The sequence below is a fragment of the Pinus tabuliformis genome, chromosome 5_1 (assembly GCF_031772625.1).
Source record: "Pinus tabuliformis cultivar Carrire ecotype Pingquan chromosome 5_1, CPIR1, whole genome shotgun sequence".
Lineage (NCBI taxonomy): Eukaryota > Viridiplantae > Streptophyta > Pinopsida > Pinales > Pinaceae > Pinus > Pinus tabuliformis.
The window spans coordinates 421,228,960-421,373,138 of NC_142305.1; positions in this window are offsets into that span (position 1 = coordinate 421,228,960).

Sequence of the window (144,179 nt, forward strand, 5' to 3'; positions counted from 1 at the left end):
CCTTGATCATTCCCCGTCCCCATCTCGCCCTAATGCGCCTCACCTTGAATCAAAACCGCCTCACCATTATTCTCTCCGGCCTCGACCCTCACAATCTGTATCTGATGGTACCTCGGGGCTGTGCATTATTCCCCCTGAACCTGGTCACACCTCATCCAGGGGTCGAAAATCTAATCTGAACAAAGCCATTAGGCGTGCTGGGGCTGAAGTTGCTTCGGGACGTCAATCCACCATTGTCGGGGCCCTTAGAGCTACAAACCCCCCACAGCGGGGTCCCCCATGAAGTGCCTATCCTTCAACTGCAAGGGTTTAGCTAGCTCCCCCAAAAAACTAGCCCTAAAACGACTTTTTCAGGTCGAATCTCTGGACATCATCTTCCTTCAAGAGACTCTGGGTTCTGCAGAATCCATATCTCTTGCATTAAAATCGATTGCGCCTAAATGGCAGTTCATAGGGATGGATGCTATGGGCCGTTCGGGTGGAATGGCCATTGGACTAAATCCTTACTCCATCAGACTGGACTCTTCATGGGGAGGGCCAGGATATTTGGGAGCTGACATTTTTTCTAAAGACCTCGGGCTGCCACTGCGCATCATCAATATCTATGGACCCTGTCAGCAGAGAGAAGGATTCTGGCGCACCCTCCTTGATCGATCTTTGATGCAAGAGGATAACCTGATCATTGGAGGCGACCTAAATTTCTCCTTGGGATATGGTGAATCATGGGGCTCATCTGCTCAAGCAGATCCCATTACAGACTTCATGAGGAACCTGCTCGAACAGCATGATCTCATCGACATCCCCATGAATCACCCTCTTCCCACATGGAGGAACCGTAGGATCGGGCCAGCAGCTTTGGCTCGCAGACTTGATCGTTTTTTGATCAAGGGACCGCTGCTTCGCCATCTCCATCACTATAAGCAGTGGGTGAGTTCTGGGGGAATCTCGGATCACTCTCCCATCCTGATGGAAATTTTGGGCCCTCACCCTAAACCAAAAGCTCCTTTCAAATTCAACCATCATTGGTTGCAGGACCCTGAATTCTCTAAACTGGTCACGGACTTTTGGGCTGCTCACCCTATTGACAGAGAATCCTCTTTGGCTAGGGGTTTTGTCAAAAATCTGACGGAACTCAAACATATTGTGATTGAATGGGCAAAGATGAAAAAGGCCAAGGAAGATGAACTGCTCATCTCGATAGAAGCAGACATTCACGCTCTGTTGGATGAACAAAACCTGGGCTTTATCTCTGAGGAAAGCAAACATAGGCTGGTCGATCTAGAAAAGCAGAAGCACAGTATACTCAAGCTCAGGGAGGAATCGATCAGGCTGAGGAGTAGAGCTACTTGGCTCAAGGCAGGGGATGAAAACTCCAGATTCTTCCATAATTTTGCAAATGGGAGGAGAGTGGCAAATACCATCTGGAACCTACCCTATCCTGATGGGGGTCTGGCAGACTCCTTCAACAAGCTCTCCAGACTAGGCACCTCCTATTTCAAAGGTATCTTCAAATGCCCTGAAGGAACCAACCTTGCTGAGATCATTCGCGTAGCTACCCATTTCCCGAGGTTTGTCAACAATGAAGACTTGGAGGATCTTAATGCACCGGTCACCATGAATGAATTGGAGAACACCATCAAATGGTTTCAGAAGGAAAAGAGCCCTGGTCCCGATGGATGGACCATTGAATTTTATCTGGCCTTTTATGACATCATTGGAGAAGACATCTTAAAGGTGGTGGAGGAGAGCAGAACCTCTGGACAGATCTATCATGCCATAAATACCACCTTCATTGCTCTCATTCCTAAGTCAGACTCTCCATCATCCTTTGCTGATTTTCGTCCCATTTCGCTATGCAATGTTCTCTATAAGATCATATCCAAGATCATTGCCAATAGGATCAGACCCATCCTATCCAAACACATCGCTCCTCAGCAATTCGCTTTCTTGGAAAATAGGCAGATTCATGAAGCCATTGGCTCCGCACAGGAAGCCATTCACTCTATTTGGACCAAGCACCTCAAGAGCATCCTCCTCAAAATTGATCTCTCAAAGGCCTTTGATAGAGTCAGCTGGCTCTACATCAAGATGATTCTCATCCATCTGGGCTTCCCTCATCAGCTTATCACTTGGATTATGGCATGCATTACTTCACCAACTTATAGTATTCTGATTAACGGCGCTGCATCCCATTTCTTCCACTCAGAAAGGGGACTTCGTCAGGGATGCCCCCTTTCCCCCCTCTTGTTCCTATTGGTTACAGAAGCGCTCAGTCGACTCATCATTTCTGCAAAGAGGGAAGGATCTATCCGAGGTTTAAAGATCTCAGAAGCATGTTTCCTAACTCACCTTCTGTTCGTGGACGATGTCCTTATTCTCCTTGATGGAAGCATCAGGGATACCTCATCCTTCAACAGAATCCTTAATCTTTTTACTCATGCCACGGGAATGGTGGTAAACCATGAGAAGTCTTCCATCACATTGGTTGGTACTTCTGTAGCTGAATCACAATCGGCTATGCAGGCTTTTCCTTTTATCACTCAGCCTCTGGATCGAGGTCTTAAATACCTTGGATATTGGCTAAAGCCTACAAATCAAAAAATAGCTGACTGGGTGTGGCTTGTCACCAAGATTGAAAAGAAAATATCATGTTGGTACTTCAGATACCTCTCCAGAGCGGGAAGATTAACTCTGATCAAATCAGTGCTGGAAGCGACCCCTGTATTTTGGATGGCATTAGCATGGATACCCCGGAACATCCTTACCAAGATTCAGAGACTATGCAACAGATATTTGTGGGCTGGAAAGGAAGAAAAACGCACCTTTGCTTGGATCTCCTGGAGCAAGATTGCTCTACCCAAGAAATGGGGGGGATGGGGATTAAAAGACTTGGCATCCTTCGCAAAAGCCCTTGCTGCAAAAATGGGTTGGGCGCTGCTGACTTCCCACAGTCTATGGACTGACATTGCATACCATAAGTACATCTGGCCTCTCGACATCATCGATTGGGCTAGACTCCCAAGCTGGAACAGAACGGGCATCTCTTCCATTTGGAAAGCCCTCCTACACTCCCTCCCCCTCCTCAGAAGCAATATCGTGTGGCGCATCAAAAGTGGAAACAGAGCACGCATAGGTATGGACCCATGGAGCGGATGCGGTGGCAGACACAGGCTTCCTCCTGATCTGATTTCCCTCTTAAACTCTCGTGGCATCAAGGTGCTCGCTCAGATTGCGGATCCTGAGGGCTCGGACATATTGCATCAGGCTTGGAAATCTGGCACTCAACTAGACATACCGATCAGATGGCACGAACCATGGAAAGAATATTGCGATGCCCTCACAGAATCCCATATCAGAATTGTGGAAGGGCCGGATGAACTCATCTGGCAGATTGCTGATAGTGGGATTTACTCTCCTCGTGAAGGATATAAGGTCATCATTACCCACAGGAAGCCGGAAGTGCTAGACAGATGGTGGCACCAGATTTGGAAATTATCTGCATCACCCAGGTCAAAACTATTTTCTTGGTGTGTCCTCCGCAATCGCATTCCCACTGATGACCTCCTCAAGCGTAGGGCAGTATCGGGACCCTCGCGTTGTGTGCTGTGCAAAGCAGACACAGAATCCACCGAACATTTATTTTTAAGATGCCCCATTGTTAAACAATTATGGCATAATATCAAAATCCACATACAGTATACGGGAGATTGGTCTGGTACAGACCTTATCAGCGCTTGGATAGATTGGGGGAACAAACACAGTGGTTCGAAAATTGTAAACCTCCCTATCATAGTAAATTGGTCTATTTGGAAGGCTAGAAATAGAATGATATTTGATGATTGGGAGGCTAGATGGCCACTCGTTGAAGCTGGTATCATCACTGCATTTAACGAATTACCAAATCCTCCTCCCTCAAAACAGCGACGGCCGACCCCTCCTCCCAATATCGACATGAGCTCGCCATGGGCTTTCTTCGATGGGGCTGCAAACGAACATGGCTGCGGAGGGGGAATCATTTTAAACAAATCCCCGAGGCACTTCTTTCACATCAAAGTAGGATTGGGGGCTGGCACAAACAATTATTCTGAGCTCATATCTCTCCGACATTTGTTACATTTTGCACTCAGTCATCAATGCACCAGCATCAGCATATTTGGCGATTCTCAGATTGTCGTTAACTAGGTCAATAGAGTTACCACATGTCACTCACACACTCTAAATGTACTGCTTGATGAAGTTTTTATACTAAAGGATGCTTTTAACTTTTTTCACATCTCTCATATATACAGAGAACATAACCAGACTGCTGACAAGCTTTCCAAGGAGGCCGCGGTGAAGGAAAATGGTTTATGGGAAATCACTGAATTTTTGGAACAGCAGGAGCAGAAATACTACCACCGGCCATATATAGACCCGACATATCCTACTGCGGGTCCACAGGCGACATAACAAAACAGTTTTTTGACGTTTTGACTGCCCATCATGATATATTTTGTAATAGATTGCGGATTGCCAAAAATGGCACTAATTCTGCTCAATTTTTGTAAATGTAACAGACAGATATACAACGCAGACTTGCAAATATTGTGTAAATGTACAGAACAGTTGGCATATGCTTCAAAGCATCTACATATGTAATCTTTCATATATATAATGAAATATTACGGATTTTTCCAGTGGAAAAAACGTTTTTCATTGGTGATAAGAGAAATTATGTTAGGTAATTTGCAATAATAAAGCTTAAGAGCAACAAGCTATTGATTAATATGTCTATGATAAATATACAAGTTTTAAAAATCAAAATAGAAAATAGAAATCCATCATTTAATAAATTTTAAATACAAAATAAATCTCCTCTTCATTTATAAATAACCAGCTTAGATCTATCTCTCTCGACCATCAAGAGAGATCAAATCTCTCTCTCTCTCTCTCTCTCTCTCTCTCTCTCTCTCTCTCTCGCTACAAACCTCCTTAAGTGAAGAGATTTGATCCCCTCAATGCTTGATCCATAGTTAAAATGGATCTAGGTTGCTTTAGTTATTAGCCTTTGAATAGGCTACATTGCAAAAAAATACCATGGACAAAAACCATGGGTTAGGAGTACCATGGGAAAAAACCATGGGCAAGAAAAAACTATGCACTGGAGAATTTTATGTTTTTTAATTTTTTTATTTGATTTCATTTAGTTTTATTTTGACCGAGTTAAAATGTCAAATATTATAACATATTCCCCAGGTGGAAAGGGTCTCTTCGCACAAAAATCTAACAACCAAAAATATATTAAGAGGGGCCTAGAATAAAATACCTAGATTATGACATTTCTTTTCAAGACTTCAAGGTCTCTCTCGCTTGTTTTAATTTATGAAAGAAAATTGATGAGAAAAAACTAATAAATTAAATAAATATTAAATACAAAACCATGGAATCTAAAAAAACCATGTGCAAAAACTAGCAAATTAAATGAATATAAAGTACAAAACCATGGAATATAACAAAACTATTGGCCATAACATTTTTTCAAAAGTTATTTTAACATAAACAGATCCAGTGACTAAAAAAGAATGGTTTGGTAAGTTCTAACCATGGGTGATAACATTTTTTTTTAAGTTCTTTTAACATAATCATATTTAACAACTAAAAATGAATGGTTTGGTATGTTAATGGTTTGGTATGTTATAACCACAAGTGATATTTATATATAATATTTAACTAAGTAGAAAACAACCACACTTGTTAATTGGAAACATTGACTCACATACAAATTTTAATGGATCCAACATAATAAAATGAAAATTAATAAAAAATAACTAATATCAAGAAAGAATATCTAAATGTAACTATTAAAATCTAACATAAAAATAAATTTACTATACAAAACCATATATATGATGCATTAAAATATTTAATATAAAACATTACTACATATAATAATCACTTAATCAATGCAAATACAAATATGAGATAGCCATTATACACTTTAACAATAATTATGGTAAATAATATACACTAGCCTAGATCCATCTTAATTTCGGATATACCAACACCCTAAAGGGATCAAATCTCTTTTATAAATTAGTAATGTGTATAGATATTATATATATATTTTTATAAATTAGTAGTTAAATAATTTAGTTAATTTTTTTTCTCACAAACTAGCAATTTAATATCTAGTTCAACTATACTTTTAAAATATATTATTTTTATTATTATAAAGATTAGTTTTCTATTATAATGGATTAAAGATAAATTTTTGAAAGTTTTCTCTTTAGATTTTGTCTTCAAACACATGTAGTATTTATGGTTCTGCAAGTGGCAATAGTTCGAGACAACCCTCTATTTTTGGCTCTATATCCAATGGAGATCAACTCAATCTCCACCATCTTGTTACCCAACCATGAAAACAATAACCCAATAACTGTGTGGAAAATGATACAATAGATCCCAAATTTGAGGTCCACTCATGTCACATCCAAGAATATATACAATGTATGTGGGATCATGTACTCATCCGGAAAATGCAAAGGCTAAATCAAACTTGAATTCGGTGCCAAGTGTTTCTTCACTATTGTATTTGCTAGCCTAGAGGATCAAACATGGGTATTCAAGAATGGCTTATGTGAGAAATGGAAGCTTTGTTGATCACTATAAGTATTAAGGAATGGCCAATGTGAGCAGCTAAAGCCTATGAGAAACTACCTATGAACCATAGTATTCGAGAATGTTAATGATGAATGCTTGGTTTTATGTTTCATATTTTTCTTGTTTTTCTCTCTCCTCGTTTCTTGAATGTGAAACAAATGCTTGGTTGTATGTTTCATATTTGTCTTGTTTTCTCTCTCCTCATTTCTTGAATGTGAAATCTCCAAACTCTATTTCTCGTCTCATTGTTGTTTCTCATTTCATTTCCCCTTTCTGGTTTCTAGTAACATATATTCAAGCCCTTCCTTCTAGCTTTGGTTGAATTTCTGCATTGCTCTCAACTCCAAAAGCAAGTGATAGAAGGGATGGGTAGAAATATTGGTACCTGAGATAAAGTTAAAGAGGAAGAAGCATTGAATTAGACGCTGCAAGATTCCTCTCGTGGGGTAAAAGGATCACAACAAGGCCACAGTAAGCCCCCGAGAGAGAACGAAGATGCTACTGCATGCAGTGGTAACAATTAGAGTATGGTGCAGCACTGTATATTAAGGTCTAGCAATGACATCATATTAGAAAAAATCTAAGCATGAAAATAGATTGAAACAAAAACAAAAGGGAAACCCTCACTAACTCATCAGGCCCTTACTCAATAATCGGGCAACATTTGGGTATGAAAAATCAGGGATCCCTTCTTCAAAGTCCCTGTTTTCTTTTATAGATCTCTTCATAATGATGGATGGCTTCGACCCTCCTTGAATGGCCATTGGATGAGTGCTGGGAAGTTGCATTCGTTAAACTTCATGGCAACTGTTTGAAATTTTTTTAATTTAAACTTTTATACAGAACTTCGACTTTCGCATTTTGTAATTTGGTGCACATGTTTTCCGCTCATGCCACATTTGTTTAAATAAACTACATATTTATTTTCTTTTGATTACGTTTCTCAACTATGGCTGTGGATTTATCGTGGACAAGTAATGAAAATAAGATATGTTCCAAGGAATTGAACATATTTTTTCATCACTTGTATCGATATACTTTGACAGCATGGGCACGAAAACCCGAACCCATCGCTTCATCGCACTATGACCGATAGAGACATTCCTAGTTGTTGAGCACAACACACAGCCCATATCATTCGAAAGTATACTGGTGTTATTCTTTCACCTTGAGACAGATATATATTTGTTTTATTACAGCAGGGAAACAACCACTACATTACCATACATCAACTACACTCAAAGGCAAAAACTGTTTTTCCTGTACAACCATGTTGAGAGTAATAAGTATCTTCCCATGTGTCATCATAGCAACAGATTCCATTTTTCTAATTCATTGTGTTTCTCATTCTAGTGGCCGCCATTATTGTGCAAGTTTCTCCTGTCACTTTTTTCCTCCATGAAAGTTGATAAGACAATGCTAAGACAATGCTAAATGTCAAATTTTAGTAGACATTCTGAAAACCTTTTTGATCCATTTTCTAATATGGTCCACAATCTGCTTTGATAGTACTATGATGTATCTCTTCCAAAACTTGATTGTCTTTTATAGCTGGACAACTAATTTGATAAATGATCTCTTTAAATCTGTCTTGGACTCGAACGCTATTGGATGTTCTTGAAGATGGGCCAAGTGTTCACCCAAAACCTCCGAACATGTCAATAAAAACACAGAGTGTAATAGAAATATTCATTCTCATCCACTTATTAAATGCGGAAATATTACTCTAAAAGCCTGGATTCCCATACACTAGGGCTATTACTTATATAAACCCTGGTTTTAGTTTCTCTTGCATGTTTGGCGATTCAGCTGGAATATGTCAAAATATAGAGTTCCTTGATGTCTTCACTCCAACTTCTTGGATGCCATCTCAAAGAAAGGTTCAAAGGGTATTCCAAATATTATCTTTAGAGGTGGCCATTTTGACCCGAAAGGCCGAGTATCCATTCCATCAGTCACACTCTTCTATGCATGTGTACATTACCAAGCAATTTATCATCAATAAACATTGTTGCAAGATAATAATTGTTCAAATAAATTTCTGAGACATTCTGGATATCTAAAGAGATTTCCTTATAAAGCTCAAGTTCAGCAAAGCATCCAACATATGGATCATGAAACAGTGGATCCTCACACTAATATATTCACCATGGGACTGAGACAAAGATATACAAATTGTAAACTCCCTCATGTAGATGAGAAAGTGGTGTTGGAAACTCTCCACGTTAGAATTGACATTCTTACCATATTCAAATGGTGTCCTTCCTCAATGTAAATAATTCTTCAATAATATGGCCACTCTCCCACATGTGTGACTTCTCCCAATCCTCATGCTTAATTCGTACACTACACCTATGCATTTCATTCGATAATGCGTATGTCTTGGGACTTTATATCCACTGTAGTGGGCCTTCATCCCTCTTCTATTACAAAGCAGACTTCTCAGGGTAGGGGAAATCACAACTCCCTACCCTCCCTCATTTCAATGCAACACGAAAATCTTTTCTTGCTCTCTTTCCATTTCACGACAGTTCTTCAATTAGAAATCTCAATTTCAAGCCCTTCCTTCTAGCTTTGGTTGAATATTTTCATTTCTATCAACTCCAAAAGTAGGTGATAGAAAGGATGGGTAGAAGGCTTGGTACCCAAGCTAGAGTTAAAGAGGAAGAAACATTGAGTCAGACACTGGAAGATTCCTCTCGTGGGGTAAAAGGATCACAACAAGGCCACAGTAAGCCCCTGAGAGAGAAAGAAGATGCTACTGCATGTAGTGGTAAAAATCAGAGTATGGTGAAACACTGTATATTAAGGTACCATTATCATCCCCTCAAGACTTCGATTGCTGAGGAGAGAGAAAATATTTTAAAAGAAGAATCTGGCAAATTTGAGGCTATAATTAGTAAAGTGGAAAGCTTGCACAATTTTGTTTAGAGACCTCGTGAGCAAGTTACAGATGCTGATACACTCTTTGATCTCACATCCACACTCCTCGCTACTGTTAACATATCACAAAACAATGATGGTGATACTCCAGTTGATTTTATTAGTAGTGATATTCTAAGAAACTATAGTGACCAGGCATATGGAAGCAGGTCTTTGGAGGGAAATGACGATCAAACCCAAATATCATGGAGAAATATTAGGCTTTTAGATGCTTTTGTTTTTCAACATCTGGCAAGAATTTGCACTATGCTTGGACCAATGGATAATGAACCCAAGCAAAGCAAAGCTATAGTACAGAGAAAACAGACTAAGCCGATAGAAAGCACTCGACCTGAAGTATTGAAAGAGTCACTGGAAGATGAAAAATCAGAAACAAACAAGAATATGACAAGCATATTTAACATTTTGTGAAAACAGAAGCAAGCCAAATTAGATAATTTGGTTCTAAATAGATTATCATTTTCCTAGACAGTAGAAAACATCTTTGCATTATCATTTCTAGTAAAGGATGGTAGAGTTGAAATAAATGTCGATGAAAATGGAAAACATTTTTTTGTTCCCAAAAATGCTCCCAGAGCTACAGAAATGGAATATGGAGAAGCTTCTTATAGCCAATTTGTTTTTCGGTTTGATTTTAAATACTGGAAGTTGATGATGGAAGTTGTTGAAAGTGGCGAGGAGTTGATGCCTCACAAAGCCAGTCCACTTATGATTCCTTGTTCTGAGAAGGCTGCAAAGACTCCTATGAGAGAGATTTCAAGAAATAGGAGCAGAGTGGTACCTGGAACTCTTGAGGTGTAGGAGGATGAATGTGGAAGTGATGATGATGGTGGAGGTCTTCAAAGACCAACGCTGAAGAAGTGAAATAAGTGTCTCCTATGAATTTTGCTGCTTTTTTGGGTGCTTTTTGTTGGAAACTATCTATGTTTCTATCAGTGCACTGTAATTCATATAGGAAGCTAATCTTTAATTTAAGCAATCGTGTATATAAACAATGCTATCTTGTTCTCATAATTAGTTATAATTAAGTTTACTGGCAGTGCAAACCCTCGGTCATGTAGTACACCCCTTTAGGCAAGGTTCCAAGGCCTGGGCAGAAGACTGGCATCACGTAAAAGGAAATTGTTAATCTAAGATGTAAAGTTTGATTTGTTAAACCATGATTAGTCTCCTTGTGGCAATATTTTGTAATTTTATGTTTGAAAAGTATTTTGAGATACCACACAAGAACAAAGTTTCCGACTGTGTAGTTAGTTTAATTTTAGAATACATAGAGATGAGAGTAGGGTAAGGCCAGGAAAAAATAGATGTAAATACAAAGGTTCAAAAAACTAGCTAGTAGCCCTTACCATACCCAAACCCTTTTACTGGCACTACGGGGATAGAGAGATCCATCGAGAGGCATGTGGAGAATAAGTAGGGATAGGCATGCTCTGGATTGACTAATTGCTTGAGCCTAGCTCATGCAGGCGCAACTAGTAGATGGAAAGAGATTGGGAATATATATCTATTAAGTATGTGTATATGAAATTCATTATGTCCGCTTTTGATTTTCAAGGTGGGAGGAATGCAATGGAGAAAGGGAGATCATATTTGTCCTCTATATCTCACCTATCAGGACACTAGGATAAGTCCCAATACTAAGAGTTGGGTTCATTCATAAGTATATGATTGTAAAAGGCCATCATGAAATTTATTAAGCTAAGTCATCCTTTATTTGAGTTTCATCCTTTAGTTGAAGCTTCAAGCAAGATACTCAGCCTCTTTTCAACCCTTCAGTCTTCCTGGAATAGCTACAGAACAACCCTATTTAACCCACGTTGAATGCCTCTTCTTGCTTTGATCTTAAACTACAAACTTCGGCCCTTCTCCCTATAAGAGCACCCAAGAACAACACTAAAAAAAACCTCTCTTTCAGACGTTGTACCTACAACAAAACATAAGACTTCCATGTTGCTTCTAGGGATTCTTTCTTGTTGTCTTATGGATCCTTCTTGCAGTGGCTAGGGCCTCCCTTTGACTGCATCTAGAGCCTCTCTGAGTGTTGCTTTGGACCTTCCTTGACTGCGGCTATATGCTTCTTCTTCATGGCTGATAAGGACATCACTCTTGCTACGGATTAAGGCCTCCTTTGTTGTGGATAAGAGCCTTCCTTTTGCTGCGTATCTGGCCTCTCTTGACTATGTCTTTATGCCTCTCTAGACTTCATCTTAGGCCTCTCTCTTGTTGTGCCTAAGCCTCCTTTTGACTGTGGTTAGGGTTACCTTTTACTGCAACTAGGGCTTCCTTTTCGACTGTGGCTAGAGCTCCTTCAAGATTGCGTCTAGGTCTCCCTTCATAACTGCAGCTAGGGCTCCTTTGTGATCACAACTAGGGTGTGCACTATTGCACCCTACTAGCCTCGCATTGTCCGAGGACTCCTACACTGTAGCACTCTCTGCTGCTTCATCCACATTCATCTCTACCCACATCTGTCAGTCCTGCTACTCTCTCTTTGGGGCTCCTATAGCAAGGTATAATCCAAGAGGTTGGGTACCTCAAGTATCTGCCCCTCATCGCTTGTAGTCCTCCTGACTACAACTCAATGTCTCCCCACCTCTTCTCTAGATGTACATGAGCACTCCCTATAGTCCCTAGCATGCCCTGGGACACTACGACATGAGCACTAGTGCATTAACTATGCTAAAAGGTCACTTTCTTGTTAATTTGACCATGAATATCTCTTCTACAAAGCAATATTTCTTAGCTTTGTTTATGTTAGTGGTTTGATAAGAACATTTCTATAGTCTCTTCACTGAATTTCTTAAATTTTTTACATTTATGCTTTTTGACAAAAAAGGGCTAACATTTTACCCTAGCTAAGTAAGGATTCTTTAAATAACCTTCTAGCTTGGTTCCTTTTTGTTCCATCTAAGCTTGGAAAAGTGTCATGAATTTACATTGAACAATGTAAGAATCTAGTCTTCTCCAGAAACAATCAAGCCAACTCTTTCATTTTTCAAATTACCTACCAGTTCTGGACATATTATTTGAAATTTCTATGTTGAAGGTGTTGGATTTAGGTAAGTGATACAGAATGCACACCTACAGTTCTATTGTTCACCTATTAGACTAGTGAAAATTATAGGCAAAATTGGAAGGGTTGGACATGAATGTCCCAACCATACTCTTATTGGCCTGCAATACATATATTCATAACACATACCTACAATACTATTGTTCACCTATTCTGCTAGTGCATATTGTAGGCAAACTGTTAATGTTGGACTTCATTGTCTCAAGTTCACACACTAGCACTAAATATGCAACGTATTGTGTGCATCCTTAGATATGTTTGACATTGCAAGCTAACTGTTTAAATAAATGCATGTATAAAACTTCTATATTAGCAAAATAACCATCAATATTTTTTTCTAGCATTTTGGGCCGAATACACAATAGTATTCTAAAAAGTGTCATTTCAATGTCTGGAAATTAGGATATATAAATGTGAGATATATACTCTACATTTTTGGGTTATCTCCTTGTCAAATCTGAGTTCTTTTAGGCTACATGTTAATTGTTTGAACTTTGAACTTTGAATAAATTCCTAAATGGACTTTGTAAATACTCGAATGAATGGACTTCATAAGGCAGTGGTACCATAAATTGTGTTATTTAAAGTATTTGACTTCCATATTTTCACAAAATACAATGTCCTCAATAAATACTTATATGTATAGATACTTATGTTTATGATTATACATGTGTTGGAGCAGTTCCTTTATGTTTTACTATAATCCTGATGCTGACAAGCTTTAGCTGACTTTTTTCATCAATTGTTCATAGAATATAAAGATTTCTTTGTCAAAATGTGGAAAGAATTACATTTCTCCTTATTTATTCTTTTATTATTCATTACAAGTTAATCATGTTGCAGGAATGAGGTATCCTACAATCTATTTCAATTTGTGGATATTTTTTTTCCTCCCATTTTTTTACAAGGATGTAGATTTGATTTTCATGTTGATGGTTTTTGCATGTATCTTATCTAGCCCCAAATGCTGGTAATGGAGTGGATCTTGAGAAGTAGTTGTGGAAACATATTATCAGAGGTTAATGTTACAATACCACTTCCACCTGGTATCAAAAAAAGTTTAATGGTAAGTGACATAAAGAAGAGTTATTTAATGACAGGGTTGAAAGGGCAACCTCATGTCTTAGTTCTAAGTCATTTATTTGCATTTATTAGCTCTAAGTCATCTGTTTTTGAGCTTTACCAGATCAATTATTTCACTAATCCAATATGCATGGATTGTATTTCTCACCCGATGTTAGTTACTTGACATGGTTGATATAACATTCAATTCTAGGCCACTTTTATTTTAAGTCAGAGATTTTATTGATTAAAAGGATGTTCATATTTTGATTGGTTTACTTGGAGCTTGATTTAATTTTTTTTTCTAAATTCCACGTGGATGTTATTTTTTCAGGGTGAGCTCTTTGCACCAGTAAGGTCAGATGAGTCCTAGAACATAGGTATACAACAAGAACATATTTGGCCTTTTTTGTGTATCTGTTATTCTTTATATCATTGATGGATGGTTATTGATTATGTAAAATAGAGGATGGGAAGGTCCTGCCAATTCTCTTGACAAAACAAAATAAAATGGAGTGGTAGAATTGTGTTTTAAAGGGTGAGCCAGAAATCAGTACTTGAAAGGTAGAACTTGAGAATGGAAAAATATCTGATCTGGATCTAGAGACACAACAGATCGTGGAAAAAAAATGATGGTATTGACGAGTCTTCCCAAAAAATAAGCTCTAATTATTAGACCATTACCCAAATTTCAGTTATCTGCAATGGAAATAGTGACTCTAGCTTTATTTGTATGAACAATGACTTTGACCATTGTCCTATTCATTTCCTATGAATGATTTTGATGTTCAAACTCCAACTAGTTTGTTGTTAAATTTAGTAAAGCTTTGATGACAAACTTATAGTTTTCAAATCTCTTTTCTAAATCTATTTTCTTGAGCAAATTTGTCTTTTTACTTTAGGTACTATAGATTGCTACCGTGTAACATATGATATGATATAATTTCCTGGATAAATAGACATAAGTGTTGTACAACATAATGTTTTTTAAATCTAAAGAAACAGTATTTCCAAATACAAAGTTTATTAATTAAGAACATCTTTTAGACTTCTTTGCTAAGTTATGATTATATTTCAGTAGGGGATTTTGTGTATGCTAATATTGTGTTATCTCTTTGGTTTTTGTCAGGTAACAATGGTTAATAAGGAATGTGTTCTTGAGTAGCAAGCACACATCTTATTTTACTATCATCAGGAAACTCCATGGTTTTCAGGAATGGCAACAAAAACACAGATGTTCGTGGGATATCTAAAGTCCGTGTTGGATGAATTTAATACTAGTGATGATTTTGATTCCTTGTCAGATAAACAATGTCATGAGTCAAATTCAAATAAACAGAAGCAAATCAAGAGTGAAGGTGAAGCTATTGCTTTCTGTCCAAGTCAATTTCTTTTATTTGTTGGTTGCTGTCATGTTTTGAGTGTGGACTTGTGAAATTCCAAATTGCATGTTGGTTTATGTAAAGGGGATATATATATATATATATATATATATATATATATATATATATATATTTTCTTTTTTTATCATATGTCGTTCATGGTTTCTAGAGATTCGTGTTACATTTGCACAGAAGTTTAGATATCATTCAGATATCTAAACACCAAACAACAACAACATTGAGATTTTTCTTTCACTCAACCTATAACATATTGCATCTGTCTTCATCAATGTTCTTCTTCCATATGTTATCAACTTATGACATTTCCTTTGCAATATTTGGTGCATTTTCTAGTTATAGGTCATTTATAGATTATAAATATCTTCAAACTTTCACTTCTAATTGAGTATTCAACTGAACATATTGATTCTCTTATACGTAATTATTTTTCCCTCCACCCACTTTTCATAACTTCCATAACCAATAGGTAGGGACTTGCAGATTCAATGTTGCTTTGCTTGTTTAGTAAGATATTGTTGGGACTTTAATTTATTGAAAGTTATAGAATTTACAATTTGTGAAGTTTCAAGGTCTAATTTTAAAAGTCTAATTCTTTAAAAGGTGATTGCTCAATGGAAGAGCACCTACTTTACAAGCAGGAGGTTGGTGGTTCGATTCCATCATGCCCTCACATGATCCATATGGAATGAGCTTTTGACCATCACCAATGAGCTTTGGTGACATTTTTCAACCGTCACCAAAATATGAAATGGTGACGATCAACGAACGCCACCATATATATGCATCAATAGTGATGAACCTCAAAGGTCTATAACCATAAATCGTTGTTGTTGATATGAAATGGTGACGGTCGATGTCCGTCATTATAGTCATTATTCGTGACGGACCTTGAATGTCACCACAACACCTATACTTATGGCAATGTGACTTTTGGTGAGGGTCAACAAACGTCACCATATATATGCACCAATAGTGACGGACATGATAGATACATCACAAGAAATCATTGTTGCTCATATGAAATGGTGATGGTCGCTATCCGTCATTATAATCAATATTCATGATGTTAGGGTCCCACCCTAACCCCCTTATTTATGTAATAGGATCGAATCATAGTTATGGTTAAGTAAAGAGTCAATATAGCCCATATTAATAATTGTAAGTGGTTAACCCGCATTTAATGAAGGGACCACAGTTAGTTGTAAATGGGCCATGGTATTAGATAGATGGTATTAATAAGAACCATGGTATTGCCCCATGGTATTGCATGTATGAATCCTATATAAAGGATAGAGACTCCCCTCAAGGAGCATCGTGTCTTATTTTGTATTGAGCTCAGCTCTATTGGAGGTTGCCCCCTCGAAGAGGCAAGTGAACATTGCTTTCTGAATAATAAAATACTTGCTGTTATTTCTCATTGTTCTATGTTCTGGGTATATTTCTTTGCATATTTGGTATTCTGGTATTGTCTTGCAGGTTAAGAGCATAACAAGTGGTATCAGAGTGCTTTCTAGGGCCGGTGGGATCTCCAATTTTTAGCAAAAAAAATTTTGGCTAGAGACGTGTTCCAGCGTCTTTAAACCACGAGATCTGTCATTGAGCACATAAACCTATGGATTTGGGGAGGCATGCACACAGGAAATACAAGAGGTGGTCACACTTGTTGGACTCCCTTGTAACCCTTGTGGGTACCCCTTCGAGTAGTAGCGCATTAGATAGAACCGCGCACGAACTATCTTCCAAGTACCCTCTGGGTATATTGGAAGCCCCCTAGCTCCCTTGAAACCTCGCCATAGATAAACCGTCGGTCGTCTTGCTGCTACAGTACATCGAGAACAACACTCGGAGAGATTACTCGCGTGTACGATAGGGTAGTCGGGTTGTACGGCTAAGGGTACAGTTGATCCTCCTTGGTTAGTGCCCTGAAAAATTGGGTCGAGTACTACTGTCAGACCCTTATGTATATTGTGATCTGTAGCACTTGACACTCCTGGAGACCATAGTTCCCTTCTCTATCTCTGGATCACGCATAATCTTTGCCAGATTAGATCTTGCAAGTGGGGTTTTGTCATAGCAGCAACAATCAGTTCCACCGTTCAGATCTATCAGAACAGCCATTCAGATCTATTACATCCATCAGATCCGCAGCAGCAATTAGTTCCACCATTCAGATCTTTCAGATCCATCAGATTCGCCATCCAGATCTGAGTAGTAGTGTGGGTTCCTATACCTGGGCGTGATTTTCGCATGACTTTTGGCAGCATTGACATTTCTAGGATTCGACTACTGCAGTATTCCTAAGCAAGGAGTAAAACTTCGTTCAGAGTAAAAAGAAAAAGAAAAAAAGTCTGAGACCCCCCCCCCCGGGGAGCTTATTGGTGACTTAGCCCATAAGAATCAGGACAACGAGCTGAGCAAGGTGGTACCATTCAATTGTTAGTGCCAAAAAATTTGGGTGGTCCCAAATTTCAAGTGCATCGTATCGGTGCATGGTACAAACTAGAGCTCAAGCTATGGCCAATGAGAGGATTGAAAAACTTGAATCAACATTGAACAAGGTACTGTTGTCGTTGAAGAACATAAATGAAAAACTCTCAAAGGGCAAGATGGAGGAATGCGCGAAGGCATATATTGGCAATGAAAATAGTGAGGGTGAGTCTAGCCAGTCTCTTCACCTCTTTGGCACCCGCCAACAATCCCATCCACGACCACCCAAACTAGACATGTATAAATTTGATGGCTCTCACCCGGCCGCATGGATAGCACAAAGGGAGCAATATTTCACTCTGAATTACATCCTAGATAATGCGACTCAGCTTAGTGTGGGTATCATGTACTTGGACAATGAAATATGGAAATGGTGGAAATGGCATCAACATTGCTATGGAAGGCCCTTGACTTGGGAGACATTCAAAAAAGCTCTTATGGATCGCTTTGACCATGAATCTGACTTTTTGGGTCGTCTCACTAAAAACCGATAGGCAGGAACAGTGAATGAATATATTGCAGCCTTTGAAGCCTTAGCTTTCTGCACTGGAGGTCTACACGATGACTTCTACGTGGAATGTTTTGTCAGTGGTCTCAAAGAAGCCATATAAGCCCATGTCTGACTGCACCACCCTAGCTCATGGCTACATGCTTGCAGGATAGCTCGTGAAGTCGAATGTGTGTTAGTGGCCCAGTCCAATCGCCCAAATTTCATTGCCAAGGGTCACCCCCCACAAGCTCAAAGCACTACCCAAACACTCAAGGTTCAAAAGGTGTCACCAGCAGAAATGGCGGAAATAAGAAAGCAAGGATTATGTTAGTACTGTGATGAGAAATACTCCCCCAGGCATAAATGCAAGGAGCCCAAATTCTTTCAAATTGATGCTACTGATCACAGTTCATCGGAGGAAGAAGAGGACAACCAGCAGGACAATGTACTTGAAGAACCAGTTATCTCGTTGCATGCTTTGGCAGGGATTTCTTCACCTCAAAATCTTAAAATCAGAGGTTTTATTAAGCATCGCCCAGTAGTAGTCTTGATTGATAGTGGAAGTACACATAATTTTATCCATCAAAGAGTCGCGGAAGCAGTGTATTATTTTTTCTGAGCAGTTTCTAACTTCCAGGTCCAAATTGCTGATGGGGGAACAATGAAATGTGAAGGCCGCTGTGAAAATGTCAAAATTCAAATGGGGGATTATCAGTTAAAGACCCACATGTTTTCCATACACGTGGGAGGGTGCGACATTGTCCTCGGTGTTGAATGTCTTTGCACACTTGGACCAATCACAATGGATTTCCAAGAGTTATATATGAGCTTTAAGCAGAACAACCACACACATACCCTCCGCGGACTCCAAGCGGGAGCTCCCTCTATCATCAGCTCACATCGGATGGAAAAATTGTTAAAAAAGGGCCACCATGGAGTTATAGCTCAATTTAATGCCATCCAGGCCTTCGAACCCAATTCTCTTCATATTCATCCTGAGATGCAACAGATCTTAAACAACCATCTGCCAGTCTTTGACAAGCCTCATGAGCTTCCACCCTCGAGAGGGGAACATGATCATAGAATTACTTTGGTCCCAGGGGCCCAACCACCAAATGTGCGCCCATATAGATATCTGTTCGCCCAAAAGAATGAAATAGAAAAAATAATCAAGGAACTCTTGGAAGTAGGCATCATTCATCCCAACATTAGTCCTTATTCATCGCCGATGGTCATGGTGCTCAAGAAAGATGGGGAATGGCGTATATGTCCAGACTTTAGGGCCCTTAATAAGATGACAGTCAAAGATAAATTTCCCATCCCGGTTGTCTATGATTTTCTGGATGAACTAAATGGGGCTCAATTCTTTACTAAGCTCGACCTTCGCTCAGGCTACCACCAAATTCGCATGAAAGAAGTAGACATTCCAAAGACTGCTTTCCGAACTCATGAAGGCCATTATGAGTTCCTGGTCATGCCATTTGGTCTTTGTAATGCCCCATCCACTTTTCAGAGCCTTATGAACCACCTGCTCAAACCATATCTCAGAAAATTTGTCCTTGTTTTCTTTGATGACATCCTCATCTATAGTCACATCTAGGCCACACATCTTCAGCATGTAGATCTGATCTTGCAACTACTCCGCAAGCATAAATTATTTGTCAAGATGTCCAAGTGTTCTTTTGGCATGGAAGAAGTTGAGTATTTGGGCCACATTGTAGGGCGTGACGGTGTCAGGGTGGACCCCAAAAAGATCCAGGCAACGCAGGATTGGCCTCAACCTAAGACCTTGAAGAGATTGAGAGGATTTTTGGGTCTCACAAGCTACTATCGCAAATTTTTCCACAATTATGGTTGCATTGCTAGGCCCCTCACTCAACTCCTCAAGAAAAAATCATTCCTCTAGAATGATGAAGCACATCAGGCCTTTACAACTCTCAAACATGCCATGTGTTCCACTCCAGTCTTAGCACTGCCCGACTTCACCAAATCTTTTGTGATTGAATGTGATGCTTCGGGTACGGGTATTAGGGCTGTCTTAATGCAGGATGGTTGACCCTTGGCCTTCACGAGCCAACAACTAAGTGGGAAGAATCTGGGACAATCTACTTATGAGAAGGATATGATGGCCATCTTACATGCAGTAGATACTTGGCAACCATACTTATTGGGGCGATGTTTCCAAATCCGCACAGACCATCAAAGTCTTAAATATTTTTTGGAGCGACACCTATACTCACCACAACAAAATAAATGGTTTTCCAAAATGTTGGGATATGATTATGAGATAATTTACAAGAAAGGGCGCGAAAATATTGTAGCAGATGTGTTATCCTGCCAATTTGAGGAGGAAAGTACCTTGCTCGCAATTTCCGTTCCCATTCCAGAATGGATTGAAGATGCTCAAAAGGAATGGTTTTCACATCCCTGGCTCTCCCAACTCATTAATCAATTGCAAGCGGATCCAAATTCCACAGCAGGCTACTCGTGGCAGGATGAGATTCTTTGCTACAAGGATAGAGTTGTAATATCACCAACATCCACCCTCAAAAGCCACATTTTGGCGAAGTTGCACTCATCTCCCACTGTAGGACATTCAGGTTTTCAAAAGACGTATGCTTGCACTCGAAGATCATTTTTTCGGACAGGCATGAAAAAGGACATTCTTACTTTCGTAGCTGAATGTGATGTCTGTCAGCACCACAAAGGAGAAACAATCAAATCCCCAGGCACATTACAGCCATTTCCCGTCCCAGCCTCAATCTGGACAGAGGTTTCTATGGATTTCATTACGGGCCCTCCAAAGTCAGGAAACAAGTCAATCATCATGGTGGTTGTGGACAAACTTTCTAAGTATGCTCATTTTTGCACCCTACCCCACCCTTTTACACCAACTTTGGTCGCTCAATCTTTCATGGATGAGATCTTCAAATTGCATGGCATGCCCACTTCCATTGTGTTTGGTCGTCACCCGGTCTTCACCAGTAACTTTTGGTAGGAAATCTTCTGGCTACAAGGTACCCAACTACAACTCACTACTTCCTATCATCCACAATTGGTGGTCAAACTGAAGCAGTCAACAAATGTCTGGAAACCTACCTTAGGTGTTTCACTTCAAAAAAGCAACATCTCTGGGTATAGTGGTTACCTCTAGCCGAATGGTGGTATAGCACCAACTATCATGCCACCACCAAAATGACTCCATATGAAGCAGTTTATGGTCAACTCCCTCCTTCCCCTACTTCTTATATCAGAGTATGCTCGAAGGTACAAGCAGTGGATCAACTCCTATAGAATCGCACAACCATGCTGGCCCACCTTAGAGAGAATATTCATCAAGCTCAAAACCGCATGAAGCAACAAGTAGATCAACATCACTCAGAACGCCAATTTCAAGAAGGGGATCAGGTATTTTTGAGGCAGCAACCATATAAGAAAACACCACTCAAATACAAGGGTTGTCAAAAACTATCTCCAAAATTCTATGGACCGTATCAAGTACTTCAATGCATTGGAGAAGTTGCCTACAAGCTAGCTTTTCCACTCACTGCAAAAATCCATCCAGTTTTCCATGTCTCATGCCTCAAGAAAGTGATTGGGAACAATTGCAGAATTCAAACCAGTCTACCTGAACTGGATGAAGAAGGGTCAATCTGGCTCCAACCTGAATAGGTTCTTGACACCCGAGAATGGCACCTGCATGGCCGCATGATTAAGGAAGTCCTCGTCAAGTGGAAAGACACCTCTCTGGAAGATGCAACCTGGGAACTAGCCATTATTCCTCAGTAGTTTCCGTAGCTTCAGCTTTGAGGACAAGGCTATTCTTATGGGGGAGGGCATGTTAGGGTACCACCCTAATCCCCTTATTTATGTAATAGGATCGAGTCATATTTATAGTTAAGTAAAGAGTCAATAAAGCCCATATTAATAATTGTAAGTGGTTAACCCGCATTTAATGAAGGGACCACAGTTAGTTGCAAATGGGCCATGGTATTAGATAGATGGTATTAATAAGAACCATGGTATTGCCCCATGGTATTGCATGTATGAATCCTATATAAAGGATAGAGACTCCCCTCGAGGAGCATCGTGTCTTATTTTGTATTGAGCTCAGCTCTATTGGAGGTTGCCCCCTCGAAGAGGCAAGTGAACATTGCTTTCTGAATAATAAAATACTTGCTGTTATTTCTCATTGTTCTATGTTCTAGGTATATTTCTTCGCATATTTGGTATTCTGGTATCGTCTTTTAGGTTAAGAGCATAACACGTGACAGACCTTTAATGTCACCATAACACCTATACTTTTGGTGACGTTCAGTCTTTTGTGACAGAGGCTATGGTCCATCACCATTGCTCATATGAAATGGTAACGATCGCTATCTGTCATTATAAATCATTATTGGTGACGGACTTTGAATGTCACTACAAACACCTATACTTTTGGCGATGCCACCTTTGGTGATGTTCAGTTTTTGGTGACGGAGGCTATGATCCATCACCATTGCTGATATGAAATGGTGGCGGTCACTATCCCTCATTATAAATCATTATTGGTGATGGACTTTGAATGTCACTACAACACCTATACTTTTGGCGATGCCACTTTTGGTGACGAAGGCTCTTTTGGCCGTCACCAATGAGCTTATGGTGACATTTTTCGCCCCTCACCAATGTCCTTTCTTCTTGTAGTGTGTACTGGGTCATAGTAGTAGGAAGAGGCTTTGCAGCTGAGTGCACAGAGGCCTAGTAGAGTCCATAGCTGAGTGCGCAAACCCTTGCAGTTGAGTCCGCAGGGCGGAATCGGGTCTGTACTTGGAATTGAAAGATAATAAAGAGAAGTTTATTCTGTGCATCTGTTATGGAATCTTTATGTTGATGTTATACATTACTTTTACTCTATTTGTTTACTGCACGCACTTGATTAATACTCATATGAATGCTTATATTGTGAATTTAATCTAAGTAATCAGCTAACGAAGACTAATTAAGGAAGACTTGGGTAAATAACATAGGTCACACTGTGGTTAGAATTGTGCGAAGACAGTATCACAGGGCGCGGGGTACCCGCAGGTGCACGTAGCGCAGTAAGTGCGAAGGTTGGACCGCGTATCAATCACCTTACTTCAGACATCCCCAGGGTGTGGAAACCTGGTTCTAGCACCCTCCAATACTACTTCGGGTGAGACCTCAATCCACGCTCCACGGACTGTTGCTGAAAGGGCTAGTAGTACCGAGATTTGCTTGGATAAATCACTTCCGAACCTGGGTCGGGCCCCACTAAGCAAACAGGGAGCAACAGTGCATAAGAACTGTTGGATCAGTCAGGTGAAAGGCAAATGAATGGCGGAGATTGGATTACAGGAGGTTACATAGATAGATGGGCGAACAGGGTTAACTAATAGGATGAACAGTGGAGATATTATCGCGAAGGCTTAAGTGAATGGATGGATGAACAAGGGAACAAAGCAAATGAACGACGGAGATCGTGTTGCGAGGGATTAGGTGAGTGGATGGATGAACGAGGTTAACAGGAGATGAATGGCCGAGATCTAATCACACGGGTGAAGTCAAGAGATGGACGAACAAGGCTAACAGGAGCGATGAATGACTAAGATCTTATCGCGTGGGTGAAGTCAAGAGATGGACAGTGAAGATCATATCGCAGGGAAAAGAAACGTGCAGAAATGAGGAAGTGGGTTTCTAAGGCGGTAAGTAGTTTCTCGCGCGCCCTTCAGGTTGTAAGCATTATTTGGAAATTTCATGAAATTAGCCTTACTGCACGACACGTAGCACGAGAAAACCACTTTTCTCGTGTGCTCTCGGGTGGATAACGTTCGTGCCCTAATCCGCGTGAGATTGTGCGATAGCCATTGGATCAAGTGTGGCTAATCAATGGTGGAGATTGGCCAAGCTAGTTAGCGATCGGGTGAAGTGATAGTTGTTAGATCAGGCAAGGCAGATCAATGATGGGGGTTTAAAGTGCCTAAAGTGATTGGGTGACGCGATAACCATCGGATCGGGCGAGGCAGATTGACGGTGGGAACTTAAAGTTCATAAAGTAAGTGGTGGACTCCATGCAAGGCAGAAGTTGGAGAAAATAGTGAATTGGATGGTGATTGTGAAGGTTTGTTGGTGATCGGATGGTGAGGAAGCGATGCATGAGGAATGTGCTGGAGGTAGTTTCAAATGAAAATGACAGAGAAAACCAGTTTGGGTGAACAAATAATTGCATTAAACAGTGAACTCCATAGCCCATGCAAGAACCAAAGACCTATGTTTTGGGGCTCCCTTCCTCAATTTATGGGCCCAGGGGGAGGGGATGAGGTTGAGACACCTGCACACAACCTGATAGTGATCTTTTTCCTCTAACTGACCTGTGAAATGAAAGAAGGCATAAATGAAAGTAAACTACAACAAATGTAGTTACTGATGTAAATGAATAGGAAAACCATGCATGATCTATGCTATATTGATGTAATGAAAGTGCAATTACTTAAGAAAAGAAACAGTGAAAACCATAAGGCTACTTAAGCAAATGAACAGAAAACCATGAAACTACTTAAGCAAATAAACAAAAAAGAACTCTATGCTAGCATACATGTATAGTAAAGAGGATCTTTGGCTACTTGGGTTAGGCCCTAACCCAAGAGCTTCAGCCCTCAGAGTTAACTCAGAGCTGGCTTAAACAAAACTCTTTCTTATTATAAAAACCATGGATTATAGAGCAATTTGTCACAAGTTTTTGTAGCTTAGAAATAAAACAGAGTATTACAATAGAAGTCTAAATCCTACTAAGGTCCTAAACCTCTCTATTTATACATGTGAAGTCTCTAATGAATTTCTTCCCATTAGGGAGGCTTGGCCTCTAATTCAAGAAAAACTTTTTTCTGTCCTTTTCACTTGCTCGGTCGTCTTCTAGTCTTCAAAGTGATGGTTGTTTGCACTCCGAGCTGGTGAAGGAATATTCGAATGGAGGGGTAGTAAATGAGAAGGATTTACCTCCTATAATTACTCTCCCTTGTACCATTCTAGTTTTACCAAGGTCTTTGCCATAGTTCCTTGCTTTTATCCTTTATACCTGCATTTTCCTTGCTTTTATCCTTTATTTCTTCATTTCATGCACATTAGACCACAAAGCAACATATCAAAATCTAACTCATTTCATAAACAAAATATAATCAAAAGTATGCAATAAGTTGTGAGAATAGTTGATTTGAATAAGCTAGGAGGTGAATTAAGGCCAATTAAGGCCCATATAATTACTCAATGATGAGGCTCATCATCACCCCCTACTAAAAGTGTTGCTCATCCTCTAAGCAACTTAGTCAATGTCCATGTCCTTCATGGCTCTGGTAGCCTCTGACATCCCATGCTTCTGTTGTGTTCTCTTCTTCTTGTTTATAGAAGCCTGCTTTCCTTTCTACTTCTTCCAACTGCCTCTTTTCCTCTTATTCTTTTCTCCCTTCTAGCATCCCTAAGAGTAGTGATGGACTGAGTTTTAGGCCTATCCAATTGACCTTCAACCTTTGCATTGATTGCTTATACATAGGTGTCCTTTTGAGTGCCTCTCTCAACCTCTGAGGGGATTGATATTCTCTGATCTTCAAGTTGTGTGGCAGTGTTTTCCATCTCCTTTAACAGGTATGTATATTATCATCTCTTAGTATCCTAAACATATCCTCAAAATGTAAAATTGCTTTCTCTTGGGCAGCAAGATATCTAAGTGCCAACTGAGGATCATTTGCAATTAGATTATGGGTGCTGATTAGGGCCATGGGGTTTGATTGTTCAACTCTGGTAAAAAGAGGTTCATTTTTCTCTCTAGTCAATATCCTTTTCATCTCCACAACCGTTGACTTCTCATGGTTCATTGATGATGCCAAAGCCATTAATTGTAGATCTCCTAGCTCTGCATTAGGATCCCAGATATTCATGTCTATGATGGCCATGTTGTGCAAGTAAAACTCAGCCATTTTGACCCTATCCTCTAGTGCACTTTGATCACAAAGATCAATAAACTGTCTACAATCTTGAAATGGCATGGTGCCCCTTTGTGCTAGTGTTTTAATCTGAAATTGAAACCATTGTTCTCTGAGGTAAAGAGTATAGGATTTAGCTGGCATCGTACACTAGATGGCCTCCGGAGAGGCTGGCCATACATGCTAGCTGGTTTTCCTTTTCCTGTAGTTGTCCTCTCTATTTTTCTTATCTTCTTCCTTTTTCTGTTCTTTCTCATCTCCATCAGTTTCTTCCTTTGTTTCAACATCATTCTCCTTGTGTTTCAGCCTGTCCCTCTATATTAGCTTCTTCGTCATCCATCTCATCACATAGAGCTCTGTATCTTCTTCTTGTTTTGCCTCCTCCTCACTTAAAAAATGACTAGCATCATAGGTGAGGGTTTTGATGTCATCCTCTACTGGTAAGTCTCTGAATACTAACCATTTTATAGGGATCCTGAGGTTTTAGAGGGCATCCTTAATGTAGATTCTGATCAACCCATGGTAGGCCAACAGTTGGGAATTCCCTTCCTTTACTTTGTTGCTGGAGTCTATGAGTGATTGCATCAAGAAATAGGGTATGTTGAGTCTTTGGTGAACTGGTGTTTCTACCCCAAATCTTAATTCTTCAAGCATTCTCAAATGGTTGCCATAACAATACTGTATCTATGGACTCTTGCATTCTCTTTTGACTTATTAAAGAATTTCCTTTTTGCTACCTTTTCACGTATAAACCAACTACCTCTTAACCTTTACAACTTTTGATCAAATGATGCATATGAGTGAGTGAGTGGGATACTTACCTGTGGTCTTGATGCCATGCTACAGTTGTCAAAGATCAGAGGTGTTGTTGATGGTCATTCTTCTTCCTCATATGCTGTATGTTGATGGTTTATTAGCTTTTGCAGGTGTCTGTGACTGAAGATCTGATGCTATTGTTGTTGTTGTGGAGCTCCTGGATCACCACTTGGAAATGTTTGGTGCCTCCCTTAGAATTTCTTGATCATGTTGTTGGTTGGTGCTATGAGGATGTTGTAATGAATGGACAAATGGAGTAGGAGTGTGTGTGGATGCAGGGATGATGTTAATGGTTGAGGTGATTCTGGTGGAAAACATAGTCCTCACTTGAATTGAAGCAATGAAGTTAAAAGATTGGGATTGATGAAGGGATGCATGGTAAGGAGTGGAGGAGATGAATATATGTGAGGTAGGGTTCCCTTTGGATCTTTTCTTTGTTCCTTGCTTGTCTTTCTCACCCACCTGCAAATAACAATTATGTTTTTTCTTTTATTATTATATATATTTTTTGAAAAACACCTAGGCTTCCTCAGAGAGGTTTTCACCCGAGATATTTGTCTTAGGCAACTCAAGGAAGGTTTCCACCCAGGGATCTTTTGTTTTCTTCATTTTTTCTCATCCTTGGGCTGCCTCTCAAGGTTTTCAAGCCAAATATGGGACTCAGGCACCTCATGGATGTTTTCACCTGAATCCTTATTCTTTTTTCTTTTTCAGTGTCCTGATGAGGGAGGAGCTGGAACATGCTCCACCATGATCACTGTCTTATTGATATTGTCTATGAACTCTTGTTTTGATAAAGGCCTCTTGTACATTTTCAATCGGTGTCCATTAACTAGCAATGGAATGGCTTCTTCATCAATAGTTCTGATCTGTACTGAACCTTTGTCATGGCATCTTTCCACCAAATAAGGTCCGAGCCATCTTTTCCTTAGCTTGCCCTTGAAGTCTTTAAACCTAAAATCATATAAAAATGCCCAGTCTCCCTCTTGAAATTGCTTCTCCTTGATATGTTTGTCATGCCAGATTTTCCTCTGAAGTTGAACTATATTTGTATGTAGGAGGGCCTGCATTCTGAATTCATCCAAGCCATTTAAATGTAACAACCTTTCTTTCTATGCATGACTGAGATCCAAATCTAGTTGGGTTGCCATCCTTAATGTGTTATATTCAAACTCAATGGACAACAAATCCCTTTTCCCATAGACCAGCTCATAGGGTGTAAATCTAGTGGTGGTCTTCCATGTTGTATTATAGGCCCAAGTGGCCTCAACTAGTCTCTCTGCCCAATTCTTCCTGCTGCTGCTCACTACCTTGGTTAAGATGTTCTCGAGTGCCCTATTGGTGACCTCCACTTGCCCATTAGCTTGTGGATGATAGGGAGTGGAGGTCCTATGCTTGAATTTTTGATGGCTGAGCAGTTCTTCAATCATGCTAGAGGTAAACTGGCTACCTTTGCCTATGACTAACTCTCTAGGGTACCCAAATTTGTAGAATACATTCTCCCTTAGGAACTCAACCACCTTTTCTTCTGTTGCTGCCTTAATTTTCTTGGTTTCAGCCCACTTAGTCAAATAATTAGTGCACACAATGATGTGATGTTTTTGCTTTGAAGGAGGGTTGATAGGCCCTATGAAATCCATGCCCCACTTGTCAAATGGCTTGAAAGTCACTTGAGGTTGTAGGGGCATTTCATCTCTTGGAGTAGGCTTTCCCATCCTCTGGCATCGATCACACTGATTAATGTACTTTTTCACATCCTCATGAAGAGTAGGCCAATAATAGCCTGCTTGCAACACTTTGAATGTTGTCCTCTTCGCTGAAAAGTGACCTCCACAAGGCCCATCATGATAGGTCAGAAGGATGTCAAAGACTTCCTCTTCCCTTACACACCTTCTTAAGATTTGATCTTGGCCAAGTTTGAACAAATTTCCCCAATCTAGGTGAAGGGGGCACTTTTCTTGACTATCTTTCTCTTCTCTTTGGAGGGCAAGTTTGGTGGAAACTGTGATGATACCAAATAGTTTTATATATCAACAAGCCATGGGGAGAGAACTGAAATAGCAAAAAAATGCTCATCTGGTAACTAGTCATCCACCATCCCTTCTTCACCTGTAGGCAGATTCATCCTAGATATAAAGTTAGCAACAACGTTTTCCTTACCAGGCTTATCAACAATAGTTAGATCAAACTACTGTAATAAAAGCACCATCTTATAATTCTAGTATTCACATCTGGTTTGTTCATTAAATATTTGATTGCAGCATGATCAGTATGCACAAATGTTTGATAGCCTATAATGTAATGCCTAAATTTTTTTAATGAATGCACAACATCCAGGAGTTCCTTTTCGGTCAGAGTATAGTTTAGCTCAACCTTTGACAGGTTCTTACTGGTAAAATAAATGCCATAGGGCAATTTTTCCTCTTGCTAACCTAATTTTGCTCTGATGGCTTTGTGTGTAGCATCAGCATGAATATGAAAAGGGAGGGCCTGGTTTGGGCCTCTAAGGATTGGTACAGTGGTTAAATTACCCTTTAGAATGTCTAAGGCCTTTTGACAGCTCTTTGACCATATAAACTCAGAATCTTTGGCCAACAACCCGAACAAAGGAGAGGCCAACTTACTGAAGTCCTTTATGAACCTTCGGTAGTATCTAGCTAACCCTAAGAAACTCCTTACATCTCTCTGCTTTTGTGGAGGTGGGACCCTTTGGATGATTGCTATTTTGTTTGGGTCCACCTGCAGTCCTTGCTAAGATACTAAATGACCTAGTACAGTCCCTTCGGTCATTAAGAATTCACATTTTTCTGGACTGAGAGACAAGTTCATTTCGATACATTTGTGCAATAATTTGACTAGGTTAGTCAGGGATTCTTGGAAATCACAACCATAAGGTGTAAAATCATCCATATAGGTTTCTATTGCATCATGTACTAATTCAGCAAAAATACTCAATAGTGCTCTCTAGAAAGTGGCAGGAGCATTGCATAGGCCAAAAGGAAGGACCCTATAGGCAAAAGTACCCCAAGGACAGGTGAATGTGGTCTTATCTTGGTCTTCTGGGCAGATTTGGATTTGGTTGTACCCACTAAATCCATTTAGGAAGGAAGAAAACTTCTTCCTTGCCAGGCCATCTAGCACTTGGTCAATGAAGGGTAGGGGAAAATGATCCTTCTTTGTGGCTTTGTTCAACTCCCTATAATCAACACAAATCCTCCACTTACCATTTTTCTTAGGAACTAACACTAAAGGAGAGACCCACTCACTATCTGAGATATGGTAAATGAATCTTGCATCTAGCAGTTTTTGCAGTTCTTCTTTGACTATGTCTTTAAGAATTGGATTCATCCTCCTTTGTGGTTTCCTGACTGGATTGCAACCTTCTTTGATGTATATGTGGTGAGTACACACTGAGGGGTGTACTCCCTTCATTTCCTTATAACTCCAAGCGAAGGCTTCTAGATTTTCTCTCAACATGTTGCATAGGTTTTCCTCTTCTAAAGCAGAAAGAGATGGATTAACTTTCAAAGTTTTTTCTGGGCCAAATTCTATGGTTTTGACATGGAGTGGGTTGGAATTGGCCAAGCATAACTCAATTGGATGATTGTTTTGGGTTTCCCTTACTTCTTCTTCTTCTAATGGTAGTGAACTAGGAGTTGGACTTTGGAGCAGGTGTTTAATTAAGTCATCATCATCTTGTTGTCCTCCTCCTATGATTGCTTACAAAGCATAAAGTTGGGTAGAATAAACCTCATCTTCTTCCTCCTCCTCTAACCATAAAGGTAAATCATGCTCTAGGGTAGGTTGAGCAGGAGGGTATAAGACTAACTGTTTGGACATATGCACATTATTGATGGTCATATTCCCAACTCTGCAGCTAAAGTAAGCATTAGCTGTGGCTAACCATGGCCTCCCAAGGATGAGAGGGTAACCAGTAAGCTTAGCATTAGGTTGGAGAACTAGGAAATATGTAGGGTACTCCTAGGAGTCAATGGAGACCATCACATCCTCCACAATTCCCTCAGGGGTGACTGTGGAACGGTCTGCAAGTTGTAGATTCGTTATGGTCTTTCTCAATGACCCTTGGAGGTTGAGCTTGAGCATGGCGTCCTTGTTCATCACATTAATGGCAGCCCCAAGATCAATCAGAGTGTGTGGGACAATGGTTCCATTGATGTGCACATCTACTACAGGGCTTCCAGGGTCCAAATATTTTGGACATATTACTTGCCCTAGCATTAAGTCAGACAACTGCCCAATGAAATTAATGGTAGGGGCATCCCTTTTTCTTCTTCCTGGATGCTTGAATCACTTCTCCTTAATCAATTTATTGTAAATGGGAACATCTTTGATTGCCTGGAGAAGGGGGATCTTTACACATAGATTTCTCAATTCTCCTAGAAGTTCAGTTTCTTCTGGGTAGGCTAGAGTGGTTGGGATAATCTCTCAGGAAAGGGTGGATTTACTTTAAGGCTTTTTTCCTCTCTTTCTTCCTCAACCTCCCTATGTGGAGAGGGAGGTTGTTTGTCTCGGAGAATTCTCCCAGAGCTTAGGTTGATCTCCCGGATTTCTACAGCATAAGCTGGGTATGATGTCTCTCCACTGTATGCTTGTTGAGCCTGCCTATTGTTTGGGTTTGTATTTGGCTGGGCAGGCATCTGGGGTTTCTTGGGTGGAGCAGAGTGCAGGAGTTGTGGTTGTGTAGGTGGTGGAGGCAATAGGGCTGGAACATTGTTGAATTGGGGCCTCCACCCCTAAGGTGGGGTATTCCACTGAAGTTGTGACTGAACATAAGGTTGAAATGACTGGTTGGCTGGCTGGGATTGATACTGAGATGCATAGGACCAAGGAGGGGATGTAGACCAGGAAGGATGAGCAGGGGGTCCCCAAGAAGGTATAGATGTGGTTTGGTTTGGGTTGTAATATGCATGGGATGACCCTTGCATACCCTGTTGGTATGGTCTAGTCCCATGAGGTCTCCTTTGGTTGATGTAGAAAAGCTTCTCAGTGACCCCTTCAACTCCTTGATATATAGATTTGAGTCCAAGTAAAGAAACGGTAATATCCTTCCCGCGCCTTCCGCTTCCAACCATTGCATGTTGCATGTCCCTATCCGCTATCGTCGATTTGTTATCCGCTATTTGTTTCCTCCCGTTATTGTTCTTCCCTCTGTATTAAATCCCCATTTTCCTGATCAGTAACGACTTTCTCATAACGGTAAACTTATCCCGATTATAAATAATCCCCTCACCACTCTGTGGAGTGGTTTTCTTTACAGACTGATAAAATATTAATACAATTCAATGGATATTCATTCCTAGGATGCCTCCTGGTGCATCTAGGAAAAAATATGGCCAAGGCTCTCTCTGCTTCCTCTTGCTTCCTTTTGACATTCATGGTGTCCAATTGCAAGGCAAGGGTTTGCAGCATATCACTTTTGAAATCTTCCAGCATATTTCCAATTTCACCTTTGATGGATAAGTTGGAGGATGATGTATTGGCCATAGGTTTACTACCCCTACCCTTTTTCCTGGTTGCCCTAGAATTGTTTCAAAAGATACTCTTAATATCCTCATAGGGTAATTGGTAGACATCTCCTTCTATTATCATATGTAAGGTATCCAGGAGATCCTCCCTTACTCCTTTAAGCAGGACCAACTTTAGTGACTGAGGGTCAAGTGTGCACCTAGCCCTTTTGTAACTAAGCTGGAATATTTCTTCATAGTCTTCTAAGGATTCATCCTAGCCTATGGTCATCCTGAAAATCTCTTCTTTAGTGTCCTTTGACCTACAATAGTCCCTATATTTGTTGTTAAAATTCTGTTGCATCTGAGCCCAAGTTATGATGCTATCTCTAGGTAAACCCATGAACCATCGCAATGTTGCATCCTTGAGGGTATATGGAAACAATTTTAACTTTTTATCATCATCTGTATAGTCATAGGTTCAACATATAACAACAAACTCAAATAGGAAAGTGTCAGGGTCCTCTGTGGTTAGGCCATGGAAATGAGGTAGAGCAGAGGGGCTTATATTCTTCATCTTAGTGTCCCCATTGGTTTCCCTGATGGGGAAGGCACCCTCAATTCTCCCTCTATTTCCTCTTTCATTTCGGTTTTCAGCCATTGGTTTAGTAGGAATGGGTTCTTCCTCTGTAGGTTCCTCAAATAGGTAAGGTTGCTCACCTAAAGGGTCTTCCAATTCACTGTCACTGAAGAATAAAGAAGGTTGATTGTTGGATGCAGTGGGGGTATTTGACAAGAATTTCCCTGAATTGTCCATATTCCTATGAGGCATGAAAGGAAATGTTTTTGGGTTGGTTTTTGTAAGATTTTCTTTAAAGCTAGAAAGTACTTGCAGAATGGAAAGGAAAGCAACTAATGACAAATGAAAGAAAGGAAGCTACTAGATTACTTTTGCAGAAATAAACTAATGGAAGAAAATTGAAGACTAGAAGTAGAAGAAAAGAAAGTTGGAGACTAGAAAATAGAAGAAAGCAGTAATTACTTCTACTTAGACACCTCCCTGGCAACGACGCCAAAAAGTGATGAGCCTAGATATTGCAACAATAATGTTGCAACTCCAAGGGCTACCAGCTTTACTTATAAACCTGGGGTTCATACAAACTTGGAGGTGACAGTGCTATATGCACAAGTAGAAGTGAAGGTCCTACCTGTTGTCACTGTTTGTCTGGCAAGAGACCCCAAGGGTTCCAAGCCAAACTTCTATAGGGTCAGAAGAAGCTTAATTCTTTGATGGAAGGAGAGCAAACATATTCTAAGAGAGAGCTACTCTACTACAGTAATGAATAAAACAACATGAAATGCTAAACTTACACCATAACCTAACTAACCAATTAAACAGTTATGCTAAGTAGAATTGCTAAATTAACACTAACCTAATGTTAATTATCTAAGTTGCAGAGGTAAAGAGCATCAAAACTAGACTAAGGAGTAACAAAGAAACTTAGGCTAAATCAGTTTTCAAGCGGAAAAATTAATCAGAGGTCGAAATCATTAAAAGGAGGACGTGAGGGAGCATCAATGCATAAGAACCATTGGATCGGTCGAGTGAAAGGAAAATGAACGACGGAGATTGGATCACAAGAGGTTACATAGATAGATGGGCGAACATGGTTAACTAACAGGATGAATGGTGGAGATCTTATCCCGAAGGCTTAAGTGAATGGATGGACGAACACGGGAACAAAGCAGATGAATGGCGGAGATCATGTCGCAAGGGATTAAGTGAGTAGTTGGACGAACGAGGTTAACAGGAGATGAATGGCCAAGATCTAATTGCGCGGGTGAAGTCAAGAGATGGACAGACGAGGCTAACAGGAGCGATGAACGGCTAAGATCTTATCGCCCAGGTGAAGTCAAGAGATGGACGACGGAGATCATATCACGGGGAAAAGAAACGTGTTGAAATGAGGGAGTGGGTTTCTAAAGCGGTAAGTAGTTTCTCGTGCGCCCTTCAAGTTGTAAGCAGTATTTGGAAATTTCACACGATTATGCTTACTACATGACACGTAGCACGAGAAAACCACTTTTCTCGCATGCTCTCAGGCGGATAACATTTGTGCACTAATCTGCACGAGATTGCGTGATAGTCGTTGGATCAGGCAGGACTAATCAATGGTGGAGATTAGCCAAGCTAGTTGGCGATCAGGTGAAGCGACAGCCGTCAGATCAGGCAAGGTAGATCGACAGTGGTGGTTTAAAGCACCTAAAGTGACCGGGTGACGCGATAACTATCGGATCAGGGAAGGCAGATCGACAGTGGGGACTTAAAGTTCATAAAGTAAGTGGTGGACTCCATGCGAGGCAGCAATTGGAGAAAATAGTGAATTGGATGGTGATTGTGAAGGTTTGTTGGTGATCGGATGGTGAGGAAGTGATGCCTGAGGAACGTGCCGGAGGCGGTTTCAAATGAAAATGACAGAGAAAACTAGTGCAGGTGAACAAATAATTGCATTAAACAGTGAACTCCATAGCCCATGCGAGAACCAGAGACCTGTGTTTTTGGGGCTGCTGAAGGGTCCCTTCCTCAATTCATGGTCCCAGAGGGAGGCGATGAGGCCGATACAATTGCTCACAACCTGATAGTGATATTTTTCCTCTAACTAACCTGTGAACTGAAAGAAGGCATAAATGAAAGTAAACTACAGAAAATGCAGCGACTGATGTAGATGAACAGGAAAACCATGCATGATTTATGCTATATTGCAGCAATGAAAGTGCAATTACTTAAGAAAATAAACAGTGAAGACCATAAGGCTACTTAAGCAAATGAATAGAAAACCATGAAACTATTTAAGCAAATAAACAGAACAGAACTCTATGCTAGCATACATGTACAATAAAGAGGATATTTGGTTGCTTGGGTTGGGCCCTAACCCAAGAGCTTCAACCCTCGGAGTTAACTCAGAGCTGGCTTAAACAAAACTCATTTTTATTATAAAAACCATGGATTATAGAGAAATCTATCACAAGTTTTTGCATCTTAAAAATAAAACAAAGTTTTACGATAGAATTCTGAATCCTACTGAGGTCCTAAACCTCTCTATTTATACATGTGAAGTCTCTAACGACTTTCTTCCCATTAGGGAGGCTTGGCCTCTAATTCAAGAAAAACTAGTTTCTATCCTTTTCACTTGCTCGGCTGTCTTCTAGTCTTCAAAGTGATGGTTGTTTGCACTCTGAGCTGGTGAAGGAATATTTGAATGGAGGGGTAGTAAATGAGGAGGATTTACCTCCTATAATTACTCTCAATTGTCCCATTCTAGTTTTACCAAGGTCTTTGCCATAGTTCCTTGCTTTTATCCTTTATACCTACATTTTTCTTGCTTTTATCCTTTATTCCTACATTTCATGCACATTAGACCACAAAGCAACATATCCAACTCTAACTCATTTCATAAACAAAATATAATCAAAAGTATGCAATAAGTTGTGAGAATAGTTGGTTTGACTAAGCTAGGAGGTGAATTAAGGCCAATTAAGGCCCATATAATTACTCAATGATGAGGCTCATCAAAGGTCTCCAAGGGTTTCAGTAGCAGGTATAAAGAGGAGAACGATAGCAGTGCCTTGTGATGTGTCTGAGAATTTATTCAATGTAGTGTAGGGTCTGAAAAGCTTAGAAGGTCATAATGAGCATGTATTACCATGAATTCATTAATCTAGAAGAAGAAATACATAGAAATGATTTTCCACTTAAGCAGAGCTTTGAATATAAAGAATTATGCCTATATAATTGTAAGGAAAATCACTGAGGAAATCCAAACATGTTAAGAAAGATGGATGCATTCGTAAGAAACTTACATAGAAAGAAAACAACATCACAAACTCACTGCACATGTATTCTTGAAAAATAGCTACGGTTGCTCCTGTGATTAACTGAGTGAAAGCATAAGACACAAGTTCTCTCCTCTGAAGTCCAACCCTTATTTCTGAATGAGAAATGATACATATAGACTCAAAAAATCCCACCTTCAGGGGTCTAATCCCTAAGTGGTGGAACAATTTCCAAGAATCTCTCAACCAATAAGTGAGAGTGAGAAGGTCAAAAACAAACTCTTCTCTTAGACTTTGATTAGAATTTTGCTTCATTTATGAGGCCTAATTAACCATAAAAAACCCTGTCATGCTAATTTATTCATGATTACATCATCTATACTTTGAACTACTGAAGTTACATCATTAAGTTACCTTTGACCAAGTCAAACTAGAAATCTGAGAAATTACACAGAGGAATTTTTAATTGAAAACTCAGAAAATTGTAGAAGTGCAGCACCAACTTTGAGGCCACTTTTAGGTGCCTTTCTGAAGTCAAATTTGAAATATGAGAGAATGGTCAACTAGCATTGCCTATCTAGTTTCTAGAAAATCTTTACTTTTTTGAAATGACCCATGGGAAGGCCTTCAAAAACAGATTCACCCAAGGTGTCTCCAAAAGAGAAACGCCTATCAAAAAGAGGGGCAGAATGTTGATTTTTGACCTCTTTTTCTCATTTTTCTCAAAATATGAGCTCTATCTGAGAAATATGATGAGATTTGTTTTGAGAGGAGCCCCCCATCTTTCCAAAAATGTAAGCGACTTGTCATTTGGAGCTCTGAGTGTTTATGTAACTAGTGCAATTTCTGAGTTTTGCACCAAAATTCACCAAAAAAAAAATGCTTAGAAAATTCCCAAGATTGGTCCAGAATTGCAAATGAGGCATATTATGCTCTCATGGATGATTCAACAAGCATATCCAGGTTATCCCTCTATTTTTTTCCTTTTAGGGTTTCCTTCAGCTTGTTTTGCATTTTCTTGAGCTTGATGTTGCAAATCATGTTTCTAGTCTAGTAGTGGTGGGCCATGTGCCTCAACAGCTGGTTGTCTCTGTTAGCCTTGTCAAGAAGCTGATATATATGGACATTGACCTTACCTAGCCAATACTCTTTGTCTTCATTAATTCCCAAAGCAATTCTATCTTCAATGTCCAAGTCTTCATCTAGTAGGTTTTGATCTCTTTCTTTCTGAAATGCTCTTTTGAGACCTTTTGTCCTTGGCTTCTTCTTTCCAACCTGCTTTTCCTATTCATCATGCTCATCATGCTCTAACATTGTTTACCTTTGTCTTCTTGCTTCAACATATTTGATTTCTCTTTCTCCATGATTAGCTGTTTGGCCTTGAGTTCATTGTTTTCTTGATCAAGGAAAGAAATGATAAATTTGGACCTTGTCAAATTGTCCATGAGCTCTCTGATTTGGGAATCCTCTCATTTATAATTTTTTTCAAGTTTGAATGATCATTTGCTACCTCCAAATCAAGTAGTTCAAAATCATGCTCAGTTAGCTCCTCATCCTGTAAATGTGATCCCTGTTGTGCTGATGTAGAAGGCGTGTCCCTTTTCTCAACTTGAGAAGTAAACACAAGCCTTTTTCCTCTATGATATATTTTGGTCACCTCATGTCTAGGTGCCTTGGTAACCTCCTCTAATTTTGTTGATGACCCTACCTCCATAGGTTGTGCTAATGTGTCTTGGTGATGGCTTGATGAAGTAGTTTCATGCCACTACAAAGCTATTTCAATGAAGGTATCCCATGACATGTTCTTTTCTGGAAACTGATGGAGGACTACAACCTTTATCAAACTGTGATGGAAAAGGCTAGGGTAATGCTCCTTACTTTTCATTTTCACCTTCTTAGACATTTTGATAATACTTCTACACAATTAGTTACATAGGTTGAGAGCCTTCACAACTGTGAAATGCATTAGTAGCCTAATGTGATATTGATACAGTTTGGAAAATATCCCCTCACATGTGACAAACTTCATTAAAACCTTCATTAGTGGTGCATATTTTTTCAACAGGTGTCTGAATGGAATGATGTGTGAATGAGCCTCTTTCTAGGGTGATTTTAAGAAAGGTTTGTATTGCTCAAGATCTAGGCTCATGCCTTTGAATCAATACTCCCCATGATTAGGAATCCCCGTGGAAAGAGAGATGACAACTACTGAGAATGTAAATTCAATCCCTGCTATAGTGTATTTTCCCCTTTCAGATTGGTGGCAATCCAATCAGTGAGCTGCTCATGAAAACCTACTTCACCCACTCTTTGACAAAACCCTAGGCAGTTGACATCTTCAAAGCACTGTCTAATGAATGGTGAAGAGTTGATTTCATTGCAGTTTGTAGGCTCATACCTCAAAATCCTCCCTCCTTTATGATGTTTTCTCTTTTCTGATGGTGAAGAATCTCCCTCCATTTTGAAAACCCTAGATGACAAGAAAATGGAAAAAACAGTGAGGAATGAGTGAAATGGTGAAATGAGGGAGTTAGGGAAGGGAAATGGTGATAGGGAAATTTTGGGAGATGGATAGGGGTTTTAGAAATCTTAGGAAGTTGAAATGGAGGGAAATGAATGAGGGAAAATGAGCAAGAAAAATTAAAAACAGTCCTAGCTAGGGAAACTGCTCAATTTGATAGGTAAGAGCTAGGGTTTGTAGGAAGGTGAAGTAAACTGAAGGGAAATGATTTTCTTGGTGAATGGAATCATAATTTGTATGAAAACAGAGGTATGGGATATCAATTTCTAGGGTTTGAATGTTTCCAACTGACTAAAGTCACCATTAGCAAGCTTTAAAACATGAAATTCATACAAACCCTAGATGACTAAACTAACCATCATTCATTTGTTTTGACAAAGTATAAGAGGGAGTGAAATGAGTGTACTTACTTGCAAGATGGCTTAGAGCAATAGAAAATAGGAATGTAAGCTTAAAATTTGAATTTGGGCAATTTTTGGTGAGTTTCAAGACACTTTGTCTGGTGTGTAGCGCAGTTCACAGAAGCGCAACGCCTCTCCCATAAAAGAAATGCAGTTCACAGAAGCGCAATGCTTAGGAATTTTTCCAATTTGAGCTAGAAAACCTGTGTTTTTTCACTTAAGAAGGAAAGAGCTCAATAACCAAAGGAGGTAAGGATGAAAATGAAATATTTTTGGTACTTTTGGGCTTTTAGAGGCATAGTATGATCCTCTTTTGAGTGAAAATGGGCCCCACATACCTTTTTCAAACATGACTTTCACTCCTTTTTGAACTTGATCACCTTGGATATTTGTAACCTGAACTTCTTTTTACCTTTTTGAAAAGTGAAACTTCTTTCCTTTGGAACCTTGAAACTATAACCATGAAGTAATCATGAAATTACATCAGTATTTATTGAAAAAGTTGTTTATCACAACTCATCCTATGTCAGATTTTTATGCATGAAATGAAAATGTAGTTGACCTTGAAACCCTAATGACCTATTGAAGACATTAGAATGAGTGAAATCCTGATGTTGATGACTGACATGATGATGATATTATTTTTATGATGATACACTCATCTGAGTGATGTAAGCTACCGTCATGTGAGATTTTTGAGAGAATAGAGATAATCCTGGACAAACTAACCAATGACCAAATTTTATTCTGAAAACCTAGTGACATGATAAAATTTGACCTTGAGACCCCTAAAAAAACTTGGTAAAAGCATATTTGATCACTGGTCATAGGTAGAAATGATTGACACTAACAAAACCAACAACACCTCTCAACAAGTTTCATACATACATATATAGAAAGAGTTCATACATACATGCATAAGCAAACAACTACATATATCGTTAGTGTAACCAAGACAACTGAAATACAATAACAACAAATGCATGAAATTTGATGGCTCTGTTATATCAAGAAAGTGAAAGTTCCAATCATATAATGACCATGTCCAAATACTAGTCCCAACAACGGAACGTTATAGTTACTCTTGCCTGCTCCTCCAAAGAGATATACTAGCTCTGCACTGTGGAGAATCCAAGGCTCATTACAATACAATCCAAGCTTTCTCTAAGATACACCTATTGGAAGCTTGGCTCCCAAAAGCCTATACAATGAGTTATGAGGTTCTATAAATAGAAAAGGGTAGTGTGACCCTTGACATACCCCTTTGTGACTCTTTACCTACCCTCATGACTCTTCAACTACTACATGGCTATTACATTCGACCATAGACACTTGATCTTTCACTTTTACAAGACATTACATTACAAACTGCACATGTACCCAAGTGAGACAAAATAGGCTGGAGAAAGCCATGCAAGACACTACTAAGACTCTGACAACTGTGGGAAGACCAACTCTTGGACATCCTCGTGATGATTGACAATGGCGAACCGATGCCAAGCTTGGTAGTCCGTGATGGTGTCCGCGTGCTCAATGGTGACATCCTACTGAAAGCGAACTCTCACCTCCATTGCATCCGGGTACACTAATCTAGAACCTCTGTCCAACTCATCTATTAACATGCACATCATAGTATTGAGTACAGCCAGACCAACAACATACTGATGCATAGTGTTTGCGTTGATCTCCAAATCTGTGTTGGTGGCTACACACATCAAATCATCAAATTACATGTCCAACTCCATTCAGACTTGGTTCTTTGATTTCACCTCGTGAGTGTGCCAATAGATGGGATCGCGTGTGTGCACACAATGACATCCATGATTCTAAACACCCATGCATGTGAAGCCTGCAAAATGATGATGAGCTGCAGGAGTTCCTCATAATTCCAGATCTGACTCCAAATACATGCCTTCAACTCTACCGCCTTCGGCTTCATCATCTTTGGAAAATTCAATGGGGCTCCTTTGTATCTCATTTTCCATGTCTGCATGCAGTCAACAACAGTGTGTAGATTTGACAAGATGCATTCTCTCCTAGCACCATGGGGGCTTCACTCAATGAAATTTTGACCTATCGTGTGCGTTCATGGCATATTAAACAATACCCTTAATTTGACTACATATTGGAAAATACCTCTAAAAATCACATTATTTAACCCCCAACCAATATGAACCCAATACACCTTCCCAGCTGAAAAACCCCTACTTCTACTAGATATTGTATGTATCCATTTTTTCATTAACATTTTTTATACCCCTTTATATTTTTTCATTAACTTTGAGCTCGATTTTTTATATTTTTCAATATAAAAACCCTTTTCCCCCTATATATACCCCAATATATTATGGCATTTTTTCCTAAATATATATACCCCAATATGAACCCACGTGGTATGGTATTTCTCCCCTAGTAAAGCTCTCGTGCCTAGCACGACATTGTTTCCAACCGTTGAGATGGACAACTGCCTTATGCGCGGTGTTGAATCTAGAAGACAACATTTGCATGACTATTTTGAGGGACCATACTTCATCCAGTATCGCTCTCTTAAACTTTGCTCCAGTGGATGATGTAACATGTTCTCCTCCCTGCTTGACCGCTTGTAGCTCCTTGGCCATGTGCTCGTTCTTTGCTATCAAGAGTCTGACACTCGAGCTGGTGGCCTTGGCATATGCTCTGGTAGCATCGACCAATGCTGATGGATTCTTGTGCACATTAGATACGATCACTCGTTCTTCAAACTACACAGGAGATGTGTGGACATCTAGAGTAGGCACTCTGTGTGACTACAAAACTCTGTGTTGCAACTCATCGAAAGATATGTTGTGCATCTCTGCTTCCAGATTATCTTCAAGGATCTTTGTGTCTCCTTGATCACTTGGGACTTCTTTGCTTCTGGATCTGGTGAAGCTGGTGGGGTGACCTATCGAGTATGGGGCATGAGTTTAATATCCTATTCGGACTCTGGCTGCACCACATCCGTATCCATCTACTCTAGCATGTGTTCAATCTCTTAAGCTAAGTCTTGATCCTGCGACTGCTCACCCTGTATTCTATGTGAAAGCTGCTCGGATGAGTTTATAATCTATATGGGTGTAGTTTCTTCAATCTGTGCATGTTGTGCCTCCTGCTGTGTCTTTCCCTGATGCACTTCCTTCTATTTTCGTGCATATCTTGTTCTTCCTAGATTTTCTGCTTCAACTCTTTCAACTCCTTTTCTATTTCCTACATCCTCTGTTTCTTTCTTTGCCTTTGCATGTTCCTCCTGTTGCATTGTCACCTCTTTGCCTCAATATCCAAGCTACTTTCATCACAAGTGGATCTTCTTTGAACTTAAGTCTTTGTTCTACCTCTGCATTGTCGACAACCTTTCTCTTTCCTTTGTCAAGCGCAGGTTGGGTTGGTAATAGTACTCACATAAATCCATAGGCTTTCATAACTAACGTGTTCAAATCTGAAAGTTCTATGCAAAAATTTAAAAATTCTTTGCAGAAAATTGAATGTTATATGTTGTTACAATTACTTAGAATGCAGATTTCTTCATCACAATTTTTTAGATTAGCAACTGTAGATAGAACATAAACTTAAGGACCATATGAAGACAACCAGACACAAATAGGAGACACTGTGAGTTAGGTCTAATGCTCTCTAAGATGTTGCTTCGTGCTGCTTTGCTAACCATTCCATAGTTATTCCAACTGATTCATTGGGCCTGGAGAAGTTGTGACAATATCTCCATGGGTCTTCCTCAGGCCAATGACACACCACGTGGATCCGAGGAAATTGTACTCTCGCACAGTGGTCCTTTACAAAGAAATGCGGATCATACAGATTGAAACTTCTGGTGTCGAAAGTGAATCTTTTGAACTCTTCCATATCAGCATCAACATGCTTGAGATTCCTTATCTCGTACAACCCAATCCGTAAAGGAAGAGCGGGCCAAGGTGCCTTCTTCTTCCTGTGGAGTCTAATTGAAAACGTTGTCGAGATGTGATACGAGACTTCTTGCATGACGAGCTTGTCCATGGAAAAATTTGGTAAAACATGCAGAGGTTTCTCTGCGTTGTACATCTATATGAAGGTGCCAAGGGGTGAGGCATACCAATCTTCTATGTTGATCAATGCCTCCATTGCTGCTTGTGACATGCAATATGGATCTTGCTCAAATATCATTTTGTACACCAGGGTGAAAAAGTGGTCTGAAAACTATGTGATGACTCCATGGAAGTTGCATTCGGAGAACAATCTGCAATAAGTGTGCACAAAGGTTTCCGAAGGTGTCCATGCCCAATTCAATCCTAGAAACTCCTAACGGGAACTTATTGCATCCAGAATATAAGCGAACATGTATATCTTTGCTTGCTGACCTTTGGGTGGATGTAGGGCTTCTGTCACCTGTTCCTTCAACCTGAGAACCAACATGTCAGATCAGTTGCATGGCCTTCCTTCGTTGGCCAATTGGTCCAACACAATCACCCAGCTCTACGAGAAGGTCTTTGTGCTCTCTTCACCGTATAAGTAGCATGCAAATATGACCAAGTACCAATATGCCATCTGCAGTATCTTCATCTTGTAAACAAGGTTGGGTGTTGTCATGAACTTGGTTGGCTCTTTCACCCAACTCTTCAAGATATATTTGTGTTGAAATATGGCAACAAGAATATTACAATTTAATTTGTCCTTTAATTAAATTGTGAATTAAAATCGAATTTAGTCTTAACAGCTACTTGGAAATAATTAATCAATTTACTCTAAATTAATTAGTTGGAGAAATTCAAGTTAGAAGTCCTTTTGAAGTCATGCAATAGTTATCCCTTAAAGTAAGGAGATAAGATTAAGTTATATTTGAGTTGTAATTAGTTAACTCAGTTTACTGAGTTAAGTCCATTTAAATTAGTTACAAACTATTTGAGGAATTAATAGAGTGTTAACAGTCAGTTGATGCATGCATGCACTCAACTAGTGTACTCTAGTTAACTGAAGATTCCCTCATCAGAAACTCATGCATGTCTATTCTCTGAAAGACCCAGTTGAGATTAAAGATAAGGACAGTGTAATATTAGTTGCATGTGTTTTCTTATAAAGAAAACTCATGCATGCAGCCAAGGATAGTTCCTTGAGGATTGCGCAGTTCTAACAGTGTGTGAGAGAGTGTTCTACTTGGTAACAGGAAAATATTCCACAAGGAATAGTGTAAGGAAATAGGAGCTTAGAGGGCAGAGAGGAAGGCTGGAGAGCAGCCAAGATTTCCTATGAGCATCTGTGAGGATTATATTGAGATCTGGCTAGCTGTGAGAGCTACGGCTTTGTATGATTCCTATGTATTTCCACCTTGTATGATAATATAGATAGTGGGGTTTTTAGCTGAGGCTTTCCCCAAAGTATTTTCATGTGTATTGTGCATTGATTCTTTTTCTTCTGGTTATATTGTTCAACTCGATCTTTAGCTTCCGCAAATTGATAGTAGAAGTAGGTTATAGTATTCTGCTTTGATTTATATTACATTTTCAGGTTAACTTGTACCAAATTTTCTACACTCTGGAGTTTGCGCTGCTACGTGCGCTAAAGGGTTTCTCCATTGTGATCACCGGTTGTGGTAAGTGATACATCTCCTGATAGTCCTTCACCCTGAAGGTAGCAATATTTGTCCTATTGGCACTACTCAACATCACCTTCTCAGGATCAGTGTGCGAGACAATACAATGTATCATGTCTACGCATGGAAACGTGGGATACCTACATGCAATCCGATACAAGCCAGACTTGTGGATGTTGACATAGACCCTGTGATCTTCTAGATCTTCCTCAAATGTGCCTGAGAATGTATCGTTGATGTCCTACCATTTCATCTTGATGTCTCTATCTATGAACAACTTGGTGTCTTTGTAAATGGGCAAGCTCATAGACACTTGTTCAACTACATCTCCAGTTTCACTTCCAACGGTGTCCTTTGACCCTTCTCTCTTGGAGGCAATTGTACCTATACTACTGAGAGATAGATGAACACCTACTATACTTGGAGACATAAAAACACTCATGGAAATAAATCTATCAGTTGAAAAACAAAACAAATCTGAGGACTCACATGCAACACACCTGGGTGACTAGCAATAAAGATTGTGCAATTTTCACCGGGAGGTTGGGAGATTGACTGCCAAAACTGTGCAAAGCATAGTATGGGCTGCTAAGAGGTTGACTGACTATTAGAGCTGCACAATGCATAGTCCAACCTATCTGTTGAGGACTAAAACTACACAATGCGCGATTTCAGTCAGCAAGGGCATGCAAGCCCAGACACTGCATTGCGTAATTTTCTGGGTCAGCAGGGCACTGCGTCTCAGAATTGCACGATGGAAGCCTAGAGGATAGGGCTACTAAGTTTACATAGTTTCTGGAGGGAAGGTAGAGATTTCACTTCGAGAAATGTGCATTCTTGTCCGAGCAAGGCAAGGTTCGGGCCAAGGCAGCCCAGACCCACCGACGGGCGACTGAAAACATGAAAAGGTTTGGATGCATGGCAAGACTGAGTGTAAGAAAGAGTGAATGATCATGCATGCAAACAATGAATGCAATATTCAAAAAATGGGAATGCATGCATGTGTGTGAAACGAGTCATCACAATGACGACTGTTAGTGCAAAGCAGTGTCATGCATGCGGCAACAGTGAGATGCAAATAAAAACTGAAACGATGCTTCTACAAGCTAATATACATTTAAATGATAGCAAGCATTTAAAAAAACCAAGCAAACATCATTCATACAAAGAAAAATATAATAAGTGACAAAAAAGTAGCAAATTACATGAAAAGCAAACTTACACAGAAAAAATTGAGTTGAATGTGCCGAAGACTCCTAGATGTGTTGTTGGATGTCAGAGCTCCAATATTGATGTGAGGAATGAGCTCTGCAATGTTGAATAAATAAGTTTGAGGCTTATGACACACATGCCACAAATATGGGAAAAAGCAACACTTGGAGGGAAGTTTTTAAAACGATCTTTGCATGTAGCCTCCAGTTGCTAAAAATAGATCCCTAAAATTTAGGGATGCTTTTTGCATGTTTCTTTTTTCTATTTCAAGAAAAGAATCCCATGCATGTAAATCAGGATTGCTAAGTCCTGGAGGGAACCAGTCAACCTGAAGGCACATCCAGTGGTCTACAAGCTTGGGAGACGGATTTGCTCAGTTTTTTGGCTGAGCAGGTTTGGCTATCCCTCAGGCATTGCACAATTTCTAGGATCAACAGGTCACTGCCTCCCAGAATTGTGAAATTTATGGGTTGAAGCCCAATGTCGGGTTGGATTGAGCAATTTTCTAAGGGAGGGTTTCCTAGCTGGATTGCGCAATTATAGAGCCCAGTAGGTAGCCCAGCAGAATTGCACAATTTCTGGAGGGAATGTTGGTTCCCCTCCATAATTGTACAATTTTTAGAGGGAACATCTCCACCAGAAAATTACCTAAGTCCAGAGTTTCGGCTTGCGGGTGGGAGACAGACATGTTGACATGCACAGGCTGACAAGCCACTGAAACCCAACTAAAGCCTATGTACTTGATAGTGCAAGACATGTTGCTAAGGATGGTTGGTAGGGAGGCTCCAAAATGAAGCTAAGGAAAAATTTTGGAGGGTGGTTGTAGCCGCTACAACATATAGATATGATGAATTTTGATGGAAAGGATTAGGTAACATGGATACTATAGATGGAGCAATTCTTTGATCTACATGATGTGCTACACAGAAAAAGGTATACATTGCATCTTTATATTTAGTACAAAATCAATTTTTTTGGTATCGATGGCTTTGTTCTTGTAAATTAGTTGTCACTTGGATAATTTTTACGAAAGAATCGGTAGCACATTATGAGGATACAAATAACAATACCTTCCTTAGCTAATTGTTAAATCTCAAACAAAACATTTAAATGGCAGAGCACATTAAAATCACTTGATCTTGAATGAAAATAAATGTGATATATTTTTAAAGGATTTAAATAATGATTTAAATATCATATTAGATAAGGACAATATTGAATACCTTTATCATCATTTTATGACAACCCTCTCCACTTCCATTTACAAGTTTTCTGAAAAATATATTTGTATGCTTATCCAGGTGGATATTGGTGGTCACCCACCTTTTCCACCTAGACCTCCATTAGGTTTCATTAGTTTCCCTGTTTATAGCAACATTTACTATTTTTAGCAGTTTTTCAGGTCCTAAATTTTCGGAGTATTTTTGACCCCTTAAACAACATTTTTTTGAGGTCCATAACAAGACAATGTGGCAAATCCTATAGTACTCAGAGAGATATTTCCAATGAGGTATCATGTGCACCAAACGAAGATAATATGACCAAGTTACAACCCCGAGAAGTTGGCTTCCCAACTAACCCCGACGAGGCCTACAAACTCTTGGTGTTCCATCTACAGTTTTCCCTTCTTGTTAAATAATAAAAATGTTGTTGAGCCTCATTGTAACATAGTTTAGAGGCATGTAGCCGCCATATCTCTTCTTAGAGATAAGCTACCATCGTCTGAGCTAGTTTATTTCCATTTCTGTATGTAAGCATATTTCAGTTCTTTAATATTAATGAAAGGAAGTTTTATTTCTTCTGCATCTCTGTGTTTATGTGTATATTTGTATTTTTTTGTGTTCCCGCATAAGTCTGGATCATATGCTTACAATGAGTCTCTAAAATGCAAGAAGATAAATAATATGAAACCTATAATTAAAAGGAAATAAATGTATTATATAAATATAAAGTAATAGAAGTTTTTGCTCCTCTGAAAGGTAGTTCATCCTAAGAAATTTTGGAGGTAAATTTTGACTCACAAAACTAAAAAAATCGAATATGATACCATTGATGGCTTGAAACTCTTACCTTAAAACTATTTATGAATCTCCTAATGTTGTGTACAATATTCAAATCATTTCTAGAGAGGATTTTTTTCTTTGGAATACATAGATTTTGAGGTACCTTTCCAAAAGAGAAATCCAAGTGCATCAAATGATACCAAAGAAAAATCTTAAAATTTAGAGGGTTTATCCTCATCCCACATCAAAAATCTCTTCAATATAACAATCAAGCAAGGCTTCCTTAAACCATGGACTCAAAGCCTCATTGTGTTATTTTTAAATGTGTACTCATTTCTTATGCTTAGGATTTTTGCAGAGGAGCGTTGCAATAATAAAACTAATCTCTACTTTAGAAATGACTTTGACATAGTGCATAGGACTAATTCTTCAATATACTAGAAGAGATACAAGTTCCTTTTGAGTTTAGAGCTAATGTGACAAATTTATACAAGAATGTTATTTCCAAGTTTAGGATTAATAAAGACTCGTTAAAAGAAATTAATTGTAATATAGGACCTAGCAAGATTATTCCCCATCCCCTACCTTTTTTGGCATATAAATCAACAAGTTGGAGGGTTATTTAAAAGGATCATGTTGTGTCTACATGACTCCAGATGGTATAGCCATCATCCATATTAATTATGGTAACGATAATGTTCTTGTGGAAAGGAGTCCCTATGATCTTGACAAGCATCTAAATATTCTTAAAGATTTCTTCTATAGTATGAGTATGAGTACCAACAGTTAGAAATCAAGGTTATGATAGTTAAATCCAAAAAAGTCATTTACATTAATTTTCTTTAAAATAACAAAAGCTTGGAGGATGTGACTCCATAAAATATCTAAGGTTTAAGCTTCATTAAAAGCTTAACTTGAACTATAGCAATGAGAAAAGGATAAATAGAGGGTGGAAAACCTCATGGTCTTGAAAGCAATTGTGAATCAATGAAACTTTGGTTATGGGATAAAAATAGACTCCTCTTTCAGACTCTTATCACTCCTTTACCTTATTGTTGGCTTAGTGGGTCCTGACCCAGGTTCAGAGCACGGACTGAAGTCTCACCCGAAGCAATATGGGGGGATGCTGAAACCAAGTTTTTGCACCAGAGATGAGCTTGATGTCGTTTTATGCCCTAGATAAGCCTTCACGTAGATCAATAAGCCTTTAGGGCTTATCCATATAACTACCTTTAATCAGCTTCTATACCTCAAAGAATGTTTACGACTATCTTTCGCAGACCCTGAATAAGTGAATCCACTACTTACGTGCATCAAAGATTACGTATAACCCAATAATTACTCATATTAGCTTATCGTGTTTGATAACTTCAACATACAACAAGATAATCTTCGCGTAAACAGTTCACAGTAATTGTGTTCATATAACAGTATAAGTCAAGTAAATTCGCACATCAATACACCATTATTTCATAAACCCATTATAACATAAGGTACATTCATATAAATAGAAGTAAAGAGATAACACAAGTATTTCTGCAACAATCTTATTTATTAATACTCAGTCTTGCTTACAGACTCATGACTTCCCTGCACACTCAGCTGCAGGGGTCTGCGCACTCAGCTGCGGACTCTACTCTAGGCCTTTGCGCACATAGCTACAGAGCCTTTCTTCCTACTCTTCTTCACTAGCTCTTTAGACTTTTACCATAGCCCAAAACATTACTTCTCCATTACCATGCCTTAGACTCTCTAAGACACACTTATTTATATAATCCCATGGCCTGCAGACCATGGGTAGATCTTCAAAGGCAGACTCAACTTACATAAAAGAAGGGTAAAACCCTTTATGACACTTTAACTATCTACGCACTTCGCAACCACAATTTGTGAACACTTTACATCTTTATACAACAAAACTTGGGCTTTTGCCCCAAAGTTGACCCTAGGGGAACCCAGGCCCCCAACACAAAGCTCGTGATTCGCCATCAAGCTCTGTTGGCACGGAGATCTTACTACAAAGATCCCCCAGGTCCACTTGTGCTACTGCTACCTCAGTCACGCTCTACGTGGCTGCCTTCTTGATCTGCTCCACCAACTGCTCAGTTGTCGGTGCTGCACTGTCTTCCTTGATCTTCTGTTGCGTACTCTATAAATTAGCTAATTTCTCCTGGTGGAGACGATGTAGGCCTCATCCAACCAAGGCCCTAATCTGGCCTTGAGGACTGTGCCTCTCTTCTGCACTGCTTCCACCTGTGTAAACAACTGTCTCAGCTCCTGCAGCTTAGCAAGGCGTTGTGCGACAGAAACGGTGCGCGCCATTGCCCTTACTTCATCATAATGTTGCTAGAGTTCGCGAGCTTATGTATTCAATGCCTTTAGGGTGGGATCTTCCTACAAAGCCATGACTACCTCCATTTATTTCTCAAAAAGCATGGTGCATTCTACCACTGCGACATCCACTGTCGCGAATCCATCCTTCATAGTGGCTTCGTGCTGTTCTCTTACTTTTGGCGGAGTTGAAGGCTGTGACTTCAAATCTAATTCTGTGATCTTCAAGTTAAGCTCAAACTTAATTCTAGACACTTCTGTCTTGGCACCACACACGCCTGCAGTCATCTTTCTGATCTTCACCTCCAACGTCGCTTCCTCTGGTATATGTAGTTCGGGCATTGTTCTGCAGGCTTCTGCCACCACGGCTACAAGTTGGTCATTTTGCACCTGGATTTTCTTTTGTGTCTCCAACACCTTGGAATTCTTAGCGAACATTTGTTCTTTTTTCACTTTATACTCGTTGATGAGGCTGAGCGTGTACTACTCCCGAGCTCGGAATTCTGCTATCATTCCCGCCTGCAGTGTGTGCAGGTACTTATTCGGGAGTGCGACCAGGTTGAGGCTGATTTTCTTTGATGAGCTCACTATGGCCTTGTCATCAGCTACCTCTGCGCTCAAATATCCATCTGGTAGCATGACTGTCTATAGATCCACTATTCGAACCATCTCAGCTGCCTGAGTGTTCCCCAGTGCCAAACTTGTTGATGCAATGCTGACCTGCCCTACGCCTACCTGTTATCAGGAAAAGTAGTTTCTATTCAGAGCTGCTAGTCCCACTAAGATGGGTAGCTATCTTAGAAACAAAAAAATTAAATTCACTTGTGTTTTCCTTTACGAGAGATAGATGAGAAAGAAGCAAAGAGTACCAACCTCAGTCTTTTGCTTGGCTCCTTGCTTGTTTCCTTTCCCCTTTGACAGAATCTCGCCACTCCTTCCTTACTTGTTTCACTTCAAAGAGTTCCTGTAGAGTCAAAGCAGCATAATACCATCAAAGCATATAGATCTATAACTGTAAAAAATATAGGATCAGATATATATTGACCATACAAATGCATATATCAACACAGTATTCAAAGATACACAAGAATATGGAGGAAAACTCAAATAGCTTTATTGATAGAAGTAGTAGAAGAGAGGATTACAACCACTCGGTCTGACCCAGTGCCATCCTCCCAGCATGAAAGCCCTCTTCACCTCATACAAAGCAAGATCACCCAACAATGTCTTCAAAGAGAAACCAACAACACTTCCTTGCAAATTACAAAATTCCAGCCTTCATCCCCCTGGATCTCTAAGATGAGGGATCCATATATAGATATTTGCAAAGGTGTGAGTCAGATCTGGGTTTTTGATTAGTGTCATTCCACTGATAGTTCTTGGTTCCACTTGGAGATTTCATTGATCTCTTACTCATCCCTGGGCAAATTCTGAGAGGCAAGTGTCATATGAAAAGTTTCTAGAAGATTCCTTGATCATCCACTTAGCAAACTGTCTCTGCCAATTGTCTATTCTCGCTCATCGCACCCTATAGAAGGCCTTTTCAGTATGCATCACACCTCCCCTATGTACAGGGTGAGATGCATCGCATGCTGGCCATGGAGCAGGTGAGATGATCCAATTTTGACCAGGTCTGAGTAGTTTTTCAAGGAGAACTTCTGGGAAATGATGTAATCAGTTGACCTTGATCCTTTAGGGTATGAAACAACACTTTTAGGGGTTTAGAATCCCTTGGTTTATGGACATATTTTATTGGGGTTGCAGTGCCCAAATATGTCTATAACAATTGTCCCCTAAAGCATGAGGTCGTAAATCTTTTGATGTCGGGTGAAATTCTTTATCATGAGGATCCGAGGTTTTTCGAACTAGAAGGTGACCTGTAATAAGATACAATATAATACATTATCTTCATAATATTTTCATGATCTAGCTAAGGTGGGCATTCCCATGATCAGCTTTATAAATTCATTTTCATATACATAGGACAAACAACTGTCTGTGTGGCAGACTGATGAATCTGGTAGAGCCATCATCCTTTGGCTTGGATGATTATCTATGCAGCAATGATGTACATTTGATGTCTTTATTTTCCTAAATATATCGTAGCCTGAATGGATGAAACTAGATCCAGGGTCTTCAAACTCGTTCAATCTTCGCCCGAAGTACAAGTCGATCCATGTGAAAAGATGTTCTGAAGTCGAACATGGAAAGACATCGCCTGATTACCAGCCAATGATGTAAGTTGTTAACAGGCGCGAGAGGGATCACCGATAATGATAATGACCCTCAAGTTACTGCAGTATAATTCACGTGGTGTGAAAATGGGACCTGACGTCGAACACCACGCAAAATCTTTCGGTCGAAGGCCATTGATGTAAACCTATCGCCGGAAGTGAGAAACTTGCCATTGAGGCATGCAAGCTTCAAAGTACTAAAAGGGTTGTTCCTAAGTCAACTTCTTGGAAAATGAGCTGATGTCAACAAGAAGCGACTCGTCGTAAGAGGGCCTTAATGAATCCCACATCTACGACACGAAACGAAGAAAATGATTTTGTGGAGGTGAAAACGATCTGATGATACAAGGTTCAGGGTGGTGGTCATGAAAGAATGAAGGGTGAAGGTATTGCAGCGGATGAGACACAAGATGGGTTGGTGAATTCTCTAAGTGACTTCTGTTACACTAAAAAATGTCACCATGACTATTTGCAGTTAGTTTGGCTCCATCCACTGTCATACTATCCTCCTTGGCAAGTCTCATGCCTCTGCCTTCCATGTCAAACTCAAAGAAAGAGAGAAAAGTCATTTAAAGTCAAGTTATCTCTGGTACACAGTTTCTCTCAGCCTTACCTGCGTATACGCAACCCAAGTTCACAATACCTGCGTACTTGTATGCTCTGTATGTAAAGGGATGGGTGCGTACTCTTGTAAAGGTCAAAAGGCGCAAGTTTCATCTTAAAAATGTTACTTGTGGTCATTTCTAGATCATTCTAGAAGCTTGTTTGACGTGTATGAAGCGCCTCCAGATGGTTCATGTATCCCTATAGAAGAGGAACTTATCCCATCAAGAGGGGAGCTAACCCACCCAAAAGAGGGGCTCATCCCATTGATGGTGGACCTGATTAACTTCTTCTACAGCACTATAAATACATGCATTAGGCCAGAAGGAGGAGAGGTTGAAAGCTGAACATTCCTAAGGGTAGATGCTGCAGGAATTAGGACTTCCTTGTGAGAACTTGTGAGGAGAGATTACCATCTTTACTTGTTTCCATTGGGAGGTGGGTGAGCTGATCAGAGTAAAGGAGGACTCTTGTGGACCCTGGGAGGAACTTGCACAACACCAAGGCTCAAGTTGTAATGGTTCCTTTTGTTACCTTTAATACAAATTAGTCCATTCTTCTCAACAATTTGTTATTTATGAGTTGTTTCATATACTCCTTGGTCTATATGTTAAATATGTTTTATTTTATGTGATATTCAGGTGCTATTTAATTTTGTGACTGTTGGTGAATGCAGGTTTCAAAGAGAAAGAGGAGCTCATCCGGATCAACGAAGCTGGACTACTACAACAGCGTTGGGTTACAGGTAAGATCTAGACACTTGATTTCTCATATTGTAATGCATATTTAGAGAAGGATTGCTCTCATTTGTCTTGTTTGTCACTAGAAAGTCTTAGGCTTCTAGGGAGGTCGGTTGTGTCCGCACCGTCGACTCTTTCCGTGTGACAAAATGGCGACTCCACTGGGGACTCCATGAATGTGTTTGAGTTCTTTTTGATTTGATATTTTGATCTGAGAAAAATCGTTTGTTTTCTGGTTTTTGGCTGTTTGACTGTGTGTTTGGGTGGGTTAGCTTAGAGTTAACTTAGATTTTCATTCTTCTTAGCTTTGCCAGTAGTACGCAGGCTTGGAGTTCAGCACAGTGCGTACTTGTACGCACTGCGACTGTGTGCACAGAGCGTACCCGCACCTGTGCAAACAGGTCTCCTGCGTACCCCTGTCAACTTTGAGAAAATTTCAATTTTTTCTTTTTAGCTCTTTAGATTTTGTTTTTAATTTTCTTTTACTGCCCAGATCCATTAGTTTCCTGTCAGAGATCTTCACCTGGACTTGTTCCGTTAGTGTCGAGGGTTTTTGGTGGAATTCATAGGGATTTTGCCTTAGGGTTTGATTTTTAACTGGTCCTGTAGTGACTTTGGTGTTAGAGGTTGCCAAACTTTGGATCTCCTTGGTTTTGGTCAGTCCTCTTAGGAGTCGGGCCTGTCATAGAAGTCACCCTTGTGAGAGACCTACCTTTGTGTCTTCTCTTTGCGAAACTCGAAAAGTTTGTTTGTTAAAGCCTTGAATTCCATTCTTGATAAAAAGAACAAAAAGATTTCGATTTTGTTTTTTGATCAGTTTATGATTCTGCATGGACTGATCCTTAGTTACATTTTGACTGAGTAAAACATCCGGGAATCATCCTTGTAGGCTTTTGTCCTCATTAGTTTTACTTTTAGGTAAATTTCCCTTTAAATTACTTTTGAGTGATTTTGGTTTGATTACCTTAGATTTGTTACATTTGATTTTCGATAAATAGTTTTACATGCTTGATTAATATAGGAAAAATACAAAAAATTCTTTGGAAACAAGTTTGCTTTGGTTGCATTTGTAGTCTTTTGAAGAAAAGGGTTTTTCGTGTGAATAATTAGTGGTCATGAGTTGCATGTTTTGAAAAGATAAAGAGAATTGTTTCTTTGATTGTCTTTGTTAAGAAAGTTGTTTTCTATAAAATATGCATTTTCTCAACTCTCTTAGCTAGGAGATTCATTGAAAAAGGAAAGTAGTGCAAATCATCTTAGGTTCATCTTTGTAGTGGTTGCGAGTCGAGTCTACACACCACCAGTTTCATCTCCGCTACCTTTTGTCTTAAGGAAACCATAAAATTAACGCTTAAAGTAAAATCAACGTAGTAACTTTTATTTACTAGGGCTCTGAAACACCAATATAGATCAGGCTAGTGTCTTGGAATAGGTGAGTAATTAACTCTCCAAGACAGCAAAACCAAACAAGTAGCTGATCTTGTGGTAGGATAAATCCAACTGTTTCATTTATACTCTGGGAAAGCTCCTCTTAAAGGAGAAGCACGAGCTCGTGTCCGAACTAGTGAGGGGATCAATCCTCCCTCGTTGGGAACGATGCCAGACACGCACGTATTACAAACGGTAAACCTCGGATTAACCATTGTCGAGGAGCCAGGGATCACTTGTCGGTAAACCATGGATAATTGTCAAGGAGCCGGCAAGGGGATTGAGCTTGATACTCTGCCCTTGCGTGCTGTCGGAGTGTAGACTGTTCCCCCAGGTGTATTTGTTGTTGTTGGTAACCTTAGTGACCATTATCTTTAGGATTCTACCCGAGGTGACGGTGGAGGGAAGATCCCACTGTACCTGGAGCAGACGTCGGCTAGACTCACTTGGATTTTCCGGGGGGTTCACTTCACTCGAGACAGTTAAAGTGGAGGAACTTGTGCCGGTCTATTCATTAAGCAGGTTGCCGGGGTAACTGTTCCACCCACCACTTCTGTACTGAATTCGGCGATGTTGGGCTTCATCTCCAACTAGCGTTTTCGGTCCGGAAGGCTACTGTTTGTGCTTGGTTTGACGCCCTAGATTCTTTAGGCGTGTGCTTCAAATTTGTTTGGTTCTTTAGAGACTTTAGGTGGTTTGATTTGAGATTTTACTTTGTTTTCGTGTGTAGTAGTTAAAAGTTTTTAGCTGTGGAGGAATTACCGAGACAGTCCCGTAGACTTCGGGGCAAGTCACCTGAGATTGTTACCGGAACCGATTTGTTGAGGAAACTCCATAGATCGCGGGGTGGACCTCCTGAAGACATCCCGGGTCATTACGAAGGTTTGAAAGTCCTCGTAACTCCTCCTAGTGGCAGTAGAGTAGGTTCACCTGAAGAAGGAGAGTCTTCATTGGTAGTCCATCCAGATTACCAAGGTTTAGAGACAGGTTACAATCTTGAAGCTGTTGCAGTTTCTGAGCTTGCTGGTAGTTTTTCATCTACTAGTGATATAGGCGAAGAACCTGAAATATCTGAACCTGTTACTCCAACTTCTAGTGTTCCTGATTCACCTAGGATTGAAAGAGTCATAACCGAGAATCTTCCTTGTGGTTTGTTAGCTATTGAAGAGCTTACTCCAGAAGAAGAAGTAGGCCCTGTTCTTGAAAATCAACCTACTCTTGACTTAAGAGAGCGTGAATCTATCTTTTACAGTCCACCTAGGAGTACTACTTGGTATCTTTCGTTAACTAATTATTTAGACAACTCAGGGATAGGTTTTTCTCCACCTCGTACTCCTTATCCACCCGGAGGTATTTATACTCCTGTAAATATGTCTAGTTCGTCGTCCGTGTCTACCCAATCTCCTGAATCTTTTTTGTATGGTGGTCCTTCTGTTCTTACTGGGTATCAATCACTTTCTGGTACCTTTGCGGGAGCATCTCCTCAAGCCATTGGACATGGGTCATTAGCTGGAAGCAATGGTGATAGACCGTTGGGTGTAGGAGACATTTATATGATGTCAGGTTCAATTCCCGGTTCTCAACCTCAAGGTGGTCAATTTCCGCCTGGGGGGCAACCTCAAGGACAGTATGTACCTATGGTGCAATACGTTCCTCAGGGTCAACCCCAACCTCATTATGTACCTCAAGGTCAACCTCAGTATCAATTTATGCCTCAAGGTCAACCCCAGTATCAGTACTTACCTCAAGGGTATCTACCCCAAGGTCAGTACTCAAGTCAAGGTTATCAACCACCTCAGGGTCAGTCTTATGTTCAAGGTACGGGAAATGTACCTTTCAATTATCAACCCTACCCTCAACCTGGTTACGGATCTCAGTATCCTCAACCTGTTGCGGGTCAATACCCCGGAATGATAGTGTGGGATCCATCACAAGGTCAACAGGTGTTGCAGCCAAGTATACAGTCGTTACCTCAAACTGGACAACCTGTAGTTTCTGGTCCACCCCAGCAACCACAACCTGTCCAGTCAAATGTTCAAACTTCTGTAACTTCGGTAGTTACTCAGCCGCCAATCGCACCTAGTACTCCATCTCAAACGGCTGCTGCAACTACCGCAACATCTACCACACTTACTTCTGGAGTATCGACAGCTCCGGTTTCTACTGTCTCTGCAACCACCCCTCAGACATCTTTACCGTTGTCCGGATCTACGATTCAAACCACGGTCCAGATGCCTGTAGGGAAGCCTGGTTTAAGTATTGTTGTCACGAGTAAACCACAATTTACTTATCAACAGCACCAGGGACAGTACCAATACGGGCCTGCTGTCCAACAACCGGTTTACCAATATCAACCGTATCCTGGGTATACTTATCAACAACCTCAACAACCCCAGTACGGTCCGGTTAATCCTGGTTTTCCAAGAGGATATAATATCCCGAATGCGATTCCTGTTCCAAGTTATCCTGGATATCCTCCTCCTGGGACTGGTCTTGTGACCCAGAGTTTTAGAGATCCTAACCGGCAATTGCCGTTTATCGCAACTTTGGATTTACCCGACTTGACGCGCCTAATGAACGACCCAATAAATTATCTTTCGTTCTGGCCGCCGATGCCAAATAAGTTGCCCAACGATATACCCAAGTTTGAAGGTAAGTCTGGAGAGGATCCATCAAATCACGTGATGACTTACCACCGTTGGTGTGCTTCGAATTCTATCTCGGATGATTCGATCCGCTTACGTCTTTTCCAGCGTACGCTCATTGGTCTCGCGGCCAAGTGGTACTGTTATCACCCCAAGAAACTCACCTAGGTTGTAAATCAGTGATGCTGAGGAACATTAAAAACTCAACAGTTTTGTTGGATAAAATGATGGATAAATGGAAGATGTGCAGCACCTTTAAGCCAGATAACCACTCCTACTATGAATTACCCCAGACATGGGTGAAGACCCCCAGACTACAAGGCTTTCAACCACCAACTACTCACAGCTTAAAGTTAAGGTGATGATGGAGAAGACTGATTGCACCAGCAGATGCACAGAACTCTGTGATGGCCAGCTGCAATCAGTTAGAGGATCTGCACTACTATTATTCAATAGACAGTGAGGATGACAGCTCTCTGCTATCGAACCATAGCAACCTGCAAACAATTTTTTAATGAACTAATAAATTTTAAACATAGAGGTGGGATGACAACCCCTCAGATGCCAAATATTCACAGCACATCAAATAAATGCAAGCAGGCACAGCCTAGAACAAGAAGAAGAAGTGGAAAGTGAGCAGGTGATAGCAAAAGAAGCTTGTATTAATGGAAGTCAAGACCAGAAGCTGCAGGTCTCATAGTATTTACAGTCTCCAGAAGTTAAAAGGCTACAATAAGCTCTCATTCATCAAACACTCATCAATCCTTTACATCTCTCTTTTGGGTATATATACTGTTACAATACAAAATATCTTTGTTGAACAATACGTGGAGGAGCCTATAAATGCCCACCAACCATATTTATACTCAAGAATGGGCCTCTGGTACAAATCTGGCCGTGCTTTGAATAAATTTGTCCCTCTCTGTTGCTCTGCGATCCTTCTAGGGCAGGTGAGATGAAGTATGGGCGAATCCCATAACCATTGAATGCTTTGACCGGATCTGTGGCGTCCTATTTCCTCCTCGGCCATACTGCTGATTAAATGCTGTTGTTGAATCACTGAACGGCTCCAATATGACTGCCTGGCTTGGCAACAGTGAAATACTGCTACATTGTTCATTCCCGCCCACAATGCTTCATCTGGACTTGAAAGTCCCAACCACGGGTCAATCATGACTGATAAATGTTGATCTATCTGAGGCACTTTTTGCTTCCTGTTAGGCCATACTGTCAATTGAAGGCAGCTGCCTACTGTGCTGTACTATTGTATGCTTGCATTAATGATTTCCGCGCCACTGCAAAACTGCCGCAAAACATGAAAAGTTGGCTTTGGTGGACTTGAAATATATATATTTGGCCTTTTAGAACTCTATTTGGCCCGAACCCCATCAGCGATCAATGCTTTCCATAAGTTTCTTTTCGTATCCTCTTTTTATTCCATTAAGCACAAAAAATGCGCCCAAAATCATTGAAAACGGCCTAAGCGCGGATTTGAAATTTATAAAATGGACCTCTGTACACCCATCGGATCCGGCCCATCGCATCAGCACAAAACTGATGGTAAAGACCTTGTCCACTTTGGCAGCCCCGACAGCGAAATGCCGATGCGATATCAGCGAACACTCCAGACCCGAAAATACTATAGAGGACAATGCTGTATGGTCGTCGGGTCCGGCCCATCGGCAATCACTCATATATGCACAGGCCACGCTCCACTGAAATGCCGATAGCGATATGCCGATGCGATATCGGCGGTCGCTCATCGGTGATACCACATTACTGCCGCTGCCATCCCCCGATGCGATATGACCTGCCGATGCGATCTGGACAGATGATCGGCCGGATCAAACGGCTGTCGCTCATTTGAACTGCTAGGCCTGCGATTTTGAATTTTTGCTTGTCTCGGAGTGTTTCAGGCCTCCCGATAGATCATTTTGGCCCAACAATGAGGATTTTGACAGCATCAACGGTTCCTTCGGCATGATTATGAAAGTATTTGCAGCCTTTGAGAGTGTTTTGAATTCATTTCTGATGCCTTTGCATAGCAGTGCTAACAGGTACATTGAGTTACCACGGGCCTCTTTTTATAACTTTAGCCAGTTAGCTACCTCGTTCCTAACTCATTTTCAGTTGCCGGTCAGATACGATAATGGTACTGAGTTATTGACTTCATTAAAACAATCGATGTCCACTTATATTTCTGATCATATCCATGAATGGAGACGTCAAAGACGTTTAGTGAAAGTTTTTATCCCGGACCAAATCTTAGCTAAATGGTTTGTCAAATCATTATTACCGAAGATTACTGAAGATGTAGCTAAGGCTGGAGTAGTTACTGAGGAGCAAGTCATTGCTCAAGCCCAGTATCTTGACTTAGTTTACACTCAGTCGGGTACGTTGCACGAGAAGATCCCAAATCTTCCGAAGTCGAACCAAATTGCTGCTGCTCCTTCGGGGTCTCATGCTGCTGATGGCATGATTGGTACATTGAACACCAAAAGTAAGAAGAAGTCCTCAAAGAATTCTTCTCCAATCATAACCTTACCAGATTCCCCGACAGGAGAGTCTTCTCCTGAAATTACCACCGACGTTCACGCTGTAGAATCATCTACGGCTAAATCAAAAAATGGTGGTAAGAAGAAGGATAAAGCAGACAAGGCTCCAAAGGAGAAAAAAGAGAAGTCGAAATCTAACGACGAGAAACGCAAACCTCGCTATCCTTGTTTAATTTGTGAAGAAGATCATTTCACAAGAGATTGCCCTCATCGGGCAGAGGTTGTGAAAATCGTTAAAGGTTCCCCAACTCCTGTTGTTTTGAAAGATCCGTTTCCAAAGCAGGAGAGTAAGATGATAGGTTCTTCCTCGAGTGCCAGTGAAGAACCCATATTGATGATGTCTCATGTACGGATTGCGACTCAATCACACGATTATGGTAGTAAGAGTCATGTTGATGGCAAAGAAGCAGAATCTTCTCATTCTAATCCATCAACCTCAGCTCCCGGTTCCGATCCACTACAGATCGAGAAACCTAACCCGGACTTGGTAATCAAGCTGCCCACCAAGGGTATACTTCGAAAGTCTGCTTTCAGTCCACATGCGAGAGCAGCTCAGAATTATAACATTGTTGAGGACTTAGCTGTTTCACCCTCAGCAATGTCGGCCTTAGAAGTGCTGCAATCATGCCCAGCACAACGAAAATTACTTTTGTCGGCTATAGGAGCTGTTGATATTCAGGATCCGAACCTGATAATCTTTGATCTAGAAAATAGTACACCACGTCTCCCTCATCAGATGGCTTTCCAGATTCCAGTGATAGTCAAAAACAGGTCTATTCATCGGACTGTAATTGATGAAGGAGCTTCTACGTGTATTATGTCGATTCAGTGTTGGAGATCACTTGGTTCTCCTTCACTGAACCAATCCCCGACTATTCTTAAGGCCTTCGATGGCCGTGGGTTCCATCCGTTTGGCATTCTACAGGATTTGCCTATAGGGGTTGAAGGAAAAACCGTTAGTCTGGATGTGGAGGTGGTTGATGCCCCTCTAGACTACAACCTTCTCTTGGGTCGAAGTTGGTCTTACGCTATGACAGCGGTCGTCTCATCGGTCTTCCGAGTTATAAAGTTTCCACATAATGGCAAGATCGTGACAATAGACCAGCTGGCTTTCTTTTCGTCCGACCCAGCCTCTTCAGAGAGTATCCAGCATGTCGGTAAAACGACTATCCCTTACAGGGATGTTGGCGTAGGATTAGTTAAAGATTCCGGTTTACTGGGAACTTTTCCTTTTCCTCCAATCAACGCAGACCCTTCGTTCGCTTCCATTCATATGATTACTTCAGACACTATTTATGATGATCCTTGGATTGTCCCATCTGAATCTGAGGTAGACTCATTCGGTGATGCTATGCCTTTGAGTCCATATGAAATTGCTTATGAAGCTGTGCAGTCTTTTACCGACTCGCGTTCAACCCAAATTGACCAAAAAAATGTGGTCGGTGAAGAATCACTTTTCACATCAACCTCAGAACGGATAGCATTTCCTGAAGATGTGTCATCTAACGAACAACTTCGCGAAATCCTAAGTGTAGACGATCTACCGTGGGAAGATCTCCATCATAGATCTTCGTTTTTACCTGAGGATGATGGCTTTGAAAATGATTTTTCATCAATTTTTACGGCTGAATATGTTAAGGACGCTCAGAATCCCACGAAACATCCTAATTCAGAGTTGAATTTGGGGAACATTTCCCGAACTATTTCCATTGACATTTCAGTCAAAGCTGGAATTATTGAGAACATTCATATAGGTGCCTCGTGTACAGATGACGAAATTCAAACATACAAGGCCCTATTTCAAGAATTCCGTGACGTGTTTGCCTGGTCCTATGAAGAAATGCCAGGAATTGATCCCTCCATTGTTGTTCATGAAATCAAGACTTACCTGGACGCTAAACCCGTTCGGCAATGTCTGTGTCAGATACACCCTAGGAAAGCGGCTGCGATTAAAGCAGAAGTAGAGAAGCTGTTGAAAGCGGGTTTCATTTATCCGATCCCGTTAACGGATTGGGTATCGAATATTGTTCCTGTGAACAAGAAACAAGGAACAATAAGAATATGCATCGACTATAGGGATATTAATCGTGCTTGTCCAAAAGACAACTATCCCACGCCCTATATCGATCAAATAATTGATGATTGTGCCGGCAGTGAAATATTTTCCTTTATGGACGGTTTTTCCGGTTACAACCAAATCAATATTCTACCTGCCGATCAACCAAAAACGGCTTTCATTTGTCCTTGGGGAACATTTGCTTATTGAAAATTACCTTTTGGACTTAAGAATGCCGGAGCCACTTTCCAACGGGCTATGTCTTATGCGTTTCACGACATCAAGCACATTGTGCAGCCGTATCTCGATGACTTGCCTGCTCATTCTTTACATTGAGCTGATCACCTTGTCCACTTACGAGCTATTTTTATGAGGTGTCGGCATTATCGAATTTGGTTGAACCCACACAAATGTGTCTTCTGCATAGAAGTGGGATGATTGCTAGGATTTGTCGTTTCAAAATCCGGTATCCGCATCGATCCCTCGAAGGTAGAAGCTATCATCAAATTGCCTCCTCCTTCGAGTCTGCGTCAACTCCAGAGTTTGCAAGGGAAAGCAAACTTTTTACGTCGATTCATTCCTAACTACGCCGAGGTTACAAAGGGTTTCACCCGGTTGTTAAAACAAAATGCTCAATTCTCTTGGGATGAGATAGCTCAGTAATCTTTTGATGCACTAAAGCACGCGTTGACCCATGCACCGTTGCTGCATCCTCCCAACTACAACCAGGATTACTTTTTGTATCTCGCCGCCTCCCACTCCACCATTGAGATGGTCTTAGTTCAGGAAGACGAATTCGGAACGGAACATGTGATATATTACCTTAGTCGGACGTTAAATCCAACCGAGCTAAAATACTCGCATGTGGAAAAGTTGGCACTGGCAGCCATTCAAGCTGTCCAACGTTTTCGTCATTACATTCTTCTCCGTAAAACTACAGTGATCTCGGATTGCAACCCTATGATCTATATTCTGACAAAACAATTGCTAGGGGGCAAGTACTCCAAATGGATCGTTATCCTGCAGGAGTTCGAGTTGGAGTTCGAAAAGTCCAATTCTAAGAAATCCTTAGTCTTTGCCGAGTTAATGTGTGATTTCCCGCGTGTTGATACGGAAACAGTGGTAGAGGAACCCATTGCGGACGAATCTTTGTTTCTTATCAGCACTTTAGATCCGTGGTATGGAGATATAATTGTCTATCTCCAAACCCAATCCTTTCGGCCCGAAGCTTCAAAGTCAGAACGTCGAAAAATTCGATTCCAGTCCCAACAATACAAAATAATTGGAGATACTCTTTATCGCCGTGGGGCGGATTTGGTTTTCCGACGTTGCTTAACTCACGAAGAGGCTGAAAGGGTTTTGAATGACTGTCACTCTGGGGCGTGTGGCGGTCATATGTCTGGGTATGCCACAGCTCAGAAGGTGTTGCGTGCTGGCTATTTCTGGCCGTCCATGTTTAAAGATTGTATCATTGCGGTCCGAAAATGCCACAACTGTCAAGTGTTTGATCGCAAGATGCGCGCACCACCAGCTCCTCTCCATCCTATAATTGCCGTTGGTCCTTTCGCCAAATGGGGTATTGACTTTATTACTTGTAACCCTCACTCGGCCGGGGGGCATGCGTATATCATCCTTGCGGTTGATTATTTTACTAAGTGGGCCGAGGCGATGCCTACATTTGAGGCAGACGGCAAGACAACAACAATTTTCGTATTCAATCATATTATTTCTAGGTTTGGTGTTCCACAAGCGATAATCACTGACCATGGGCGTCATTTTCGAAATATTATGATGACAGAACTTACAGGCCAGCTTGGTTTGCGTCACGATAATTCTACTCCTTATTATCCCCAAGTGAACGGTCTGGTTGAGGCTATCAACAAAGTTCTAGTTATCATGATGCGACGGATCATTGGTATTCATCGGTCGAATTGGCATAACATGTTATTTTCAGCGCTTTGGGCATACCGAACTTCAGTGAAAACATCAACAGGGTTCACTCCTTTCCAGCTAGTTTATGGTTTGGAGGCCGTGCTGCCCATTGAATGCGAAATCCCGTCACTGCAAATGGCCATTGAATTACTCCCAGCTACTTCCGAAGAAGAGAAGCGTCTGTTATACTTAGCTAAATTAGATGAGACTCGGCGTGAAGCTGCCCTAGCAATCGAGACTCATGCAAAACGAATGAAAGCTCAGTATGACCGGAATGTGACCCCTCGAAGTTTTTCGGAAGGAGACCTAGTGTTGTTGTATGATCAAGCTAATGATAAGTTAGGTGCTGGAAAATTCGTTCCTATGTGGCATGTGCCCTACATTTTTAAGTGAAAGCTAGCAAAAGGAGCTTATGAGATGGTAGACTTTGACGGGGACTCTTTGGGTAAACCCAGAAATGGCCTTTACCTAAAGAGGTATTATGCTTAAGTGATGGGCATGGAGATTTTAGTTAGGATAGTTTTCTCTTTCTAGCTGCTATGTGTGCTTAGTTTAAACTGTATGCTTAGTTTAGGCAGTGTGCTTAGTTTAGAAAGTGTGTTTTCGTCGTTATTCTGGCTTATCTTGGTTTTACTCTTGATATTGCAGATGTCGACGCCTCTCCAAACGTACATTGGATTTGTTGATGGTGCTTGTCGTAGTACACAGAATATCTCTTCCGCGGCTTGGGTTATTTACTCGCCCTCTGATGAGTTAGTTTCTATGCATGGGGTGAGCCTCGGTCAAACAACAAACAACATTGCAGAATACAGTGCAGTGATTGAGTTATTATCTGAATCTATTTCATTTGGGATTCGGAGTTTGATAGTGAGGTTAGATTCTGAACTCGTTGTATTACAACTTAATAGAGTCTATGCCATTAGGAATCCAGTGTTATTAAGATTGTTTTTGAGAGTGCGTCTCTTGGAACGTGAATTTGATTACATTGAATATCAACATATTCCAAGGTATTTAAACACATTAGCAGATGCAATGGCGTCTCGAATGTTAAATAGACATTTGTAACAATCATAAATGTAAATTTATAAACATTTCATCACACATGTTTAACAAAATAAGCCGGTAATAATGATATATATATATATATATATATATATATAGGAGTGTGTCAAAAAATATACATCGTCTTCGATCATAGGTTGAAAAACACCTTATGATCGGCAAAAATGATAAGTACAAAAAATCAAAATGTCACATGTGTCTACAGAGTGACTAGCCAATCACTGGTGATGCTCTCTATACGACACCACTGCACGGGCTACTCTACACAAAAAAACTCCTAAAGGGTCCTGGCACTGCGACTACATAGCGCTGCAATCTGATAGGAATGTCATTTATAGTCGTCTCTGGTATACCCGCCGTCAGACGCTCTAGATCCTGCTCCAACTTAGCTAGTGTCTCTGCAGCCGCGTCCTGTGGGGCCGGTGCCGGTGCAACTGGTTGTCTCCTCTCAAAAGCCCGGAGATTGGCCGGACGCCGTGGACCTACATCTGCATTTTGAAACATTTTATTGTCAGTTTGAGACGATATATATAAAAAACAAAAAAAAATAGATAATTTAAAAACTTGTGAAAAATGAAAGTACCTCTGTCATCCCATTGTTCTCCCTGTGGAAGAACCATGTCCGGATCATTCCGAAAATCCATTCCGGCATAAGGAAAATCCTGAATCGCAAAGACCTAGTTTTCCAACCAGTGAAAATAACCATCAGGAAATCGAACATCTGCTGCTCCCTCATCAGGATGCCGGGCCATTACCGCAACCCATCTCGTCAACTTAGGCTCCCGAGGAGGCCCAACTGGAACAGTAAGATGCTAGGGGACCAGCATTGGAACTCTCTCTAGGGCAAAGCTCACAACCAAAGGCCCATATCCAAAGGTCTTCAGTCGTCCGGTCTTTGCCCTAGTCAGTTGGCCCTTCATATTGGCCAACACAGCATCACACCAGTTGAAAATGGTGCCTTGGAAGCAATCTATAGCCATCCGCATTTGGGACCCGGTGGCATGGTGCAAAGCGGTCGCGCCGCAAAGTCTGGTAACAGTGAAGGCTATCACCATAAGTTCAGGTCGGGATATGTATTTGATTTATATCCCCTTCTCCTGGTTTTGGTTGTTACACCACTCTAGCCGGAGACTAGTAAGGGATTGGCCACCCGGCCTAGTCCCGAATAGAGAGAGTTGCTCGCCCCTGTTAGGCAAGCCAGTGAGAAAATATATGTCGGAGGGCTCTATCTCGAGCTGGTGCTCTCCGATGTAGAAACATTGATCCTGAACGTTCCACCTTTCAACCAGCCACTCAAGGAATGACACCTGGCCCCTCATGCCAGGTATGGCCCAGTACTTGTAGAGACCGCATGCCTTTAACGCATCAATAGAAGGTTGATGACCTATTGCGGCCAAATCAACGTCCTCGTGTTCTCTTTCACGCCAATCAAGCATGGTGTGCACCCTGCACATCATAAAACATCTATTAAAGTTCATAAAATTTGAAATTTTTGGTCTATTTTGGAGAAATGAAGATGTCAAAATGCGTTTTGCGGGGTACGCACCCCGGCCTTTAGGAACAGGGCGTCCGGACGCAGCTGCCCTTAAGGCCGGGTGCGTACTCCAGGTATTTTCCCCATTGAGAAAATATCGGGGTACGCAGGTCAGCAGTGCATGACCTGCGTACCCCGAAGGGCGCATCTTGAAACCCCAAGACCTCCAAAAAACCAAATAAAAACCTAAAAATGAATTTTAAATGGATGAAAAGCAAGAGAAGGATGTTGTAGAATACCTGATGAGACGGCGTTCGATTCTGACGGTCGGATTCTCCACAATGTCCACAAGAAGTTTCTTGTCAAAAGCCCTTTTCTCAACCTCAACAGTGAAATGGTAAAAATGACATGGTAAAAGGTCTTTTTATAGGTTTTTTGGATGAATGAATGCTAAGTTTGTTTATTTTTCACCATGAAAAGATATTTTTCAATGTATTTTTGCCCATCTTAAACAGGTATGAGTAATGTGTTGTTTTTGTGCAGGACAAAGGGACTTTAGGGTAAATTATCATTTTTCACGTCAGAGTCATCTTTTAAGCCCTTTTCTGACTCCCAAAACATGAAAAGATTGCCGAGCGTTTCTTTTACACTCGTTAAAATGGAATTAAAAGACGGTCCTCTTATAGCCCTTTTCTGACCGTAAAAACACGAAAAGATTGCCGGGTTTTTGTCGTTTCAAACTCGATATTGGAAATAAAACGACGTGTCCTTGATCGCTTTTTACTTTTCAGGTCAACGGCACTAACATGAAAGTACTCCTTGGTCGCAAGATCAAGCGGTTCTCTCAGGTATTATTTTATACTTTTTCGGGCTTGAGAGACACAAATTTACGAAAAAGTTCACCTTGGAGTCTTCTTTAGTTTTTCAGACTCTCTAAAATTGAAAAACGCCGAGTTTCTCCTATACTGGACTCGTTAAAATTTCACAGTAAAGGACCTGTTCGATTACAAACAGGAACGGACCACTCCTTCTTAGGGTCTGAATCTAAACTAAGTTGGACTCATCCGAAGGATGAGCTTATAATCAAGCATATGTTATCCTCCTCAAGCTTGTAAAAAATAAAGAGGTACTTGCCAGAAATGGTGGGGGAAAAGAGAGAAGAATGAACCTATTTGTTATCCTTTGTTACAGAAGAACCTTATACCCGCTCTTGAACACGACACTTTACATTCACCTGGGTTGGGAAATCCTTTGCCTTAAAGTTGATCAAACCACTTTGAAAGACTTCAACCGTTTCTGGGTATTAACTTTGGGTCAATCGTCACCAAGCCATCTGTCGTGTCGTTATGTGTTCAAGAGGTCTCTGCAAATAAACTATTCATATGCAAAATACTTGTCATCCATTTTGACCATCCCTGAGTCAGTCCTTATAGCAACATTTCTTCAACTTGAACAATGATTTCGTGTTGTGGTCTTGCCCTGCAACGAGTCGCTTTCTATCGACATCAACACATTATCTAGAAATATGACTTAGAGATCGTCAGTACCTTGAAGTCTGCATGCATCAATGGCAGTTTTCTCGCCTTTGACGACAGTTTACATCATGGACTTTCGATCAAAGGACTCCGTGACGTGTTCGACATCAACCCATTCATTCACATTTCATGGATTGTACTGGGTACTTTGAGAACCATTGACATCACTGGTGGTCTCTCTCACACTTGTTAACAGTTTACATCGTCGACTGGTAATCAAGTGGTTTCTACCATGTTCGACATCGACTCATTTATTCACATGGATAGGATCGTACCAATTCGGGAAATAGAAATGAAGACCCTGGATCTAGTTTCCACCATCCAGGCTGCGAGGAGTTTTGTATTCATTATATAGTAGACTAATCATAAACAGATGGTTGCGTCCATACTGTGTCTACAAAAGTCTATAATTATGATGTACTGCAAAATCATTCCTATATCAGAGCAGTAGTTAGATTGTTAGTTAAAGTTTTCAATCTGAGTATGGGAATGCCTACCTCAGTGATGATATGATCTTATATATATTTTGTGTTGAATATTTGCAGGTTCTGACCAGGCTCTCCGCAAGATACTCCTTGAAATGATAAAGTACTTCACCCTTACTAGATCATATAAAACGCTAATCTACTACAGGCTTCACACTTTAGGGGGCAATCTGTTACACTAAAAAATGTCACCATGACTATTTGCAGTTAGTATGGCTCCATCCACTATCATACTATCCTCCTTGGCAAGTCTCATGCCTCTGCCTTCCATGTCAAACTCAAAGAAAGAGAGAAAAGTCATTTAAAGTCAAGTTATCTCTGGTACGCAGTTTCTCTCAGCCTTACCTGTGTATACGCAACCCAAGTTCACAATACCTGCGTACTTGTACGCTCTGTATGTAAAGGGATGGGTGCGTACTCTTGTAAAGGTCAAAAGGCGCAAGTTTCATCTTAAAAAAGTTACTTGTGGTCATTTCTAGAGCATTCTAGAAGCTTGTTTGACGTGTATGAAGCGCCTCCAGATGGTTCATGTATCCCTATAGAAGAGGAACTTATCCCATCAAGAGGGGAGCTAACCCACCCAAAAGAGGGGCTCATCCCATTGATGGTGGACCTGATTAACTTCTTCTACAGCACTATAAATACATGCATTAGGCCAGAAGGAGGAGAGGTTGAAAGCTGAACATTCCTAAGGGTAGATGCTGCAGGAATTAGGACTTCCTTGTGAGAACTTGTGAGGAGAGATTACCATCTTTACTTGTTTCCATTGGGAGGTGGGTGAGCTGATCAGAGTAAAGGAGGACTCTTGTGGACCCTGGGAGGAACTTGCACAACACCAAGGCTCAGGTTGTAATGGTTCCTTTTGTTACCTTTAATACAAATTAGTCCATTCTTCTCAACAATTTGTTATTTATGAGTTGTTTCATATACTCCTTGGTCTATATGTTAAATATGTTTTATTTTATGTGATATTCAGGTGCTATTTAATTGTGCGACTGTTGGTGAATGCAGGTTTCGAAGAGAAGGAGGAGCTCATCCGGATCAACGAAGCTGGACTAATACAACAGCGTTGGGTTACAGGTAAGATCTAGACACTTGATTTCTCATATTGTAATGCATATTTTGAGAAGGATTGCTCTCATTTGTCTTGTTTGTCACTAGAAAGTCTTAGGCTTCTAGGGAGGTCAGTTGTGTCCGCACCGTCGACTCTTTCCGTGTGACAACTTCTCTTGAACATATCAGTTTTTCACTTGGCTCCTTACTTGTTTCCTTTCCCCTTTGACAGAATCTCGCCACTCCTTCCTTACTTGTCCCGCTTCAAAGAGCACCTGTAGAGTCAAAGCAGCATAATACCATCAAAGCATAGAGATCTATCATCGTAAACAATATAGGATCAGATATATATTGACCATACAAATGCATATATCAACACAATATTCAGAGATACATAAGAATATGGAGGAAAACTCAAATAGCTTTATTGATAGAAGTAGTAGAAGAGAGGATTACAACCACTTGGTCTGACCCAACGCCATCCTCCCAGCATGAAAGCCCTCTTCACCTCATACAAAGCAAGATCACCCAACAATGTCTTCAAAGAGAAACCAACATCACTTCCTTGCAAATTACAAAATTCCAGCCTCTGAATCTCTGGGATGAGAGATCCATATATAGATGTTTGCAGGGGGGTGAGTCAGCTTCTAGGATTTTGATTAGTGTCATCTCTCTGATAGTTCTTGGTTCCACTTGGAGATTTCATGATCTCTTACACATCCTTCGACAAATTCAGAGAGGCAAGTGTCAAATTAGCAGCTTCTAGAAGATTCTCAGGGTCTCCACCTAGCAAACTACTTGTGCCATTTGTCTGCTCTCGCTCATCGCACCCTACAGAAGGGCTTTCCAGTATGCAGCGCACTTTTTGCATGTGGCAGGTGAGATGAATCGCACCCTTAGCACTGGGCAGTCTGTATGGTCTTGCTTTGACCAGTTCTGAGTAGTTTTTCATGGAGAACTTTCAGGAGATGATGTAATCAGCTGACCTTGCTCCTTTAGGGTATGAAACAACACTTTTAGGGACTTAGAAGCCCTTGGTTTGTAAGCCCTTGGGACTTAGAAGTGTCTTTTAGGATAATATTTTGTTATCGGGAAAACTAGTGTCTATTCAGAGCTGCTAGTCCCACTAAGACGGGTAGCTATCTTAGAAACAAACAAACTAAAGTCACTTTTTTTTTCCTTTGCAAGAGATAGATGAGAAAGAAGCAGAGAGTACTGACCTCAGTCTTTCGCTTGGCTCCTTTCTTATTTCCTTTCCCCTTTGACAAAATCTGGCCACTCCTTCCTTACTTGTCTCGCTTCAAAGAGCACCTGTAGAGTCAAAGCAGCATAATACCATCAAAGCATAGAGATCTATCACTGTAAAAAATATAGGATCAAATATATATTGACCATACAAATGCATATATCAACACAATATTCAGAGATACACAAAAATATGAGGAAAACTCAAATAGCTTTATTGATAGAAGTAGTAGAAGAGAGAATTACAACCACTTGGTCTGACCCAGCGCTATCTTCCCAGCATGAAAGCCCTCTTCACCTCATATAATGAAAGATCACCCAAAAATGTCTTCAAAGAGAAACCAACAACACTTCCTTGCAAATTACAAAATTCAAGCCTTTGGATCTCTGGGATGAGGGATCCATATATAGATGTTTGCAGGGGGGTGAGTCAGCTTCTGGGATTTTGATTAGTGTCATCTCTATGATAGTTCTTGGTTCCACTTGGAGATTTCATGATCTCTTACTCATCCTTGGGCGAATTCAGAGAGGCAAGTGTCAAATGAGCAGCTTCTAGAAGATTCTTAGGGTCTCTACCTAGCAAACTGCTTGTGCCATTTGTCTGCTCTCGCTCATCCCACCCTACAACAGGGCTTTCCAGTATGCATCGCACTTTTTGCATGTGACAGGTGAGATGCATCACACCCTTAGCACTGGGCAGTCTGTATGGCCCTGCTTTGACCAATTCTGAGTAGTTTTTCATGGAGAACTTCCAGGAGATGATGTAATCAGCTTACCTTGCTCCTTTAGGGTATGAAACAACACTTTTAGGGACTTAGAAGCCCTTGGTTTATGGACATATATGATTGGTGTTGCAGTGCCCAAATATGTCTATAACAGTTGCCCCCTAAAGCATGAGGTCGTAAATCTTTTGATGTCGGGTGAAATGCTTTATTATGAGGATCCGAGGTTTTTCGAACTGGAAGGTGACCTGTAATAAGATACAATACAATACATTATCTTCATAATATTTTCATCATGAAGCTGAGGCAGGCATTCCCATGCTCAACTTTATAAATTCATTTTCATGTACATAGGACAGACAACCGTCTGTGTGGCAAACTGATGATTCTGGTAGAGCCATCATCCCTTAGTTTGGATGATTATCTGTGCAACAATGATGTACATTCGATGTCTTTATTTTCTTGAATATATCGCAGCCTGGATGGATGAAACTAGATCCAGGGTCTTCAAAACTCGTTCAATCTTCGCCCGAAAGTACAAGTCGGTCCATGTGAAAAGATGTTCTGATGTCGAACATGGAAAGACATCGCCTAATTACCAGCCAATGATGTAAGCTGTTAACAGGTGCGAGACGAATCACCGATGATGATGATGACCCTCAAGGTACTGCAGTACAATTCACATGGTGTGAATACATGAATTGATGTCAAACACTACGCAAAATCTTTCGGTCGAAGGCCATTAATGTAAACCTGTCGCCGGAAATGAGAAACTTGCCATTGAGGCATGCAAGCTTCAAAGTACTAAAAGGGTTGTTCCTAGGTCGACTTCTTGGATAATGAGCTGATGTCGAAAAGAAGTGACCCATCGTAGGAGGGAATTAATGAATCCCACATCTACGACACGGAATGGAGAAAATGATTTTACGGAGGTGAAAACGATCTGATGATACAAGGTTGAGGGTGGCAGTCATGAAAGAATGAAGCGTAAAGGTATTGCAGTGGATGAGACACAAGCTAGGTAGGTGAATTCTCTAAGCGACTTCTCTTGAACATATCGGTGACACTGAAATGGATTGGTAGCATTAACCCAAAAAGTGGATGGTACGGTGGACCAATGGTGAATGTTTGACCGGTGAATGGAATAACCCAAATTGACTCAATCATGGTGATGGAGTGAAGTGTCATGTTCAAGAGCGACCTACTACCAATAAAGTTTCTTCAAGTTTTCTTCCCAATTTTCCCCAGTCATTTATGACCAGTACCTCTTTATTTTTGTCAAGCTTGACGAGGATAACATATGCTTGTTCTATAATTTTCCCTTCGGGCAAACCCGTCGCTATGTTTTAACGAGCCTAGCGACAGTGAGACTCGCTCTTGTCTGAATGGACAAGTTTGTCGCTATTGTTTTAATGAGTTTAATGATAAGGATAACTCGGTTCTTTTCAATTTTAGAGAGTCTGAAAAGAGACGGAAAGGAAACTCCAATATTCCTTTTTTGTAATATAATCCCTTAAGTCCGAAAAAGTATAAAACAATGCGAAAGGGATGAATTTTCGACAGTTTTAATGAGCCGAACAAGAAAAAAACTCGATCTTTTTGTGTAATAATCCCTTAGGTCCAAAAAGATTAAAATCTAGAGGAGGGATGGAACTTCCAATCACTTTAACGAGCTGGAGAGGCCATTTGCTCGGCAATCTTTTCATATTTTATGAGTCAAACGAAAAGAGCTTAAAGGAGACTCGTTTTTTGAGGAACAAGTGATGTTTTTAGATAGTGGCTAGTTCCAGGTAATGTTTGGAACTTTTCAATCACAGCAGTGTAAAGAAGGTGGCTAATGGGATCACTCGTCGCTGTTGTTCCTCAAAAGGGGTAAACAATCAAACAGAGGCATATGATCGGCTAAAAAAAAGAGTGGAGGTGATGGTAAGAACACAACCAAGGCTCAAAAGCTGATAATAATGTGATCGCACTGGTTATTTACCGAAGGTGGGTTCATTTTTTAACGAGCTTGAACCCTGCGGTAACACTGCTCGTGGCCTGTTTCATTTTTTAATGAGCTTGAACCATGTGACAACATATGCTCAAATTTGGTTTCATGTTTACACAAGCTTGAAACGAGAACCTATGCTTGATATAAGTTCACATGCCCCCAGCATAGTGATGCAAATCGAGATGCATGCCCCCCAAGCTTCATTGCATTCAGTGAGGTGGTTGGAATGAAGGTTTACCTTCGAGATCTTTGAAAGAGTTGACTTGGATTTTATGAGATCGTAATCAAAGACTCGATTTGGAAAGGGAGTTGTTTCAATTTTTTATGAGGTTGACACAGTAAAAGAACTATCCTCATAATCCACCATATCTATAGTATTTGATAGAAAATAAAAAACTGAAGGATGATTAAGGTTGCTTGAATAATCTTCGTGGTGATCCGGAATATGGGAACGATGGTGGTAATCTTCCCATGGTGCCTCTCCTATCATCATTGACTGAATGATTCCTTCATCTGTAGAATGTACATGTGACCAAGGATCTGAAGAGGTACCATATTCTTTAGACCTATCTATCAAAACACTCGATGAGCGTTGATTTGGTTTTGCCCCCAGGTAAAGAAAATTGATTGCTACAATATTTCTAAAATGGCGATGATCCATTCTAACAAAATATTCGGGAATCTTCTGAATCTTTAGATATAGAAGATATCATATTGCAGGTTTCCACCGTGGCCACTTCCGCCAGATTACTCTGAGGCAGTAGGGCAAAAGTACCCATCAATGTAGGGTCTTTTAGCAGGCCTACTCCAATATTTTGAAGCGAATGAGAGCTTCCATGGATCATCGGGATGCTTCCCGTAACTTGTGAACTATTGGGGAGAAAGGTTTGTTGGTTGACGATTGTAATTCCTCCTTGAAAAGGAAATGCAATATTTCTGAAGTATGTCGACACAACAGTGGCCATAGCATAAATCCAGGGCCTTCCTAGTAGGATGTTGTAGTCGAGGTTTCCATCAATAACTTCAACATCAATTTCTATTGTTTTACCCCCCAGTTCAACTTGTAAGTTACTTAAAATTCCATACGGAGTGTATGTCCATCCATCAAATGCTTTTAACGTCATTGACGATCGCGACAAGGGTGGTGAGCCTAAAATTTTCCAGTAACTCATTGACATAATACATGTGGATGACCCCTCATCAATAATTGTTCGATGAACAGTTTTGTTGAGGGCTTTCACTTGAATGAGGAAAGCGAGTTGAGCTAGTAACTGAGGCTCATATCCTTTATGACTAAAGGCCACGAGATTGGAATCTGCTAGGTCAATCCCACCTATTGTTGATAATAGAGCTTGCTTTTAGGAGGGGCAGTTTTGTAGTACCTCAAGTGTGGACATAGTGGACGGCGATTGGGCCAGGTCCTCTACTATATTATAATTATGTGCTACTCTGGCACGAGGATTAAATGTTGATTTGTGTACTAATCCCTTTGGCGGCTTTATCATTAGCTCAGGAATGATGGGTGGCACAACTTCGGCCGAGGTTGTTGTCGAACTACTAGGTTGATCAGTAGCCTTGTTTTTCGACAGCTGTGGATTCCCATAATATTTATTCCTTGTCGATATCAAAGCATCATTTTGCTGTTTTGAAATGGAAAACATAAGCACTTGGGATGGGGAAGCATTGTCACTAGCAACTAGATTGGTTCTTGGATTCAGAAATGGGTTATTCAATACTACTGAAGTTCTTGAATTCTTAAAGATTTTCTTAACTTCAGCTTTGTATGGACAATCTCTCGTCCAATGATCCTCATCGCATATGAGGCATGGCTTACTGGGTTTCTTTTTCCCATAAGGGTTTGTAGAAGATTTTTTAAGAGACGAATCAACTTGTTTCTTCTTTTTGCTCTTCCCTTTCTTCTTGCCCCCTGGTTGCTTCGGTTCTTTGCCTTTATCGGTCGACATGACATTAACCTCCGAGGCTACAAGTTCTTCATTTTCATTTTGACCAGAAACCTTATGGGCTTTCTTAGATGTAGCCTTTTTTGATTTCGTGATTGTCATACCTATCACACCATCGCCGGCATGAGATTTCTTATTTGATTTAGGAGGAGGAGGAACGGAAAATTCTTGTCTGGGAGCATCAGGGATTTTGTCATAGAGTGTGTCAGACTGAGTATAGAACAAGTCTAGATATTGCGCACGAGCAATGACTTGCTCTTTAATTACGACTCCTCCTTTTGCCACATCTTCTGTAATAGAAGGTAACAATGACTTAATAAACCATTCAGCTAGTAGCTGATCAGGAACATATGTTTTTACCATTCTACGATGACGTCGCCACTCATGAATATGATCAAATATGTGAGTGGCCGTCGTCTACTTGAAATTGGTAAGAAGCTCTGTTCCTGTTTCGTACCTTATTGGTAACTGAAAATGGGTTACAAAGGTGGTGGCAAGGGCGCCGAAGTTATCAAACGAAGCTCTAGGAAATTAGATGTACCATTTTCTTACCAGACCAATTAACATTCGTTGAAAAAGGCGAAGCCTAATAGAATCATCATTTAGAGTGTTGGAGGAACACCATAGATGAAACTTCATCACATGATTCGACGGATCTTCACCCGGATTTCCATTAAATTTAGGAATATCTGAATACTGCCCCCCATACGACGGCAATCCAGTGCTGACAAGAAAGATTGGCCTTTGGAGACCGGACTGCCCAAATTGATACTGTTGTGAAGGATCAATTTGCTGAGACTCAACATAAGAAATTCCAGATATCATTCCGGACGAACAAACTGGAACAGACCATACTATCTAAACAATCCCTGGGTGGACTCCCTCTAGTGGTTGAGAGCCAGTTGGGACAGATGGTATGCCAGTGAAAATTGTCAGAGTGGTGGCAAGAGGTTTTGCTACCGCTTATCGGATGACACAGTCCTAGATGTCGATCGTTATCCAGACATATCGAGTCTATCCAGAAGACTTCCTAGCGATTCTACAGGAACTTGCGGTGAAGGGGTATTAACTTCTAAAGCAGAAGGATATAGGTGGATCCCAATTCCAAAATGCGATGGAGTACTGGATGGAAGATCCTCTGTAATTTCTTCTATAGCAATCAACCCAGGTGGAAGAGGTAGACCGTCAGGTCCGTAAAATATTTCTGGTGCCAAAGAAGGTATAGATTCTGCAGTGACAGATGTTGCAGGGGTAACACCTTCCGAATCAACTCTAGATGGAGTTGGTTCAGGAATAGAAGTGTTTATTGTTACACTAGGATCAGTTCTAATGTCCTCTTGTAACTGCGGAACTTCTTCTGTAGAGGCAGGGATACCAGAAATGGTTGGAGTAACTGGAGTCTCAGAGGATGTTGAAACACAAGTTTCAAACAAACCAGGAGACTTTGACCCAGTTAAACGAGTTCGCTTGGCCCAGAATGGTTTCGTTTCCGGAGTCAAAGACAGTTGACTCGTCAGTCTCCACGAACGACGAGGTTTTGATTGAATTTCTTCCACGATTGAGGATTATTTGATCAACTCAAAATAGGAGGGGAAAATGTTATTCTGAATTAGATGAATTTTAGATGCTTTGAAACAACCTGTTTTTCAATTTTTAAGAGTCGAGAAAAAGCTAAAGATGACTCTAGTCGCCTTCGATTTTTAATGAGCATGAAGTGACAAGTGCTCAGATGAACCTTTTCCTTTAAGGAGTCTAAAAAGGAACGTAAGAGACTACTCTGGAAATCTAGACAGAGGGATTACCAAAACAATCGCAAAACTGTAGAATACTTTTTACGGTACGGCAGTCAATCTTCCCAAATGTTGTGTTCAGTGCATTATGATCGATAGGGTGGTAGACACGGCTTCCTAAGGATAAAGGATATAGCCTATTGTGGTCTCCCAAAATATTCTCGACGGTACGTGGGAGCACAAGTCCGTACTAGCACTTGTCATCTCAAAGAGGAGGAATCACCCAACCTACGACGAAAGCGACAGTTACCAGGCTTTACGACGTCGGAATACGTTTCTAGCCTAGACTTCTAGACATCGTGCGTTAGGTTCCAAAGCATTTTTATGTTCATTGAATTTATTTTACAGTTGATCTTTCTTAAGAAGTTTTCCTTTAAGGTTCACCGCATGATGTAGATATACAACTCCTAAATATGCAATCTAAGATGATAAACAGTTATTTACTCTTCTTTTTGCAATGAAAATCCTAGCTACTAAGGAAAGAGAAGCAAAATCCTTTCAACATAGAGCAGAGAGTACACACTAGATGCACTGTCCTAAATCAAAATCAACAAGTAGTCTAAATGAAAATGCACATGCATGTATTTGTTTTCTGCTTTATTAATGTGTGAATGACAAGAAGAATGCTCAATACAAATATGAATTATTTCTTCTTTCAAAGCGACAATACTAACGATTTTCATTTAAAAAAAAAACGAAAGGGAGACAAGACGACACTTTGCAATTTTGAATTGAAAACTACTTTCGACACTTGAAATACTATAAATTCAGATCAAATATAAGAGTAACAGTGTAATCGACTATCAAAAAGAGGAGGATTCTTTTCTTTGATTGAAAACAACACTTGCGACACTTTCAAATCAAAAGACGACAGTTCGATTAAGTTACTATTTTGTAAAGGAGAACTGTAAATGGCGAAAAATACATAAAAACATTCACAATTTTTTGTACAATGGAAGCTAAATAATGCAAAGGAAGGGGGTTGCAACAGTGGTCTACTGATCACAGACAACAAAACTCATAAATAAAGCTGAAGACAGTGAAGAAAAAATCAAAATCTGGAGGTAGAAACAATCTTACCTGGTCATCGCACCTATAACACAGGGAAACAGGGATGCATCCCACCTACTGCACACGGGAGGTGCGATGCATCTAGTCTACCAAAAGGAGACAGTGCGATGGTCTAAGAACGAGACTTTAACTTAGTTTTTGGTCACAGTTTACAGCTTAGTTCAGGGATTTAGGCCAAGCTAATGATAGTCAATAAATACAAAGTATAGGGGCTGATCTAACGAGGTTACTTGAGCTACCTCTAGGGCACTTAGGATGTTTGCAACTTAGTTGTTTAGTTCATAAACAAACCTGGAGATTGACTAAAGCCGCATTGATCTACTTTTCACTTGCATAGCAAGTGCATTTCAAAGGCTAGCTGGCTTAACTTCAAGCTCCGTCTGTAGTTTATGGAGCAAACAAATAGAGACAAGCAATCAAACTATTCGTTCCCCAGCGGAGTCGCCATTTTGTTATCGGGAAAACTAGTGTCTATTCAGAGCTGCTAGTCCCACTAAGATGGGTAGCTATCTTAGAAACAAACAAACTAAAGTCACTTGTGTTTTCCTTTACGAGAGATAGATGAGAAAGAAGCAGAGAGTACCAACCTCAGTCTTTCGCTTGGCTCCTTGCTTGTTTCCTTTCCCCTTTGACAGAATCTTGCCACTCCTTCCTTACTTGTTTCACTTCAAATAGTTCTTGTAGAGTCAAAGCACCATAATACCATCAAAGCATAGAGATCTATCAATGTAAACAATATAGGATCAGATATATATTTACCATACAAATGCATATATCAACACAGTATTCATAGATACACAAGAATATGGAGGAAAACTCAAATAGCTTTATTCATATAAGTAGTAGAAGAGAGGATTATAACCACTTGGTCTGACCCAGTGCCATCCTCCCAGCATGGAAGCCCTCTTCACCTTATACAAAGCAAGATCACCCAACAATGTCTTCAAAGAGAAACCAACAACACTTCCTTGCAAATTACAAAATTCCAGCCTTCAGCCCCCTGGATCTCTAATATGAGGGATCCATATATAGATATTTACATAGGTGTGAGTCAGCTCTGGGTTTTTTATTAGTGTCATTCCACTGATAGTTCTTGGTCCCACTTGGAGATTTCATTGATCTCTTACTCATCCCTGGGCAAATTCCGAGAGGCAAGTGTCATATGAGAAGTTTGTAGAAGATTCCTTGATCATCCACTTAGCAAACTGTCTCTGCCATTTGTCTATTCTCGCTCATCGCACCCTACAGAAGGCATTTTCAGTATGCATTTCACCTCTCGTGTGTACAAGGTGATATGCATTACACCCTGGCCATGGAGCAGGTGAGATGATCCAGTTTTGACCAGTTCTGAGCAGTTTTTCAGGGACAACTTCTGGGAAATGATGTAATCAGTTGACCTTGATCCTTTATGGTATGAAACAATAATTTTAGGGGTTTAGAAGCCCTTGGTTTATGGACATATGTGATTGGGGTTGCAGTGCCCAAATATGTCTATAACACTACCTGGATTCTATTTGTCTGAATATGCATGTTTCACAGATCCTTCTCAATGGTGCTCAGCACGTGTTGTTGCTGCTGCTCAAACTACTACAGAAGTTCTGATGTATTATCCCACACCTTGTTTCCTATCTCATCCAGGTCGTTTTTTGTTAAAGTGATTGGATCCAATGATGGCTTTGTCGCCTTTGAATTCTTTCATGGTCCTTCCCTTCCCTATTATCTGTATCTTTTGACCTAAAGGGGAGTGCTTTGCTGCTCCTAACCACCACCACCCTTGTTGAATGCTCTTCCTCCTAAATTTGGGGCGACAGAGACTTATCACTCCGCTCAGAGCCGCGATCTTCCTGTTCGCCCTGCTGCTTCGCGGAGCACTCCCCTTCCACCTGGGCCTTCTCCTCGGCCTCTTTTTTCCACTTGTCAACCAATTGTTGAACCTTCTTCTTGGTCACTTCCTTCTTATTATTCTTCGCGGACTTGCTAGTACCTGCAACTAGATCAGATGGAGAGTGCCACTCTATCAGCCAGTGCTTGACGACCTCCTCAATAGCGTCATTTGTAGCGAGGTATGGTAGGTCGAACCATTTTTACTACGGATCCTTCCATGCCTAGATGTATACGTGGTTGAAGTTAGATTTGAACTCCGTGTACCCTGAAGCTGTTCAAACACGATTGGTTACAACCGTAGCTTCTGGTTGATGGCCATGTCAATGCTCGCCTCCATCATCACCTAAAGGAATTTTGTCTCTGTGACCCATGCAACATCTTTTGTGGCCCAGAGAGATGCAAATTTTGCAGCCTTCGATAAATCCTTATCCACGGGAGGAAACTGACTGTCCTCCGGCAGATCCTAAGAAACGAACACAATAGAGAGCAACAACCATGAATAGTGGAATGTTTTACTCTAAGACTATGCTACTGTCATGTAGTCATTGGGTCATATCCTGAGTGTATGACTTCAATTGGCTTCCATTTACGCTCCCCGAAAATGGATCTCCATTCAACTTCGTGAGCTGAATTGCTCCAACATCTGTAATCTCTTTGATAACATATGGCCCTAGCCAATGCATCTGAAATTTTCCTAGAAACTTATCAAACTTAGTGTCATATAATAAAACTAAATCATTTACCTTGAAAGTGCACAGTTTGATGTGTTGATCGTGCCAAGCTTTTTCATGTCCCTCATGAACCCGCTGATGGAATCCAGCCAAAACCAATCTTCCTCGAGCTCTGTTAGCTGCGCGAGCTTTTCTTCTAAGGCTCTGCGGTCTGCCATTCTTGTGAAAGTCGCTATGCGTAGACTAGGCACAATGTATTCCATATGCATTACAACTTCTACACCATAGACCAACCTAAAAGGTGTCTGACCCATAAGCTTCTTACAGGTAGTTCTATATGCCCATAACACTGTCGATACGTGCATGTCCCAATCATTCCACTGCGCATTCCAAACCTTCGTCACCACATTTTCCAAAATCTTATTAAAAACCTCAACCGTTCCATTGGCCTGAGGATGGTATGGCGTAATCTTGTGATGGTAAACCTGGAACTCCTCTATCATCTCGCTAATCGTTTCATTGAGAAAATGCATACCATGGTCACTCATCAAAACCTTTGGGCAACCAAACCTGGTCAACACATATTCAAATAAAAATTTCACTGTTGTTGCCCCTGTACAGTCTTTCACGGGTTGTGCCTCTACCCATTTGGTAAAATATTTGATCGTGGTGATGATATATCGCACAGTTGTTTTCTTGCCTGGAGGCTGAATCGTTCCTACGAAATCAATTGCCCACTTCTCAAATAGCTATAATGACACCTGCGGATTCAAAGGTAGCTCATCCCATGATGGGTTTCCCGTCCTCTGACATGTGTCGCATGCCCTACAATATGTTTTAGAATCCTTATGTAACGTCGACCACCACAAATTAGCACGCAAAATCTTCTACGCTGTTGCTTTCCCTGCATAATTTCCTCCCGCAACTCCTCCATGAGCTTCAGCAAGGATATTGTTTCTTTCAAAGTCGGGCATATAATGTCGAAGTATTTCATACGACCCCATATTATACAAATTACCTGCAATAACTGAAAATTCCATCGCGCACACCATCAATTCTTTCTTATGTTGACTAGTGTATCCTTTGGAACCGTCCCTGTGGTCAGAAAGTGGAAAATGTCCGCAAAGTGATTATCCACTACGTGCACCATGAAGAGCTACGCATCAGGCAACCCTTCCTCCAAATTAGTAGGCTCCTCCCCTGTTTCAATGTAGAAATTTTGAATAATTTAACACATATTCAATGGAGATTATCCTGATCATGTACTATTGCGGAAAACATACACAATACATAAGCTCCTCTACGTTGATCATCAATATAGCAGCATCAACAACAATAAAACATCAAGAGCATTCACACATTAACACAGTATGTATCCTGGGGAAAGCATCTCGCTAAAAACCCCAACTATTTGTATATTAATGATTGAGTCATGTAACATTACCCAACATAATACTTCTCACAAGTATCTCCACCTCTGTTACACACAATACAGCTCAGATCTGATCTCCAAATCTCTTCCACTGCTTGCCTGACTCCACTACTCAATACCTGCTCAAGAACTGATGAGAATGACTCACCAAACTCGTTTTTCACCTGCAAAATAGTCACTCACACTGTGATCACTCACACTTTCATCAAAAATAGAAGTCGATCTATTTTTTCCCAACTTTATCAATCATCCATAAACAGCAACCTGCAATCCATAGACATGATCCATATGTCTAAAAATAGACATAGTCTAAAAAATAGACTTGCGCCAAAAATAGCCTGCGGGCCCACTTAGTGAAGGCGACTCTTTTCACTAAGCTCCATCATCTTGTTGCAATATCAACACTCCCTCTCGACAAGATATGGATTATCAGCAACCCCTATCCTGCCTCGGTGGTACTCGAATTTTCTCCTGGTGAGAGCCTTCGTCAGAATATCAACATCCTGATCCTCCATTGGAATGTACGAAAGTAACATGATCCTCCGCTGCACACAATCTCTGATATGATGGTACCTGATGTCAATATGTTTAGATCTATCATGAAATACAGGATTAGCCGAGAGTTTAATGCAACTCTGGTTATCACAGTAAATCACAGTAGGATCCAAATGAGAACCGAACAAACCAACTAGGATCTTCCTCATCCATATAGCCTCGCATGCAGCCAAACTTGCTGCCATATACTCGGCCTCCGCTGAACTGAGTGCCACGGATCTCTGTTTCCTGCTGTACCAAGAAACTGTTGTCGATCCAATACTGAAGACCCCTCCTGATGTGCTCTTTCTGTCTGTTCGGCTCCCTGCCCAATCTACATCCGTGAAGCCACATAGCTTCACCTCATCCTCCTGTGTGTACCACAAACCATATCCCGATGTGCCTCTCAAGTAGCGCAATACATGCTTGCCCTCCTTCTAGAAGAGCTTGGTAGGCTTAACCATAGCTTGTGAAAGCTGGTTAACTGCATAGCATATATCAGGTCGTGTATTGACCAAATACATCAGTGACCCCACCAACTGTCGATAAACAGTGGCATCCACTTCTTCTCCCGAAGTGGCATCCTCCTTCCTCCAACCTCCAGGAAGAGGAGTATCAACAGGCTTGCAGCCATGCATGTTGAACTTCTCCAGTATCTCCGGAGCATACTTGCCCTGAGAAACAAATAGTCCACCACTGCGCTGCCATATTTCCAATCCCAGGAAATAGTGAAGGAGGCCCAAATCCTTCATCTCAAACTCTGTAGCAAGATCCTTCTTGCATGACAGTATCAACAGCTCATCACCCGTTAGAATCAAATCATCAACATACAATACAATGATAAGCAACTTACCCTCCACCACAATCTGGTATAGGTTCGGATCTGCCTCGCTCTTGGAGAATCCAAGTCCTGTCAAATAGCTGTCTATCCGTGTGTACCAAGCACGTGGTGCTTGCTTCAACCCATACAGCGCTCTCTTGAGCCTGCACACATGCGACTCGCTGCTGAAGACTTCAAAGCCTTCGGGTTGGTCAATGTACACCTCCTCCTCAATGACTCAGTTGAGGAACGCAGTCTTCACATCCATCTGACGAATGTGCCATCCCATCTGCGCTGAGAGAGCAAGAATCGTCCGTATGGAAGAATACCTTGCGACAGGTGCAAAGGTCTCCTCATAATCGATCCCCTCAATCTGTGAAAAGCCTCAGGCAACAAATCTTGCCTTGTACTTCTCCACACTCCCGTCAGCTACCTGCTTGACTTTGTAGATCCATCTCGAACCCACCACTGATTTCCCTTCCGGTCTAGGAACAATCTCCCATGCACTGTTTCTGACAATAGAATCATACTCTTCCACCATGGCGTCTACCCATGCGGGATCCTCCACAGCTTCCTCGAAAGAGGATGGCTCAGTCACAACACACTTGCTCATAAGCGCCATGTATCCAGTGTACCGATCAGGTGACTGTCTCTGCCTACATTGGGCTGTAGGTGGTCCTACAACTTTCTCTGCATCTTGAGCCAGTCGCTCAGCTTCTGTCAAGCGCTTTCGCCCTCTGATGGTTGGCGCTGCATGAGTGGACTCGTCCACTCCATGAACCTCATCCTGTGGCTGATCCACATCCTGAAGCTCATCCTTAGGAACTAATAGCTCCTCATCTGCATGCAAGTGTAGCTCCCTCTCAATTGAACACTTCATGGCTTTCTCCTCCTGAAATTTTATATCCCGTCACACAACAGTTTTACCACTGTCTGGCAAATACACACGATAGTTGTGGGGCGTATCATTGTACCCCACAAATATCCCAACCTCTGCGGTCGGCTCCAACTTCTTTCTGGCATCCTTCGTCACATGCATGTAAACGTTAGCACCAAAAATCCTCAAATGAGAAAGATCAGGCTTCTTACCAAAATAAGTCTCCTCAGGTGTACTCATGCCAAGTATCCTATGAGGACAACGGTTCTGCACATAAACTGTTGTATTGCATGCTTCCGCCCACAAGTGAAGGGGTAGGCCCTGATCATGCAACATTGCCCGTGCAGCACCCACAATCGTTCTGTTCTTCTGCTCAGCTACCCCGTTCTGTTGTGAGTTATGGGGAGCTATGAGCTCTCTACGAATCCCTTCTGCCTTGCAGAAATCCTTGAACTCGTCCGAGATGTATTCACCACCATTATCGCTCCTAAGAGCCTTCACCTTCGTCCCCGACTCCTTCTCGACCAGTGCTTTGAATTCACTGAACTTTGAATATGTCTCGCTCTTCTTCTGCATGAAGAAGATCCAACACTTACGAGAGAAATCATCAACAAAAATCACATAATACCTGTGTTTTGTTGTCGAAGCAACTGAGAAAAGTCCACACACGTCTGTGTGAATTCTCTCAAGGATCGTCGTGGCGCGACTATCCTTCTAGTGAAAGGTGGCTTTCACAAACTTCCCCAAAGTACACCCCTTGCACTGATCTGACTGCGCAAGTGTGCCTTTAGGAAGCCCTGTAGTGATCTGCTGCAGTATCTTCAAGGCTCCATGGTGAAGGTGACCCAATCTCCTGTGCCACAACTCGCCATCATCCCGGCTCACCAATCCTTCTGCCTTTCTTGCCATTGCTTCGCATCCATCTACATGCAACTGATAAAGGTTCCTCACTCGAACCCCTATCTTCCGGGTCTCACGAGTTGTCTTGCTGCGCAGGAAGGCCTTTCCCTCCCTGAAAACAACATCATACCCCTTGTCTTCTAACATCGCCACTGAGATGAGATTCTTCTTCAATCCTGGAACATGCATGACTTCCTTCAATACAAAGGGTTTACTAGACTCCCTCTCAAAGGAAATGGTACCGATACCAGTCGCACTGTATCTACCATCATCACCCATCTCGATGTGCACTCCAAGATCTTTGTCCTCCAGATCAGAGAACAAATCTCTATCTCCCGTCATGTGAAAAGACGCATCACTGTCCAAGAACCACACTGATCCCATCACACTTGAAACCAAGCATGCGATCAATGAAAAATCAAGCTCAAACTGAGAAGCTAAGGCCTCTCCCCCTGCAGATCCAGCAGCTTGCTTGTTCTTCTTCTTCTGCGGACAATTTGTGGCATAGTGTCCGTGCTGGTGACAGTGAAAACACTTCACCTTGGACATATCCTGCTTCTTGCCTTTTGCACCAGACTGAGAAGCTTTCTTGCTCTTCCCTTTCTTTTCTTTGGCAGCCAAAGCACAATTCTCTTCATCAGCTCCCTTTGACGAAGATCTGTCCCTGGTACTCCGCCTGATCTCCTCCTGCACAAGATCTGACCATAGTCTTTCCCATCCTGGCAACTTCTCCCGACCATTGACAGAGTCCTGATAGGAATGCCAACTCTTCGGAAGACCAAGGAGAGCCAAGCTCACCAAGTCCTCATCATCGACAGTAACCCCCACACTTCCCAGCTCATCTCGACACTGAGTGAACTTCGTGAGATACTTGGGAATACTGTCACCCTTCTCGCATTTGATGTTTCTGAGTTTATCTTTGAGCGCCAGCTTCCTCTGATCGCTCTTGCTTTGGAATAATTCTGTTAATGATTTCCACATAAAATATGGAGTATCCTTTCCATGGAGGCTGGACACAATGTGATCCTTCACGCCCTCCAACAGAATCCTTCGACATTTTGCAGTCTTCTTTTGCCAAACTTCCGCCTCAGCAGCATCAGTAGGCTTTGGGATATCCGTATCTATGAACTCCTTCAGCCCGTTATCATCCAATATTGCCTCCATCCTGTCCTTCCATGCAATATAGTTTGAGCTGCCCTCAAGAGCATACTCCAATCGCAATCCGTTGAAAGACATTGCTGCATTGTCACCAAGAAAACACTGCTGCAAATTCGAATTCCACCAGCAACCAACTCAACCGCCTCGGATCTAAGATTCGTGAGAACACAATATTTCTCGTACAAAGATTGACTGTATGGGCATTCACCGGATATCTCACCTTCCAAAGGAAGGATGAATCCAGAGGCTACCTGGCCCGATTACAGACTCTGCCTGAAGAAATAGAATGTAGACACTTCCTAAATAGTAGATCTGATGATCAACAGCTCTGATACCATGTAGAAATTTTGAATAATTTAACACATATTCAATGGAGATTATCCTGATCATGTACTATTGCGGAAAACATACACAGTACATAAGCTCCTCTACGTTGATCATCATTATAGCAGCATCAATAACAATAAAACATCAAGAGCATTCACACATTAACACAGTATGTATCCCGGGGAAAGCATCTCGCTAAAAACCCCAACTATCTGTATATTAATGATTGAGTCATGTAACATTACCCAGCATAATACTTCTCACAAGTATCTCCACCTTTGTTACACACAATACAGCTCAGATCTGATCTCCAAATCTCTTCCACTGCTTGCCTGCCTCCACTGCTCAATACCTGCTCAAGAACTGATGAGAATGGCTCACCAAACTCGTTTTTCACCTGCAAAATAGTCACTCACACTGTGATCACTCACACTTTCATCAAAAATAGAAGTCCATCTATTTTTTCCCAACTTGATCAATCATCCATAAACAGCAACCTGCAATCCATAGACATGATCCATATGTCTAAAAATAGACATAGTCTAAAAAATAGACTTGCGCCAAAAATAGCCTGCGGGCCTACTTAGTGAAGGCGACTCTTTTCACTAAGCTCCATCATCTTGTTGCAATCTCAACACCATCAATTCTTTCTTATGTTGACTAGTGTATCCTTTGGAACCGTCCCTGTGGTCAGAAAGTGGACAATGTCCGCAAAGTGATTATCCACTACGTGCACCATGAAGAGCTACGCATCAGGCAACCCTTCCTCCAAATTAGTAGGCTCCTCCTCTGTTTCAATGCGTGATAGATGGTCTGGCCCTGCGTTCAACCTTCCTAGCTTCACAATGACCTCAAAATCATACTCCTGAAACAATAGTATCCATCTGCATATTTTCCCCCACAACACAGGCTTATTAACTAAATATTTCAATGCAGAATGGTCTGTGTACATCTTGAAATGTCTGCCTAACAGGTAATGAACTTTTGGAGCGCGTATACCATAGCCAGGCCTTCATGCTCTGTCGTCGAGTAATTCTTTTCAGCCTTAGACAACTTCCTGATCGCAAACACTATAGGGTGATCCAATTCTCCTTCACCAATCTGTGTTAGCACTGCTCCTAACACAATACATGAGGCATCTACATGCACATGGACTCCTTCTTCCAATCCGGGAAGACTAGGATCGGCGCGATGACCATTTTCTCCTTCAATACATCCAGGCTACGCTGACATTCTTTATTCCAGCAGAATGTAGCATCCTTCTTTAGTAACTTTTCCATAGGTGTGATAATATGAGCATAACTTTTAATGAACTTATGATAATATCCAGTATGGCCCAGTGTTGCGCACAACTGTTTAACACTTCTTGGCACTTCCAAATTAATTAGTACCGCAATCTTAGTAGGGTCCACCATGAGTCCTTACCTGCACACCACATGACCCAACAAGATCCCAAAAGGGACACAAAACAAGCATTTCTTCAGGTTTAGCGCAATTTGATACCTTCGGCATGTATCCAACATTAAGCACAAATTGTCTACATGGCGCTTAACTAGCCCAAACACTGTCCAGTCATCGAAATAGACTTCCAAGAACTTGTGAATGAACTCTTTGAACGTCGCAATGACCATGCGCGAGAAGATCGTTGATGCATTCTTAAGTCCAAAAGGCATCACTGTATACTGGAAACATCCCCATTCTGTCGCGAAGGTGGTCTTACTCTTGTCTTCTAGCGTGATCTTTATCTGATGGTATCTAGAGAACCCATTAGTGAATGAATAGGCCTCCTGCCCGCCAACATTATCCAGTACCTCATCTGTGAATGGAGTTGGAAAAGGATCATGAACGCAAGAATCATTGAGCTTCCTGAGATCTACGCAAATCCTTATTTCATCCTTCTGCTTCTTTTCTTGGATGACCATTAGACTCACCCAATCAAATTCCTCATCTGGTTCAATAATACCCACTGCAAGCATCTTGTTCAACTCCAAGCAGACATTTTCCTTGTATTTGGGATTAAGGCGATATGGCCTATGCTTAACAGGCTTCATGTCCAGTTTCAAAGTTATTTTCATCACTCCCAAATCGCCTATGATGCCTTTTAAGTCCGAAAATTTTGTGGGAAATAAATCCTGATATTCGTAGAGCAACTCAGCAACTTTATCGACTGTAGCATCATCCCAGTAATCCCCTATCTTCACAAACTTCAGTTCCACTTCTGTACCAATGTTTACCTGCTTAGTTTTCAGTGGCATGATGATGTCGGGGTTCTCTATCTGCAGTCCCTCTACTTCGCGGTGGCCTTCTGCTTTGGGGATGTTAATATTCCTTGGATCCTCATCCTCTCCTTCAGTAGTCATATTATGGCATTCCAGCACATCGCGTAGTTGTGTGCTCCAATCCGGTTGAATCAATTCCAAGGGATCCTGCGAAATTCTGAAGTTTGTTGCCTTAACCTCCTGCAACGGTTCATCAATAATCTCAAATCCATCTTCAGAGTTGAACTTCCTTAGGAACCCCTCTCTTAAGATATCCCATTTCGTAGTGCCATGGTAGAGTTCTGTTTCCAAATACCAGTTCATAGGGATGATGTCCAAAGTGTGACAGAAAATATGCACCCACTCTGGCTATGGCTCTGTTCCATAAACCTTAGTCCACTTTGCCAAATGATCGCAGATCATTTCTCCCATCATACTTCTCAATCAACCGTACCTTAGGGTGATCAAATCGCATCCTCATCATCCTCCCATACTCGTGCCATTCTTCAAAACTATTTTTATGCATACCCCACCACCATGCAGGCGTAGCGCACAGTACCAAATCCAGCTCTTGGAAGCGATGCTTCTCAGGCACTTCCCTTTCAAATGCATCCAGAAATTTATCTACATCAGTTAGACCATCATAATAAGGAAAAATTCTTATGTCAGATGATACACAGCGTAGTGATTTAGTCATCATATTACATCGCAATGTAGATACTTCATGTAACCTATACTGCAAGTGCTCCAATTCTCCGTCCAAATATGATGTACAGGAGCTTTCACGGTCCCATGAAATTCATCCATCGGCTGTCGGATTAACCCAATCTTGGTCTCGCACTGTTATCTTATAGATCTGGTCCAAATCATCGTCACTTTCCTCATAGTTGTGGACCAGTTCAGTATAGCGCAGTCCTTCTACAGGGTCCAATGGTACTACCACGTAGAGCATTTTCCTTTCGAACGACATTGTCTGCTTCTTCAAATTGATGACCCCATTCATGTCGATAGCCCAATCAATTCCCAGGAGCGCAAGATATGGATTATTGTCATCAACAATCTCTATTACTTCAAAGTCATCCAATGCGCTCGCACCTTCTATATCTACAATTACTCCATGCAATCTCCCCATAGGGATAATCTTCTGTTGATTTTCCATTCTTAATTGAATCAAAGACCACTACAGCACAAGCCTCCCCATATTTTCCCAAGTCTGTTTAGGAAAAACATTTACATCCGTCTCTAGATCCAAAATAACTTGATCCATCTCGTATTCTCCTATTTGCATGGTGAGCCTCATCTCGCATCCTGTTGTAGTCTTATGTCTGCCGATATTTCTGACCGCACGATTCCCATCAGAAGCATTACCCTTACTAGCGCATTTGTTTATCAACTCTTGTAATCCTTTCACAGCCCTGCTACCACGCAGCAGTTTCATGCAAGTATCCAAGAAAGTAGTAAGCAAGGAGGGGTCAACTTCTTCAGATATCTTATCATGACTTCTTGAGATAGAGGCCTCAGCGAAGATTTTCTTTGCTTCTATGAACGTTTCCTTTGCACGCTCCAGATCAAACCCAACTTCTTTTTCTGGAGCCTTGCAGACCCATCCACCTTCTTCAGGTTGTTTTCCCTTATCGTCACTAGTCGTCATACCACTTTGCAGCATGATATTGACATTGGGATCCTCTTCGCAAGGCTCTACCCTCATCATCTGTAGGTTCTGGGTAGGCTGCTAAGGTTGCGTCTTCTTCTCCTGCATTTTAGTTATCAATATAGGGCATTCTTCTATCACATGGTCAAACTGAGTACAATACTAGAATGAAAGTCTTGTCTGGCTCGTACACTCCTGCGTGTAGTGTCCTCGCACTCTGCAATTATAGCAAATAACTTGCCCTCGACCTCTACCAGGTGCTCCACCTCCTCGGCTTCGTCCGCATCCCTGATATCCTCCATGCGCTCCCCTGGCTCCTTGATCCAGAGGCCAAGTTTCTGTTTGCATCCAATACGTGGGTGTTCTTTCCATCATTAATTCACAGCGATGACAATTACGCTCATCATAGCCTACCAATTTACAGAAGTTGTAGAATAATTGTTGTGACGTCTGTACAAATTTTTGCAGTAAGTGGCAATTGCTTGTTACATGTTTTCTTGCTACTTGACATATAGCTTACCACAACGCGGTCCCTGTATTTAGTCCTATTGGGGCTTCCTACCTTAGAGGCATGGGCCCTCCTCCTTCCACATAATTCGCGAAAACAGGGAAATGATCCCTATCATGCCCCTGGTTCTTAGACTTGAGGCACCATACTTCTTCGCACACTTTCGGCAGAGCCACTTTTTCCTTCTTCAAGCTCTGAAACCCAAGGTAGAGGTTCTACAACTCTGCATGAATCCAATGAACTCCCAATGTCGCATCCTGGATAGGCATCTCATGTAATCTCATTTCAATCTCCGGTGCTTTTGCCTGCGTTCCTATATTTTGTTGTGACAAAGAAATCCTTAAGTGAGGCAGGAGCGCGGCTATAAACCAGTCGCGGTGCTAATTGTCTATGAGATTCATATTAGCTTGCGGATTATGCACTTTAGTCTCTGATCCATCTCCTAGGGTGTTTCACCAATTCTCGTTGCGATTTGCTTGAAGCCCACTATCGACTGTGTTTCAGACTTAGGCCTACTGAATTCCTTGTTTAGAGCCATCTGGGTGTCCGCTAATGACGCCACCGGGTTATCAGTGCAGTACTTAATGTACCACGTCAACGCACGATCTTGTAGGGTAGTAACCAACTCCGATTTATTCATATGATCATATGTCATATTTTGTGTTGTCCACACGACCTTTGCAACGATCCAAAACTGGTTCGGGTCGTCATTTCACAAGCCCTTGAAAATGAGAAATTTCATCGTATTCGACATATTGAACAGTGGCAAAGGTGGTGGTGGTGTGGGTGAAGGTGTATGTTGTGGAGGTGGTGTGGACAGATGAGGTATTCACGGAAAACCTTGCCTTATTAACTAGACAACGCTCTGCAGTGAAGCCTGTGTTGCTTCCTCGTCGTCACTCAGAGGAGACTCGATCAGTGGCCTATATTCAGGGCATGTTCTCCTCTATCCCTGAAGAAATTTCCACTTCACGTAGCTCTAAACATCAAGGTAATGGCATAACCCACTTTTCACACAAGAGCATCTTAATCCAAGTATTTAAAGATCTCAAATACTTACCTCGCGGTCCTTTGAAAAAGCGTTGCTCTGCTTCGCTGTAGTTGACTGAGGTATCTACCGCAAATTCTGTCACAAATCCTCCTATGACTCAATCAAGCCAATGATCGATAACGCGCACGAGCTTATCTTCAGAGGCTTCCAACCTCCGTACTATCTTTGGGGTCCACACTATTGGACCGTCAAGCCTCCACCTTCCTTGGTCGTCTTCCAATTTAGAGATCCACTCGTATAGTTCGAACGGGAAGGTGCAAAAGAAGATCTTGTGTATCTCTGTGTATAGGTATCTGTCCAACCACTATTCTTTCGTCAGGCACATATTTCTATTTTCTTGCACCGCGAATTCGTGGATTTTTATATCCAACCACTCCTCAATTTATTTCTTGATCGAATTCCAGTGATGCGACATCACACATCTCTTTACACAGATCTCGGTCCCGGCAACGAAACCATTTGTTGGATTAGTGGGTCCTGACCCAGGTTCATAGTTAGTTTCACCAAACAAATCCCTACATTACCAGCCCTTTCGACATCAATCTGCGGAGTGCGGACTGAAGTCTCTCCCAAAGCAGTATTGGGGGATGCTGGAACCAAGTTTCTACACCTAGAGATGAGCATGATGTCGTTTTATGCCCTAGATCTGCCATCACGCAAATCGATAAGCCTTTAGGGCTTATCGATATAACTACCCTTAATCAGCTTGTATATCTCCGCGAACATTTACGACTATCTTTCACGGACCTTGAATAGGTGAATCCACTACTTACACACATCAAAGATTACTTGTAAACCAGTAATTACTCAGATTAGCTTAAGTGTTCGATAACTTCAACATACAACAAGATAATCTTTGCTTAAACAGTTAGCAATAATTGTGTTCATATAACAATATAATTCATGTAAAGTCACACATCAATACATCATTATTTCATAAACCCATTATAACATAAGGTACATTCATAGAAACATAAGTAACACAGGTATTTATGCAGCAATTTTCTTTATTAATACTCAGTTCTGCTTACAGACTCGAGACTTCCCTGCACACTCATCTGCGAACTCTACGTTAGGCCTCCGCGCACATAGCTGCAGAGCCTTTCTTCCTACTCTTCTTCACTAACTCTTTAGACTTTTACCATAGACCAAAACATTACTTCTCCATTACCATGCCTTAGAATCTCTAAGACACACTTATTTATACAATCCCATGGTCTGCGGACCATGGGTAGATCTTCAAAAGCGGACTCAACTTACATAAAAGAAGGGTAAAACCCTTTATGACACTTTAACTATCTACCTGCTCCGCGACCACAACTTGCGGATACTTTACATCTTTATACAACAAAACTTGGGCTTTTGCCCCAAAATTGACCCTAGGGACCCCCTCCCAACAATTATATAGTTGTGAAATTCAGGGTTGCAACATCTCTATAGAATCACAAAGAGAGATAGAGCAAATACAAAAGTATTTTATAATGCATAATCTTGAAATAAAAGGAAACATGATATACCTATCCTCCTCATGAAAGAAAATATTTTTCTCATTGAGAGCATGATTAGACAAGGTACCTAATTTACAAGAATAAGATAAACAACATGGAAAGTTAGAGGGAATAAATATGGGAAGTGTTAAATCATTGTTGAACCAAGGAAGAGGTTTCAATCTTTCTAAATCATTGGGAATCCAGAGAATAGCCGTATTTAGATAATAACAATAATATTAAAAATATTGTTACATCTATATTTAAAGAAAAATTGTGGTGCAATAAAGAATTGAAGAATAAAATAAAATTAAGATAAATTGATAAAAAAAATATCTTTGTTTTGACTAACCTAAAAAATTCCTATTTTTGGTTGAAAAAATAATTCTTTGAATATGTCAAATATTTTCTATAACACCAACCTTCATACCTTCTAATTCATCAAAATTATGGTAATATCTAAACATTTTTTAAACATTAAAATAAAATAATAATAATAAATTAAATAATTTTTTATTTTACTTTTAAATTTAATAATACAAATTTATTCTAATTGTTATTACCATCATTATAATAATTTATTATATTTTTAATATGATATAAAAATTAAATTAATTGTAATTATATTTATTAATTAAATTGTATGATTATAATAACAATTTATAAAACCACATTTATGTTACAATGTTAATATTAAAGTCAACGAATAAGATTTTTCTCTTTACCATCATTATAATAATTTATTTATATTTTTAATATGATATAAAAATTAAATTAATTTTAATTATATTTATTAATTAAATTGTATGATTATAATAACAATTTATAAAACCACATTTATGTTACAATGTTAATATTAAAGTCAGTGCCCCGGATGCGGGTGTTCGCACGGCAGAAGGTGAGAGGCCACATGGCCAACATGTGCCGACACGAGATTATATGCGGGAGGACACTCAGATCGCCGCCGAGGAATTAAATTCTGAGGCATTAGCTCAGAGCCTTCAATGAAATCTAAGGCGAATTGTGGAGGTTGCAGAGCGCATTTATGGCGCCCAGGATTCAAGAGAATGCTGAGAGGGTTAAGTTGGGTGATTGTATGGGGCAGAACCATATTCAGAGTGAGAGGCACGCTACGCAGGTTGGTGTGGGCAATCTCTTCCTTCTGGCAGACGCTGCGGTTGTTACAGCCAGTTCACAAGCGGACAAGGGATATTTCGAGCTTGAATTCCCTGTTGACAGAGGCGTGGGTATCACTGTGTTATTTTCTAAGAGTTGAGGAGAGAGAACTTCACTCCGCTGGGAAGCGACTCGAGCAGGGGCAACCTGCATTTGAAGCTCTGTTTTATACCACCAGCTCCACTGCCAACATGGCCAGGCCAAGGGAAAGAATGCCATGCAAACGCGACTCTGGTCGAGGGGGCTCCTCACGCCATCCAGCAGCGGATTCCCACCACCATTGCTGTTGTTGTTACTGTCACAGAAGGGCCGGGGCTACCCACATGCAGGCTACCCAGTTCATGGACACGGGCAGCCCCACTGCAGGACCACCCTCTCTTCTAGCGTTTGGCACTGCAGTTTTCACCCTTGGAAGCATCAGTGCACACATCTCAGTCCTATTCATTAAGGACACCAAGGAAGAGGAAGACGGTTCGGGCAGCAGGGAAACGCTATCCGATGAACAACCGGAAATTGCCGAGGAAAGAACAGTGGGAGCTCCTGAGCAGGCTCCCATCCAACCTCAGAAGCAGGAGGCGTCGTCCTCCAAGAAAGATGCAGGGGAAGAATGGGAAGGCCTCCCTGAGCATTATGGATGGGCTCCGATTATCGAGGAGAAGCCTGAGGAGTAGCATTCAGCGGCACGCTCCGTCGACCATCTTTTTGTTCAGGTCCGGTTTAAGTCTTCTGTCTCGGTCGCTATCTGTGTCTGGGTATGGGATAAGTTATATGTTTATGTCTGGGTCTTTCAAGTTCATATGCAGGTCTTTATATGCTTTGGTTCAGTTAGTAGGTCTATTAAGGGCGCTAGCACAGGTCCTCGGTCGCCCCTGCGTGGGTGATTTTGGTTTGGATTGAAAACTATGATGTGTTTTGTAGTGGTTTGGATACAATTCTGGATGGAAATGTCGCCCCTGTGAGGGCTACTTTGGAGCTGCAAGCTGCCAACCCACAGTTCCACATTCGGCCATGGGCAATCTGTCTTTCTGTCTGTAATGTTTATCTGTACATAATATAATAGAATAGCATAGTTTTACTGAGAAAAAAAAAATATTAAAGTCAGCGAATAAGATTTTTCTCTTTATATGATTTTTAAGTAAATACATTTATTTATTTTTAATCACATATTTTGGAGTTATATTTTTTAATATTATGTTTATTATAAATTTGCTTATAGTTAATGTTAACAAAAATGTATTAACATGACAAATGGATGTTGAGGATGATAGTAACACTAATTATTGCTAGGTTTGAGATAAAATCAAAGTAAAAGTTGTTTGCACTTATGGTTTCTTTCATGGTATTGTCTCATGGTATTAGACCCATGGTATTCTAATGAAATCTAATTTTAGGAGGGAGTGAAACGTAATATGAGTTAAAATTTTTAATTAAATATTGTGTCCAATGAGTTTATTTTTTATTTTTATTTTTACTTTTAAATTTGTTGTTGTATTTCATTAACAACTAGTATCAAAGTTGCAAGTTGTGTGAGCTATGGAGAACAATAAATTAATCTCGCTTTATGGAAATCACAAATGGAGGATATTTTGATTATGAAGGATGAGAATTTTTCCAATTGAATAAGTGACGAAGAAATCCTCAATAATGACACATGAAGCGTGGATGTTGTTGGATAGGAAAGGCCATTGTTACAATTCAGTAATGCTTAGCAAAGAGTGTCTACTTTAATGTAGCATATGAGAAGACAATAAAAGGGATATGGAAGAAGTTGCATGATTTGTATGAGAAAAATACAGCTTCCAAAAAGTTATTCTTGATGAAAAAGCTAAATAACCTGAAGATGAATGAGGTTACTTCAGTTGTAGAGCATTTGAATGAATTTAATATATTTACCACTAAATTTTCATCTATCAAAACTATTTTAGATGATTAAATAAAGTTATCCTACTTATGTGTTCCATGCCAAATAGCTCAAAGAATTTGATGGTAGCTATGAGAACTTTAGCACGTGTTGGGACCCTGAAGCCTTTGATGATGTTAGCAACAGTTTGATGAATGAGGAGTTGTGACACAAATCAATTGTAGAAATTTGTTGAGGAGAAGCTCTAGCATTAGCTTATCATGGAAGGAAAATTGAACAAGAAATACATGGGCATTCGAAATAAAGTGGATGACCGAAATCAAGAATAGGAAGACTTGTTTTCATTGTGGAAGAGAAAGACACAAGAAAAGGGATCGCTATTTTTTTAAGAAAGAAGAGAAGAATTCTTGTTTTCATTGTGGAAGAGAAAGACACAAGAAAAAGGATCGCTATTTTTTAAGAAAGAAGAGAAGAAGACTTGTTTTGATTGTGGAAGAGAAAGACACAAGAAAAAGGATCACTATTTTTTGAAGAAAGAATAGGAGTAGAAGGGAAAAAATTCAATCAATACAAAAACCAAAAATCAAGCAACATAAATGAAGGTGACACCAATATTGCATCTTCTGAAAGTGGTGTCTTGTTTACTATTCTAGTAGAAGAATCTTGTTTATATACTTCTAACAATAACATTGATTGGGTACTTGACTCTAGGGCATCTCACAATGTGACCCTATGAAAAAATAATTTTATTACATATGAAGAAGTTGATCATGGTAGAGTACATTTATGAAATAATATTTTTTGTAATATTATTGGAGTGGGAGATGCCTGAATCGAGACAAAGGATGGACAAGGTATATTTCTCGAACAAGTTAGACATGTCTCAGAGATGTCAATGAGTTTGATCTCTATGGGACGATTGGATGATGAAGGTTATTGCACAACCTTTAGGAAAGGTGGCTAGAAAATCACTAAAAGGTCATTGGTGTTGGCTAAAGGATTCAAGACAGGAAGCTTGTATACAATGAGGACAAAAAAAAAGATATCAAATGAAACTTATATTGAAAAAGAAGAAAACTCATTGGAGTTACAGTATAAGTTCTACAGCCACATGAGTGAAAACGGCCTAAAAGTTATTTTTGGTCAAAATTGACTTCTAGGTTTGAAATACCCTGAACTTGATATTTATGAGCATTGTATTTATGGTATGCAATGAGGAGTTTATTTTATGAGAGGTGGTCATGAAATAAAAACAAGTTTATTAAAATTAATAAACTCTAATGTGTTTGGGTCAATGAATATTAAGTCTTTAGGAGGATCCTCATATTTTTTCATATTAATAGATGATGCATCCAGTAACGTTTAGGTCTACCCTATGAAAAGTAAAAGTGAGGTGTTTGAGATATTTCAAAATTTTCATGTTGTTGTTGAAAGGGAGACTAATAAATTGCTCAAGTGTTTGAGGATAGATAATGGTGGAGAGTATTTCCTAATGTTTTTAAGAATCATTGTAATAAGTTTTTGTAGAATTTTTCTACAAATCATCTAGCTCTGATACCATGTAGAAATTTCACCTGTAGATCAAACTAATATATGCAATGTACTAAAGCATAATACTTGATCTAGTTCTACAAAACATTAAGCGGAAGCATAATCGAATTCATGAGCAACATCAAGCATAAACAGATATAACTGAGTAAGAGAAATAATCAACCATAACGTAAGATATATCACTGGGGAAAGCACCAGCATAAAACCCCATCTCTTTATTATCAATCAAGTGGAAATCCTCAACAACATACAAAAAGAATCAGCTCAAAAGATATCTTGCTCCCTCTGTACTCTAATGATGTAGCTCATGGACTATCTAGGCCTGAATATATAGGCTCCACAAGTCCTCCAAGTCCCTATTTCCTTGTGCAGTTTTGATTGGGGTCCAATTACATAACATGTGTGAATTGGCCCAAATAATTCCTGTTGTCACCTCAGGTCCAACTACGCAGTACTAGAAGGAATAATATTCCTTCCTCATGCAAGGAATATCCACTAGGAATATCCTAGCATCTGATAGTACATTGTCCCTCATCTGATCTAAACTAGGTCTTTGTCTGAACTACCATGCATCAATTATCCATGAGGGAATACTCAGTTATCTGAAAATAACAGTTGTCACATGCATGCAAGCATCAACAAACTGTATCTAATTAATTTAACAACTTGTTAAATTAATCTAACTGAACTTGACTAAGTTAAACTAAGTCAATTGATCCTCTCAATATAGAACTCATCCTTAATTCCTCAAATCAGTGGAGCAAATCAAGGACACATTCCCCAATCAGTGGAGAAATTATTTCATGTTCTTACAAAGACTTCAAGTTTGATTTTCCTTAACTAATTAACTCATGGAGAATTAATTAATTAATATTCAAACTGTTGGTAAGACCAAATTTGAATTTTACTTCCTATTTTAGACCAGGGACTGTCTAAAAATAGGAATCCAACTTGAACTACTAAAAATAGAACTTCTATTTTTAACACTTCCATTTTTCATTCCCTATTGCCCAATCCAGCATTGATGCCTAAACTGCTATTTTTAGCAGTGCTATTTTTAGAACTTCTATTTTTAGCAATTTCTTGTTGCCATTTTTCAACACTCCCTATCAACAAGAAAGGCTTCCTCTCGAACCCAATCCAGTACTCTGGAATGTTCTGCATGCAACACATCTACCAAGTGTGGTTGCTCCAACAACTCTCGGAACAAAAAAACTCCCAACTGACCTCTCTGTTGGGCTAGAAACATACTCTGATGTTGAAGCTCTACCTGCTGCTAACAAGTGCTCCCTCTCTGACCTCTGCACTACTGCAACATCTCCATGCATCTCGCACCGTTGCACCCTTCTTTGTGCTACCCTGCACTATGCAACACACTTGTGCCTCTTGCATTGTTGCAACCTGCATGCTCTGCACTATCCTGGGATTCCCTGCACTGTATCTCTCTCTGCCGCTCCATCCACATCTGTCTCTACACAATCAGTCAGTTCTGCTACTCCTCATCAAGGCTCCTATAGCAAAGTCGAATCAAAGAGGTTGGGTACCTCAAGGATCCTGCCCCTCCTCCTTGGGATGATCTCTCCACATCGCCCCACCTCCTACCTGGAGGTATGGCTGCATGTGATCCCACTGCCCACCTGGCTCAAAGCTTCCCCCTCCTGGAGGTCTCTGCATGAGTAGATGTCTCCACTCGATCTCCACTCAACTTCCCCTATTGTGGCTGCTCCACAACCTCCTGAAGCTGTTGCACCAATTGTGGCTCCTCCACAATCATCTGAGACTTCTTCTGGCACTGCATGTTGATAGGTAATAGACTCTCCCTCTCAACCACCAAGTCTCCATCAGTTTCCTTGCTGCTCAAGGCTTTGCATGCATCTTGAACCTCAAGAGCATACAGGTTCTTGACCCGTGAACCAATCTGCTTCACCTATCTGGTGATGATGTTTCTAAGGAAAATCTTTCCCTTACTGAAGACTACATCATAGCCTCTATCTTCTAGCATCGCGATCAACACCAAGTTTCTCTTCAATCCTGGTACATACTTGACATCGGTCAAGGTAAGGCGATCTCCATGCTCCCTATGAAAAATAACCATGCCTACACCTGAGACACTATACTTTTCATCAATACCCATCGCTATGCCAACTCGAACTATGAAGCAAGTGCCTCACCTTCAGATCCTTCCCCGGATCCCTTCTTGGATTTCCTCTGTGGACAATTTCTAACAAAATGGCCCACCTCCTGACAATGAAAGCATCGCACTTTTGATTTTTCAACATTCTTCCCACCATGGGAAGAACTGGATTTGGAAAGATAAGCCTTCTCCTTCCCCTTCTTCGCCTTACTCGCTAAGGCACAGTTCTGTTCATCCTCCATGGATGAAGAACCATCTCTGGTGCTCTGTCTGATCTCCTCCTACATCAATTCCGGCCATAGTCGTTCCCAATCTAGTAGTTTCTCCCTTCCATTAACCGAGTCCTGGTAGTTGTGCCAACTCTTAGGAAGGCCAAGGAGTGCTAGACTCACCATGTCATCATCAGATGTCACAACCCCTACACTAGCAAGCTCATCCCTGCATGAGGTGAGCTTGTTTAGATACATAGAGATCGTGTCTCCACTTTCACACTTGATCTTTCGAAGTTTGTCCTTCAATGCCAGCTTCCTCTGATCACTACTATTCTGATAAATATCTTTCAATGTTTTCCACATAAAAAACGGAGTCTCCTTCCCATGGAGGCTCGAGACAATGTGATCTCGAACTCCCTCCAAGAGGATTCTCCTAGCTCTAGCCACACACTTCTTCCATTCCACTAGTTGAGTAGCATTAGTCAGCTTCAAGACTTCTTGATCAATGAAGTCCTTAAGACCATTATCTTCTAATACTGCCTCCATGCGATCCTTCCAAGCTATGTAGTTTGAGCTGCCATCAAGAGCATACTCAAGCCTCAAACCATAGAATGCCATCAGTGAAATAGATGTGATAAGAACTTGAGATCTATATCCCGAATAATAAACTTTGAATTTCTCTTGCTTGTATACTATTCTTCCTTGATCACCTGTTGTCCGATACCATGTAGAATTTTTCTACAAATCATCTAGCTTTGATACCATGTAGAAATTTTACCTGTAGATCAAACTGATATATGCAATGCACTAAAGCATAATACTTGATCGAGTTCTACAAAACATTAAGTGGAAGCATAATCGAATTCATGAGCAACATCAAGCATAAACAGATATAACTGAGTAAGAGAAATAATCAACCATAACACAAGATATATCACTGGGGAAAGCACCAGCCTAAAACCCCATCTCTGTATTATCAATCAAGTGGAAATATTCAACAACATACAAAAAGAATCAGCTCAAAATATATCATGCTCTCTTTGTACTTTGATGATGTAGCTCATGGACTATCTAGGCCTGAATATATAGGCTCCACAAGTCCTCCAAGCCCCTATTTCCTTGCGTAGTTTTGATTGGGGTCCAATTACATAACATGTGTGAATTGGCCCAAATCATTCCTATCGTCACCTCAGGTCCAACTACGCAGTACTAGAAGGAATAATATTCCTTCCTCATGCAAGGAATATCCTAGCATCTGATAGTACATTGTCCCTCATCTGATCTCAACTGGGTCTCTGTCTGAATTGCCATGCATCAGTTATCCATGAGGGAATACTCAGTTATCTGAAAATAACAGTTGTCACATGCATGCAAGCATCAACAAACTATATCTCATTAATTTAACAAATTTTTAAATTAATCTAACTGAACTTGACTAAGTTAAACTAAGTCAACTGATCCTCTCAATATAGAACTCATCCTTAATTCTTCAATCAGTGGAGCAAATCAAGGACACATTCCCCAATCAGTGGAGAAATTATTGCATGTTCTCACAAAGACTTCAAGTTTGATTTTCCTTAACTAATTAACTCATGGAGAATTAATTAATTAATATTCAAACTGCTAGTAAGACCAAATTTGAATTTTACTTCTTATTTTAGACTAGGGACTGTCTAAAAATAGGAATCCAACTTGAACTGCTAAAAAGAGAACTTCTATTTTTAGCACTTCCATTTTTCATTCCCTGTTGCCCAATCTAGCACTGATGCCCAAACTGCTATTTTTAGTACTTCTATTTTTAGCAATTTCTTGTTGCCATTTTTCAACAGTTTGGCATTAAACATGAGAAGATTGTCCCTAGTACTCGCCAATAAAATGGTACTACAGAAAAGATGTATCACACTATGGGGAGGGCAAGGAGTGTTATGTCAAATTCCATATTGGAAAAACATTTATGGGCAAATTCAATAAGGACAATTTTCTATCTCATCAATTTCTCACCTTCTACACTCCTAGATGATGGTATTCCTAAAGAAGTTTGGACCATTAGAAAGGTAAATTATTCTCACCTATTTTTTTTTTTATGTGAAGCATTTATGCATATTCCAAAAGTGCATCGAAACAAAGTAGATGATAAATTAAGGAAATGTATTTTTCTCGGATATTCGAATGGTGAGTTTGGTTTTTTTTCCAAGGAAAAAAACGGTAACCTTTTATTAAAGAATTAATGAAAAGTTACACTAGCAGATGCAAAGAAGCATTCCGTAAGTTGCCACATGGCCCGAGTGCTTTCGCACCCCACGCAATGTTAGAAGACTAACGTGCACAAAGAATAAGAAAAAAGAAGAGAAGAGAGAAAGAAAAGAGGAAAAAAACTCACACTTTAAGTTTTTCTCCCCTTTTTCTTTTCGACCTTACGCCACTCTCCTTGAGTGGGCTCGATCGAAGCAATGACTAACTGTGTTTCTGCATTCTGAGAGCATGTTTCTTTGTCTGAGTCTGAAGTATCTGAGTGATGTTGCCGTTTGATTCCTCCCATGCTTTGATCCATGCTTGTCATCTCTGCCTGATTTTTGTGGATCTCTTCCTGATTTGGCTGGAACTGTGGGGCCTTGTTGTCTGATATGGTTTCCTTCTGGTTCCCTGTTTCAACTTCCTCTATGGTGATATCATCCTCTTCTGCTTCTGTTTCTTCGTCTTCTGTTGTCGAAAAGGCTTTCTTTTCCGCGGCTCTCTTCTTTACGACTTCATCTATGTTCTGCCATCCTTTGGGCTTCCTGTGTTGTGGATTGCTCTTATTGAGGCTTTTGCATGCATTGAACAGATGACCTGTTTTTTGACATCCCCTGCATCTGAATGCTGTGTTCTCATAGTCCAAAGGTTGTTTCCACTGTGAATTGTTGAAATTCAGAATGATGCTTTCAGGTAATCCTTGGCTAAGATCTACCTCGACACATATTCTAGCATAAGTAAAGATTCCCTTTATGTGTCTCTCTAAATCAATCTTTAACATTCTTCCGAGGGTATTCCCTATAACTAATAAGGCCTTGTAGTGCCAGAAATGTATCGGAAGATTATGCAGCCTTACCCATACTGGCATCCTTGATACCACCATAGTGTTGGCATCAAACTCCGGGAACCATGGAGTAACAAACAGTCCCGCACTGCCCCAGAACCATGGCCCTTCATTGAGGATTTTTTCCTTTTCTTCTTCTTCTAGGAAAGTTACTATGAAGAAACCCTTAGAGCATAGGTGAATTTGGCAGTTTTTTGTCCAGACTGTGTGAATCCATTGGTGCAATGCATCGGTTCTAGGCAAGAAGCCGTTAAATCTACAAATAACAGCATTTTTTTTAGATCTGAGAAGATGTATTTTACCTCTGGTAAATCCAGGGAGATGGAGGGACTCTCTGGCACTTGATCCACGATATACTGTCCTGGAGGTACATTAGCTGTTGAGGATTCTTTCCACTTTGGAGGTTCTTTCCCTTTGGCTACATCGCGATAGGTACCTGTAGGTTTTGAGGTAGATCCCTTAGATCCACCTCGCAATCGGTGGTTTAGGATAATAGTCGAGTCCTTTGCAACCCTGTAATGCTGGAGAGTGTGTTGTTCCTGCATGCAGAGCCCTGAAAATAATAGGATTTGTAAAGCAGTTGGAATTCCCAATTTGTCCTGGATCTCTTTTTTTAAATCCAAAACACTCATCCGTTCCCAGATCTGCACAAAAACGTGTCTGCCTTCTGTTGATTTGATAAAGATTTGCTTCAGATCCGCTGTGTCTGCCTTGATAAAGTCCCGGTTTTCAGGTTTGTGATCTGGATCTGAATGGTGAGTTTGGTTACTGTCTACATGATCCAATTAATCACAAAATTGTTAGAAGCAGGGATGTAATATTTAATAAATTTGAGATATATAAAAAGCCTCTAGGTGTATGGAGGTTAAGATAATTGTTGACCCAGGTTTATGGAATAGCAAAAAAATATCCCACCATTAGAAGAATCTCGAAAGTAAATTCAATAAAATTATGGATAACAAGTGGAAAATAATAGACGAGAAGAAGGAAAGTTATTGCAACCATTACAAGATATTTAACAAAAAAGCGTACCACCACAATTAGTTCGTAAGTCTACTAGGATTCATAATCCCTCACAAAGATATCCATCCTCAAATTATTTTTTGCTAAGTGATGAAGGTGAACCATATTGTTTTCAGGAAGCTTGTGGAGTGGAAACTAGCAAAAAGTGGAAGAAAGCAATGAAGGCAGCAATGGACTTTCTATTGGAAAATACAACTTGGGATTTAGTGAATCTTCAAAAAGGAAGAAATGACCTACAAAACAAATGGGTATATAGGATTAAAAATGAGGGTGAAAGAGAAGAAGGAAAGATACAAAGCAAGGCTAGTGATGAAGGGATTTGCCTAAAAAGAATATATTTACTTTACACAAATGTTTTCACTTATTGTTAAAATGTCATCCATAAGAGTTATGTTTGGCCTTGTTGCTGCTTTAGACTTGGAATGTGAACAATTAGATGTGGAGACAACTTTTCTTCATGGAGAATTGAAGGAGGAAATTTATATGGAACACTTAGAAGGATTCAAGTTAAACGGTAAAGAGAACCTTGTTTGTAGGATGAAGAAGAGCCTTTATGGGCTAAAATAGGCACCTCACTAATGGTACAAGAAATTTGATTCATTTATATTGTAACATGGTTTCCAAAGAATGGAGGATGATCATTGTGTCTACATCAAGAGGTATGACCACGAAATATATATTATACTATTGTTGTATGTGGATGATATGCTAATTGTTGGACATCATAAGAACATGATTAATAAGTTGAAAAATATTTGGGCTGTCAATTTCCAATGAAAGATTTAGGTCCAACACAACAAATATTAGGCATGATGATTATACGTGACAAAAATAACAAAAAGTTGTGTCTTTCACAAGAAAATTATATTTATAAGGTGTTAGACAGGTTCAATATGAAGGAGCCCAAACAAGTTGGTACACCACTAGCATCACATCTCAAACTTGGTGTTGATTTGTGCCCTTATGAGTAGAATCCCTTATGCTTCAACAATTGGTAGCTTGATGTATGTCATGGTATGTATGTGTCCATATATTGCACATTCAGTGGGAGTAATGAGTAGGTTCCTTACAAATCTAGACAAACAACATTGGCACACAATAAAGTGGATTTTGAGGTATCTATAGGGTAGTAATTATTGTCTATGTTTTAACAATAATAATGTTTTTCTTGAAGGGTATATAGATACACATATGGCTGGAGATGTGGATACTAGAAATTCCACCATTGGTTATTTATATACTTTTGCAGGTGCAACAATATCTTAGATGTCTAGATTGTAAAAAATGGTAGCTCTCTCCACAACAGAGGATGAATACATAACTGCCATAGAAATGTAAATATATGTTGTGGATGCAATGGTTTTTAGGAGAGTTGGGAATAAAACAAGATAAATATGTGTTGCATTGTGACAGTCAAAACATGATTCATTTAACAAAAAAACCTAACAGCTACAATTGGAGAAAATACAGAAAATGAGGTTGGTTTACATTGTGACACTGAAAACACCATTCATTTAACAAACAAACCAACAACTACAATTGGAGCCCAACAACTATAATTGGAGAAAATATAAAAAATGAGGTTGATTTTTTTCGAGGGATAAGCAAGAGCTTTGTAGAACCTGACTTGATGAAAGACATCTTGGGAAAGGATAAGAGAATAAAAAACAATGTCAAAATTATTCACTCAAACTTTTATTTGGACTGTGGGAGATTGTTAGGTGTGAGACCAACTCAAAGTCAAAATTGTTGACATCCAATGTTTCTATAACACATGTTGTAATGAAATGGATTTTTTTATGGGGTGCAAGTAAAAAGAAAGTGGGTGAAAAGAAAAAGAAGTGAGTGAAATGTAATATGTTTTTCATTATTGTCATAATAAAAACCTGCTAATCTTTTTCTCGTTGCTTTTTTTTAATAAGATTTTTGGGTAACGCTGATATGCACTATATGATTTTTTTTTAATTTTTTTATCCAGTTTTATTTTTCTACTATTTTTTATTAACAATTATGAATAGCAATTTTTTAAATTAACATACTTTTTAAAATTATATTTAGGCCGATAGGCCTTCCTTTGAAAGGGACTTTCGTCGTCCCTTTGTTTCTCAGGCTGACACTTGGCGTTTGTTTCACCCACACCTTTGTCCGCAGAGTTCTGAAAGCGAGCGGCGATTGTTTCTCACACGTGTCGAGGCAGTGGGACAGTCCGCCAACCAGATCCGCTGGGGCGATTGTTTCTCACACGTGTCGAGGCAGTGGGACAGTCCGCCAACCAGATCCGCTGAGAACGGGGAGTGATTCGAACAGGCGACCCCACACATTCTGGTATTAAGATCCCGTCAAAACGTCTTATTTTCCGGCATATCTAAAGCCGGTTCACGGCGTCGTCATCTTTCCGGCGTTAACAGAGAAAGCGAGAACAACTCAGGGAGAAAAATTCAAGCCGATCGCATTTATTGGACTTCCTTCCAGGGGTCTCTGTAGCACAAAATCTTTGTTTTGCTGGCAGAGTAAAACGCTCAGTAAATCAAATCCTGTTAAGTCTGAAGTGCCTTTAATTATGGCGTCTACAAAAGCTAGGAGCAGTAGAATTTAAATAAGGAGGAGGTGCGTCCATGTGTAAGATGTACTGTGAATTGCGTGGATGCATCGACGCGTTTCTCATCCATCATTTCTACAGAAACCTGTATGTTGTATTTGATAGTCATGTACAAAATTGTTAAGACGTGGGATTAGGATATGTGATTTCGTTGGCATCTCTTCATAAATTTAATGTCGGTTCCACGTTCCCGTTTGCTCCTTGCTTCCGTTTACTCTTTGCCTGAGAAAGGAGACCTCCGAACACACGGGGAAAAAATAAAAAATCACCCAAACATCCACTTGGTGGTACGTTCCGGTTTGCTCCTTGCGTTCCGTTTACTCCTTGAGACCTCGGAACACGGGGAAAAAATAAAAAATCACCCAAATATCCACTCGGTGGTATGTTCCCGTTTGCTCCTTGCGTTCCGTTTACTCTTGTTGAGAAAGGAGACCTCCGAACACATTGGGAAAAAAAATCACCCAAATATCCACTCGAAAGGAGACCTCCAAACACATTGGGAAAAAAAATCACCCAAATATCCACTCGCTGGTAAACCCCTGTTAAAATATTACATGTCTATTAATTTTAAAAATTTAGCAGACAACTTTGTTATGTGATTTTGTAAAGAAAATTATATCAACACTGCATATTCGTTAATTTTTATTTTAGTTTTAAATATATAATAGATTTTTGTAAAATCTAGGTTTGTAGTGTGGGTGTATTTTAATTGTTTTATATTTTGAATTTATTTTTTTTAATTGTTTTATATTTTGAATTTATTTTTGTTAAAATATATATATTTTTAAGTAAGATTATATGTTTTTTTTAATGTATAAATGGATTTAGTATTTGAAAATTTCCAAGATGTTTGAATTGTGTAGACTATAACATTTCTCATCACCAGATTCTTATCAGTGTTTCCAGTGGATTTACTAATTTCCCCACCGCTAAAAACCCTTTTGTTGTAATTCCCCTCTTTAATGTGGAGCATTTGCGAGAAAGAAGGGCACATTTTGTCTAGTTACTTAACAGAGACACATCTCTCGAAGACTTGCGAGACAAATCCAACAGTGGAAAACTTTGACAGATCCAACGATCGAAAATGAAAAGGTAGACAATAGGTGGTGGCTTAACTCATTCAAAAGGTACACCTTCGGTGTAAAAAAATATCATCTGCTATTTCTGGTGGCAAAGCGCACTGGCAAAGTGCAATTTTGAATGATTGATTGGATTTTATTATATAAATAATTGAGAGAAACAAAGAATAATAATTTGTATAATTTTGATTAAGGATTTATTTTCTTTTGGGCAATTTATTGACCAAGATTTAGTTTGAATGATTGAATTATTATAATAATTATTATTTTGAACCAAAATACAATTCTTTCAATTTAACATTTCTATCGGCCTCTCTTTGCACTTTTTGGGACAATTGCTAGTCAATAACAAAATTTCATAGCGGCTACGGGTGAGAATAATGTCAACGTGTATAACAAATAAAAATGAAGAAGTTGACCATATGACATTCGAGTATGAACCCGAAAATTGATACTTTCTTGTGGATAGTTTATATCTGAAGTAACATTGGATCCCACTACCTTGAACTTTAAACTTTAGCACTTCACAATCAAGTTGAAAAAGTTGGTAACTCGTTGTCAATAATTTATTCAGATCTACAGGAATCAGTCGAAATGGATCCCAGAGCTTTTAACTTCATGAGGAAGCTGGAAAGAAACAAATGTGAGTTGTTTTTAGTGAGGTGTTTTTGGAAAAAAATTTGTGGGTTTTTTTAGTTTAATTTTTCTAAAATCTGGCAGGAATTTATTAAAATTATAAGCTTTACTAAAATCTCGTGCACAATCGAAGTGTCTTTAGGTTTTTCAAGGTGTTGAATCCATACATACAGTCTAAAAAACCAATTTAAATAACACAAATCAAGATTTCAGTCCAAATTTTTCCATAAAAAGCACAAAAAATCCAAAAAATCACATAAAGACAACTCCAATAAATAGAAATAGAAATTTTAATATGCAGGACATAGCTATGCTGCAAAAAATAACTTGCCTGCAAATGGACATTAAATGAAGAGCATGGATTTTGGCCGGCCAATTATCTAATGGTGCATATAGAAGCCCATCTTCTTCAATTGATTGTGTTAATGCCAACTCCGCCCAGCTTATCTCGATTGCAGGTTGCTTGGCTTTGACGTGGCCACCAGGCCTTTTCCGTCTCCATTACCGTCTATTTAGATAAATAGAGAGAGACCCATACCCCGTGGAAGTTCGGAAAACTAGCTCACCGCCATTGGTCTTACCAATGTACTCCCACTGGCCAATGCATGTGATGTGGTTGATAAGACATGAAATTAAATGGCTGGAGCTAATCAGTCATATATCAGGTATATTAGGTATTTAATACTCTCAAAGCAGCACTCCATTTAACTCGATGAGCAAATATCGCGTGCTGCTCTGAAGGCATTAAATACCCCATATATGACTGGTTAGCTCTTTCCAAATTAAATACATTCAATTCCACCTCCAAACCAAGTATTTCAAATCCTTACGCGCTTGAATTTCAAATTGAAAATTTGTGCGCGGAATGTTCGCAACAGGTTGTTGAATGGGGACGCGATGACTTTTTGCTTCATTTTCGTTCTGAGCTCAGCCTCTTGCGCATCAGCATGGGCACCCTCCCCCATTGCAACAGTACCCAAGCCAACCCATGTTCAATACCTGTATATCGTTGGGATCGATAACACGGCTTTCATTCTTTCTTAACCATTTCTGCAATGGGGTTTTTGGTAGCAGAGATCAGGTGTTGCTGTAACCATTTCTCCAATGGGGTTTTCGTTTGATAGATCGTGCGTTGCTGCCATCACACGAAACCCTTGACTTTTGAATGGCCGAAAAATATGCTCCCTGACGTCGCAGTCCATCCTGCAAGATATGATGAGCAGGCAGTCGAAGACGTTCTCCATGATAGCCGCTTCAGATAGCCGAAGTATTCGATCTGCGATATCTTGAGTGATGTAAACGCTTAACTTTATAATATCTTTTTTTGGTTGTATTTAGAAAGAATTTGAATTATTTACATAATGCCTAATTTATAACATTATTTTAAAAATAAATCTCATTAAAATATTTTTCAAAGTATAAATTATAAATATATTTAATTTAATAATTGTTTTTAAATATTAATTATTTAAATTATTATTTTGATTTAGAATTATGAACATTTATATTAAAAGTGATTTTGTTAAAAATTCATGTTTTTTTAGTTTATTTGAATTATACTTATTTAATTAATTACATTACATTGAGAAGCACATTTCTTATACACATTCTTTTTTTTTTTATATAATATGTATGTGCATAAAAATTATTTATATGTATTTCTTTCTATATATTATGTTTTTGCATAATTCATGGAAAAGAAAATTAAATAATGGTAATTTTATCAAACTAATATTAAAATAATGTGATGTATTATGAAAATTACACATTTGTTATGTTTTGAAGATTATTATTTATTTATTTTTAAATTGTAAATGAGTGTTAATTCAAATTATTTTTAAGAAAATAAATATTTGTATATTTTAGTAATGTTGTATATTAGATTTTAATGATATTTAATTATACATTATGTTGATATTGAAAATAATAATAATAATTATCCAATTCAATAAGAAAATTTTAATAATGATTTTAACAAAATAGTTATTCTAAAAATGTGATCTTTAAATTGAAGATTAATTATATTATAGTAAAATTATTCTAAAAACATTTTTAGAGTGGAATGATATTTTATTTTTAACATAAAATAAATATAGCTACGCAAAATAAGAGAAATGAAAGTAACTTCCAAAGCATTGTAACTTTTCTATCTCCTTTTATTCTCCCCATCTTTATTGTTGTCACTATAATGTAACATAATTTTAAGGTTAGCCATATGGGTTGTTTTGAATATAAGCAATATGTGTAGCCTTGTCTCATAAAGATAAGGTCTCTATATATGTCACCAATATGCATTTATTTAGAAGGCTAATAAAGGTAAGACTATTCCAATGTTTTCACCATGCATAATCAATGTTGAAATAATGAAAAAATGAAGTTTGATATGGGTTGACACATATGATGTTGATAATAATTCTGAATGGTGTAGTAACGTTGTGAGATTCCCTCTATCAATGTATATAAGAGTTTCTCATAACTGAAAGAATAACCACAATAACATGGGATTTCCCCCATTAGTGTTAATGAGGATTCCCCTTCATCAATGTTATTGAGGTTTGCTCATAATTGAAAATGTGACGATAATAACTTGAGATCCTACTAAGATTTTGGCATTTAGTTATTACATTTATATTGTTAAATTAGTCTTATCCTTGTTGGTTGGTTTTGTGTATCCTTTGTCTCCCATATATACCATGAATACCTATTTTTAGAAGCCATCCCATATTTTACATTTGTTATATTGTAAAAGGAAGTTATATTTATTGTATTTTTATATTTTAACAAATGTGGAGAACATAAAGATTAAGTCCTGAGATCATTGATCAGTGAAAGATCCACATCAATGGGCGTTGAATGCAACACCAAGGAACTACTTGATTACCAAGATTGATTTGAGAAAAAAATGATGCACTCTAAAATTTATACTCTATGTGTAGCCATTCTTTAATATACCCCAAGTTCTAACTTTACACACTCCAACTCTTGCATACTTGTATTTAGAATCTTATCAATATTTTTGGTATCGATGAAAGAAATATTTTATATATGTGCACATGGAAGCTATATTCACTTCCATTTATTTAGCGCTTTTATATATGTGCCACTTCAATATATGTGCCGACTTACATATATGAACCACTTCCATATATAGAACCAAGCTTTCATATATGTGCTTCATGGAAGCTATATATGCATTGCTTCCATATATGTTTTTACACTTTCATATATCTGTACATATACATATATGTGTTTATATACAAGAGTATATTCTAGATACATGTATATAGAAGTGTTGCATATACAACAATTAATGCATATACCAAACTAACACATACAAAACTATAATTTCATATACAAAAGTAGGTATAGCTTTCATTTGTGCATATATGAAATCCTTCTTCCATACATGTGTGGCTTCTATATATGTGTACATATACATAATATACAAAATTGTGCATATATGAAAGAGTGTAGAAGGCATCCCATACTGTACAAAATGCACCACATTTATATATGCATCACTTCTATATAGCTATTTTTTGGCAATATTGCGGGATTCACACTTCTCTAATTTTTTTTATCTTGGGATTGATGAGGTCAACTTATCTTACACCGTTGCTTGCACCATCCCACATTGTAGTAGCACTTAAGGTGATTTTATTTCAACCCCTAGCAATGCCCAAGGACATTTTGTATATGCGTGCATATGCAAAATATATATTGCAATTGGGGGTGAAAAGCATATGCTTGGTCCCCAGAGTTTGAGTTGGTTATATGGGAGATTGGTTTGACGATATATAGAGTATACAAAAATGCGCATATATAAAAAAGTGTATACACTCTTTTTTTCATATATGGATTCTTAAGTATCTTTCGCATGTGAATGTATATATGGAAGTGCACATATACAAAAGAGCATCAAAGAGCATTCTCTTTTGTATCTTCAATATAAGTTTGCATATATTGATTTGGATTCAATCAATATATTATTCATCATCCATTTTTATGGTTTTAGAGTGGAACAATATAATCCTTTTCCCATTCACAATTCCATCAATACCAAAAAATATTGATTAGGTTCTAAATACAAGGACACAAGAGTTACCTTTTGTAAAGTTAGCACATGGGTTATGCCAAAGAATGACTATGTTGAGAAATCTTAGGCATTGAGATTAGGTTATTTCTCTTCAATTTGATAACTACTTGTGAATTCTTTTTACTTCTTAGATTATGATCTTATTTTACTTATGTTATTATAGTGTTATTATTCATCAAACAACTACCAAAGCATAAACCATAAAGAGACAAGAGACACAGAATATAGGTTATCAGCCAGGGCCAAAACCTCTCCTTCTTGAGAGGAAAACATGAAGAAATTCTTCTTCTTATAGAGATTCCAATTAACAAATATCAAGACCAAGACCCTAAACCTTTTTTCCACTCCAAGACCAAGTCACAAACCTTCCTTGATGAAATCCTTCTTGTTGTTCTTTCCTTCTCCTATGGTCAACGCAAGTCAAACTGTCTGCACTACTACAATTTTGGTTTCATCCATAGATATACAACCTCAACTTATCTTATACCCTTGCAATTCTCACATGTGAGTTGTTTGGAGGTATCTTCCTTCTTCGCTTGACTAGGAGACTCAATATTATGACCTTGTCTGTGATATATGCTGAGATAAATATATTCTTCTTGGCTTCTTCGCTGACTGAGGAAATCCTACTACAAAACCTTTAATATATGCCACACGTGCGAGGAACAGGTAACCAAAACAGTGCCTAAACAACTCAGATTCTTCTCCTTCTTCTTGCGCCGAAAGAGAGGCTTCTACTTATCTTTTTTGCACTTTTTTTTGTACTTCAAATGAAATGCCAAATTATGTGTCTATAATGAAAGTCGAGTTGCTTATAATAGTAGTTTTCCCATGCTAATCAACCAACATGACTTGGAGATAAGGCCGATATACTAGGGGGTTAACAAGGATTTCACCTAAAGGGTCGTGACTCATCCCTTTATTCTGAATTGGCATTAAGAAAACTTATAGGAATACTAAAATTCTCTAATGGTGGAAGTTGGGGTAGGTCAGTCACTTGCCTTTTTATCGTGATCCAAAGGATTCGACAATGCAGTAAGATCAACTAGAATGTGAGTTAAGTTTTGAATTTACCCCTTTCATTATTGTATTTCCTGGCCAATTCGGTTGCTATAGGTCATAGCAACAACATATCGGGTCAAGTCGGGGTGTTTAACTCCCACACACCTGACATTTTGATATATCATGGAAGTCATTGATATGCATCACTCACAACCATTGGATCATATTGCTCGATGGAAAGGCGTTATAAAAGCCTCATCTTCTCATCCAATGTGACACATTGACCATTGGATGGAATGAGTGTGGGTCATCAGATCACGTTGGGAGTTAAAAGAGCATTGAAATGTGTGCAGGTTCATGGGTAATGCACCTTATCAACTATAGGATTGAGGGATTTACAATCGCTTGATGATATTGGATGCAAAGATATGAGCAATGGTTGAACAATCTGATGGGAGGTGTTAGCCCCATTGTTGATTCGACATGGTGTCATGATGATGGGTATTGGGCATAAAAGAATGCCCGAAAAACCACCCCTTGATCGGTGTGATACTGCTTATCGAAACTAGGAATCCTGGTTCTCTGAATATCGTTTTTTTCATTAACCATCATATTTCTGATGCCAAACCTGTCGGATACACAAAGGAAATGTTGGATTTCCTATTTATTCTATTGGCTAAAAATCTAGGTCGTTGGACAAATCGTCAGATTCCCGACACAGAAAGGTCGGAAGTGGTCGTGGGATGTATAGCGCAATAGTCGGAAGCACAATAGTAGTCGCCGATTTTGTGACCTCCAAAGATCATAACTGGTCATCATGTGTAAATCACATCCTTCAGATTATCCATCGGTGTTTCGATAATGGCACATCAAAAAACCTAGTGGGATGTGCAATTTGGCCTTTGGTTCACCGCGAGAGGTCCATTGACTATCTGAAGGATGTCATTGGAATCTTATTGTCGAATTTGTGGAACTCCCATTGAGCATGGGGTCAACTAAACAACAGACTATTCATCTGTTATTTTTCATTTATCTGACTAGAGGCTAAAATATTTCCCATCGACTATTTGATGCCTCGTCGTTAGATTTTGATAGTCTAATTTGTGGATTGTTTGGCAGGATGTCATGGGTTATCTGATGGACATCGCATTAGATACTTGATACATTATTCATCTTATTTTGATTGTTTATCTGAATAGAGGCTATAATCAGAAATTTGATGGCCATTTGTCCTGCTAATTATTCGACTGAGTTCCACTGACAAGCATGGAAAATGAGGCCTGTATAGAATTCTATTGAATGTCCAACACTAGGCCATCAGATTTTAGTGGAATTTGTAGTAGTGTTACAATTTTCCCATCACTCATTAATAATTCGTGGATGATATTAAGTTATTTACTCAGCCAACTATTCAAGAGATATGGGCATTAGATCTGATCCTCTCAAATTTTCAAGTGGCCTCTAGCATGATGATAAATGGGGAGAAATATAACATGTATTTATTCAATACCAATAATTTGATGCAAAGGAATCTGGTGAGAAATATTGAATTTTAAATGTGTTCCCTACCAACCAAATACCTTGGCATCCCTCTTGTCGCTAATTAACTGTGAGTTTCATGTTGGTTGGAGATCAAGGAAAAGGTCTCTAGGAGGTTGGACAACTAGACCTTCAAAGCATTGAATATTCCCATTGTTTACTTAAGGTTGTTCTAAAAGCCATTATGATTTATCAGTTGTTAATCTACTTACACCCAAGGCAATATATAAGAACATCGTTTCTAGTTTTCATAAATACTTGTGGCAAGAGGATCAACATGCCAAAAACTAGACTCTAGAGTCTTGGGAGAAGGTGTGTCTGCCAAAATGGGGGGGTGGTCTTGATTTGAGGGACCCTAGAACTCTTAATAAAACCGTGGGAGCCAAATTATGGTGGATATGGCTCCAGGGAGGTCAAGAGTTATGGAAACTAATATGCAATCGGAAATGCAACCTGGTGATCGCTCAAGATAATAAAGTGCGATAGTAATATTTCCCATAAAGGTCATTAATATGCAATATAACATTAGAACAAAAGCCTTTTGTACAATATCACCTATTCTAGGAGATTAGAGATGGTGGAACAACCAAGTTTTGGGAAAATTCCTGGTAACAACTCCCAAGGCTAGAGAGAGGAGAGGCGTTAAGATGTCTTAAAGAGTACACCATGAGGATAAGGGAAGTAGTGATCCCTAATTTCTCGAAAGAAATATCCTTGCAAGATTAGTGGTGAGAATGGAAACACACGATAACTTGGATGAGGAACATTTTTCATAGGAATAACAAATTATGGATACACAAAAAGACGGAAAGATTCAAGTAGTGCGAGGGGCAGACAAGATGAGATGGGGATATCAAACATAGGTTGTGTTCACCATCAAAGAAACTTATGTAATTATGGCAAATCACAAGGAAATCCTAAAGGATGCCCTCCAATGAAATATTTGGGAAGGAAAGTTATGGTCGAAGGTAGCGAACTTCCTCTGGTTAGTTGGTTGATGTCAACTCCTAACATGGAAAATTTTGAAGAGAAAAGGCTATATAGGACCATCGTGGTGCCCCATCTCTCGACAATATGAGGAAAGCATTAACCATCTGTTCAACACTTTTGCAAGCATGGAAATTCTATGGTCTAGGATTTGTAGCCTTTTTGGCTATTTAGACTGCTCCCCTAAGATTTTGTGGGAAATAATTAAATCTTGGCACCCCTCTCTTTTCAAAAATATGATTGTGAATAGGGCCTATGGTTTGGTTTTGGGTTTCCTTTTGTGGAATGTATGGAAATAACATAATAGAATCATATTCAAGGATCTAAATAACACAAAGTATTCTATATGGCAATACATGAAGCTTAATATGTAAGAAATGATACTGACAAAGAAGTAGGCAGAATATGATTGGAATGTGGAAGGCGACGAAGCTCAAAGTTTACGACACTTAGAAATCTTGCAAAATTTGGTGGCATTGGATGACTCTCAGTAAGTTAGTGGTCTTGGATTGTGTCCAACAACATTTTCCCTTCCTCCATAAGGATTTATCAAGTTTAATTTCGATGGGGCCTCTAAAGAAAATCCTGGGCTTGCTGGGTATGGGGGAATATTTTGTGATGATCATGACCATCCTTTTAGGTTTTATGTTGGATAATTTGGGTATACTAGTAATAACATGGCAGAATTCAAAGCTCTCGAAATAGGTCTATTCCTAGCTCATGAAGCAGGATATACCAAGTAATAGGCTAATGGAGATTCATAGTTGGTTGTGAATGTGGTTCAAAAAATAATCAATGGATCTCTAATTCAAAAAGTCATTAAGAGTTGGCGCCTTGATATTTTGGTGAATAGAATTCAAAACCTAGTGCTCTCCTTCCCTTATGTCATCACGATGCATTCAAAATGACTGGGGAACAAAGTTGTAGATTTGTTGGTGAATTAGGGAAGCCAAGATTCTAGCCTGGAGCTCACTCAGAATTTTCTACCCCAAAATTTCAATATTTGAACCGAGTAGTTGAGTAGTATCCTGGAGAGTGACACAAAGCCCCCAATGGAGGTAGATGATCAAGATCATATGGGGGATGGGGGAGGGGCTCATCCCCCTCTCATTATTTGAACTAGGGTACATGTGGTGTATGGGCAACATGCATAACATAACACATGGAAGTTTCGAGATCTTGGGTGGTAGGCTTATATGCGGGATGGCGAGATTAATCTTGGCATTTGCAAGGTTGGGTATGGAGGATTGTGATGGTGGCAAAGGATGTGAAGTGTTTGTGCAGGTCAACAACCTGTGCATGCTCCTTATATTAGGGTACTCTGCAATAAAGATTTTTGTATGCAAGTGGGGATTTCCCTGTGGTATTGTTGGAGGCCAGTTGTACCAAGTTTGGGACCTTAGGGGTTCATGTTTCCACTAGAAAAGTTCAGAGCGAGGAAAGCACACTCTAAATTCGACAACTAGTGGGGCATTTCTGAGCTGGTGTTATGTATCAATCAATCTGGTAAGCTTCCTTGGTTTTTCCTTCGGCCTTCATAGTGTAGTTATTTTCTTTAGTCGAGGGGTGGAGTCATTTAGCTATGTTTGCATCTTGCACTCCCATTTTCTGTTGAGGGAAGCTTGGGTTTTGGAGGCAACAAGGTCAATTATGGTTGCAATTGAGGGCCAAAAGCATATGCTTGGTCCCCGAGGTTTGAGTTGGTTACATGGGAGTTTGGTTTGGCTTCAAGGCCCTCTAGTTGAGGGAGGAGATAGGGGTTGATGTGGTAGTATGCGTAGGGAGACCAATGTTCTTTTCTAGGTGTATTTATGTTTATGCGATTATCCTGTGAGCAGGACTCCCCATCCTAGTGTTGATGGTTGTAGACCCCCTCATCTAGTTTGTATTCATAGCTTCTGGATCAACACTTCTGTTCTAGGGGTTGTTTTATTAATTTGGTTGGTGACGAAGTCATTGGGGGGAAGAGGACATTGCCATCCTGTGAAAGAAATTCGACAAAGAAAGGTAACAACTCTTGCTGGGGGTTGCCTTTCTTAAGAGAGGTATGGAATTGGCTTTTCTAGAACTTTACTATCGAGTACTGGGGTTTGGAGGTATTGTCAGATCTTTGTGTAACACTGGAGGTAAGGTGTTGGTATCAACAGGCCAGGGTTGGTTTGAAAATGTACAAGCAACGTGATAGAGTATGAAAAAGGATAGGACCAAGAGGGCAGAGGGTTGAGCACACTGTGGGAAGCTATGGAGATGGAGGGAGAAGGAGGAATGGAAGCATAGTTAGAGGAGGAGGTGGCCCATAATCCAACCCTTCTCTTGGTCATGTAGTTCTTCCTTCACCTTTTGGCACCTTGAAGTACCAGTTGTGGCATGTCACCCTTCTCCTGGAACAACTGGGGCAAAATCGTCATGATGATTGTAATTAGGTCATAAGTTTCATGAATGATTTGTAGCACAATCAATAAAATATTCAGGATTGTTTGGCTTCACTTTAGTGGGCCATAGGAGACTATCTAAGATAATTGAACATATGGATGGGAGATTGGCTCATTTAGAATTCCATGTCCACGAGGAACCTAGGAATCCAAATTCATTGCGTAACCATCTGCTTAATCCTCCTACGCCTTGATTTATGTGGGTTGTCTTTATCTTAGGGGTCTTTTGGACATTATGGTCTTTCTATTTTTGGGTTCTTAGTCAATTTTGACAATTTGTAATTAGTTTTTATGTTTCTCTTATGGTCAACAAATTAGGTAGGAGAGAGGCCGAAATAATAGTGAATATTGGACATCCACGGTGTATTCTTTAGATGAATTCATAGAAGCATTTAGCTGAATGAACATATATATATATATATATATATATATATATATATATATATATATATATATCAATATCAATATGTCAATACATCGATTTATAACAATATATCAGTGTATACATGTGCTCAATTTGACGTGGCCTAATATAATAGGTCATTGTCTAGTCAAGTTTGTTCAATGGTCATGTATTTTAGTGGATAGTGTGGCTAGAATCATTGAAAATGGGTCTATAAAGGCTCTAATTTGTGACTGAATACATGATGGTATGGATATACATTTTGTTCTAGTTGGTATATATATTTGTATATATACCATACATATACCAAGTGTATGAATGGTCATTTCGTCTATTAGTTAGACTACGTCTTTTGTTTATGGTTGAGAGTGATAGTGAAATATTCTTACCACATCTTCTCAGTTGTAATGTCAACAAAAAAATCCAGTAAACACAATAAAAATGAGATTATTGATATTTTATAATATATTTAATTAAAAAACCACAAACCAAATAAATATGGTTATTTTTCTTTTAATTATAATCAACATTATTTTTTAGTTAGGAAATTGAAAAAAAATTCAAATTTTATATTAAAAAATGATATTCATATACTGTGACTCTAAATTTTTTTATTAATTTTAAAATATAAAATTATTTAAATACAATTTTTAAGCTAATTATTAATAATTATTTCTCTAATATTACTATAATTTTTTTTTAAAATCTAACGTTACCCTAAATCAATACAATTCATTCTTATAAAAATTCTAATAATTATAAATAAATTGACTTACCCTGAGTGGCCAACTACTCTATGGAGTACGATAACTATTTGTTCACCTAAATTACAATGTGCTAACTATTTGAGTGCGCATTTAATGCTTTGGACAGGTATTATCTGCGGGTCAGTGTAGCCTGGTAACTATTTGTTCACCTAAATTACAATGCAGTGTAGCCTGGTAACTATTTGTTCACCTAAATTACAATGCGTTAACTATTTGACTGCGCATTTATTGCTTTGGACAGGTATTATCTGTGGGTCAGTGTAGCCTGGTAACTCTTTGTTCACCTAAATTACAATGCGTTAACTATTTGAGTGCGCATTTATTGCTTTGGACAGGTATTATCTACAGGTCAGTGTAGCCTGGTTGGTTGAATTGATTTTCATTCCTCGAGCTCCCAATTGACGGCGCGGAGACAATGACAGATGTCAGAGGTAAACTTCCGGCTACAAGAAACCATTTAGACGGTAAACAATTCCGATAACGAATCTCAATGTCCGTCTTCGTAAAAGGAGACGGAGAGGTGGGCCCAAATAACCACGTAAGTATGTAATGAGATAAGGGTTGCCATGAAACTTGACAAAATTATTTATTAAATTATATTTCAACGGTGATAAAATTTTAATTCATTTTGTCGTTGGATTATTTTTTTAATATAATCATAACAAATAGAAAAGTATATTTCACTATCCCATAAAATTTATAAGAAAAAAGTTATCAAATTTGCGTCATTGTTAATCTGTTTGCGGTAAGAATTTATAAGAAAGAGGCCGTAAAAAAATTTAAAGTATTGTTAATTGTTTGGAAAGTTATGGAAAAATATGGAAAAATTTTGTAAGGATTTTTGTAAATCTAAGTTATAGTTGTTAAATTTCAAAATTTTAGGTGTTTTAGATGTTTTGATGGCACTGAATCCATTTTCACCATAAAAACATGATTCAAATACTTTCTTTACAAAAATTTTTGATTTTTTTTGCCCAGATTCTAATCACTTTTGGACAATTCCCCACCTAGTTAAATCACTGCAATGTTAATCTGTTTGGAAGAAAAAATCTCCACTTATTAGTCTTTAAAAATATCCACTTACTGGTTTTATCCGGCTTGACAGAAGGACATAATAAACTATACAAAACACCAATATAACAACCCTCCTATATATGTTACGGAAACTGGTACTTCAGCTATAACATTTATTGACGAAGAAGAAATATTTCTATATGTTTTATGAAAGATCTAAACCTGCGCCTGATTAGTTGAGGAATTCAATATTTAGAATTTGTGAATTTTAGAATATAGAATTAGGTTTGCAAAATTTTAATTTAATTATTAATAATTATTAGATGAATGTTAAGATTTTTTAGAATATTTTAGAATATTTATATTACTATATAAATTATTAAGTAAAATTTATCTTCAAAGTAATTATATCATTTTTTTTTTTTTTTATCATTTTTATTCGGCCTGGAGTATGCCGTAAAACTGCTTCTGCTTGGCTAAGAGCTCGTCTTCCTCGGACGTAAGGAAACAGGTTAACGGCCCAAGACCCAGAGGCATCTGGCAGGAGTGAAAGCCTGCTCCCTTACGGACCACCAGCGGGTTATTACAGGTGGCGTGGTTTTCCTTGATAACGGTGATGAGTCAAATCGACATTCGCGGATAGCAGCCAGAGATGGTTGTCCTCACTGTTGGTTTGATACCTGAGTTTGATAGGTTTTGCCACCTTCGGAAAAAAAAAAAAAAAAAAAAAAAAAAAAAAAAAAAAATAAAAATAAAATAAAATTATATCATTTTTATTTTTTTAATTAAATTGATTAATTAAAAAAATAGCATATGAATCAGTGTTATATGAAGTGAGTTATGGTTTTTCTACATATGGTATTGATAAGTTACGGTACTTTATAGATTAAGAATATTTACAATTTTATCTCTATTAATTTTAGAATAAGGCTTGCAAAATTTTAATTTAATTAATAATAATTATTAGATGAATGTTAAGATTTATGTGGAACATTTTAAAATATTCATTCTAGTATGTACAAATTAATGTACAGCCTATTGGGCTTTGGATTGACGGTGAATGGGTGCATTGTTAAAGCACTCCTTGCAATAGGTCATTGGTTCAAATCCCCCGTGGGTACTTACCTACCAAAAAAATTGTACAAATTAATGGTTAAAATCCAAAAAAAATGTACAAATTAATGGTTAAAATACAAAGTCTTGTGTTATATGAAGTGAGTTATGGTTTTTTGGCATGTGGTATTAATAAGTTATTGTATTTTATAGATTAAGAATCTTCATAATAAAGTTGAGTAAATCTACATTAAACAAAGTCTTTCAGTAGAAATGGCATGAGAGAATATTTTTTGGCTGACGCTTTTCGAACCAACAAAATAGCATATGAACAAGTGTTATATGAAGTGAGTTATGGTTTTTTGGCATGTGGTATTAATAAGTTATTGTATTTTATAAATTAAGAATTTTCATAATAAAGTTGAGTAAATCTACATTAAACAAAGTTTTTCAGTAGAAATTGCATGACAGAATTTTTTTGACTGGCGTGTTTCAAACCAACAAGTGTGGTTCATCATCAGGACTAGATGAAGAGGCAGATCATGGCAAAGGCTTAAATAGATAGCAATGTAAAAAAAATGTACAAATTAATGGTTAAGATACAAAGTCTTGTGTTATATGAAGTGAGTTATGGTTTTTTGGCATGTGGTATTAATAAGTTATTGTATTTTATAGATTAAGAATCTTCATAATAAAGTTGAGTAAATCTACATTAAACAAAGTCTTTCAGTAGAAATCGCATGAGAGAATTTATTTTTTTGCTGACAGCATATGAACAAGTGTTATATGAAGTGAGTTATGGTTTTTTGGCATGTGGTATTAATAAGTTATTGTATTTTATAGATTAAAAATCTTAATAATAAAGTTGAGTAAATCTACATTAAACAAAGTCTTTCAGTAGAAATTGCATGATAGATTTTTTTTGACTGGCGTGTTTCAAACCAACAAGTGTGGTTCATGATCACGACTAGATGAACAGGCAGACCATGGCAAAGGCTTAAATAGAGAGCAATGTAGAGACATAATTTCAAGTAATGGTTATATTTGAACAATAATGTCTAAATTATAATATTAATTTATTAATATATTAAAAACAAATATTATGAAGTAACCGTTATATTAAACAGCTAGTTTTTGAAAAAATATATTTAAATAATGATATTATTTCATTAATTTATTAAAAATATTAATGGGTAATGGCTAGTTTTGAAAGGTAATATTTAAATTAATTTATTAAAACCAAATATTACTAGTTCTTGAAAAACACTATTTAAATAATGATATTAGTTTATTAATTTATTAAAATATTAATATGTAACAGCGATATTGAACAACTAGTTTTTGAAAAGATATTTAAATAATGATATTATTTCATTATTTTATTAAAAGTATTAATAGGTAACGACTATATTAAACAGCTAGTTTTTGAAAAATAATATTTAAATTAATTTATTAAAACCAAATATTACTAGTTTTTGAAAAATAATATTTAAATAATGATATGCGTTTATTAATCTATTAAAATATTGGTTCAAATCCCCGTGGGTACTTACCTACCAAAAAAATGCACAAATTAATGGTTAAAATTTATTTTCAAAATAATTATGTCATTTTTATTTTTTTAATTAAAAAAATAGCATATGAACAAGTGAAATGAGTTATAGTTTTTTGCCATGTGGTATTGATCTTCATAATAAAGTTGAGTAAATCTACATTAAACAAAGTCTTTTAGTAGAAATCGCATGAGAGAATTTTTTTGGCCGACCCATTTCGAACCAACAAAATAACATATGAACAAGTGTTATATGAAGTGAGTTATGGTTTTTTGGCATGTGGTATTGATAAGTTATTGTATTTTATAGATTAAGAATCTTCATAATAAAGTTGGGTAAATCTACATTAAACAAAGTCTTTCGGTAGAAATCACATAAGAGAATTTTTTTGGCAGACGCATTTGGAACCAACAACTGTGGTTCATTGACAGATAGCAAAGGCTTAAATAGAGAGCAATGTAGAGACATAATTTCAAGTAACGGCTATATTTGAAGAATAAAGTTTAAATTATAATATTAATTTATTAAAAACAAATATTATGAGGTAAGGATTATATTAAACGGCTAGTTTTTAAAATATATATTTAAATAATGATATTATTTCATTAATTTATTAAAATATTAATAGGTAATGACTAGTTTTTGAAAGGTAATATTTAAATTAATTTATTAAAACCAAATATTACTAGTTATTGAAAAATAATATTTAAATAATGAGATTAGTTTATTAATTTATTAAAATATTACTATGTAAGGGCTATATTGAACGACTAGTTTTTGAAAAAATATTTAAATAATGATATTATTTCATTACTTTATTAAAAATATTAATAGGTAACCAATATATTAAACATGTAGTTTTTGAAAAATAATATTTAAATAATGATATAGTTTATTAATTATTAAAATATTAATACGTAACAGCTATATTAAACGGCTAGTTTTTGAAAATAATATTTAAATTAATTTATTAAAACCAAATATTACTAGTTTTTAAAAAATAATATTTAAACTGTGATATTAGTTTATTAATTTATTAAAAACAAATATTAATAAGTAACTACTATATTAAACAACTAGTTTTTAAAATAAATAAATAAATAATCAAAGTCAAACTTTAAAGGATGGGAGTCAAAAATTATAAAAACTATTGAAGACCCTAATTGAGACAAGATCATTTGATAAATAAAATAACTAACTGAAATAAAATAAAATAAAGTAAAAATAATTAATGGAAAAATAAATAAAATAAAACAAAATATACACAAATCAAAACAAATATATATAAATAAATAAATAAAAATAAATAAATAAAAACAGAACACACACACATCAACAATAACAATAAAATATAAGGCTCAGGGTTATTAAACAAATAACAAAAATACTAAAAAGAATCAATAAATCTACATTATCAAGAAATGTTATTCCATATTTTTTAAAATGTATATATGTTTAACTTTTATACTAATTATTTTTATAAATAATAATAAAAACAAGAAATAAAATAATAGCAAATTTGTCTATACTTACCTCTTAAAAATATGAAAATATTAATTTTTTTATTTTATTTTATTTTAAATATACATTTTAAAAATATAATCACCACCTACTATTAATATTGATATTGCTCTAAACCTCTTCTAAATGCATATTAGTTTTATGATGACTTTTTCTAAAGCCATGCTCACCATATTGATATTGCTCTAAACCTCTTCTAAATGCATATTAGTTTTATGATGACTTTTTCTAAAGCCATGCTCACCGTAAGGAAACGCCTTTAGCGTATTCATTTAAATATTTTTACATTTGTAGGTTTGATTATTTAGAATATTCTAACATTTACAATTTTTAGAATACCATACGAAAATGTTTTTGGTGTGTTTATTTTGAATGTTGACTCATTTCAACCATTAACACAAATGTTTTTGTAATATTAATGTAAAAAATATTGTAATATTAATGTAACATCACTCATTATCAGTGATAGCTGGCCATGGTCAACATTAATATAACAATGTAACAATGATTAGTATTAATGTAACCGTATTAGATTAATGTAACATTAATACATTGTTATATTAATGATTAATTATCCTCGTTGATGATGTTTAACCATAGTCAACCATTATCAGCTTTGGTCAACTTTATTCAACTTCTTCAACCATGATCAAACTCACCAACCCTCTTCGGCCATGGTCAACTTCTTCAAATTTTTCCAACCATGGTCAATCATAGATCATAGACTTTTTGGTGGAGGTCCTTAGGTTTGAATTAGAAAGTTAGATGTATGAGAAATTTATATTTAAAATTTAAAATTTACAATAAAGTTAATTGAAAATTTGTCAAATTTTAAAGATTATAAATAAATAAATAAAATAGATAAGATGAAAGAGTTTAATGTAGATTGTAATAGAGGAGATCATTACTCCATGATATTTGGTATTTTTTTATTGTTATTGGTATAATTTAAATGCTTTATGTTTTTGTTTTTTTCCTGGGCACATTTTCCAATGAGTTTTGCTCAAAGCCAACCAAAATTTGTTGAAATAGTAACTTGAGTTGTTGAATATATACAGAGTGAGTGCCCTAAGGTTTTTTAAGGCTTTGAATCCATTTATGCATCAAAAATGAATTTCAAACAACTAAAGATAGCAATATCACCTAGAATTGTAATATTGAATTTATATACAATTATAGTGCTAAATTCTAACAAAAAACATAAACTTAGAACAATTAGACTTAGCCAACAAATATTTCTCATGTGAGTAATATAAATTTTATTGATTAATGGGGCATTGTTATAGCTTTCATTTTAGAGGAGTTACTCAATTTCTCACAGTGTTTAAATCATAAATCTATATCATAATCCCAACGCAATAAGAAATTAATGAACATCATTCTAAAATAAATTATCAATCTCGATCCCTAATAATTTTTTAAAAGGCTCTAAGAGAAACATGTTACATTACTTAATGATGAAGTAATTAGGGTGGAGGTAAACAATCCAGAAATGGTTACGATGGTGGAAAGGGATCTAAATTTACTAGTGTGGCTACATTGTAGTGATCTAAGATATGAGAAGTGTTTGTTTTGGATGGTCCATAAATAACTAGATAAAAAGATCATTTAGGAGGCTAAGCATTTATACATATGGTAATATGATATTGATTCATCTTAAAATAAACTCTAGTTCGAACAACAAATATGGGTGGACATGTTAGCCCATGTGGCATAGAGCAGATGATGACGAGGTGTTCTATTAAGGTGCTCTATGGTGTAAAGGTCGCCAATTCAAAGCTTTATTGTAAAAAATCCAACCATGATAAGGGGGTGTGTGGCCAAGGCTGGGTTGGATCCCTGGGTGATTTGAATAGCTTAGATGTCACTGGATTACGACTACTCAAGCCACAGGTTAGGTGTGCAAATAATTTCAAGAATCACATAACCTAGCAAACAAAAAAATATATGGTGGACATGTGAACTCGAAGTTTAAGAGCTAGTGGTAGGCTCTTCATTAACATATCCTTTACATTACTCAATTTTTTATATTCAAATTTTCCTTTATGGTAATCCTTAATTGATCGTAGAATCAGGTTGATAGCTACAAAGCCAAATATTAAATTTTTGGTTGGGCCATCGGATGACCCAAATTTACAATCAAGGTGAGTGTAGGTTTAATTGTGATTGGGTTTGTGACAACCCAAATCTACAATTGAAATAAGATCATATTACTAAATTAGGTATATTTAGATTCATAATTTTTAAAATGTAAGAAATCTATATTTCTATTATATTATTTTAAATATGGTATCTTTCAATATAGAATTTTAAATATGCAAATGATGTTGGAGTGTAATATTCTACAATTTTTTGAACAAACTCCTTTGTGGATGGCACTAGTTTTCCCATCCTTAGAATTCAAAATTCTTATGCCAATTCCATTGTATTAACACTTAAATAACCAACCATTTTCACCATTTAAGCATTCAAATAAATAGTTAATTACAAGCATTCAACTATTAAAAAAGAATATACTGGAATTCTATAAAACTTTTGGTATATGATGTGAATCATTTTGACATATTTTCAATGCTTTATAAAATTATTTTGAAAAGAAATTCTCATGTGTTTTTTTTGGGATCTTTGACATGTTACATTGAGGTAATAAAAAATACAAATGATTTTTGGTAAATTAGGTTATTAATATTGAGATTCATCTCTGAATTTTTTTTGAAATTATTTGTAATAAATCAAATAAATATAGTCATTCTATAATATAAATACATTTTGGTTAATCCAACAAGGTTAGAAGTCATATTTACTATGAAAATATGAAATAAGAACAAGTATGACCACCATATATAGCTTAAAAAATGTGTCAATTGATGGGGATTTTGGAAAGAGTATGTAAAGAATATCTTCCTTCTATTCAATCAATTCAATTTTCTAAAAAATATGTCTAGTTACATTAAGATCAACTAATACCCATGTAGTTGACATGTATCTTTTGTAGAAGAAGCCATGATCCATGAGAATAGTTTTCTTAACTGGTTTCCCATCACTCATAAAGCTTGAATAATCCATAGTTCCATAGGGAGCCCTAGAAGTTTTATCCACACTAGAGTTCCTAACATGGGCTCATCCCGAGCATAAAAAAGAGGGTAGCATGATTATATAGACAAGTAACCTATCCATAAACCAAACTTATTTTAATATAGAAACTACATATTCTTCCTTGAGAAAGGAAAAATTAATGTAGCTTCTTGTTAATAGGGGATCTTCTAGTGTATAATGTAAACCTAGACTTGATTCTACTTTATCTATCTCAAAAAGTAGCCCATCCCTACCCTCTTACCAATAAAATTCCGCACCAAAGTGTTTCCTGAAAGGTCAAATATTTGGTTGACTACAATATATTCCCAAGCAATTATGAACACATTCCTTCCTCAACTTCCAATTAAACAACATTTTTATATCCTTTGATTGACACTCTCTATGCATTGTCCTCCCTACGAGTGAATCAAGTCAACCTTTGAATCAATGAACCTGAAGCCTTCATTAAAGGCCAAGTGTACCACTTGTTCCTTTTTCACTTCATACGTGTCTCATTTTTCCTTAGGTCTAGAGGGTTCACGCACATGAGAGGGTTTTTTTTCTTGAACATTAAGTCCCAAATTAGTGGAATCAATTGGAGAAAATACACCCATGAGAGGGTTTTTTTTCTTGAACATTAAGTCTCAAATTAGTGGAATCAATTGGAGAAAATACACCCGAAGTCATGACCTATTTAAGAGGGTCTTTATAATTGTATGAAATTTAGAAATATTGAACCCTATACGACCAACTTTATTACTACTCATGTCATTTAACCATAAACTCAAAAAACCCTTATCTTCACATTGTCTAAAATATGTAAAAATTTACTTAACCCTCTAAAAATCCTTTTAATACATAATTCATTTATCCTCTTCAATAAATCTTCTATTACTTATTCACAAATCAATTAACAAACTTCCCCTATATTTAAACCATATTTAAATATAACATTATGATTCTTTTTCCATTTCCTTTCCCCACTTTAAAAGTATGCTAGTTAAAATAATTTAGAACTCACATTATCATTTACTTTTCAAAACCTTACCTACATAAAATTAGTAATACTATTACCGAGGATGAAGGGGCACCATGTGACATAAGATCCTATAGGGAGGAAATGCACCTCAAATAAGATGGTTTGAATTGGCACCATGTGACATAAGATCCTATAGGGAGGAAATGCACCTCAAATAAGATGGTTTGAATTTTGAAGATAAAGGATTTAAAGTTGTTAGAAAGAAAGAAAATGTGTTGATTAAGAAAACCCAATTTAACCCTAAACCACTACCTTGATCCTAATTTTACATAAGCATTTACCTCAATCATATATGTTACTTATCCCTGCTTTCCTTATACACGTGACTTATGATTCTAAGAGCCAAATATCCTAATTTTACATAAATATTTACCTCAATCATATATTTTACGTAGGCCTTCCTTCCTCATACACATGACCTATCATTCTAAGAGCTAAATAATGAAAATCTGGAGAACTAATAAAATATTAAAATTTATTTTTTTACTTACCATTCTAAGAGCCAAATAATAAAAAGCTATAAAACCGTTAAAATATGAAGTGTATTAATTTTTCTAAATTCAACCCCCACAACACTACCATAATCTTAATTCTACATAAACATTTAATCCAACCATGTATTTTACTTGTACCTATTTTCGTTATTATTTTACATAAACATTTATCCCAACCATATATTTTACTTACACTTATTTTCCTTATTACACTTTGAAATATTTTCTCAACATGACATAAATCATGGTGCATCAATGAATCGTTGTTGAGAGGAATCACTAAGTGAGGCATAACTTACACTTATTTTCCTTATTACACTTGAAATATTTTCTCAGCATGACATAAATCATGGTGCATTAGTGAATCGTTGTGGAGAGGAATCACTAAGTGAGGCATAACTTAAGAGGTGTAGATCAATAGGTTTGAGTGGGCTTAATCTTCACCAGGTTTTAGGTTCAAACTTTATGGGGAGGGGTTGAGGATGGAAGCCTATTGGCTTGATAGGGCCTGACCCAGATTCAGAGTTAATTAGCTAAACAAATCCTACACTAATGGCCCTTTCGGCATCAGCGCATGGTGCGCGGACTGAAGTCTCACCCGAAGCAGTATGGGGGGATGTTGGAACCAAGTTTATGCACCCTTGAGATATCTGAGGGGCTGATTTAGTCCAACTGTGAATACCTTCGCGTAGGTCACTTCGCGCATTATCCTGACCTACAATACTTTCACGATTTGTTATAACCGCCTTCGTGCAGCTCTCACCAGGGGCTGAGGTGCTTTCGCGCTACTTATGGCAACAATCTAAGCTATTTCCCTAAGTTACACAACCAATCTTACTTATCTTCTTACAAATGTTAGTTAGCTTCGCGTAACAGATACTTTATCTCAAATTTACTTAATCAACACAGTCATATATGTTCGCGCATAATATAAACAACAGAAATGTAATTTATACCCACTACATTAAATGCAGAAAACAATAAATGAATACACAGGAATGGTATAAAACTTCTCTTTATTAATGCTTCAACAGTTATAGACTCAACCTTCCCTACGCACTCAGCTAGAGGGGTCCGCGCACTCAACTGTGGACTACTAGGCCTCTGTGCACTCAACTGCAAAGCTTTCTGCTACGCTACGATCCAAAGGCTCGACTCTACACTTAAATCTTCCACTATCCTTCTATTCCATCATCGTTCTCATTCTATTACTAACTGTTCACAACTTAGAGCCTCGCTCTATTTATACAATCCCATGGTCTGCGGACCATGGGTAGATCTCTAAAGCTGACATTACATTACAAAACTGAGGGTGGAAAATCTTATGACTCATTTACAACTTCGCGCTCCGTGCCCACAAAATGCAGAGTCTTTACATTGGATTTACACTTTTTACCCAAAATTTGGGCTTTAAGACCCAAAACTTCCCTTGGGGGATCCTGCGCTCAATAGGGTCCCAACACAAACATCATGACTCGCCCTCGAGTCCCTTTGTCGATGCAGAGATCTTCGCGCAAAGACCTCCCAACTCTGCCTAGACCACTGCAAGATTGGCAATGCACTGAGCAGCTACTTGCTGTACCTCCTGGACGTGCTGTTCAGAGACTGCTGTAGCTGAATTGCTGCCCTGCACCTATTCCTGCATTCCCTGCATCTACACGAGCTTGGCTTCAATCGAGGCTGTAATGATGAACGCCTCATCGATCCATGGTTGTACGCACGCCTTCAAGACAACTTCCTTATGTCGCGTAGTGTCTACCTGTTCCTTGAGCGCTTTTGCCTGCTGCATTCACGCGAGCCTCTGTGTAAGGGCCACCATCTGCACAGTCCCTTTTACTTCATCATACTGTTGCTATAGCTCGCGTGCCTCCATTTCTAAGTGTTGTATGTTCGGGTACTCCTGCAGAGTGGTGAGGATCTCGAACAATTCTTCAAATAGTTTGGTGTAGTCCTTCACTGCACTACTGATCTCCACTATTCCTGCTGTAATGGTGCTGGCGCACTGTTCCTTCACCTCAGGAGGAGTTGAAGGTTGCGCCTTCAATTGCAGCTCAGCTATTTGAAGGCTCAACTCCAGCTGAACCTTAACCATCTTGTCTTTCACCTCGCGCATCCCTGCTGCTAATCTCTGGATGCGCGCCTCTGCTGGTGCCTCTGTTGGGATGGCCAACTCAGGGACCATCTGGTAGGCTTCCTTGACCACCTGCACTAGCTAACTGTTCTGTGTGACAACCTCATCACACTGCAGGCTCAGTTGTTCCATATTAATCTGTTGCTCGCTCATCACCTGGAGCACGCAATTCTCCGTAGCCTGCAGTTTGGCAGTCACTCCATCCTACAGCATATAGAGCATCTCCTGAGGGAGCATAACCATGTTTATCCCAACTTCCTTCAGCGCACTAACCAAAGGTCTGTCGGCCTCATTTTCTGTAACCAGTGCCCTATCTGGCATCACTATAGTGTTGGTTGTGTGGGCACGCAACATTTCCTTAGCCGCGACCGTGCCTACTGCGAGGCTGGTCGATAGAGTACCAACCTAAGGAGTGTGCACCTGCAACTCTTGTATCTGTGTCTAAAGGGCCCCCAACACCATCTGATTTTCCTCCACGAACTGCTGGAGGGCCTCTGCGATGACGTCCCACACCATCTCCCCTATGTCATGGAGATCCCCCTCAGTGAGGGTGATAAGGTAGAAAGAAGTCTTGGAGGCTTTCGACTTCTTCCACGACCCCACCTGCTCTCTCGGGATCTGCCGCTTCAGCTGTGTGGACGCTGTCTGTGGATCCGCGCCACCTTCCTATATTTCGGGCTCCTGTTTAGGCGAGAGTGACTTCTGGCCCTCGCGCTCCTTCTCTACTGCCTGTTGCTATTCTGCTGCTACCTTCACAACGTCCTGCGCTGCCTGTGCCTTTGTTGTTGCTGCTTCATTCCTTCTCTTCTCTGTCAAGTACGCCATCTGCAGTTTTGCTTCCTCCTTTTTCCTTTGTGCAGCAGACTTCTCTAATTCAACCACGGAGCTGGCTGGAGCGCTCCACTCCGGTGGCCACAACTCAAGCACGACGAATATGACATCGTCTGTGGCCAGGTAAGGTAGGTCATTCCATTTCTCTGTGGGGTCCTTGCGCACCCTAATATATACATGATGGAAGTCTGCCTTGAACTCCGTGAAGCTCTGTAGACTGTTATAGACAGTGGGCGATAACCGTGACTTGTTGTTAATCCTCATTCTGATGTTCATCTCCATGAACACCTAGAATATTTTGTTGTCTCGGATCCTCTGCGCATCTTTAGTTGCCCATAGCGAAGCGTACTTTGCTACCTCCGGAAGATCCTTCGCAATTTTGGGGAACTGGTTGTCCTCGGGAAATTCCCAAGCCACGAGCACAATGGGTAGCAGAAGCCATGCATAGTGGAAAGCCTTCCCCTATTCCTGTGCCTTGCGACAATTACCCAGGAATTCCTTGCACAAGTACTCTGACCAGTTAAACTGGACCCCCTTTGCGCACTGCGCGGCAAGTGCAACCACCAGCGCGGGCACCTCATCCGCGCGGTACTTCTGCACAACCTTTCTAGCCAGTATCTTCATCGCGACTCTGATCGCATTATTGTTAATACTGGAGATCGCATACCCGCTCTTCTTCTTCTCCAGCTTGAATTTTTTCTTCATTCCCTCCACGATGGCCAGATCGTTACTCTTACCCTCCGAAATATCTGTTGGGTCCTCCCCCTTGCAAGGGAGTCAGGGAATTCTGTGGATTAAGTGGTTTGTGATGGGGATGGGCTCCTCCAGCCACAAACACCCATCATGCACCAGGCAGAGCAGCTGCCTGATGAAAAAGATAGTCACTGGGACGCGATGGTAATGCGACACCCAGAGCAGGTTTAACAACCCTTATTTCTTTACTCCTCACAACCACTTGTGCGGCTCCAACTCTATGAGTCCTGCCGCTGTGTTTTTCTTTGGCCGCATTAGCTGCACGGATGCTAGATGTGGGAATTTCTCATGGTATACGAGATCCCAGTCTTCAAATTTTAGAACTGGAACCCGTCCCAAGTGCGCTCCATCAAAAATGATATCATCGGGTAGCAGTGGAGTCTGCAGAGAGCTCTTGCTCTCATTTAGGTCCTTGGGCACCCTTTCTTTCCCCTTCCATGGAGGAACATATGGGGGTAGCGTGGTCAGAAGGTCCGCACCCCAGGTTTCCTCCATTTCTTCATCGTCCTCCTCTTCTACCAGGATTTCCTCAAGGTCTTCCTCCTCCTCATCAACTTCCAAATTAATCACCTTCCCCTTTTCTTCCATGGTCAATTTGGTTCTTAGCGGGTTTCTAGGGGACACGCGCATCGTTACCATAGGCTGCTTATCTTTCTTGGGTCTCGGTGTGCGCAGTGATTTAGGGATTTCGGCAACTATCCTGGCATTTTCTGGGGCATCTCCTATTGTCATGGCCTGTGCGGCCACTTCAATGCTCATCTCTCCGATATCCATGGCTTCCTCTGGCGTGATCATACTACTGTTCCACAAATCTCTCAACAGTTCAGATAGGTGCTCAAATAATGTGTTTGACTTCAAAAGATCGAACAAATCAGGGTTCATGAATCTCTGGGCACACAATAGCTCAATTCTCAAATGGCCAAGTGTTGTTTGCTGGGCAGCCCTTTGCAATTTATAGCACCTTTTGAATTCAAATTCGACCGTTCCCCCCAAATCCGGTCCATTAATGCTCCCTTGGCGGTAGATTTTCCCAAATCTAGCCCATAAATTTCACCTTAAATGCCTACTGCCCGCTCCATTTGGTCTCAAACCAAGCATCACATCGTGAATAGTGACTACAATGGTCACTTTCCAGCCAACCTGTGCGGCAGCGCAGCTACCCTTGCGCTGTCGCGGACCCTGTGACACCTCGCTACTACGCATAGTCCTGACATCGCGCAGCTCTCGGGCAGAGTAGTTTATAGTCCCGCACCTCCTTTCAGTTGCCTGGAGCACTAAGACTATGCTTCTTGCGGCTAATCAGCTGGCTGGGCCACCTGTGTAAGGCTTCAACCGACTACCATTTACTTTTCCTGGGAAGAGTTCTCCATTTAACTTTACCAACTATACTGCGCCACCATATGTGATTTCCTTAATAACATACGGTCCCATCCCATGCAGCAAACTGAAAAACTCTCGGTGGTGGTCCCCAAGTATATCAATGTAATCGAGCTCATCCTGCTTTATCACTACGGTATTTATATCAAGAAAGTCCTTATTTATTCCTTCCTCAAGCTTATTGACTTCCACTTCCACCATGGCGCTTTTCTCCCTCTATCGAGCTCTTTCATTCATGAGTTCTTGGAGCCTAAGATCACCCTGCTGGATCTCCTCATCGAGTCCTAATCGTTCGTCTTCGATCTCTTCCAACGGCGCGAGCCTTTCTTCCAGGGCTCTGCGGTCTGTTACCCTGTGAGCGCCACTATGCGTGGACTAGAAACGATAGACTCCATAGGCATTACGGCTTCTACTCCATCGATTAGTCGAAAAGGTGTTTGTCTAAGTACATGCATGCCCTAATCACTTCGCTGCGCGTTGCATACTGTGTTCAGTGCGTTGCACTCCTTGTCAATTGCTTTTGCATGGATAAACTTTTGCGCGATTATTCTTCCCACATACTGTCTGTCCAACCTTAAGAGCCAAATGCACATCTGTCCCCCCAACACAAGCTTATTGACCATACCTCTTAGCACGGAGTTCATGCACATCTGCGTGGGTTGTTTTCCATATGTCGGCATCCACCTAGCTAGATGTGCGTAAGGATTATCCTGCCCATTGTATTTATCTATCAATCGCACTCTAGGCTTCCCAAATCATGTGCGCATCATTCTCCTGCATTCGCGCTAGTCCTTAAAGCTCCCTTTGTGCGTACCCCACCACCTCGCGGACGTAGTGTGAAGTACCCAATTCAAAGCCTAGAAGTGTTGCTTCTCCGAAACTTCTCTTTCAAATCTATTCAAGAAGGTATCTACCTCACTTAACCTATCATAAGTAGGCAGATCCCTCACTTCCGTCAATATGCAGTGCAACGATCTTATCATCATATTATAGTTCAGCATGTAACCAGTTCTGCCATCGCTCTATCTCCTCATCAGATCCGACATACACGAGCTTTCGCACTCCCATGAGATCCGTCCGTTCGTGGTGGGATTTACCCAATCTTGCTCTTGCATGGTTATTTTGTAGATGCAGTCCAAATCATCATCACTTTCATAGTCGCGCATCAGCTTTGTATAGCGCGATCCTTCAGCAGGGTTCAGAGGTATAACTACGCGTAGTGACTTCTTTTCAAAAATCATATTGCGCTTCTTCAGATTAATAACCCCGTTCATGTCAGTGGCCCAATCAATTCCTAAGAAAGTCTACTAACGCGCTCGCTCCCTCAATATCCATAGTAATTCCCTGCAATCTCCAAATAGGTATTATCTTCTGCTGGTTTTCCATTCGCAACTAAATAGGAGACCATTGCAGCGTAGGCCTCCCCATGCGCTCCCATGTTTGCTTTGGTAGAACATTCACATCCGCTCCTAAATCCAGAATTACTTGGTCCATCTCATATTCTCCAATCCGCACAGTTAACCTCATTTCACTTCCCGTCCTCGTCTTATGCTTTCCAATCTTCTAGACTACGCGTGGTTCTCCTAGTGCGGTCCCAGCACATCTGTTAATGAGTTCTTGTAATCCTTTTACAACTTTATTTTCACGCAGTAACTTCATACATGTTTCCAGGAATGTCGTAAGCATAGATGGGTCCATTTTCGGCTCTGGTCTATCTTTACTTTTTGAAGTGGAGGCATCAACGAAGCTCTTCTTAGCTTCCATGAAGGTTTCCTTAGCGTGCTCCAAATCAAATTCTACTTATTTCATCGAAGCTTTGCGAACCCAAGTACTATCTTTGGGTTGTTTCCCTTTATCATCTCCCATCGTGATTCCACTTCGGAGCACAATTTTCACATTTAGATCTTCCTCGCACAGCTTAGACCTCATCATCTGCAGGTTTTGAGTCGGGGGAGGTGGTAGTGATCCCTTGTCGCGTATCCTAGCTATCAGCGTAGGACAATATTCTGCCTCATGATCAAACAAGGTACAATACAGACATGATGGACGTGTTGAGTTCGTACAATCACGGGCATAATGTCCTGGCCCTTCGCAATTGTAGCATATCAGTTGTCCCCAACCTCTTCTAGGTCCTCCTCCACCCCAGCCTCGTCCGCGCCCCTGAAATCCTATTTGTGCCACTCCTGCATTCTGGTATAGGGGTCACGTTTTGGCCTGAACTCTGTAGGTGGGAGTTCTATCCATTATTAACTCATAGCTTCTACAAGTGTGATCATAGTGTCCCACTGATCTACAAAAGTTACAGAACAATTGCTGCGAATTTTGTGTATACTTCTATAACAAATGGCAATTGTCCGTAACATGTTTCCCTCCTATTTGACAAATCGTGCACCACAAAGTAGGCGCTGCGCTAGGTCCTTCTTATGCTTCCGACCTTAATGGCATCGGTCCTCCTCCTGCGAAGTAATTTTCGAACACTGGGCAATGGTCCTTATCATGACCCTGACCCTTGAATTTTATGCACCACACCTCTTCGCGCACTTCCGGTCGAGCTGTCCTATCTTGTTTCAGAGTCTACATATCAAGGCATAAGTTTTTCAACTCCGCATGGATCTGCTGAACTCCCAAGTTAGGATCCTACATCGTGGTCTCATACAGCCTCATCACGATCTCTAAGGCCTCTGCCTGAGTTGTTAACTTCTGCTATGATAGCGAGCTCCTTAAATGTGGCGTTAGCGATGCTACAAACCATTCACGATGTTGTCCATCCGTCAAATTAATATTAGCTTCGCAAATCATGCACTTCAACCTCTGATCCAGATCCCAAGGAGTCTCACCTAGTAGCATTGTGATCTCTTTGAATCCAATGATCAACTGCGCCTCTGACTTCGACCTGCTAAATTCTTTGTTTAGCGCTACTTGGATATGCACGGTTCTCACATTTGGATTATCATTGGAGTGCTTAATATACCAGGTCAACGTGCGGTCCTACAGGGCACTAACTAGTGTTTATTTCTTTATATTTTCATCTATAACCCCCTGTGCTTCCCATACAGCTCTTACCACGAACCAAAATTGGTCCGGATCTTCATTTCCCACCCCCTTGAACACAGGAAACTTTATTGTGATTGCCATATTGACTCACGGTAGTGGTGGAGGTGGTACAGGTGAAGATGGAGGTGAAGGAAGTGAAGCTAGTGGTGGTGTGGGTGGGGTGGTATTCGCGGAATTATTTGCCTTATCAGATGGATCTAACTTCGCGGTGAGACCTTCGCGAGTTTTTCCGCGTCCCCTCGTGGAGGTGAAATCAAAGGGCTATTCTTTGGTCCCTTACTTCCTTCGTTTCTGTAGGTTTTTTTGCTCTGTGTAGCTCCGAACATCAAGGTAATTGCATAACCCTCTTTTCACACAATAGCATTTTAATCCAAGTATTCAAAGAATTTACATACTTACCTCGTGGTCCCTTGAGAAAGCGTCACTCTACCTCGCTATAGCTGACTGAAGTATCTACCATGAACTCAGTAATGAATCCTCCTATAATTCGATCGAGCCAGTGGTCAACAACATGCACGATATGATCCCCTAATGCTTCCAATCTGCGCACCAACTCTGGGGTCCACACAATAGGACTGTCGAGCTTCCACATTCCTTGGCTATTTGCTAGCTTCACAATCCACTTGTACAGCTCAGTAGGGAAAGATGCGAAAAATATCTCGTGGATTTCTGTGTATAGGTAGAAATCTAACCACTCTTCTTTTTTTAGTCGCGGATTCCTGTTCTCCTGTGCTACGAACTCATGAATCCTCCTATCCAACCAACCTTCAATTTCCTTCTTAGTTGGATTCCAATGATACGACATCAAACATCTCTATGCAGATTCCAGTCCCGGCAACGGAACCATTTGTTGGTTTGATGGGGCTTGACCCAGGTTCAGAGTTAATTAGCTAAACAAATCCCTACACTACTGGCCCTTTCAGCATCAGCCCGTGGTGTGCGGACTGAAGTCTCACCCGAAGCAGTATGGGGGGATGCTGGAACCAAGTTTCCACACCCTCGAGATGTCTGAGGGGTCGATTTAGTCCAACTGTGAATACCTTCATGCAGGTCACTTCACGCACTATCCTGACCTGCGATACCTTCGCGATCTGTTATAACCACCTTCGCGTAGCCCTCACCAGGGGCTGAGGTGCTTTCGCGTTGCTTATGGCAGCAATCTAAGCTATTTCCCCAAGTTACACCATAGATCTTACTTATCTTCTTACAAATGTTAGTTAACTTTGCGTAACATATACTTTATCTCACATTTACTTAATCAACACAATCATATATGTTCGCGCATCATATAAATAACATAAATGTAATTTATACCCAATACATTCAATGTAGAAAATAGTAAATGAATACACAGGAATGCTATAAAACTTCTCTTTATTAATGCTTCAACAGTTACAGAATCAACCTGCCCCGCGCACTCAGCTGCAGGGGTCCGCGCACTCAGCTGCGGACTACTAGGCCTCTACGCACTCAGCTGCAGAGCCTTCTACTACTCTGTGACCCAAAGAATTGACTCTACACTTAGATCTTCCGCTATTCTTCTATTCCATCATCGTTCTCATTCTATTACTAACTGATTTACAACTTAGAGCCTTGCTCTATTTATACAATCCCATGGTCTGCGTGCCATGGGTAGATCTCTAAAGCCGACATTACATTACAAAACTGAGGGCAGACAATCCTATGACTCATTTACAAATTTGCGCTCCACACCCACAAAATGCAGAGTCTTTACATCAGATTTACACTTTTTAGCCAAAATCTAGGCTTTAAGCCGCAAAACTTCCCTTGGGGGATCCCGTGCCCAACAAAGCCACTTTTAGGGGAATTAAACTATTCCAACTTCACACAATCCTAGTGATAGCATCCCATTATGGATAGATCATTTTTCCATCCAATAGACCATATCACTATGATTTCATCATTCTTCCATCTAGACTAGCTAACCTCAGCCTAAGCTCAACCTAATTACCAAAAAATAAAAATAAAAAAATTACTAAGTGCGTCATTCATTTATTCATCTACTAAGAATAGAATTCTCTAGTGATTAATAGGCATAATTATGGTCCTACAAGAAACTCCTAATAATGTCTATAATCGATTCTTTATTGAGGTAAGTATATCCATATCTGCTAAACATTTTAATATTATATTTAATTTAGTGATTTACGTTATCAACCTATTTTCCTCCTTTGATTCAATGCACCCAAGCCAAATCATAAAGGTGATCCTCTAATCCGGCCTCCTAGGGAATATAAGACTTTTGAACCTCCATCATCTTCGCTAGGACAAAACTTTGGGTCTAGGATGAACTTCACAAGGATGTAAAGGGCTCAATGCAAAGTTAGGGAAACATCACATTGTGGATCGCTATATCCCAGTGATGATGCATAAAACTGAATAAAATGAGTGGTTAGACATCTATAAAAGGGTCAATAGTAAAGATACTCATGTGTTGTGACTCAATGGAGGAAAATAGACTAATAATGGATACCCCCTAATGCATGAGCTCAAAAGAGTAACTGGTGGTCGAAATGCATCATAACAAAATTTAGAGTTCGAAATGGGAGGAAGGAGCCAAAAATGTAAAGTTGGATAGGAGGAAACCAAATGATGGAGTCTCAACTCTACTGATAACATCCCTGAGGTGGACATACCCATGCTTGGTCATAAAGAGAAACTAAACATGGCTACCAATTATACACTACAGATCCATGGCATGAAATGCTAAGACATCGCCACGAACAATACACAATGGATCCGTGAGTCAGACCAGAAAGATAATTGCCACCAACAAATATAGTGTGGATCTCTATCACAAGATGCATCAGTAGGACTATGGACACATGAAAGAGAGGTTCCCCAGAGTAGTCCTCAATGTACATGCATCACACATAAATCCAATGTTTCTTGGGAAGGGTTCCATATAAGAGTGAGATGTCCCTACCCCTGGGTCTTCTACATAACCCCATTGGTATGAATCTATGACATGTTAATAGATGTGTTGATGTTGAGCATGGTAGAAACCATTTTATTACTAGTCAATGAGGTGTATCATTAACAGATGCAAGGGGACCCACCAATGATGAAAATGTACCCCATGATACCTAGCACACTCGCGGACTCAACCGATCAGGATTCAATGAGGAAAACCCATTGTAGACTGCGAGGAAGCATGCCATTGAGGACTGCAAGCTCCAAGGTACTACTGGTTCCTAGATTAAATTCCTAGATTATAAGATCAAGTCGATAGGAGAAGATCCGTTGAAGGAGGGCCTTAATATATTCCACATCAATCAACATGGAACATACTGAGAGATGATGTGAATGGATGAATTCATGATATGATGAAGTACAACTGGGATGGCTGACAAAAAAAGGTAAACAAGGACTGTAGATGGCCAACACAGGTTGAGACTTCCCTTGAACACATAACGACACGACACAAAAGTGACTTGGAGGCATGACTAATGAGCACCACATGATATCATGCAACAACACAGGAGGCATTGGATCACGCCTCATAGTGACTAGAAGAGTACCCAGCTAGACCAGTAGAAAAACTCATATGTATGGTATGGATCCAACGAAAGCTAAAACCCAACTGTGAGATAATTACCGAAACAAGTTCCATGTTCAAGGGTGACCTAATTGACACTGCCCTTGTGATGGCTAACATAAATAAATGATTCCCTTCTTGTTTTCTCTTTTTATTCTCCTTCATGGTTTAATGAGCACGAAAGAGAAGACAAGTTATCTCATGATCTAAATGTTGGGCAAAATTGTTAATGCTATGAACTCCCCCTCATCAGTATTAAAAATATGTGTTTAGGATTGCCTCAAATTAACGAAAATGTGAGGAATTAAATATCAAGATTGAGTGTATTTTATGAGATATTTTTGAGGTTAATTAGCTCTTTAAAACACATATATGATAAGTAAATTGCAGAGAATTAAAACACAACAAACTCATAACACAAAGATGATAAAGGAGTTCACCCCTCTTGGGCTACATCTCCTTGGACCTACTTCAATGGCTAGGCCCTCTTTGGATTAGTGGTCAATTCTCTGATTACATTCACCTATAGTGCTCCAATGGCTTTGCAACCTACTCCATTGGATTCAGAAGACCCAAAAACCCCAAAAATGACTTTCCAAGCTCTGGAATTGGACTTCGGCTGATCTAGGTTGACCTCCTCTCGTGTTGGCCCTAGGCTTCCTTAAACTTCAACGTAGAAAAATCACATACATAAGTGCCTTTATGCCTCTGCAACCTGTTCCATTGTGTTTAGAGCATCAAAATAATCTAGGAATGACTCTTTCTGAGCCAAAATTGGCCGCAATGTGAAGAAGTTATGGTCTCTTTAGTTTTCCCTAGGAAAGCTCCACTAAAACTGGAGGAACTCTAGTTAACTCCGCCAAAAATGGAGCAAATCCTGATTTAGCGAACCCACCAAAAATACCGCCAACTTAATCCATCATTAATTAAATGATAATCTTGGATTAATTAGCATTAATCTATAGTTAGCGCTCTAATCACGTGCGGTTAGCATAAAATGAAAGCAGTTAAGCGATGTTGGTCACATGTAGAGGGTTACCCGGCGGTTAGGCTACATGGCGGTTACGCTGAATTCTAGCGGTTAAGGTTACCACGTTCACATGCTATGGTTAATGTTAGCGGTTATCTGGCAGTTAGGTTGCCTGACAGTTACGTAACTACTAGCGGTTATCTTTTGGCGTGTTCACATGTTTGAGGTTGATGTTATGGTTACCTCCAAACTTCGTCAACATTAAAGTTTAAATAGAACATGTGCCCATCATATGTTAAGAAACATTGTTGTAGCATGGTAGTAGTGCATGCGGCTTGTGCAGGCGAGGTCATAGGTTTGACTCCCCAGCCTGTCAACAAACTTTTATATGACCTTTGAGAGGGCACGTGGCAGCCTCCGGGCTTGCCACATGTCGCCCTCTCATTGTTCCATCGAATGCGCTGTTAACTAATCCGATGTTGACAAGTGTCAGAATCCAATTAAGCCACCTATGGAAATATTTTGAGAATATTCTTTTTTCTGACTGGTTGTACGGATGCCTAGTTAGCATCCCAGTCACAAAATTTCGCCTATTTGACAAAACGGACATCAGGCTATAACTTTCTCATACAAACTTTGTTTTGAGTGAAACAAGTTGCGTTGGGATCGTATCATTGAGATGGACACAGTCGTTCAGGTTTTGAGTGATTTCGAGCACATTGATTTTTTGGCAAATTTTTCCCCGTAATCTATATTCTTATCACTCCTTCCCACTGACAGGA